Genomic DNA, 144,179 nt, shown 5'->3' with positions numbered 1-144,179 from the left:
TTATCATCAGGGCCCTTTGACCTCTTGGGCCTAACCGTTCGATTTCGGATGGAAGTGTGACAAATAAACCAGAATGAATGAAAACAAACGTCTCTATTCATAAACTGACATACTTATTGCTTAATAAACACATGTTCCTTCTTCCATGAAATACATATAACAAGATGTATACAACAATGGTTGCAAATTAACCATAGAAATCACATACAATAAACTGCATTAAATACATCTGTAATAACCTAGATAAATAAAATAAACAGTTTAATATAATTAAATCTATGGTTTAAATACACGTATTCTGCCATCAACTGGACTGTCTGTGTTCACTCAAGCAACACAATACGTGGAAAATAAATAAATATCAGAGCCAAGAGCAATGAGTGTATATGACAATAAACCACTTTGATTGAATTGGATTTCTTAGCTATATTATTACCTACATCATCAACTATATTGCATCAAACAGTGGACCGATTTAAATGCGTATTGCTGTGTACATGAATGAATGAAAATACATCTGTGTTAAGTGGTTTCAACGTACAAACATAAGTTCAAAAGCTGCCTTGCACTTTTGAGTAGAATCAAATTTGATTTACAATTTGGTACAACTCCTAATGTTGTGTTTAACTCGGCTCTGGATTGATCTCTGTAAGTTCACATGACTGCATAGTACATGTTTATTCAACTTAGCAACGTATGTTTAAAATAAACTTAACTTATTATCATGCTTTGTGTTAACTAGGTCTAAGTAATTATTCCAACTTGCTTGTATGGTTGAAATTACTTTCCTAGTTCATTTTACTTAAAAGTATGCATTGTTTCAAATGAATATATATAGTTCTGAGAAAGACCATGTCTTGTTGCAAAAATCATATTTATTTCTCACATTGAAATAAACAGTTTTTACAGTTCAACATGCAGATTTCTAACAACTTCTATACTGTATCTAAACAAAATGTTAAAAATGACGTTAAACAGAATATTCACAAAAAGTTCAGACAGAAAAACCTTACAAGTAAATGTAAAATCAACTTCAATTTACAAATAATGAGCAACTTCATACATCTTTCTTGAGGCAGTTCAAAATGTCTTTAGTGTCTTCAGCTTTGTAGACCTCTGGCGCTCTTGGGACCAGGTCATCGAAGCGTAACTGCTTCAGATCACGGACCAGAGAGTAGAAACGGTCCGCCGTTGTCACATCGATGCACATGAACGCTGCTGACATAGGAGCTGATGCATTGCAGGTATATACAGAGGGGTTATTGTTTTTTTTCCGATGACCAACCTTAAGCGGGCCGCATGCTGACTCGGTGAACCATGAAGCGCCATCAACCATCGTGAATCAGTCCCCGACCCTCACTCTTCCTCCTCCCGCCAAAGTGTTCCAGCTGACGCCGACCCTGGCCAGCCATCAAACACCTTATGAATCTCAGACACTGGAGCAGAAGAAGAGGGAGATGAGGACTCATGGTCTGTACATTTGGTTTTTTTTCTTCCTTCTCTGATGCATGTTTCTGTAAGGCAACATTAGAAATCCTCAGGCAATGGTTTAAAGCCCTCGGTCACTGCATGCAAGCAGAGCAATGACAGTGTGTGTGCTTTATAAAAACTTATAACCCAGAAAACTAAGCCCTTAACTATGAAATCAAAAATTGTAATTTGACTGGCAGAACAGTGGGTGTCATGGATGAACCACTTTAACTGAACGAGATTCCCAACAACGGGGCGTCCCGGCTCCCGATCTTGATCTAGAATCGATTGCTCTTCCTTGGGTTCCCGGATGTTGCGGTTCGAATTTTTTTGCATTGAAGTTTTGCATTGAATTTTTTGCGGTTGAATTATTTGCGGTTGAATTTTTTGCAGTTTAATTATTTGCGGTTGAATTTTTTGCAGTTGAATATTTTAACGTTGAAAAACATTCAGATACATGATTTCAATGCATAAATATTCAGTGCTAGAAATTCAATCACCTTTTTCTTTCAAAATCCGATGACACAGATTTACTTCCATAACAGACCAACATTAGATCTTCTCATCTGTCATTGAAGTGTGACAGATAATGATTATACATAAAGAAACCAAATGTCCAGCATTTAATACATCTGGAATAACCTTCATAAATAACGTAAACACAGTTAAATGTAATTAAATCTATGGTTTAAATACATGTATTCGCACGTTTACTCTGCGTCTCTTTGAACTGTCTCCGCTCGGCCTTCAGACACAATGAGTGGAAAAGAAATATCGGATCCAAGAACAACGAGTTTGTTTAACTATTGGTGCTAACACATCCCGTCAGACCAGGATTATTTATTTATATCCATTAATTAACTTCTTACCGCAGGCATCGCAGACGGATTTCTAGCATCAACGTTCCATTGCTTTGAGTCTTGCTGTGAAAATCTACGTACTTCCGGTTTAGCGGCTCCGCTTCGTAGTTTTGTTTAATGGACAAAACCCCAAAAGGGATTAACTCAGTAAAAAGTTGTCAGTTTGTCTTGTTTTTCGGTTCTAAAGGAAAAATGAGAAAACGACTGTCCACTTCCGGTTTACCGTTTTGGATTTAAAACGAGAAACGAGTGTTTTCGTTTTCTGTTTTTTACGGTAAAAGGGACAATGAAACGGTACACGGACCAAGCTAGCCAGGGGCTAACCCGAGCAAAGTAGATTTTTATTTTTAACAGCTGTCACTGTATTTCTCCAAAACCAATTTCCTTTGGGACAATAAAATCTATCTACCACTATAATAAATTATATTATAATAAAGTACCGTAAATTCCGGACTATAGAGCCGCACCACTTAAATATAGCATCTGCTTTTATTTCCTCTGGAAGCTTTTCTCGTCTTTTTACGAGTACGTTCTTCACATTTCCGTCTCCAAACGTCTCACCATTGATTTATTAATGGTAATTTTACGTGCAGCCGCTCTGTTTCCTTCTCCGACAGCCAGATTGGTTGCCCGTAACTTTAATGCTGCGTCATATGCGTTCCTAACGTGTTTGAATATGATGCGCAAAATGGCTTTTCGAAACACAATCAAACGTCTTCCTAGGCCCTGTCTGTCTCGCTGTGGCGTGTTAACACCGTTGTATAAGCCGCAGGGTTCAAAGCGTGGGAAAAAAGTAACTTCTTATAGTCCGGAACTCACGATATATTAAAAACAATGTACAGTACAAGGACTTGTAAACAGACAATACAGATTTTTTGCGTACCTTATTGTGTGTAAAAATGTACTTTAGTTATAATAATGATGATTTATAATATAGACATTTAAAAAATACAAATAATAAACATTTTTACCAAATTGCATAAACCTAATTAGGGTATTCATTAAGACATTAATGTGATAGAAGTAAATAAAATGGGGCCAAAATAGTAACTTTGTTCCTCATTTGCATGATAAATTCGTCATTCACATTTCTTCACGACATACATACATATAATATATTTTATTTTTCGACAGCAGAAGGAAACCGAAACCATCACAAAGACAAAATGTAAACTGCAGGTTAAACGAAACAACTGAAATAGTAATGATTTGAAGTCAAGTGATGTTTAGAAAAACTGAAATTTGTATTGATTAGGTTTTTAATTTAGGCTTTATTTCTTTTATCAATGTATTCCAATGTAAATTAAAAATAGTGAATGAAAGTCATTCACATTTTGGTTGTACCTGTTACATTCCTTTGGATGTCTTTAGATTTCAGTAAACTGCATACGGATCTTTGTGGGAAATGATTCCCATAACACATGAACTTCCTCAAACAAATTTCCAAAGTAAAAGCACATCATGTTCGAGTTCTGGTGAAATGGGTTCTCACGCAGTCGATTCCCTTTGATGAAGTGGACACTCCACATTTTAACGTCTCATAACTCCATGGTTACAAATTACAAATTTAATAAGCGAGTCAGAAGCAGTTTTATATTCAAATTGAGCAGTGGAGCTAAATGCTTGAACTACTCATCTAGGTTTAATTAATTAAACAATGGGAGAGCGCCACAATAGAATTATATCAGCTGGGAAAATAGATGACAGTATGATTTATAACATGCATTATATTTGCATTATATATTATATATATATTATATATTTGCATGCGACCAGTCAAGGGTGCACCCGGTCTATTGCCCGAAGTTGGCTGGGATGGACTCGAGCCCCCCCTGTGTGCAGGATAAGCGGTGTGAAGATGGATGGATATTTGCATTTATGCTGCAGCCGGTAGCTCCACTGAATCTCATTAAATGTTTGACTTTATTATTTTATGCTTATTACTGGCACACCAATCGCATTTAAAGAATATATCCATGGACGTATAAAAAGGAAGCGTGGCGATAGAATTAAGTTTAACCGACTTTGAGACCAACGACACCCACCAGCCAGACCTGCCAGACCAAACACTCCAAAGTGCCCCAGAGAGGAGAGGTCTGATGGAGGCTAAGCTAACCCAGCTAGGCGGCTGCTGCACCACCCAGCATGCTGCTGGATGTCTGATGGATGTCTGATGTGTGTTAGGTCGGTGAATGTTGAGCCCACATCATCGCAGAGACCTGGCTCCATCTTTCATCCCTGATCAGCCTGCACTTTATGGGGGACCCAGAGGACGGAGAGAAGAGCTCCAGAGAGGAGCTGGAGTCGGTGTTCACATCGTGATGTGCTTGGTGCTCACACAGTCACAAATCATGGACAAGGTTTTCCTCATAATACAGTTCCTATGTGAAGATGTCAGCGATATTATCTGCTTAGAGAATGGATTTGCCGATGCCATTTACATTCTCCCGATGTTAACAATGTACTACAGGAATGTTACACTGTTTTTATTTTGTTGTATGTCAGGTATTAGCTGTGTTGAAATGGGCTTGTTGATTTTGTTATGCGTCACTTGCCTTATGAACCTTCACACTTTGATCCTTGAATTTAATAGCCAGATAAAATAAATATCATATGGAATATTGTCTTGATTATGATTGTCATATAATAACGAAAATGAAGCAAACCTTTCCACCACAGACTTGAATGAACTTAATTCAGAATTTCAAAACAGGTGACGTTGCCCATTTCCAAAATAGGTATTAGGCTTTTATTTTGAAGGCACAAGTGCTTGTTCCCTCGTCAATGTGTGTGAGTGTGACGGAGCTCTGTGGTGTGCGCACTGTGTGGAGGCGAGCGTGGACCACAGCATGGCCATGTCGCCCTGGATTTAACCAGAAAAAATACACTCTTGAAAAGAATCCCAGAAGATGACATGATGCAAAGGTAATTCCTTATTTTTTGCCCGTAAAACTAAGCAGAATAATTAAAAATGTATAATCGATTATATGTGTTTATCTCTATTTCTCTTTTGATTAGATAAAGCCATACCACCACTCACACAAATGTCATCCTCTCATTTAGCACCACAAAGGTGCACGTGAACAAGGGGAAAATAAGAAAGGAGAAAGAAATGATCATGTTTAAAAACAAATATATATATATATATATATATATATATATATATATATATATATATATATATATATATATATATATACACTGATGCCAATTCTTTCAATGATTGAATTGCTTATTCTCCATCTTGTTTCATGTTACCCACCTCCAAAATAAAAATATTTCCTTGAACTATCCGCAAAATCATTTCCCGAAGAACATCAAGGTTTTTACGGTATTGATGAGTTCTTTTAGTTGCATTGCTTTCCCCGAGTAGAGTGCTTTATTTGTTATAGTTCCTTCGGAAAGGTGCCGAGCAGTGGAACACCTGTTGGTACATCCAATGATGAGCTCCCCCCTGAAATCTGATTGGCCATCCACACTAACATGTGACTGTAATGTTAGTGGTTAAAGTAAATATTAGTAATCGACACACGAATGGTAAATGAATGCTGTTGTGACATTTTTGTATATTAGTGTGTACACAGAATCCCACTTCATGCCTGCAAAATTACTCAGAAATGACGTTCGAATATTCGCTTAAAAAACACAGTTATTCAAATATATTCGAATATCTGGTTGCGCATTAGACACGTCAATAACAGGACAAATTAATACAACGAGACAAAACTACTTGTATAGGTAATTTAGTTAAGTTAAAACCGATTTAACAACATATTACCTACAAACAAAATAAGCAAAATTAACTAACGGCCAAAACCGCAGACCTCAACAACAACAACAATAAACAAATGCCGAGGGCTGATCAAGGGTTTTGTGTAGGCAATTTAACGTCGCGATTCTTGTCCCAACTATTCGAATATATATTCGAACATAGAATATTCGTTGACAGCCGTAGTGACCACCAGATTGAAGTTGACCCATTCGTTTCTCCTGATATTCTGCTTGTCTGCTGACCTTGTGTTTGCTACAATTAGATATCTGTAATCATTGTAATTCTCGAGGAAATACACCAGAATTCAACTCACGCTGGAAGTAATGGTAATCAGTAATGTGCAATGTGCGTGTGCAATGGAATGGCGAGTGGATGCTGTCTGATTGATGGCAGAATCTTGTTACTAAATTACTTTTCATTGTGTGTGCACCTCAATATACTAGAGGCAGCCCTGAGGAGAGGAGGTCCAATATGTGTCTGTGCGTCTGAGGCTGGGAGGTGAGTGAAAGAGCAACAGATGTACCCTAGCGTTCCACAGGGCTGCACATCGGTTAATTAGCAGTCTGAGGAATTCTTTTGATGGAAAAAAGCTTTTGTTCCTTGATAACCCCTAAAAATAAAAAAATAGATTTAATAGGAAATGACTATGCTGTACAGGGTTTAAGAATTAGGCTATAACTTGGCGTCATAAGTGCATTATGTGAGCTTGTTTTGTTAAAAAAAAATCTTTATGCACTCTGTAGGAGCAGCGTATTGTTGGGGCCACTCGGTTACACCTCTTTTCTTGTAATTTCCGGTGATTGAGGTACGTGGTGTGCATTGGGCATAACGGTGTGTCCAAAGTTAATTTAGGAGACGGGGCATAGGGGATGACAGCGCCATCTGTACCTCTTGGGAGGAACACTTCTCAATACTCCTCCTTCTTTGCTTACGTTTGCAGAACTCTGCATGAGAGAAGAAAAGTTTTGTATGTACTATATATATATAAATATTCAGGCGGCGTAGTTGATAAAAGAAAAGCTATTTGCATTTTCTATTTGTAACCAGAGTACTCAAAGGCGTATGTATATATATTATGTATACACATTTATAAACATACATATACATTTTCTAGTGTTAACTAACATTTGCATTTCGAACCACTGAATGCAGAAACCTGAGGGAGAGAAATAAGGATTACCTGTGTTAGGTGTGTTAACAGGCCCAGATGACATTATACAACATCTCAAGTCATCCTCCTGCTCCTTAGATATTCTTCCAACACACTTGTTCAAAAATATCTCAAGTCCCAGAAAGCTGCAGGTCTGCTGAGTCCCTTAGCGCCATTAAATCCAGATTAAAGACTTTTCCGTTTGCTGCTGCCTTCAATTGAGCATTTCTGCAAGTCGGAATTCTTAAACATTCTTAAATTACATTACAATTTTATTTGACTTGAAATATTTTAACGTCTTTTAGATCCTTTTAATGACTTTTTTATTTTATGTTTCGATGTATCAATGTTCTTAACTGTTTATAAATCTCCTTGCTTAATGTTTCGATGTTTTTAATGGTTTTATGTGAAGCACTTTGAATTGCCTTGTTGTTGAAATGTGCTGTACAAGTAAAATTGCCTTACCTTGCGTTTTGACCAAAAAAACAGCCAATTCAAAGGTTATCCTCCATTCAGTTCCGTTTGTTCAACTAATTTGACTCTTTTTGTGTTTCCAGGTGAATCAATGGGGCACTAGAAGTTCTCAGATCTTATTCAACGGTTTATTCTTTTTCACTCTTTATTAGTCAAAAGGAAGAGTCGTGTTAAAGTTAAACAGTAAAGTTAAAAGACCAACGGAAATATCTAAGATAAAATACCCTTTTGCAGTGATTTAAATACCATGGCAACCTAACAGTGATGCCCCTCACCCTTTTAATCGAATGAACATTACTTGTGATTATTAAACATTTGGGGTATACAAAGACAAACTGAGAACAGATATGACAGACAACGGGAGCTCAAGACTTGACAACCCAACCAACATCTCTCTAAATCCCAGCGATGCCACCCGGGAGTCGTTGGAGTACAAGACAGTTTCGGTCTTCCTAGTCCTGCTTGTGTGCGCTGTGGGCATTGTTGGAAACATCATGGTGGTCCTCGTGGTCCTTACCACCCGTCACATGAGGACACCCACCAACTGTTATCTGGTCAGCCTGGCCATAGCTGACCTGACGGTGCTGGTGGCGGCAGGGCTGCCCAACGTTACAGACAGTCTGACGGGCACATGGGTTTTTGGCCACGTCGGCTGTCTGGGGATCACCTACCTTCAGTACCTTGGCATCAACGTGTCCTCCTGCTCCATTACTGCCTTCACAGTGGAGAGGTGAGGATGGGCAACCAACAACCAATTACAACTTTCGCTAGATTTTACTGTACAGCAACAGGTTCTAATTTAATCAAAAAAAAATGTACATGTCAGTCAGTCATCTTCAAAGCTGCTTATCCTTCATAAAGGGTCACGGGGGGCTGGAGTCAATCCCAGCCAACATAGGGCGAGACAAAATGTACATTCAATTCAATTTATTCATTCACATGGATTTGCATGTTGCATCTTGAACACAAGATAGATAAAAGAAAAGCAATTGGAGAAAGTCTTTTGTCTCTCAATTAAAGGACCCGACGTATGCCCATTTTTCCACAAGTTGATATGGTTCCTTGGGGTCTCAATGAAATGTTTGTAACATATTTTGGTCGAAATACCACATGAATCATTTCAAACAGCACCCTTTTTACCCTGTCAAAAACACCTCCCCACAGATTGACCTGTTTTGAGTGCCTGTTCCTTTAAATGCTAATGAGCCAGCTCCCCCCTCTCCCCTCCCCCCTGGGTCGAGTGGTGGTGGGGGGGCGCTGTAGGCAGACTCCCTACATGGGCGTGCTTCAAAATCTACGTAGATATTGGTGGTGATCCCATTTGACGCACTCAAGAATATCGTTTCTGACACCACAACACAACACCACACCACAACAAGCCGCGTGAGTTGTTTTTTTCCAGTGTTTTTGTGTCGGGAGACATGCCAGATACCCAAATTAACGTATAGAAGCACTAAAAAAGTGGAATTTTCATAATGTGGCCCCTTTAAATTAAATTAATTTCATTTTGTAAAGCACAAAATCAAATTACAAAGTTTCCTCGCCTAACAGGCTGCACCAATGTGACACCTTCTGTCCCGAAATGCTTGGCAGAAGAAAACACGAATGAAAAAATTGATTCCTACATGTTATTTACTTCCAACATCTGGAAGATATAATAACAGTTAAACATCCTGTTAAAACGCTTGACAGTAAAAATTTACTTTCGAAACTCATCAAGCAGCAAGAATCTTTTTCTTAATAAGCTGCAATAATACTGTATTTTCCGCACTACAAGGCGCACTTAAAAGCCTTTAATTTTCTCAAAAAACGAGTTATAATCCGGAGGGATTATATATATATATGGATGAATTGGTTGATCCATACAAGGCGCTCAAGGCGCTCTGCCAAACATGCCATAGCTCGGTCTACGATGGCGAAATGCTGAGCGGCGCTCAAGCGCGTGAGATATGGAGCTTGTTTCAGGGCCCATCGGAGAAACATAGCTGGAGTTTATTGAACGGGGAGGAGGGGACTGGGAAGGGGAGCGAGAGGCAGAGCGTCTGAGGGGGAGATAGAGAACGAGGGGAAAGTTCCTTTTTTACTGTGGTGAAGGAGAAAGGAGGGAAGAAGTAGCAGGTAAAAAGGGTAGAGCCACGACGTGCGGCAGCTAGCCGGTCATTATGCTAGCTTAATTGCTGCCGGATAACCCCTCCGGTTTTTATCTCACAGCCTACACTCGCCGGGGTTCAGACTGCCTGAATAGTATCCAAACCTTTAAGGTCTACTTGGCTAGCAAGGCTAATACAATTAGCACCGCTGAGTCACTCGATGGAGAAGCGCCAATGGTGGATACGCCGAACAATGGTGATGACATTGAAAATTAGCCCGTTTTAGGTTCACAGAGAGTCAAAGCACAGTCTCCACCTCCCCACATACCCCCCCATCCACCCACCCCGACGTCAAACGTTTGACTGCAGTATTTTATGCGCCTTATAATCCGGTAAGCCCTATGTATGAAAAATGTTCTAAAATAAGTCATTCATTGAAGGTGCGCCTTATAATCCGGAAAAATACGGTAGTAGTATCCATCCATGCAAATTCACTATGTTGTGTTTTACAAAAAAACTTCTCCCACAGCCCAAATGTACTTGTCTATCTTATCTCTACTCCCCATGGGCTCACCACCTGTGGGGGAAACCGATGGGGTCAGGTGCGCTGCTACAAGGGTGGCAGTGACAGTTGGGGTCTAGACGGAACAGAGCTGGGGGGCAGATGCTGGCTCTGATGACGTGGAACGTAACCTCTCTGGGGGGGAAGGATCCGGAGCTTGTGCGGGAGGTGGGGCGTTATCAGTTGGATCTGGTGGGGCTTACCTCTACGCACAGCCTCAGCTCTGGAACCACACTCCTGGATAGGGGATGGACTCTATTCTACTCCGGAGTGGGCTATGGTGTGAGGCGCCAGGCGGGTGTGGGGATACTCATAAGTTCCTGGCTGAGTGCTGCTACATTGGAGTTTACCCCGGTGGACAAAAGGGTCGCCTCCCTAAGCCTTCGGGTTTGGGTTAGTACGTGGTAAGTGAGTAAGTAGTAAGTGTATGTGGTACTAGAACACCCTAGGCCAAAGATCAATGATCAATTTTGGTATTGTATCGTCTGATCTGAGGCCGCATGTCCTGGACACTCGGGTAAAGAGAGGAGCAGAGCTGTCAACTGATCACCATCTGGTGGTGAGCTGGGTCAGAGGATGGGGTACGACTCGGGACAGGTAAACCCAAGCGTGTAGTGAAGGTGAACTGGGAACATCTGGAGGAGGTCCCGGTCCAAAAGATTTTCACGGAGCTTCTCTCACATTCCTGTGGAAGTATGGGAACCAGAGTGGTGTATGTTGAAAACTTCCATTGCTGAAGCAGTGAGTTGTGGCCTCAAGGTCTTAGGTGCATCAAGGGGCGGTAACCCTCGAACCCCGTGGTGGGCACCGCTGGTCAGGGAAGCTGTCCGACTGAAGAAGGAGGCCTTCCGGGAGGAAGTTGCAGTGACCGACAGGCTCGTGATGGAGGCAAAGCAGCGAGTATGGGAGGAGTTCGGGGTAACTATGGAGAAGGACTTTTGGTCGGCACCGAAGTGCTTCTGGAAGACCATCCGGCACCTCAGGAGGGGTAAACGGGGAACCATCCAAGGATGGGACCCTGTTGACCGCGATTGAGGAGGTTATTGGGCGGTGGAAGGAACGCTTTGAGGAACTCCTGAATCCAACTACTACGCTCTCTTTGGTAGAGGCGGAGCTGGAGACGGAGAAGGGATCATCGACTTGGATGACACGCCTCTTCAACAATGCGTGGAAGTCTGGGACAGTGCTAAAAGAGTGGCAGACCAGGGTGGTACCCCTCTTCAAAAAGGGGGACCAGAGAGTGTGTGCCAATACATACAATACAGGGGTATCACACTACTCAGCCTCCCGGGTAAAGTCTACTCCAAGGTGCTGGAAAGGAGGGTTCGGATAGTCAAACCAAGGATTGAAGAGGAACAAAGCGCTTTTCGTCCTGGTCGCGGAACGACGGACCAGCTCTTTACTCTTTCCAGGATCATGGAGGGGGCTTGGGAGTAGGCTCATCCAGTCTACATGTGTTTTGTGGACTTGGAGAAGGCGTATGACCGGGTCCGCCGAGAGAAACTGTGGGAGGTTGTGAGGTGTGCAGACAAGTGTGTGGATCCAATTGCACGACTCGGAGACAAAAATGGGAATTATAACCCAACAGGAGGCAGGCAGGTGCAGAGTTCGTAAAAGTTCCGGTCCAAGGTCGGTACACGGGCAGGCAGTCGATCACAAGGCAAGGTATCCGGCAGGGAAAAGGCAGAGACGTAACTCGTTAACCAGGCAGGGATCGGTAACAGGAAGGTTATCAGGAATGAATGCTGGAACGCTAGGAACATGAAGTAGCAAAGACGAACTGGCAACAGAGGACAGGAACCCACAGACTAAATACACCGGGTGATGAGGACCAGGTGCAAACAATCAGGGAGGAGCTGACAATCACCCAGGTGGAACCCACACACATGAGGGAGGGAGGGAGGGAGGAGTCTGAAACGAGAGGAGAGGTGAGTAAACAATAACAACACATAACCGAAGAATAAATTATAAATATCCAGCCAACTTAACTTAATAATCAGGGCTGGACATAACAGAGGTGCTGCGGGAGTACGGGGTGAGGGGGTCCTTACTTGGGGCCATCCAATCCCTGTACGCCCAAAGCAAGAGCTGTCGAAAGCGTTTCCGGTGGGGGCCTTCACCACGGCTGCGCCTTGTCACCAATCTTGTTTGTGGTCTTTATGGACAGGATATTGATCCGTAGTCAGGGGGAGGAGGGTCTACAGATCTGGGGGTTGCGGATCTCATCGCTGCTTTTTGCAGATGATGTGGTCCTGATCTTCTGTCTGTGACCTCCAACTCTCACTGGAGCGTTTTGCAGTTGAGTGTGAAGCGGTCGGGTTGAGGATTAGCACCTTTAAATCTGAGGCCATGGTTCTTAGCAGGAAACCGATGGATTGCCTACTCCAGATAGGGAATGTGTCCTTACCCCAAATGAAGGAGTTCAAGTACCTCAGGGTCTTGTTACGACTGAGGGACAGATGGAGTGTGAGTTTGACCAGAGAATCGAAGCAGCGGAGGCGGTATTGCACTCGCTTTACCACACTGTTGTGACGAAAACAGAGCTGAGTCGGATCTACATGTCAATTTTCATTCCTACCCTCACCTATGGTCATGAAGGATGGGTCATGACCGAAAGAACTAGGTCACGTGTAAAAGCGGCCGAAATGGGTTTCCTCAGGACAATGGCTGGCGTCTCCCTTAGAGATAGGGTGAGAAGCTCAGCCATTCGTGAGGAGCTCGGAGTAGAGCTGCTGCTCCATTGTGTCGACAATCCCAGGGGATGACAGGACAAGGCAGGAAGTGAAGTTAACCCAAGGACACAAGAGGCAGGAAACTACAAAGTAAAGCAGAAAATAAACCCAAACCGTGACAATCTTACTTATCTTGAAACAATAACCTCGAAACAGTTTCAAATTCCCTAGTCTAGATAAAGCTTGTGGAACTGTTCTCTCTAAAAAAAAGTAGTTCCTTCAAAAGTGAATTAACCTTAACCTTTGTATCCTGGTGGCAGCAGAAATTGAGTGATATACCCAAAGTCACTTTATGTACAACAAAGTAGATACAAGTTATGTACAAACTAGGAACATAAAGACCAAAAACGCAGACATTAGCCTATCTGCCTTGGCTCTCCTCTGCAAATGACCTCGCTCGTTTGACATCAAACCTGTCCCAAAGCAAGCAGGGAGTGCTGCTGCCTGTGGCAATAACGCTGTTTTTGAAGCAATTATTGGATTGTTTGAAAAAATTACAAAACATTTGTACTCGTTAACCTCCATATTTTTTTTAAGATATTCAGATTCATAACCCTTCACCAATACGTCCCTCAGTCTATCATTTGCACATGTGCATTATAACTTCAACAGTACGTTTTCATTTTCACAGAACTGTGTTTTTAGGATGGAAAAGGGTCTGAAATAGATCAACCCACCAATACATTTTTCCTGATACATTTACATTACATGTCATTTAGCTGACACTTTTATCCAATGCGACTTACATTACATTTTCAACCCATGGATTTTTACATTTTTGCCCTGGGAGCAATTAGGGGTGAGGTGTCTTGCTCAGGGACACTTCAACATGAGATATGAGGCAGCCGGGACTCGAACCACCAAACTTGGGGAATATCATTCAAGTGCTTGTGTGTGAGTCTTGAGCAATGCTTTGTTTTTGAGATGATCATTACAGAAAACACTTTTAGGCAGTCCCAAACAGTCTGGGAGAGTAAAGCTGCTGCTCTTTGGCGTTGAAAGGAGCCAGTTGAGGTGGTTTCGGCATCTGGTAACGATGCCTCCTGGGTTTTTCAGGCACGGCCAGGTGGGAGGAGGACCCAGGGAAGACCTGGAACTAGGTGGGGAGATTATGTATAAACACCAGCCTGGGAACACCTTGGGATCCCCTAGTCAGACCTGGTAGATGTGGCCCGGGAAAGGGAAGTTTGGGATCCCCTGCTGGAACTGCTGCCCCCGTGACCCGACCACGGATAAGTGGTTGAAGATGAGTTGAGATGAGATTTACAACCATTTCATTTTGTCAAATCTATTAACATTTGTAATTACTTTCAATATGCCACAAATTCAATCTTAGATTAATAGTCAAGCCGCACAAGTTAAAACACACAATGAAAGAGATTGGTCCTCTTGTTCAGGAGTCTCCTTACATCGACAGTGATATTTTATAATTAGAGGGGAAAGTAATTATACACTGGGAAAGATTTCTATTTTAAGTTGTTCCGGTTATTCTTCATAAATCTCATCAGTGTACTGTTGTTCTCTTGGTATGACCGGAGCTGATAAAAAAAACAACTAATCTGACCAATGTTTTTTTACTGTAATTTCAGTTTTCAAGCCAACTGCATTGATTAATGAAATAGTTTTAGCTTAGTCCTTAGCTTAATGTCTGGATGTATATTAGAGGAGAGAGTGTCATTAAATTGTTTAGTGCTGCAATAAAGACATGTTTATCTAAAAACAGCAAAAACATTGGATAAATAACACATGGCTATCTTCCCACCAACAGCTTAAAACGTTGACAGCCGCTGTGTGGCTGATCTCCAATTTCCTGTTCGCATGCAGGTACATAGCAATCTGCCATCCAATGACGGCTCAGACAGTGTGCACAGTGTCCCGGGCCAGGCGGATAATTTCCGTGGTTTGGATCTGCACCTGTGTCTACTGCATGCTGTGGTTTTTCCTGGTGGACATTCAGGTTAGATAAATAAACTGCATTTTATGTTACATTTGATCTGTTAACGGTTTAATTAATGGTTAAGACGGCCTCACAGCAAAAGAATTCTGAGTTTGAATCCAGTCTTCGTTCTCAGACATGCAGATGTATATCTATATATAGATATATATATATTCTCATACTTTTCTCTCATACACGGTTAGATTAATATTTCAACAAATCTTTAGGCTACATAGATAAATGGTGTCAGTCATAAACAAAGGAACAAAACATTTGTAATGCCGAGCCTTGTTTTCATATGCAGGGGGAATGTGAAAAGCTTTTTAAGAGCCCTGTGCCACTTTATTTTGCCTCTTAGCCCACACCTATCAGTCTGGTTTATGAGTGTCCTGTCATAACTGTGTGCAATTTAGGTCAGCCAGGATGGACATGTGCAGTGCGGCTACAAAGTGAAACGAGAGCTCTACCTGCCTATCTACCTCATCGACTTTTCCATTTTCTATGTAATACCGCTGCTCCTAGCCATTGTACTGTATGGCTTGATTGCACAGGTCCTCTACCTCAGGTACGGTAAAAAGGTTCAACTATAATCGTTTTTGTGCTGGGCAACAATTACAATTTGTTATTGCGTTTAATTACAATTAAATAATCACAAAGTAGTGCATTGGGCACTTTGATTGTGTAAATAATTAGTAAGAAATAAGAAATAGGAGGTTCAGGGGGGTTAACAGCAGTATTCCCTCACACAGTGATGAATAACTTTGGTTCTATCAACTCAGGTGAATGGAAGAGATTTAAAATGAGGAGTTCTGTATTTTTCTCCATTTCCTCCATAACTAACCTAAGTAATATATCATATGTTGGATTAGTTTATAAGGGCCCTGTACCAATTTCATGCATGTAATTCATCAGTTTATTCATTATAAAAGAGTTGTAGAATGTCTTCTTCTTTTAGGCTCCACTTGTTTTTGATGATCCATACAAGGGGGGTGGAAGGGGATGTCATGATGTCTATAACGAGCCTTCAGAGAGCTAAAAATCTTGAAAGATTGATCACCGTTACTAACTGATTGTGTTCATGAGATGAAGTATAAAGTTCAGTTTTAATTTAAAGGTCTGCATTCAGAAACCTATACTAGGTAATCCTTATTGCAGGATTTCCAGGCCTACAGCGCACGTTAAATATATACACACACATCTTAATTTAATCAATTACCTAACTTAACCAACGAACACATACCTGCTTCATTTCAGCCGCCTGCCCAACCATTGTGACACCAGCGCCACGACACTGCGTCGCAGCTGCAGGGAAGCCTCCGAAGCGCGGAAGGGTGGTCGACAGGCACGGCCAAAGAGCACACTCTCCTCCAGGAAACAGGTTTCTGCTTCATTCAACATTTACCCTCTATCCTATTAACCCCGTTTGCACTCTCCTGTTGTTGCATCTTGTCTTATTCATTAGGCAATTGCTCACATCTTTGGCTGTGTGTGAGATCTGCTAAAATATAGAAGCCGTGATTCCCTCTTTAGCATGGTGAGGATGTCCCTGCAACCCATTGCTTCGGAAAAGTGGCCTCTTACCAGTCCGCTGTCCTTGATGTTACAAGGCCCTGTAGGCAATCACGGTGGTCACAAAAAACATCTTCTCAAGGTTTTTGGTCTTGAAAATGTACTTTCATAAGCCACTCGGAAATGTGATGTCAACGTTTTTTTAACGCATAACATATTTTTTAACCCATAAAAGACATTTAAAAGCAACAGTACGATTTAGTAATTTTTTTAAATGAAAATATTTTGTTGATAAATCGGAAACAACCAAAAGATGGATGCATGAATTTCTTGTATTTATTTCTACTCTAAACAGGCAGGTTATGAATGTATCTCTGTAAAGGTTTATGTCTGTTGAAGGAGCAAGGTGTAAGATTTGAGTATACTTTTTTGTTTAAAACATTTAGAAAATAACAAACAATTAAAAGAGCGGAAAGAAGCATTAGATTTGACCTTATGCCGAATACGAAGTTCATTGTACATTTTGATTGAATAGACCCAGTTGAAGGTGGCCAGTGGTTACACATCATTATAGAGCTGCAACGATTAAGATAATCGACGACTTTGAGTATGAAAAATCGTCGCCGCAGATCTTTATGGTCAACGTCGTATATTATAAAAGGATTCAGAGTAAGCGACCTTTTTCATTCGACATTGTAATGCACTACAGGAAGTGGTAGGAGCAGTATCGCTTCTATTGTCTTCATGCACCAAGGCGAAGAAGAACTTTATCAAGTTGAACGTGGGAGAGCCGAAAAGGTCTGGGAGTATTTCATCAGCCAACCAAACAAAAAGTACAACGCAGCATCTGCAGAACAGTGTTGGCGTTTCACAGCAGCAGTACGGCAAGGCAGGAACATGCTGGAGCCACCACGTCTTCTCCTGATGGGTAAGTTTTAGCTAACTAAAGTAACATTAGCCTTGTTAACTTATCGTAACGCTTACACTCACATGTTGGAAAACAGAACGTCTTGGGGAGGATGCTTGCTAACGCTATAAGTTATTTTAAATGCAATGTAGTAAATCGGTGAATTATCCCAGTGGCTCGTCTTTTTGTTTGTTCTTAATAGTTAACGTTAACTTCCTCTATTTAGCACTCTTGTGGAAGATTGTGAAAAAAATGTCCTATCATATTGACACAATTATGAGAGATCTACTCTAGCATAAGAAAAACGATGATATTATAGCGTGCAACGTGATAATTAAAGCTGTGTGTCTTTCTTTTTCACTTTTAGTACTAAGCAAAGGCGCGTGCACAAGTTTGTACTTCAGAGAGGCTTGTGCACCCCTCAGATGGAAGGGCTCTGGACAGAGAGCATCCTCAACATGCTCCTCACTTGCACAGGCTTGATTGGTCATTTGGAGTTACTTTAAAAACTTTATTTGCACTTTATCTTTACTTTTAAATGCATATTTGCACTTTTTGTATTAACTTGTTACTGAAATACATTTGAATTTAAAAATCCAACATGTTGAGTCATCATTTTAATTTGCTATTGTAGGGGACTCCTCACGAATTCTCCATTTTATTAGTTTTTTTCCTGCCTGCCTACTTGTCAAGTAACTCTACTGTCAGTCCAGATCCTGTCAACACGAGATCATCTTTCATTCTCTTCACCTGGTCCTTGTTGTATTTGTTTTTGTGTCTACTGACATTAAATTGTCAAAGTACGGCACGTACATTATTAGTAGCCGGCGCTGTTTGCGTCCATCTTTATTATTTTACTCTTACCTTAAACAGAAGTATTCAAGATACTACACCCCCCTTCTTTTGAAACAAAACATGGCTATAGCTGCCAGGTGGGGTATTAAGCATTGTCAATTTAAACATTTCTGAACAATTATATAGGCTTCTATGTATGCCAAATCTACAAGAACTTTGTATTGCTGCAGGGAATATGAAGACAAATACCAGTTCTCAAGTATTAACGGTTTGATGCTAAACGGCATTTCAAGTATTTCAAACGCAAACATTTTTAATTTCTCATGAACATATACTTCAGTTCTTCTGTTCACAAGTTCAATGTGTCTTTGCTTCACTATACGGCCTGATCTAGTGGTAGTGCAGTTTGGTGGTTGTTGTGAACCTGTATGACCTGCAGGGTCTCGCTGTACTGCTTGATGCTCAGTTTCCTCAGGCTTCATCTGGTGGTTGTTTGGTGGAAGTACCTGGTCTGTGTCACTTTCACACGTCTGCAGGAGGTGACGGCAATTACCCCTGAGCATGTGACCTCCATCAGTGGGAATGTTGTAGGACCTCTGGGTACCTGCTGGCTCGATGACTTTGGCGGGTTCCCATGTCCCCGTGGGAAGCTGGAAACGTACTGTGGCTCCATCTGATACTGTCTTAGCATTCCTGTAGTAGTAGTATTTCTGTTGACACAGTTGCCTTCTGCTGAGAACTTCGCTGAGACTGACAAGTTCAGGCTGTAGTTGTTTTCCTGTGATTGGTAGGATTGAGCACAGACGCCTGCTCATTAGCAGCGACTTCAGTGCATCAACTGGTGTGTTCCTGTCAGTGCTGTAGTGGTAAAATTAGAGGTGGGTAAACTCTGAATTATGTGATCATACAGACCTCGACGCGATGCGAAGCAATGCAACACAAAGCGTCGCGACTCTGTAAGGCTGTTCTGGCTATATTGCATTATGTTATCAGTAAAATTCATATACAATCAATGACAATTAATAAATGTGTTGTTTGTAGTTTATTAAATTTAAGAAAACAGTAAAGAAAAGTATGTCAACACAACATAACAACACAATTGCAGATTAAGAACTATCTACATATGGAGTCTCCTTTTTACAGTAGTGCCCAGAGGGCCTCCTTGTCCTCCACGTCAGGTCCTGCCTTGCACAGAGGAGCCATGAACCCCAGAACACGTTCATGGCTCCTCTGTGCTTCTCCTCTCTCTATTGGACCTGGTGTTTCTCCTCTCCCTGTGCTCTCTGCATCATTGCCTGTCCTCTCACTGCCTGAACAAATATGTTAAATTTAAGAGTTAACCAGTTAAGCAGCCTGTCAATTACACTGACAACATAAGTTAAAGGAACACTCATGCTGGCGTCACCAGGCGTTTTTCTTTTACCGTGCACGACCAGCGAACACAGAGCGCGCGCGACTACTACCCCCCCCCCGTCGGTCGTTCCACCCGCAACGACTACCTACCCGCCCCCCCCCCCCCACCGTCGGACCTTCTCGACCGGTCCGCAAAATATTTTCTGACATGAAACCGGTCCGTGAGGTAAAAAAGCTTGGGGACCGCTGGGCTGATCCACAGCGTGTATGTGCCTCCTGGATCCTGATTGGTGTCGCGGCTGCAGCCGCAAGGCACTGATTGGATGCTCACAGACCGTAATACAGCGCAGATGAACATGATTCAAACTACGGCGTTTATATGTTCAACAATAGGAAACGTAGTCTTAGCTGTTTTAAAATTACACCAAGTTTATTTCGGATTATTCCAACGGAAGAATACCAGGCGCAGGGAACTTTGAGGTGCGTAAACGCCACTTATAGGTGCGTAAACGCTATTTATAGGTGCGTAAACGCTATTTCCAAATTCTAGAGGTGCGTAAACGGCGTTTACCGTCCACCACAGCCCTGGTTCCTGTATTCCAGTAAACTCAGGTACGGGTCCATCTGCTGTGTGTGTGCTTTGTCCATGAGGGCTTTGACGGTCTGAACAGTCTTTTCAGCCAAATCATTACTCTGTGGGTACTTGTGGTATGCTCAAATTCCCAAGCATGAGAAAAACCTGTGACCTCTTGTGAACTGTAACAATGTCCATTGGCACTGATTACTGTGTGGGGTATTACAAATCTGGCAAACATGGATTTCAGCTTTTTGACAGTTGGGGATGTGAGGCTGGTACCTCAAAGTACCTGCTATAATAGTCAGTACTGTGCCAGGTGAACAAATCTGTGGCTACTGTTTGCCAATGTAGCCAGTGAGGAAATGTCCCTCATGTGATACCATAGGTTTAAGCCCCTCCCACTTCCTGGTTCACCAATTAGTATGGGTACAAAGGCTCCATTTTTACGACACTACAGGAGCGCGCTGTCTTCCTGTGTTGGAGTCTGGTTTTGACAACCTGTTTTGAGCTGGTACGTAGTTTTTATCCGTGTTACCTGAGGTTTTTTAGGTGGTGAAATCTCTGGAGCCAGGGGGTGCAGTGTACGTTGTTGCCCCACATAAGACATCCAACAGAGGTACGATATGTTAACTGTGCCATGTTAAAACCTGTACCTGTTTTGAATTGTGACCCTACCTCTATAGATGCTCCATACCCCACTGCAACAAACCCTATCATCGAGGAGCATGACCTGTGGGCAATGGTTGGGCCTGCAGCTAGCCCAAAGAACTCCCGGCCTAGTAGAGGACAGACCCCACGTCTGGGAGCCCAGCACCCCACGGGATCAGGTGCAACTTTGCAGGAGCCACTGGCAGGCCCTAGTTCCTCTCCGACCACTGTTCCTGAGGGGGTAAAAAAGTCTACCCGTGAGACAGCTGGCCAACATTCAAACCCATATAATTTGCGAGGGTAAGGAGCAGTGCGCACAGGGCTACAACCCAGATACTAGGCGGTAGTACCACCACAGGATATTTTAGACCCTGGTAGTAGTAAATTGTCAGGTTGCCAATAAAAAAAAACGCGGGGTAGATGTAGCCAGTGAGGAAATGTCCCTCATGTGATACCATAGCTTTAAGCCCCTCCCACTTCCTGGTTCACCAATTAGTATGGGTATAAAGGCTCCATTTTACAACACTACAGGAGCATGCTGTCTTCCCGTGTCGGAGTATGGTTTTGACCAGGTGTAATGATTCATTTTAACAACGATTTGAATCGCGATTCATGGTTTTCGATTCATGGACGATCTGGGTTAGTGACTTGAAATCGATTCAGTAACTTTACTGGACAGTGCAGGCAAAGTTTCTGAGATCCCTGTTTCTTGTTAAGAAATCAGGTTTAAATTAATTATGGATATTCTAAACAAGCAAACAACAATTAATGGCAAATGTATTAACATTTTTATTTGAATCAAGTGCCATTTTCAACCACATTGTAGGGTCGCATGTCTTTACAGATAAACTTGGCAATTGTTACTGTGATGTTGAGTTTGGTGCTGGCGAGGCTTGAGGTGTCTGCAGAGCTGGAGTTACCTCCTGCAGCAGCAGCAACGCTGCAGCTGGTAACTCTGCTAGAGGTCCTGACTGTCGGCGTTGTTTAATCCCACGGCGCCTTAGTAGATGGCCGGAAAGATTCGTCGTTTTTTTAATTTGGCTTCTACATATTCTACAAACAGCGACCGACTTATTTAGAACACCTCCGTGTTTGCAAAAGCCAAAATGTTTCCACGCGCTGGATCGATAAGTTAGGTTTGTAAATGTCTCTCTCGCAGTCGTCTCCTCCACGCTGTGTTTTGTTGTTTAGAGTTTCGCGCGGCTGCCGCTGCGTACTGATGACGGCAGACTGAATCGAGTAACGTTTAACGTGTCTAAAGTGCTAAAAAACAAACAAACGCACATCCATACCGTTTTTGTACTTAAATCCAATATGCAGTTTCAGAGTATCGATACAATCTATTATGTACCATTTCAATCGATATATGTCGTCCGGAATGCCGATTTGCGGAGCACAGATCGATTCAGTTGCATCGCAGGAATATAAATCTATTCAGTGAATGAATCGTTACACCCCTAGTTTTGACAACCCGTCTTGAGCTGGTACGTAGTTTTTACCAGTGTTTTAGAAAGAATCATTTTTCCATTCGTGACACTCTGGTTTGTGCCAGAGACCGTACCTCAAGAAGGCCCAAACCAGGTGGGAGCCGGTCCAGGTGGAGAGAATGCAGCCCAGGCCGTGAAGCACTGCTGTTTTGCTTGGTTTTGGTTTGTTTCTCATTTGTTTCATTTTGTTCAGTTAGATTACATTGTGGTAGTTTTTCTGTGTCTTGAACAAATTATGATTTGTCCCCCAGAAAGGTAATTTATACACTTTATTTGTTTCTGTTTAGGAGTGCGTGGGGCTGGCATCAGCGTGGCTACCTGGATGGTGGTAGGGCTGGTTGGACTGGACCTCTCACTTTCTCTTTTTCTTGCCTGTTTTAGATTTAACTTGTTTTGCGTGAGTGTGGATGCGGCACTGGAGGGAGTGAGGGCCTTGTCCTAGAGCCTGTCCCCCCTCTTTTCCCCTTCTCAGCCCGCTGCAGCCTACGGCCCCAATAGAATCGCATTTGTTTATTAAAACCTTTCTTTTTTTTGTTCTTTGACAACATTCCCAGAGCTGATGGGAATTATTGAAATAATTTGTTTCGTACCTTTTTGATATTTTAAGAAACTAAAATAAATATTGTACTCTGAGGGAATCTTTTTGCTTTGGTCTGTTTACACTGCTCATCTGTGGGTCCGTGGTGGATTAATAAATATCCCTACGGGACGATAACCTCCCCTCCGTACCTACCGGTGGTTACACCAAGAATAAACTGGCAAATCACTGTCTAAATTCGAGCAAATCAGGTTCATGCGCACGCGTAAATCAAACATCTACAAGGAAAAGTTAGTCTCACAATGTCAGTCTCGCGGGAGCAAATGTGCATCTTGCACAAGATAGTTGCTCGCTCGCGGAACGTGAACTTTCTTGCTCACAAGGCTAATCTCTGCTCGTGCTCGAAGGTGTTTTCTGCTTGCTGTTTTGACAGTAAGGGGACAGAGCCAGGTACCATGGTATCTACATCTAATTGGTTACAAACCCAGTCTTTGGATTGGCTGGAGTTATGCATTCACAGAATGTCTTTATTCCTCTCCCTGGTTCTCTCCAGCATGGCGCGCAGGTTGGCATCGTGCTCATCTTTTGTACAGCTATATACCAAAATGTCATCCACGATGGCTGGGACACCGTGAAGTCCCTCGAAGGCCTCATTGAATCAGCTCTGCAACTCCTGTGCAGAAACGTCTGCCGTAGATGGTGTTGAAGGTGGTCAGCATGGATGATGAGTTTCATCGTCCAGTATATAGTTTTTATATATATATATATATATATATATATAGTTAAGTGAAATTATGTGTATATAACCATTAATTGGTTTAATTTCAAGCCTGGTATGACAGTTTTTTGATTCCACCCGACAAACCGTAAGCAAGCCTCACTCTCAAGATCCATTTTACGCTCTACCCATTTTGGCTAAGGAAGCTGTCGATCACTTCCGAGTGGGTTCCAAAAAAGTGGTTGAAACACCCCAATTGGCCTACCAGAGCCAGACCTAGAAAACGTCCCCATTTTGACTGAATCGGTTTCTGGGCTGTGACGTCTTCAGAAAAAGGAAAGGAATCAATTCATCCTCAACCATTAAGTTAAATTCATGGGTTAGGTTGCGAGGTCTGTCAACTAGCATGGGACCCCAAAGTTACTGCAACGTGATTAACTCTTGGGGGTCCCGGACTTAGGCTGGGGAGCCATCCTGCCTAACCTACTCCTGAGAGCGGGAGAGGAAATTAGCCACAGCCATCTGTGCCCCCGTCCTATGGACCACCTTGAAATTAAAAGACTAATGCCAGATACCACCTGGTGATCCGGGCGTTGGTAACTTTCATGCGGTGGAGCCATTGGAGCGGGCGTGGTCCGAACACAGGGTGAATGAGCGTCCTAGGAGGTACAAGCGCAGGGAATCGATAGGCCACCGGATGGCTAGGCACTCCTTCTCCACCGGGCTGTACCTGGCCTCCCTCGGACAGCTTCCGGCTGATGTACAACACGGTGCGGTCAACCCCCCCACCTCGCTGGGCCGGCTCGCTGGTGAGACTCCGCAAGCGTGGTTCTCGCACTCCACTGCTAGGCATCTTTCTCTCCAACGTGCGCTCACTGTGCAACAAACTGGACGAAATTCAGCTGCTGGTGAGCTGACTTCTCTACGTCCTCCGTTTTGTGCTTCACGGAGACGTGGCTCTGCGGATCGATACCGGACTCCGTGCTCCAGCTGGCGGGCTTCCAGCTGCTCCGAGCGGACCGCGACACGGAGCTCTCCGGCAAGACAAAGGGTGGAGGAATCTGCTTTTACTTTACAACAGCTAGTGCAATGACGTAACGGTGATCCTAAAACACTGTTCTCCTGATCTGGAAACTTTCTTCAACTGCAAACCATTTTATTCCCCCCGTGAGTTCGCTTCATTCATCCTGGTCGGTGTTTACATGCCGCCGGCGGGCAACGTGCACGAGGCACAGCGGACACTCGCTGACCAGATACGACATGTGGAGCGGACCAACCCGGACTCCCCAAATGCCCCACCAGAGAGGAGAACACGCTGGATCACTGTTACACCACAGTAAGCAGGGCTTATCACGCCATCCCTCGTGCTGCACTGGGACACTGACCACGTCATGGTCCATCTGATTCCTGCATACAGGCAGAAACTAAAGCTCTGCAAACCTGTGGTGAGGGAATTCAAGAAGTGGACCAGTGAGGCGCTGAAGGATCTCCGGGCGTGCTTTGACTGCACAGACTGGGATGTTTTCAGGACTGCTACTGACAGTCTGGATGAGTTCACAGAGGCTGTAACTTCCTACATCGGCTTCTGTGAGGACAGCTGCGTACCATCATGCACCAGGGTGAGTTACAACAATGACAAACCCTGGTTCACAGCGGAACTCAGAACACTACGTCTGCAGAAGGATCAGGCATTTAGGAATGGGGACAAAGACTTGTACGCAGAGTCAAAAGTTTAGCAAGGCGGTGAGAGATGCTAAACGACTGTACTCTGAGAAACTCCCAACAGTTCTCAGCAAGTGACTCTGCTTCGGTTTGGAGAGGCGTCAAACACCTCACAAACTACAAGTCAACCCCCCCCCCACTCCATGAATGAACTCCGCCTGGAAGACGAGCTGAATGAGTTCTACTGCAGATTCGAAAGACAATGTCCTGATCCCATCCCCCACAGCTCCACCAACCTGCCCCAGTCCCACTCCCCTCCCTCCCCCAGCCCATCAGGGGTTTACGCCTCTTCATCTATATCACCTTCCCCTCCCCCACCAGCAACGACCCTCTCTATTCTGGAGAGAGACGTTAACCGGCTCTTTAAAAGACAAAATCCCCGTAAGGCAGCCGGTCCGGACTCAGTCTCCCCTCACACCCTGAAGCATTGTGCTGACCAGCTGTCTCCGGTGTTCACTGACATCTTCAACACCTCCCTGGAGACATGCCACGTACCAGCCTGCTTCAAGGCCTCCACCATCATCCCTGTTCCCAAGAAGCCCAGGATCACAGTACTCAATGACTACAGGCCCGTCCCCCTGACCTCTGTAGTCATGAAGTCTTTTGAACGGCTAGTCCTGACCCACCTGAAGTCCTTCACCGACCCCCTCCTGGACCACCTGCAGTTCGCCAACAGGTCTTTGGACGATGCTGTCAACATGGCCCTCCACTACATCCTCCAGCATCTGGACTCCCCAGGAACCTACGCCAGGATCCTGTTTGTGGACTTCAGCTCTTCCTTCAACACCATCATCCCGTCTCTGCTGCAGGCAAAACTCTCCCAGCTGCACGTGCCCGACTCCACCTGCAAGTGGATCACAGACTTCCTGTCTGACAGGAAGCAGCTCGATAGTGCACTCTATTTTTAATATTTTTTTAACTTTTTAAATATTTGTAACTTTAGCTGTATTCTCTTATTTCATACTAGCCCATAGCCTTATTCTACTAACCCATTGCATTAGCATTTCATTTTATTTTATTACTTGTGCACTGCTGTCTTGTTGTCCATTGTCTGTTTTGTGTCTACTGTCACGCACCAACCGCCAAGACAAATTCCTTGTATGTTTGACATATTTTGGCAATAAATGTTTCCTGAATCCTGATTCCTCCTGGGACAAAATGGCCCAGGTCCAGCACCCCCCACGGTGTCCTGCCAAACCAGTTTCAAGGGAGAAAACCCTGTGGAACCCTGGGGAACCTCCCGCACTGCAAACAGAGGATGAAGCCATTTATCCCAATTACATTCATCTTCGCTAATACATTTACAGATCATGGACTTCAGAGTTTTTTTTCATACCCTGCACCAGACTATCGGTCTGCGTGTGGTACACACTAGTCCGAATGGACTTAACTCCCAGTAACCCGGGAAAGCGACGCAAGCCTAGAAAAATAGGTCGAAGCACGCAAGGTGGTGTGAAAAGGTATGCAAGGGACACGCAAGGCACTCCTTCTCCTTCTCCTTCTTATGCTTCTGCGTTTCCTTGCGTCGCTCTGAAAACGCAGAAGCATAAACTAGGCTTAAAGGACAGACTGCAGCACAAGGAAAAGCACGGCAAGGAGGAGAGAGGACCAGGAGAAGTGGAAACATGCATGCGGAGGACATGGGGACGACAAGAGGTGGTGTCAAAGGTGGTTGAAAAAACCTTTGAGAGAACGAGTGGCTTAACCAGAAGAACCAGCTGGACCCTGACTTCCCTCCTGGTGGCTGGCTTTTGTTCATTTAGTAAATTATGGTCTATTTAGAGTCAAATAGACCATAAAACAAGGTATGCTTTAGGGCGGGCTTACTGTGATTGACAGGTCGCTGCCGCTACCTGAGACAACAAAGAGCTTGGGGAGCTTTGTTTATGACCAGATTGTATAGGGTGCCATAATTACATTTTTTTAAACCAGTCTTAACAGGCTTTATTTAAACAATATGTCCTATAATATATGTTTGATAGGGTTTTAATGGGCTGTGTCTCTCTTTCTCCCCAACAGGTAACAAATATGCTGGCAGTAGTGGTCATCCTATTTGCTCTACTGTGGATGCCTTACCGGACTTTAGTTTTGATCAACTCTTTTGTGTCCACGCCCTATCTGGATGCCTGGTTCCTCCTGTTTTGTCGGACGTGCATCTATGCCAACAGTGCTATAAACCCTGTGATATACAATGCCATGTCTCAGAAGTTTCGCTCAGCATTTCGCGGGCTTTATTGCTGCCAACATTTAGAAGGAAATCAGAGGGAACTGTCAATGATCCGGATGGGCGTCGGCAGTATTCGTGACCCCCCAGCTCAAGGCAATAGCAATAGAACAAATGAAAATGCAAGGAGAGAGCCATTCAATGCTGCCACTCACATGACTACAAACCAGAATAGAGGTGGTCATAATGAGATAGCAACAACCAATGGCAAGAAAAACTGGCCTTTATAAAACTTTGATTAAGAAGAAAGTTTCAGTTTCAAACAAGCATTTATCTCGGCAAATTTCAATTTATGTTTCCACGGGCCATAAGAGCCCTTTTATATGGCACATTGCATAAAGACGGCTGTGCCTTGAACTCCTTATTTTTGGTAATCCTGTCAGTAGTTCTTATTAGACAAAGCTGCAAATTTTCCCTTTGATTATGGATACTTGCTCTTTGTTAACATTTTCGGTGAAATCTAAATCTTTGAATGGGACATGCTATGACTTATTGGAGGGTTAGTCTTCCTTTGCAAGTGTATTTTTTAGTTTTTTTTTAAGCATTACCCTGATATTTGACTTTAAAATATAAAATACTGATCCATCGATTAAATGTGTTGATAAAAGTACAATAAATTAGCAGTGTTATCATGATCATCAACATCATTAAAAAAACGCTTGAATAACTGCTTTCGTTTCCTACAAAACTGCATGATAGTAACGTGATGATAAAATCTAAGTAGAATTGTTGTGTCTTGATGACACGGTCTTGTCTCGTGAAAACTGTACCGCATACTCAGAAAAAATGTAGATTGTTATTATAAAGGATAATTGTGTATGAAATGTCGGATTGCAGCTTTGTAAATATTACTTGAACCCGTAAAGTATGTGTGTGTAATTCTGTGATTATTTAGCCCTGAACTTCTGGTTTGTTGCATTTTAGATTATCTGTAAGCATGAATTATTTGTTGATGTGTTTTTTTTTGATGATGTTTTGGTTGATGTTTTCATAAATATGTAATAAACTCTGATGATTAGCTTTGATTGCATTTGCATTGCAATGTCTTTCCTTCTGGATTTTGGCAAAAGTCAATAAAACACATTTGGTAAAGTGTCCCAATCACAACTCTTTTGGACTGTTTTAGTTAGACATACACATTTTCTTAAAGTTGTGTAATTTAACTTTCAGAACTGAAAGTTATGGTCATAACTAACTACATTTAGCTGCAAACTCAAAAGGGCGAGAAAGGTGAGTCAACCGTGGGGTATGCCCCCCAGAACTTGAGACGATTTAGTGTAATCCAAAAAGTGAGCCTTTGTAGAATAATCTATCATACATTCGGCTGGTTCCGGCTTGATTTTCAAGCAAACTTCAACTTCAACCTAAAAAGACCCAACCACCAACAGATTTTTTTCTTCCAACGAGGAAAACTTTGTTAATGAAAGTAACTCCACCACTAGTATGTACAATTTGCGCAGAATGAATTGCTTGCTTTTTTATGCACTGTAAAGATGTAATAAATATGTAATGCCATTTTGGAAAATGGTATCTTCCTTTTTGGAGGATATCTTGAACTATGCAATCTCATACCGCCCAATTGTATTATTCTTAAATGACCCGGCCCTACTAAAACTAGCACTGCAGCAAAAGCGTATCTTATTAATCCCCGACATACGACAAAACACCAATAGTCACCTACTTATCTGGATAGAACATGGAACTCCAGAATGCATGGAGCCAAAGGGAGGACTATCTTATAATGGAATAGAGCAATTGTTCTTAACCTCAGAGAACCGCAGAGGTTGATGAGTCACTCTCAGGGGTTCGACAGGGGTCAAGACACACACTGTATAGCCCGGTTCACACCAGCAATGTTGGGCCATTTCTGGCGGCCGTCAAAATATTGGCTGCCAACAATTTGGCAACAAACAATTTCGCCGTGTTAGATTACACATATTTAGTTGCTTACTAAAAATGAATTCAGCACACTCGTATTACTCCTGACGTCATGCTCTCGACGGATACTTCCCCACCAAAGAGTCATATCCGCTGAGACAGTCGGTCACGTTTAGTGTTGAAAAAAGAGTTTTCCCATAAAGAGATGGGAGGGGATGCGTAAATTGCGCCTAATTACGTAATACGCAGCTTGTACAGAAACCGCCCATGCAAGCGCGCCTCCGTTTTGCGGTGTAAATTCCGTTACATAGGACATTTCCCGTTACAGATTCAATTGTGCGTGCTCGTAATGTACAGTATCTTGGGCGGAGAAAGGCGCTGGATACCTGATGAAGTGAAGGTTTTGTAAATACGACGTAAACTAAAAGTATCACATCGCTTGTGATGGTGGCTGGAAGCATAGTCCAGTGTTTGAACTTAAACATCATCAATTAAGAGACTTGATATAGGTGATTAGTCCCTTTTGGTGCCCGGTATTGAATTATTTTGTGATATTTCTTAGTGATTTTTAATAATTATAATGATGTCAATAATAGTTTTACACCAGCTATTAACCAGACAGGCCAACACGGATCACTAGTTCAGCTTCTTCACTTGCTTTCACAAAGGTTTCCGTGGACCATAGTTACATCTGAACCATATTCCTACTTTTTCCTTAGCCTACTCCTTCCTTCTCTGGCTGCCCTGGTCCTGCTGCTAGTATCATTATTATTAGTCACATTATAACTGTCACCGTAGACACACTTTACTAATTGGCTTCATTCCTGGAGTCTATTTGCTTTCTCTCCTCACAGGTTATTGTGTGTGGTGGTTATATCTGATGGTGGTTATATCTGGACGGTGCTTGTTGCTGCTGTGGTCCTCCCTGGCATTATTTTTAGTAGTCACATTATCATTAATGACCACATTACTACTTTTGTTATGATTGTTAGTCTATTACATCCACTGCAGTTATCATTGGTATTAATTTGAAATCATTACTTGTCTTACTGTTGAGGTTTCTTCCTTTTTTCTCCCCGTTGAAAAAGGTTAACCTTGGATGGTACACACTTTGTTACCAGGTAACAGAGCAACAACACATGCTTTTGTATTTCCGTTGGTTGGAAACAAAACTTGGTGGAAGCAAGCTGGGCCAATGTCTATTAAAACAGTATGGAGGGCAGCAGTAGCGACGTCTGGGTGTTTCTACAATCCAGCCATATGGATATCCTACTGGTTAACTGCAAGAAAACTGTCAGGGATGCGTGGGGAGGCAGGACTCAAACGCAGACTTTTAATGAAAAACGACTTTAATAGTCAAAAAGGCCATAAAGAAAAGGCCAACGGGCAAAAACACACACAGGAACCAGGGGGGAAAAAGGCAGGCAGGAACGAGGAACATCCAGACCACAGACGGGGAACATCCGGGACAAAAGACAATGACGCGACAAGTGACAAGAGACACATACTGCTTAAATACACAAGGGAGGTGCAGGTGATTGGACACAGGTGGAAACAATCAGACCATCACAGGGGACGACAGGACAAGGCAGGAAGTGAAGTTACCCGGGGACGAGAGTGGCAGAAAACTACAAAATAAGACAGGAAGTGAACCACACCGTGACAAAAACAAAGGTTACAATATTGTAACCCTATTTCTACAAGCGTACACCGAGCCCCTCTTCTGGACCCGCTTTCTTAGTTACTGAAAACTAATCCTTTAACATCGGAACCTAGCCAAACAAATAATAACTGTCTCCCATTGCCTCTATGTGTAGAACTCCCATGGCTTCTTTTTTCATTCTTCAATCTTTGGAAACTGACTGACTGAATTCATCTTTTGGTACCAAAAAAATACAATAACACACTCTTGCAATATTTCAAATAAGCAAAAAAACTAAACAATGCTTTCAAAATGAACAAATCCATTTTGGTGGGGCTGTAGCGGATTGATCCTCGCCTCCTCAGTTTATGTCGATGTGGCAAGACGCCCCAAGTTTCCCCCTACTGTCCAAGGATGTTGTGTGAATTAATAGTTAGTGATGTTTGGCAAAGTTGCCCCTGTGTGGTTTAACGGGAGAATGACATGTAGTGTAAGAAGACAAAAGGTGCTATACAAATCTATTCAGCATTTTTGGAATCTAATTACGTTCTGTTTAACGTCACTGGTAGTTTATTGGTATCTGTATTATTATACAGCATCTCAGTGCTGTAAAGCATTCCAGGTAATGTACAGTTGGGGAAAATGGAAGGATGAGATGCTTACATTCTCAGGAATGGTCTGGAGCTATGTTTATATAGACATCTCATGTCAGGGCCTTCATTTAAGTCACATAAGACTCATAAAGGGTTTAATGCCAACCAAAACTGTGCCGGATCACAAGGTACACAGTAACTGAATACAACAGAGAGACATTCATTTACATCCCATATTTGAAGGATAAACCCACGGTGAGAAAGCCATGATGAAAACATGCAGCAGTTTATCTTTGTTGTTTTGCCATTGATTGGAGCATCCTTGAGCTCTGAATGGGCACATTTTTCTCATGCAGATAGAAAGCTGATGATTCACTCTGCCTTTATTGAAGTCAAGCAGAAACCGTGAACTGAGAACTTTCTTATGACTGATTACAAACAAGCAACAGTGAATCAAGGACCTAGAAAGGTCATGGACTCCCGTTCAAGTTTATGAAGAGAGCTGTGCATCGGTGTCTACGCAAAAATGAAAGATCGAAGCCAATAGAAAGAAGTGCAGTCACATCATCCATCAGTGTCTCAGAACTTTTTTTTATTTCCCATGCATAGTTTGGACAAGAATGGAATGGAACTGAAATAGAAATATGGAAATAAAAGCTTTGACATTCATTTTGATTTTCTCTATCATGGACATCATATGAATTATTAACAAAACATGTTTACAACTATAGGAAAGAAGGTTTTTAGGCCAAGGATGAACTCTTTCAGGAAGTCCTTCAAGGTGACGCACTTTGGACAGGGAAAAGTTCTGTATAAGATAAATACAATACAAAAAGTCCCTAAACTAAAACATTCAGCACATTTTTCTACAACACAGTGCAATTAAAAAGGGGTTAAGTTCAAATGATGATTTTCCAGCACCCAGTTATTCAATTTGTGGTAAGTTGACCTTTCTCTGTGACTTTCTTCTTCTTCTCTCTTTCAATTTGGACTGATGAAGACAGACCAGCACAATTGTAAACACTTGGGCCCTAGTTGGGCCTGGAACAGTTCAGCTTCAAACCACCACAGAGAACAGTTGCATAATAAACCAGGAATTCTGAATTCTGTTTTAGAAAATCACACACACACGTGTCAACGAAGGGACAATGGTGCGATCATCAAGAATTAATGAGGAGCTCACATCGCAACATTAACCACAACTTTCAGCTTTGATAAAATGCAAATGTTCACAGCCTGTTCTGTTGTCCCTAATCAGTAATCGAAAAAGACGTACAACAATATTTCCTCTCAACCACTGACAAGAGAAACAATTTTGATTGGGAGCAGGCTGACCACTGAAAAGACGGGTCAATGGCCGCCAACACAAGCTGTGAGAGAAGGTTTACAGTTTGACTGATGTTAGTATTTTAGCAAGAAAGTCTAACAGCTGCTTTGTGTGAACCCTTGCTGGCCAGGAAAATGCTAACCCATAATAATATCTTCCATACTCTGTATTTCTAGCATACGGTCCAATTGTGTCTTAGAGGCTGTTGTTAATTAAATCCTGGGGATTTTATACTTTATAAATTTGGGGTGAAAAAAGACAAACGACAAACCCAGAATCTGGATGCAATCAAATTAAAAATGAAGTCTGGCCCTCAAAGAAAATAAAGACGACCCTTAGAAGTATGCATCAATATTTCAAGAAATAAAAAGCATTTCACAGTTCTAACTAATACTGTATTGCAGCTGCCGCAGCAGCAAGGGTGCATGGCAAGTAAGTGTGCATGTGTGAGAGAGCAGTAGAGTGAGAGAGGACAAGGACTTGCTCACACACACACTCATCGGCCACAATGAGTGTCTATTAAATAGGTGCTTACTCTACTGTGTGAGGCCTTGTAATACAATGTGACTATTCCCTGCTATGCCTTCATTCCCGGAAAGAAACACAATCATTTATAAGACACATAACATCTTTTGAGATGTTGAGATTTTTGAGTATTCTTTAGTATGATATGACAGTCCAACAAAAGCCGTCTCCGTCATGGTCATAGTTTTCATGGTATGTTGACTGGTAACTCAAGATAACATTTTGATTAAAAATTTGTATTTTATACACCCTAAAATTTGTGGCTACATCATAGTGCTCCATTCAACTTTCTCTTCTTCTGTGTGATCTGTGGGTAAGGAAGCTGTCCTGATCTAATCATGTTGCTCATCAAGAGGGGCTAAAAATAAACAGCGCTGGTTTTGACCTCGCCATCAATTAAAGACTGCATAAACAAAATACAAAATGCTAACGTGATAACAAGGCCCTGTGTGATCCAAGTGATTACTTTGAGAAGATATTACATATCTACACATCAACACACCCAGATCCAAACAGTTCCTTCCAACAGTATGAAAAATATACAAATAAAAAATACAAGAACTCTCGGACAATATGTAGGTAGTTTTCTGTTGACATGAAATTAGTAAGGACTAAAAGATAAATATATCACATTTTTTTCCTCCCTTGGACTTTAAGGAGAAAATACCAACATGTTTGTCTATGAAAGAAACAGAATTGTCCATTTTGAAATATTATCCTTCAGTAATTAGTAACATTGGGACACCACATATTTGTGTTTCAGCTAAATTGCTTTAGCTAGTTTAGTGAGCAAAAGAGCCAGTGTTGAAACCAAAAGCATTATATAATTATTTTTTTCAGACATCATACACTATGCACAGATATTAAAAACATTAACAATGACCAAGTCTTTTCCAAACAGGAAAAACGATTCCTCTGTTTAGGTCTGAAACATTAAGAGCTCAGGAAAAGCTTGACGATTCAGCGCATTTTTACTGGATTATCATGAGTCACAAATGCCTCCATCGGTCAGAATCTAATTACAGAGACTGTATTTAACGTCCAATAATGCAACATAATGTGAGGCCTGGAAATGGCAGATGTCGAATTAGTAACTTGGGGCGAAGACGGAGAGTGATTTAGGGGACCAGGGCACACAAGTGTGTGTTTAGGTAGCATCAGCTCTTCGTGGGCCACAAACTTTGACCCATCGCAGGAGAATATCAGTTATTATGTTAGTTACACCACCTGTAAATTCTGCTCTTGAGCAGTTGGACATCAGGCCCTGCCAGGTGAGTAACAGTCATTTATCGTCATTCATGGTCAAGCCATTTTGCCCCCCTTGTGGGACAACTGGCAGAGGAGGGGGGGGGGCAACTGAGTTTCCTGGAACTTAGTGAAGAAAAGCCGCCACTCAAAAAGACAAAGGAAGGGGAGGAAAAAGAATACTGTGCTCACTTGACATGTTCGGCGCTGTGGGAGGAGCAGTAGTATTTTTTGTGAGCTATGAATGTGGAGAGACTGCTGAACTTGATGTTGCAAAGCCGACAGAAGCGGGAATTACCGTTAAGGACCGGGGAGATCACTGTGGATTTGGGGCCGGGGGCAGGCGGGGCTGTGGCGATGGGATGGGAGGTCACAGTCGGGACGGCGTTGTCTGGAGACAACCCCACAGTCCCCCTCAGGACCTCAGGCACAGGTGACAAAGTCAGAGAAGGAGCCCTTGGGGGAGACGGAGGCAGAGGTGAGCCAGCCAAAGGTGATCCACCCCCAGCTGAAGGGCTGCCGTTTACCAGCGGGGAGACCGGAGAAGTTGTACTGCTCCTCGCCTGCCCATTAATGCTGTCTCTGTGAACTCGAGAGACCAATCTAGAATGGCTCATTGGGGTGGTGGAGGTGGTTGCCGCAGTTCCATCCCTGGGACTAAGGCTGGGGCTGCGGCTGACTACACTGCCTGGCTGAGTTGGCTGAACGGTTACAACAAGGCCGTGGGTGGTCTTGAAGTGCTCCATCAAGTCACAGGTGATGAGCCTGTTTGGGCAGTATGGGCACACCGCCTGAGAGGATCTGGCGCCTGCGCCTTTGGCGCCAGCCCCCGGGGTGGCTGCAAGTGTGTTGGTTGCAAGTGTGTTGGGAGATGTGGCATCGGAGGAAGGTAAGGCAGAGGGGTGAGGACTGGAGGATTGAGCCTGGGACACCCACTCAGCAGGCAGAGCTTTAGCCTCCACGGGGTGCAGGTGATCCGTGCGCTCCTGCGCAGGTCTGCTTTTGGGAGAGGTCGAGGCAGAACTCTTGAGCCTGTGAAGCTGCTCCAAGGTATGGGGCTGGAGGGTGGTAGCGGGGCAATAGTAGGTTTTATGGGCCAGGTAGTTCTCAATGCTGTTGAAGCTGATACTGCAAGCAGTGCACTTGTGGTAGTCTGTAAGAGGCAGGGCAGGGAGAATACTGCTGCTGCTGCTATGGCGTGGGACCACTCTCAGGCGGGGCCTCTTGCTGAGGTCAATCGGGCCATCTCCTTCTGGGCTAGAGCTGTCTTCCTCGCTGGGAGAAACCTCTTGCTTCACTGCCAGGCCCAGGACGGAGGGAGATGGTGCAGAAGCAGCCACAGCAGCGGCGGCAGCGGCGGCGGCAGCGGCAGCATTGGCTAAGGCTTCAGTTCTGGCCATATGAATCTCATACATCTTCTTCCTCTTGCGTTTGCGGATGGGCTGGGGAAGGAAGGCTGCTGGTGTGGTTGCCTTGGCCATGTGTACGGCTCGGTGGTTGGATGGGTCATGGCGTGAAGCGCAGTAGAAGCGTTTGTGTACAGTGTAGTTTTCGTGACGACTAAAGCGGATGTTGCAGGCCTGGCAGAAGGTTCTATTTGGATCGTCTTCTTGGTCCTCCGCAGAACCACTAGCAGGACTCTGGCTGCCTTCGCTTGCTCTTCCTCCTCCTCCACCCCCTCCTCCCACACTTCCACCTCCACCTTCCCCTTCAGAAGAGGAAGATATTCCCTCTCTAGAGGTTTCTGTCTTTATTTCCACCACCCTCTTGGGTTCTGTTGCTCCACTCTCTGCTGGAGGGTCAGACTCAGTAGGAGAAGCAGAGGCTGCTCTACTTGCTGCTCCACCTTGAGGAGATGTGGGGGAGCCACGTGGCATTGTGGCAGGGGCTGCATCTCTTGTCGATCCAGGACCTGAAGCGGAGGTTGCACCTTCTCCGTGGTGCCTACTGGAGCAGTACAGCCTCTTATGTGCATAAAAGTTGTTGATGTTGTTGAATGTGATGTCACACTCAAAGCAGGTGGCTCCTTTATGAGGGGGAGTGGCTGCGGCTGTAGGTGCAGTCTGTCCAGAGGGAAAGAAGGCCGCTGGATTGTTCTGAGGAACTGCCTGGCCCTGTTTCAGTCGGCTGTGCATCTCGGACATTTTAGCCAGTATCTCCGAGGCCTGGGGCATAATGGCTGCCTCGGGATTAAACATGTACTGAGGCAAGAACATTGCTCCACCAGGGAGAACTGACCCTGTGCCTCCCTCATGCGCAGGGCTAGAACCAGGGGTGGGACTGGTTGGCTCTGCCTTTACACTTGCCGTGGCTGGACTCTTCGGAGAAGTTGATGTTGCACAGGAAGATGTGGCGATTCTCTTCTCGTTTGTCTTGATTCTTATTTCTTGATGTGCCTCCTCTCCACTTAGCTCATCTTTCTCTCCACCCTCCATAATCTCCATTTGCTGCTCTTCTGCGTCTGAGTCTGAATGAGGCTCCTCTTTGATCTTTAAGTCAGTAGTTTGTGCATTCGGAGGACTGGAGTCTCGAGGCGGGGCTGAGCCGCCATTTGCACCAGGGCTGGATGAGTCCGGGCTCGGGACACAGCCAAGGGGCTCCCTCTCATGGGGAGACAGCTGAGGGTGGTCAACTGATGATGGGGTACTTTGCCGGGGATTGGGGCTCCTTTCAGTTGGGACCCTGACCTCTAGGTGGGTTCGCACATGCTGCTGAAGCTGTGCAGGGGAGTCAGAGTTGTGGCCACACACTTGACACTTCAAAACTACACCAGAGTCTCCTGGACTGAGACCTGAAGGAGAGAGTCAAGAGGTAGGGGTGACGATACCAGTAGCTTACACTTGAAAACATTTGAAATGTCAAGATTTTCAAAAAATGTGACTGGTCTGAATGCAAGTTTATCCACAAGCTGTCACAGGGAACGCATGACTTACCAGTGGATATGGGCAGCTTGGGGAGGCCTGGGCCTGGGGAATAGACCTCACTGCGAGATCCAGGCTGGCACACCATGTGGCTGGTGACCAGATGGCTGTAGAGGATGTCTCTTGTGGTGGAGACAAAGCCACAGCCGTGACACACTCCGTTCAGCGTGTCCGTGTGGACTTTGAGGTGGCGCTCACAGTTTGCTTTAGTGGTGAAGGCCGACAGACAGATGAGACAGACAAACGGACGTTCACCTGTGGAAGGACGGCGAGGGACAGTTGTTATCGGAGCAGACATTGAACGCCAGCTTCCAGTTAATCTACTGAACTGGTTGATGAAAGCGCACCGCTCGTTCCGACACGATTCAGAGAGCAGAGGAGAAACCAATGTCGCGACAGAAATGACATAAGATGAATAACATCAGGCTGTTTAGTTTGTGACCTGTGTTATTGGAAAGGTAAGCTGATCTGATGGTTGGGTAAACGCTGTTCACAATAAGTCTTGCTCTCACCACTGTGTGTGCGCATGTGGATCTCCAGTGAGCTGGCACTGGGGCAGCTCTTGTTGCACTGCGGAAAGGGGCAGATGCGTTCATTGGGGTAGGACTCCTTGGGTTTGTCTTGTGGCGGGGACGAGGCGGCTGGCGGCTGCTTCTGCCGGCTGGCGCAGTAGTACATGAGGTGGGCCTGCAGGTTCCGCTCACTGCGGTACCAGATCCCACAGTCCTTGCACGGGAAAATGTCCTCTGATAAGACGACGGAAGAACAAACATTCAGAGTTAGTTGACATTTGAACACTAGCAACTTGATGAAAAGTGCAATTGATCAAACAGACACCTGTTTGACACCTCAAGTGCTGATTCTGAACTTTAATGGTTAGGCTTCACTTGCACACTTAATACAAAAGACAAAAATAGCTAACTTATGTGCATGTATCACAGCTTTTTGACTTGTGCACGCACAGAAGCAAGCAAATGCTCAACACAGACACACGCACACACTCCACTGCAGTATCCACGGAAACAGTGGGACAATATTCATCATTCATCTCATCGTCGTGCTTTTAGTAACATGAAAACAGTTTGCCGCAGTGTTACCAGACATCGATTTAGGGTGATTACCAATGGTGGCAGCAAATGTGTTTGGGCAGCTTGCAGCTACGGACATTAGCACAGCACTTGCCAAACACTGCTGTGAGTCAGGGGGCAGGAGAGTGGAACAGCTGCAGTGCCATCTTGTGGCCAAAGAAACCATTGCAACCTAAAACACCTCTGCTTGATAATGGCGCGACCGGCTTCTACAGCAATGATGGAAATAACAAATAAAAGACGTAAAGGCTGACAAGACAAGAAGGCTAAAAGATTGGAATAGGAAACCGTACAGGACGTCATACTCTGAAGCCCATATGTATTTGTTGTATATTCAAAATGGGAAATATCTCCTCTTTTGCATTTATTCTGTTTCTAGCACGTGTACCACGTAGATGATTCATGCACATTAAATAGAACACTCACTATTGACAACAGCAGTGGCCAAGATGGCGGCCATGCCCGCCTGCTGTGGGAGGAGCTGGATTTCTGAGCGCAGTGCCGGCGAGTACAGCGTCTCGTCTTTGACCACGGCTTGCTTCTGGGTGACGAGGCTTAGCGGAGGAGAGAGCCGGCTTAGCGGTGAGGACGACGAGGAGCTGGGAGGAGGGGACAGGGAGGCCAGGAGCCCTTCGCCGGCCGTCAGCTCTCGGCTCACCTTGCAGAACAACTGCTCACCTGAAAACACAACCGCTGTGGTCACAATCAGGGAGTGATGAGGGACACCCCTAGTTAGGGACGACATGGGGAAAAACCTTTACACACCAGTACAGTGAGATGCTTAGAGATTGGAGACATTTGGACTTGTATTAGCGGGAAACGCACTTGTGGAACTAATATTGTCGATAATGGTTCCTTTAAATTCAAGTGTGCCAGTAGACAAACCGTGACGCTCCCAAATGGAATAAAGCCACTGTTTGAATGTCACAATATCTGCGCTGAGAAATACAATTCAATAGATTCTTACTGGTTACGAATGAGAGAAGTTGCTTTAGCATTGCATTTTAATGCAAAACCATGTGATGCAAATAATTTATTAAATGTAAGAACCGTCCATCAGAGACTTTACATTTGGTGAGTATATTGCTCGGCACGTGAGGAAGCGCGGCCTTTAATTTTATTTTTTTTGATTAAACATTAAACAACGTAGGTCTACCTCCCGTGTGCTGCATCATCATGCATGTAGCAAGAACTTCTTCACTTCCATGGAGTTTGAATTCTCTGAATAACGACATCTTCCAAAAGGAAAATGCACTAGTACGGCTTATAGATTATAAAAAAACTGTATAATGTTACGAGAGAAGTAAACGGGGGGACGCTTTCTCAAACCCAAATAGGAATTCAGCCAAAGTCAGACATACAAGGCAGTCAGCACGCATTATGATTCACGAGAATACACTGCGCGCTGCACATAGAGCAGTATTGAGGAGGAGACGGGGCTTGAGATGTTGTCACCTTGGCTGTAGATTGTACAGTTGGCAGCGGAGACGTCACATGTCAGAGGGAGCAGACTAATCCAGCAGTCTGGATCGTCACACGCCAGAGTCAACCTGGATTGCTGCGCACACACAGAAAGGAGATCGTTAACAAAAATAACCTTGTCACTCAGTGAATTGCGGTCCATTGGGAATACACAGCCCTGCGTTACTGTACAGCTGTACTGTACTGTAAAAATAACGCCTGCAAGCCGAGGATGATTACAACCAAAGGAGGAGATGGGGGGGGGCAAAGGGCTGAACTAAGCCATGTGGGAAATGAAGAAGAGAGAGACAAGAAGGGTAGAAAAGGAATAAAAGATGAAGAGTCCGAGAAGAAAAGGGAGAGAAAAAGATTGGATGTCATCGGCAATTTCTCCTGCAAATTGCTTAAAGAACAATTCAAAATGTCACTTGGGCACAAAGTTAAGCATACAAGAGTATATTTGCCTGGATAAGCTGTCCCTCTGAACTTTAAATGCCTTATCATACTCAACAAACTGCATTAAACAGCCGCTTGCCAAACAGTCTCTTCATTTTGGATAGTTTCTCAGTGAACTGCATCACAAGTAGTCATAATACCCCTAATCTCAGGCTCTGCCTTTATACGCTGTCACTCTTTGTACAAATGGTATTAATGTATTCTATTGTGTTGTGTTGCATTGTGATTTACAGTGTTCATTGTGTTTAGTGTTGAATCATCTTGTTAATATTAGACCGCTCCATTGCAATCACATGCCGATTGGGACTATGGATAAAAATGATCACTCAGTCACTTGTAAATAACAAAATCAATGAAATGAACAGTGTGGTAGACAAGAGGAGACATGAAACATTTCTTTAAGAGATGCACGATAAATACCAACACTGCTGGGGTGAAAGTTCCCCCTCCCTGGCCTGCAGATAACAGCAATGGTTATCAAGGTGGTACATGCGTATGTGATGGGCTGTGTGTGTGGGGGGCGTCTGTTATTCTAACTGACAAGATGAAATTAAATAATGTAAAGTGTGCTTTGCTCAGCTATTTGGTGTTTTTTTTCTCCTTCATAACTCAACAATTCAAAAGGGGGTAAAAAGTATTAATAATAAATGAATAAAATGCAATTTAGTCTATGATGCAGTACCCATCAGTCTCCACCAGGAGGAAGCACCACCTCAGTACTGGACTTAAACCAGACGAGCAGCTTCAGGGTCAAAGTTGACATGATGGTGTACTTTGTCTATTTACATCCGTCAATTTCTCCTAAATTCACCAAAAGATGCGAATAGATAATGAGTCGTTTGCATATTTCAACATACTATTTCAGAAAACATGAATGCTTTCATGTAAATATTGAACTGTGGAATTTATCTGTTTGTTTTTATTATTTCATGCATTTGGTCAAAAAAGGATTCCCAAAACTAATGAGTATTTTAATTGAACATGTATCTGACTATTATTTCGTATTTGTAATTAAATCCCTTACACCTGGTTTGAGTCTTGCCTAAATGGCGTTCAGCAGAGCACAAGGCCCAGGAGCCCAGACGATCCTCCATATTCATGTTATTAGTGATACAGCGTGATTTTAGATTTTCTTGGATTTATATTATTGCATCAGTGTTTCAAATCAGCAAGCTTTGCCTCACTACTATATTTGAGATTTTTGATAAATTAAATTAAATGAAAACCAATGGAGCCTGGATTTCTTTTTTACCTGCCATTGAAGGTATTTGTGATTTGGATGCTAAAGTGTTTTCCAATTTAAGCTTCAGGACACTTAGGAAGGAAGACAGAAAATGTGCTTACTTTTGCTTGGTTTTCACAAATCTTTTTAAAACCGGGAGTGTGAATTCCCCAGGATTCCAAAAACATGTTCAATTGAAATTATTTTTTAAGAGGCGCATTGCTCAAAAGGAGTGACAAAGTGTTGAGGTTCCGCTTTCTTGGGGTAGTATTACCAGACTTCCTAGCCACAGTTAAGTCTTTAAATACCTGCAGAGGATGCGTGTTGTCTGTGGGACAGACAGTGAAAAGGGCAGAAGGAAGGAAGCCTCTCAGCCTGCAGATCGACGCACAGCGTATTGGATTTCACGGGGAACTAGCGCTGATGAGCAGATACTGCTTCTTTTGTTTTAATTTGTAACCCAATGCTGGAGCCGTCTGAGCTGTAAGTACTGCTAATTTGCTTCAGACTAATTCATCACGGCCACGACTGTGGAATTAGCCATGATAGAGCAATGCGGAGAGCTCAATCATGGAAAACACACACACAAACGCACATAAATATATACATAGCAAAACATTTTATATCATGGCAGACGCAGATTTGTACTGTTCTCCAAGACAAAAGAAACACAATCCACGCTATCTTTGGTAAAGTTATTGATCCATGGTTATACATCATCAATGTTCTTTTTTCATATCTGCTTTCTGAACAGTTTTATAGAGGTACTTCCATCTTGACATGAACAAAACTACCACATTGAAAATTATTTTGAGTTCAGACTCCCTTCTAATCCCGTATGGGCCTTCACAGAACGAGGCCCTCGGGCCAAGTGGCAATCGGGATCCCGTGTGAGGACAGGACGCCTGGAGTAACATATTTTAATGGCCTGCCAGACTCATTACTAGAGCAGAATGCTAATTCAAGCACATCCACGTAAGCAGGGTTGGAATTCTACTGGACATTCAAACAGAACGTCCTCCATATGACCAAAGCCGGACTTCGCAGACACGTCGTCATTCACAAGCTGCTCACAGGTTTTACTCTGAGAGGTTAAACTAATGTCACTATGAACGGCGACGTGACCACAGATTAAAATATTAGATTATCTTCAACGTCAACCTGCACACACGAAAAAGCGTATACTCTGCCTCAAACGAGATGAGAACACTGCCTCAAATGAGATAATGCGAATCAGAAAGGCACAGGGCCAGATCCTACTTTGACTGTGTGTGTGAGAATGTGTGTGTGTGTGTGTGTGTGTGTTAGCCAGGCCAGCAGAGAATGCAGATGCCAAAGATGTTGGAGGGGGGGTTAAGGAGAACGGGGAGGCTTTCGGATGGTATCAATGCTCCTTTTCACTTCTGTTGGTGTGTTGCCGATCTCGTTGACTCAAACAGCCAAGAGTCATTCAAAAAAACGTGTCCGGCCCCACAAAGAATCGGCCTGGCCGGAGGGAGACACCCAGTGTGCACAGTCAAAAGGCAAACTACACACATAAGACCCAGCTAACTCGAGCACATTGGTTCAAACGTGAGTTGTCTGGGACCGGCCCCACCCCCATCAATAAGCACATAGACATGCTGAGGCCTCACCGACTGGGCGCCGGCCCACAGCACTGATGTAATCTAATCTATATTAAACCGTGAACCGTGGTATTATAAAAGAAAATGATAATAAAATGATTTCAAAGTATCTGGTCAGGTTTTCTTGTCTGTCTTTTGCACATTTCTCTACAATATTCTCATCTCATTTAGGTTTTCGGTTAGGCTCGAAGAGACAGTCGTCCAATAAACCAAAGATCAGCGGTTAGATTCCAGACTCCTCCTGTCAAAGTGTCTTAAGCCATTCCATAAGGGCATCGGTGTGCTGGTGTGTTCCAACGGGCATTTGATTACATCCTGATAGCACCTTCTATGGACACTTGGAAGCGTGTTTGTTAATGGGTGGACTATTACATGGAATGTAAAGCCATTTAAGACTAGTACGGATTTGTGAAAATGTCCATTATCCATTTTATAATTACATATTCTCACTGTTGAACGTTTGTTGAACGGTGGATAGTTAAATGGTAAAAGTACTTTATAGCAAACTCGTGTGTCACCCTAACATCCACCCAACTCTCCATCTCTTGTGTCACCCTACCATCCACCCAACCCTCCATCTCTTTCTCTTGTGTCACCCTACCATCCACCCAACCCTCCACCTCGTTCTCTTGTGTCACCCCAAATATCCACCCAACCCTCCATCTCTTTCTCTTGTGTCACCCTACCATCCACCCAACCCTCCATCTCTTTCTCTTGTGTCACCCTACCATCCACCCAACCCTCCATCTCTTTCTCTTGTGTCCCCCTAACATCCACCCAACCCTCCATCTCTTTCTCTTGTGTCACCCTACCATCCACCCAACCCTCCACCTCGTTCTCTTGTGTCACCCTACCATCCACCCAACCCTCCACCTCTTTCTCTTGTGTCACCCTACCATCCACCCAACCCTCCATCTCTTTCTCTTGTGTCACCCTACCATCCACCCAACCCTCCATCTCTTTCTCTTGTGTCACCCTACCATCCACCCAACCCTCCATCTCTTTCTCTTGTGTCACCCTAACATCCACCCAACCCTCCACCTCGTTCTCTTGTGTCACCCCAAATATCCATCCAACCCTCCATCTCTTTCTCTTGTGTCACCCTACCATCCACCCAACCCTCCACCTCGTTCTCTTGTGTCACCCCAAATATCCACCCAACCCTCCATCTCTTTCTCTTGTGTCACCCTAACATCATCCAACACTCCATCTCTTTCTCTTGTGTCACCCTAACATCCACCCAACCCTCCATCTCTTTCTCTTGTGTCACCCTAACATCCATCCAACCCTCCATCTCTTTCTCTTGTGTCACCCTACCATCCACCCAAGCCTCCATCTCTTTCTCTTGTGTCACCCTACCATCCACCCAACCCTCCACCTCTTTCTCTTGTGTCACCCCAAATATCCACCCAACCCTCCATCTCTTTCTCTTGTGTCACCCTACCATCCACCCAACCCTCCACCTCTTTCTCTTGGGTCACCCCAAATATCCACCCAACCCTCCATCTCTTTCTCTTGTGTCACCCTAACATCCACCCAACCCTCGATCTCTTTCTCTTGTGTCACCCTAACATCCACCCAACCCTCCATCTCTTTCTCTTGTGTCACCCTAACATCCACCCAACCCTCCATCTCTTTCTCTTGTGTCACCCTAACATCCATCCAACCCTCCATCTCTTTCTCTTGTGTCACCCTAACATCCATCCAACCCTCCATCTCTTTCTCTTGTGTCACCCTAACATCCACCCAACCCTCCATCTATCAGAGGGCTGTCAGGCCTCCCCGGCAGAGCTCCATCTCGGTTGAGAGTGGTGCCTTAAGCCCCATCAGCCAGAGGAGTCTTTGAGCAGCAGTCTAAGCCCCTCGCCCGGACCCTGGTCCCCTCATGAATATTAACCAGCCCGAGCCTGGCTTTAATCTGCCTGATCCCCGCACTGCTGCCGCTGAGACGATAGCGAATCTAATTATTTGGTCTGATATTAACCCCCCCCCCCCCCCCCCCCACATGCACACCACTCCAGCCCCCAATGCCCTGTCCTCCCTATACATGCTGCAACATTCGTTAGTGCAAACAGACGCCGGCTGAACTCCACAGCCACCTCTTTTGCCAAGTCAGTTCACATTTAAAAACATTCATTCGCCATTCATCCATCCACACACACACACACCTCCACCAACCCCCCTCCACCTCCAGCGCAGCCTGCGACGCCCTCTCCTTATCAGGACAAAAAACGCCCTCTCCACACCGATAAAACTTGAATGCAAATGATGCCAGGCTGATTTCGTTTCTTCATTTTCTTCCTCTATTCCCTTGTTCAGTATCAGAGAGGCTCTTTGCTCGCTCGCCCTCCCTCCCTCTCTCACTCTCTCCTCTGTCTCTCTGTGGTGAGTGAGGATGAGGATGAGGATGATGATGATGATGATGATGATGATGATGATGATGGCAGTGATGGGGACGGGCAGAAGAAAACTTCCTTCAAACTAACCGCAAAGTCTTATATATTTTGGGGAGTTTTTCCTGTGCCGATACGAGGGTTTCGGGACGGAGGATGTCATATGTGTACAGACTATAAAGCCCTCTGAGGCAAATTTGTAATTTGCGATTTTGGGCGATACAAAATGAAATCTATATATATATATATATGAGCCTGCACCACAACCAGCACACTCCTCTGCAGATGAGCGGAGGAGATTTCCCTGCACAGCTGTCAACGGCCACAGTTTTACTGCTTCCCCGGGGGAATACGTATGTTTGTATATGCAAATCATAACTGGTACATCTAGCACATCTTTGTCTCAAAGCTGTGTTACAGCCTGAACGGCCCCGCGGTCATTACATGTAAAAGTCAACAGTCCATATTATTGCAGCCTTATGAAAGTCAGAGTTTAGCCACCTATTAAAGTCTCAGTGACCACTGAAACAATTTAGTGCACAAACCAGCATTCAGCCACACACACACACACACACACTGGCTGCAGAGGCTACAGATGTTCTACCTGACAACACATCCAGTGTGTGATCAGTGTTTCCCCCTACCATTAGATTAGGGGGGCGCCCGGGAGTGTCAGTTTCATTTGGATTCATATAGTTTTCTATAAATCGCCGCGTCTATATCTTGTTCTTTCATTAAACTAACTAATTCTACTTATTGGTTTACAATTCTCCTCTGTAACAACAGATAACCCAAAACCAGTAGAGGAACACCAGTGAAAGCCAGTAGGCTTTGATACTTCCATGTCAAGCACTCTTCTCTTCTCAGAAGACTCAAGGAGGTGGACAGCAAAAACTACAGCCCGTCGCTTTACAGTCTGGCTGAAGACAAGAAGATGTTGAGTTTCCTCTAAAAACTTTGCCCTTCATTAATAGCTTCAAAGATGCCGTGCTCCTCTATCAAGCCACCCTATTCCCCTCTTGACCTTTTCAACCATCCTTAATTCATTCACTCCTCATAAATGAATTCATTCAATCATCCAATTCACCCTCTTCTCCTCTTTCACAGCCTCGTTCCTCTCTCCCCCAACTCTCATTCCTACCATTCCCCTCCTTCCTTCCATATCATCTCTCTCTTTCCTCTCGGCCTCTCATTCTATCTCTTGGACACAGGAAATGGTTTCGTTCGCGATCCAGGAGGTTGGAGGGGGTACACTCACTGTCCCGGACAAAGAGGTCACTGTGTGAATCCTCCAAAAATACAAAGAAGAAAAGGAAGGCAGATAAAAATCTGAAAACCTACTCTCATCCTGCCTTCTCGCACAAACACACACACACACACACACTTGCACGTTACCTCCGTTGCACCCAGGCAAAGCATTTCTCGAGCATTCAACAGACACAGGATTGTTTTTAACATGCTATATGTATACGGTTGTGGCTCAGTGGCGGATTGTAAGCTTTTCCCCGTGTGCTCATATCGGCGCACAATTCTGAGCGGCAGAAAAGGAGAGGGTGAAAAAAAAAGAAATAGAGGGAGCCAGGTTTGATGAGCTGCATGCAAATGACATGTAAAAATATAAAACTGCGATACTTAAAATGGGGGCTGAGATAAGAGATTTGAAAATGAGGCACTCCTGGAAAGCAGGCTCCTGAACTGCCGGAGATGAGGCTCAGAGATAGAGGTTTTCCCTTTCCTCTTCTCGTCTCTTAAACCTCCTCCTCCTCCTCCTCCTCTTTCCTACCTCCTCCACCCTGCAGAAGCCGGTGCAGATGACAGAGAGATGCAGATACCAGCCAGTCATTGCCTCTGAGTGATGAACACCCCCCCTTCTCATTTAACCCTCCTCTTCCGTGTTTGCCTTTCCTCTCTTGCGGGTCTCTTTTTCCTCTCATATTTTCTTTTATCTCGCCTGCTTTGTTTTAGCGGACAGACCTTTCCCGCCTTTCTCTTTGGGCCTCTTTTGTTTCCCTCCGTCTCTGGCCTGGCCGGGCCGCATGACTGTCTATCAGTATTTTATCTTATTTGGCGGGTTTTCTCTCCCCTCTCTCCTATCCTCCCTCCCTCCTTCCTTCCTTCCTTCCTTCCTTCCTTCCTCTCTCTCGAGGTGATCGGCTCCTCTGTCAGGGCCGGGTTGACGGACTGAGACAGCTGCCGTCGCGATGCGGGCAAGTCGTGCGACAGGTAGCAGGTGGAGCACACTGATTCAATCACGCACAGATAGAAGCTCGCTCTCCTCAAGGCCCCCGATGCACAGGGTGAACATTTCAAGGCGACGCGTCAATCACCAGGGTGCGGGTTTTCTTCCAAAAATGCTGCAGTGGTGCGACGGAGGTCATAGGATCCGTAGCTTCTGTAATGCGAGGTCTTAAAATGGCACATTCTGTTTTAGAAGGGATCGCGTCAAACAGCGATTGAGCGGTTCGAGTGTTCGTTCTGCACACGTCACTTTCTTTTTTCATTCGTCACTTTGTCACTTGTTCGCTAGTGCACTTTATTTTTTCATATTTTTTTACTTTTTAAATATTTTTCATTTTTAACTTTAACTTTATTCTCTTATTTTATACTAACTCATAGCATTAGCATTTTATTTTATTTTGTCTTGTCGCACTGTCTGCTGTCGCGCACCAACCGCCAAAGTCAAATTCCTTGTATGTTTGACATATTTTGGCAATAAATGTTTCCTGATTGTAAAGATGAAATAATACGTGTCAGAGAACCAAAACAAGAGTCTTAGATACAGCTACGCGGTTACAAATCTCTGAATCCAACTCAAACGTTTTCGAAATATCTGTCCTTAATAGAGAGCGAGAGAGAGTCCCAACACGTCAAAGGCAGTGCTGTGCGTGGCACCGCCATGGCCACCTGCTGCTTGGCTCCGCCATCGTGGCGTCGGGGGCGCGTATCCCTCCCCTGAACTCTTAAAAAATGTGCAGAAATTAAATTTAAGCAGTGGAACCAACACCTGGAACACATTGCAAATAAAACCATGACTCAATAAGGTTGTGTTGACTTCAGAGGGGCTTTAATATTTAATTTATAATATATATATATATATAATATCCAGTAACACAGGGACAATTTTTGGATGTCTTCTTTATTTTATTGTCCCTTTAGAGCTAGAAACGCTTTCCCTGCTCTCTGGTGCCTTTTAAGAACGCTCCTTGTGTATTGCGTTCTTCTAGGGGGGGGCAACGCAGAAGGTATCTCAACACTCGCTGTAATCATTGATTTGTCATCTTCTGAAGGAGCACCATTTTAATTAACATTCTAATTTGATGGGGCGGAGGAGAAGAGAGAGAGAAACACAGGCAGAGAAACACTGTTGATGAGTCCAGATAAAAAAAAAAAAAAAAGATCAAAATCTGGATGTAAACAAACCGGCTGGCAGTCGACGCAAAAAAAGGAAGAAGCAAACAGCTGGAGAGGCGATGAGGAGGAGATGGCGATCACCTTCACGCGTCCTTCCAGGGGAGCGAGAGGAGGCGGGGGAGGAGGTGGAGGAGTGGGGAGTCGAGGAGGTAGAGGGGAGGGGAGATAGGGAGTGAGAAGAGACTACCCAAAAAGTGTTTGAAAAGCCGTGGGTGGCGCGCCTTATCGCCCCAGTTCTCCTGCAGAGATTATTGGGGGATTAGCGCGAACGCTTGTTTCTAAAACACGATGAAAAAGACGTTCGGCGCGCGATAACGCTTTGAACTCCGCCACTCTGCTCCTTCCAGGATCCTGCCTTCAGGCGGCCTTTCGACGAAAAGACTGGATTGGGGTGGGGGGGGGGGTCGAGCTGCTGGGTGCTGGCGAAGGAGGGAGGACGGTAGGGACGCGTACCTCACGTTGGCCACCTGTCCGTTGGGAGGACGCAACAGATGCAACCACCTCCAGCGCTGCGTACGCTTAAACGCACCCCTCTTTCCCCCCCCCCCCCCCCCCCCTCTCGCTCCATCGCAGCTGAAGATTTCACAACAATCCCGCAAACTTTGCTCCAATCCCACGCACTCCCACTATCAGTTAATTAAAGCGGGGTCCAATCAGAAGTAGAGTAGATATAATATCAGATTTGTCATGCGCGATCCAAATCGGGGGAGTAGCAGAAGTGGCGCGCTCGCTCTCCGCGGGTTGCCAGGGGAGGCTCGCCGACGAGGACCCGTTTGCTCACTCGACCGTGAACCGGTGACGATCAGAGACGCCGCGGATCGGCCGATCAGTAAACATTATTATACCATGTTCTAAAGTCCAACAGCCGTATCAGCCGGAATATATTTAAATAGATAAACGGTTTCATGCCTTTTTCTCAAGAGACGCAAATGGCAGGATTTCCATATGACACGTGCAAGTTGACACGGCACCAATCTAATGAAGGAGATCTGTCATGGGCCTTATTTGCTTCTCGCGTTGTCTCCTTCTTGCTCTTTCTGCTCTACCTTGATTTGTCGGTATGTTTTGTCGGTAGATTTAAATGACCACCGCCTCAAATAAAGGAAATAAAGTTATTGCACATCATGTTTCTTCATGTGTTACTGGGAGGACACAGAGGGGGCCACGCCAATCTCACCCGGAGACCCGGCGAGGACGAGGACTGAGCAAGACAGGTGGTAAAAGTCAGATAGAAGTGGGGACGGACAGAGAACTGGTCGAGACCTGACGGAGAGCTGAAATATAAATAGAGCGGTGAGCAGATGGTGATAACATGTCCAAAGCAGGGAGATGAACGATAAGAGCGTCCAGCCAAAAGATCTTTCCACTCACATAAGATACTAACTTACTTTACGTATCTATGAATGAGTGTTGAGCAAGTTCACGTTTCATAAGAGCTATTCTCCATTCTATTCTTATCCAGCCTAACTTATTTTCAGCATGTGGGTCTGATGTCCAGAGCTGGACATTACGGGACTTGAGACTTCTGAGCTCATCACAAATGTCACTTTACCCCTATATACGGAAATTGGTATCACCAGGTCTTTTACCATTAAATCATTTTGAAATCCACGTAAACTTTCCCCCAACTTCCAGATGAACGACTATTTTGTGTTGGTCCGTTCCATAAAATTCATGACATCGTGTGACAAAATGTAGTAAAGTCCAATGGGGGGTGAATGCCCGTGTAAGGCACTGTGCAATGTATTATTATGCTCATTTTTCAAATGGACCTTTGAGACTGTCCCATCTCACAACAGCAATTGACATTATCTTTTTCATTAACCATAATTACACCCATTCCATAACACTACCTCACCTAAATCCAATTAAAACACGCTCACATCCTTTTTGCACGCTCAGATTAACTGAAGTGGAGTTAAATGTGAGATCGCACACAGGCCTGGCGGAGATGGAGGCGGACGGGTCGGTCAAACCCAGGACATTCATCGAGGGGGGGGGGGGCAAACGTTGCTCCGCTGACCGGAGATCAGACTGTGCTTGAAATGCATCGGAGCAACGCTGGGCAACTAAATGTTCCTTTTGCTAAAGTACTGCAGTAGTGGAAGCATCTTCGTATCGTACCAGATGGAAACATTACCTTTTGACATAGAAATAGTTATTTTAAAAAAGTTACTTCATCCCCCCCCCCCCCCCCCCCCCTCTCTGTTTCTGGAAGAAAACATCTGAAATAACCAAATCAAGGAACTGCAGCGCGACGCCTCGGGCTTCAGCGGCGCCGCAAGAGATGAGCAATTTCTCTCTCTCTCTCTCTAACGCGCTGAGAACGAGAGCCTTGACCCCCGCTGACCCACGAGGGAGGGCTGGGGCGATAGATGGAGGGAGGGGGAGGATGCAGAGTGACAGGGGGGGGGAGAAACACAGGAGGAATGTGAGATTAAGGCCACTATCTCCAGCAGATACCGAAGGTCCGTCTCCTCACTTCTCCAGTCCACAGATAGGAGGGGCGGGAAAATGAGGACGGAGAGAGAAAATGGGCGCTGAGAGTCGGGAAAGAGACGCGTTCCACGTGAATGCAAAGCCCTCAAAAGAATAGAAACTCGCTTTACAGTTCAGACGGAGAATAAGACGTGTGTAGCGGATGGGAGGGGAAGAGCAAAAAGTTATGCACACACACACACACACACACAGACACACACACAGACACACACAGCTGTACACTCAGAACCCCACTGATAATAAATGAAATCTTAGAAATGAGCCTATCAAGCAGGAATCAATCACTGGGGTTTGTTGTCCAGGAGGATGGCGCCATGTGGAGATAAAAGACAGGCGGACGTCTGGGGGGAGCTGGGAGGAGAGGACGGGGAGGGAGGGGGAGGAGAGGGGGGGAGAGGATAGCAGGGAAGAGGAGGCACGGCAGGAGAGAAAAGAAGGGAGGAGAGGAAGAGGGTGGCGTGGAGAGGTAAGCAAGAGGAGGGAGGATTGTCGGGGTAGGCGGTTTATTTTTACTTGGTGGAGCTTCTTGTCAATCTGGTTCTAAGCCCTAAACCGGACGTTTGGAGACAAACAACTGGAGATGTAACAGCAAGTTATGCTCAACGTAGATCAATACCAAAAAAAAATACGTGGGAATAATGATTGTCCTGCATGTGTGTTTGTTGGAATCTGTTCTCCATGCCAGGAAGCCTCTCCCAGCATCAGTATCGTATGATTAGATGGACTCGCACATGATGCACAAACCCAGCCTCTGATAGGGGTTCATCCGGTCCCACACTGCGTCCAACAAACACACACTCGCACACGCACACGCACACAGTGAGCTGTGTCACACAGATGTGTGATAAGGTGTTTATTCCCTTATTATCTGACCCGTGACCTTTGACATGTCCAGAAGGCTTCAGCTAGCTTAACGTCTTGAGCGGTGGTTTGCAATTCATGGCAGATTTGCATCAATGTTATACATCATTCAAAGGTTCACTCAAGTTGCATTTATTGGTGTCTTATTTTAAGTCTGTAGGTAATAATTGGTCAGTTAAAAGCAGAATTTCCTCCGACTTCAGCAGCTTTTAACTCCATAAATTGATACATTTTCCGCAATTCTACTAGTTCAGAAGGCCTACTGATCTTATACGGGATTCACTGGTTTTTGAAGTTGCAAATATTATTTACTGCACTTTCTTTTTGTGATCATCTAGGAGGTTTACATGTAATACTTTTGTCAACGACAAAAGGCTCAAAAGGATCAAAATCTGCAAAAATTCTCACAGTTAGAAATTCAACCCAACATTTATTTAGTTCTTATGATTGGAAAAACATTAAAAATGACTAAATATTTAAGATCATAATCTTTTGTGAAAGTGTGTCGATGAAAGTATGTGTAATAATATAATAATTCATATACATTCTCATTGCCACTTATTACTGGACGGTGTCGAAGCTCTTACCGTTGTCTCCCGATCGTCCGTCCCGCCCTCTGACTGGAGGACTCCTGGGTAGGGGCCCCACGTTGTGTCTGGACGGAGGTCCCTGGCAGCTACCACCCTGTTGCCCCCACTCGCTCCGCTGAACTCCAGGGCATCTAGAGGAAGGGGAGGAGAGAGCGGCGCCGAAATGAGCCAAATATACACAAATGTTCATGCGGAAAGCAATATTTAATTTATCCTTAAGCTAGTGGTGTCATTACTGCCCAAATATAACCTTTATATTAACCCACTTTCACGTAATCTTTTATTTATATTTCGATTTCATCAATAAAAGTCGACGCTAAAGCTTTAAGACTTTTAAGACTTTTGGCATTCTTCCACTTCAGGACTGCTTAGGGCTTCGATGTGGCAACAAACCAATTATAAAATTATAAGATAGTACTTATGGGCAGAAATAACTGATCAAAATATTGCTCTTAGCCTTCAAAACCGCTGCCGGTTGAGACGGGACATTTAGCAGAAACCACGTGACGGCCTCAAGAAGAAGAAGAAGAGAGAAGAACCGGAGAAGAAGCAGCATGTGGCTTGAACTTGACCTGAACCCTCACAGCAGAAACTGTCAACGGCTCGACAGCAGGGGGGGGTGGTGGGGGGGGGCTTTTCTGTTTCTGGCACGGTTCAAACAGGGGAAACTTCTCGTTTGCTTCCTCCAACTGATAGCTGCACGAGGGGTGGCAGTGCCGCCTGTGGTCTGAGCCTGCCGTAGCCCAGATAGAGTCGGTTTGCTGGAAGGCCCGGAGGCCCATGCATCCGTTTTAGAAACTTAAGACAGCTGGCGGACGGAAGTGCAAGTAACTTTCTCCATTATGGCTGCCAGCCGCTCTTCCTCTGATCGACGCGCATTCAAAAAGGAGGCCTTGCCTCCTCACATACCCCCCTCCCCTGTCTCATCTCGCCCATGGTTCAGGCAACTGTTTTTAGGGGTCGGTCTAAAGTGGCGGACCTGATAAGAGTGTTTGTCTAACACTCTCCATGTCAAAACACTCATCTATCTTCTCTGTATCTATCCCCACCAGAGAACAACGGGCCGACGCTGATAAAATGGCTTTCCCACAGCCGGGGAAGGGGCGGAGGAGAAGGAGGAGGAGGTGGTGGTGGTGGTTTGGGGGAGCTATGGAAGGGAGAGGGAGCAGGATGGAGTGTGGCTTGAGGGGAGAAAGCAGGAGAGACAGCGAGCGGGATACAATCATTCAAAGACGCAGACCTTTCACACCAAATAGCGCTTTTAAACATTGTTCCCTGTGTTGTTGTAGAGTCGCACTGGTGTTGTGTTCCCATAAACAGCTCAACGTTGCAATGGCAGTTCAACGAACGGTTGCACATGAGAGCGTAACACAGATGCAACGGGACTTGACCTGCAGTGCTCGAGTCAGATTTTCAAATCCAGCCCAACATTTCTGGGTATTTTGAGGTGCAGCCCCCCCCCCCCCCCCCTCACAAATTCTGGGGCTTTGGACACGAATGTTCCGGGTTTAAGTGGAGTCAGTGTCCTGGGTCAAGCGTCACCTCAGAAGAATCTAACCTGCATGCTACGAAGTCCAAAGTCCAGCATCTGTCCCAGTGCAGTGTGCTAACGCCCGTCCCACTGGGCCTCTGACCCTCCTTATCTCGGCACTCCATCAATGTCCGGCCTGCCTGTGCGCCATTGGCCCGTCTTCGTCACGTGGTGCTCTTATCAGGCTGACCAGCTCAACTGACCCTCATTGTGAAACGGAGCCAAGGATTGAGCCAACGCATGTGTGACCTTATAAACAAGCCCAACGTGAGCATTAGTTTGTTAGATATTAAGGCCGAACCCGTGCTATCGTGTTCCTTTCCCGTCTGCATTTCATACAGGTCCATGCGCAAATGTGTCACGGAGTCTTCACTACATCTACAAGCACTGGCGTAACTGGGAAAAGCTGACCTCTTGGACAAACACTTCTATTTCACAATTTGCGGTGCATTTCCTCAATGCCGTTGGAATGAAATGTGTCTGAGTCTCCGCTCCGTCCTGTTGCTTTCCCTGTAATCTATTGAAAGCTGATACAGCTGTTTGCTTATGCCAAGGGAGGGGGGGGGGGGGGGGTTGTTGAGCAATGTTGAACATGTAACAAAACCATTTGAGATTTTGTAAAAAATGTGCTTGAAATCAACTGTACATTTTGTGCAAAGGCATGATGGCATTTTACTAGTTGATTATAATATAGTTAATTATAGGCATCGTCAAAAGGCCGTAGATTAAGTTGGTCTGAGTGTCTGTTTGATAAAAAACGCTCATAAATGCTCTCCTCGCACCTCTGCTAATGAACACCGCTCGCTAATCCCTGCAGGTCTGCAACGTTCACTGAGGTCACATGAGGCCTCCAACAATCCTAATCCCTGTTAATTACCTGCCGACCACCACAGACCCGCGTAATAACCCGGCGCTCTTTATTGATACGCTTCTGTGCTGCGTGCGCACCCGTCTCACTGCTGCTCGGCGATTTCCACAAACGGCTGACTCACACAGCAGCAAACAAACACACACACACACACACACACACAATCCGGTTTTACACTACATTGTAAAAAGTTGATTTACATCCATTTCCTGTGCAGCTGGCCGAACATAGAATGGGATTATTTATGTTAGAAGGGTTTGCTGCCAAGAGGAAGGCTAGTCCCCACAACACGCGTAAAAAGATTTATGCTCACAACACACACACAGATCCACAAGGTACAAAATACACACTGTATACCATCCGTGCACATGGTATCACACCGCTATACACCCCTCATCACTAGCTACACACACACACACACACAAAAGCTTATCGATACAGACGCTTCGGCAGCCACTGGGGCGTCCAGGCCTCTTTGACGAGCCAACACAATAAAACAATCAGTCCGCCATTAATGGAATGACTAACGCAATTAACTGATGAGTGTGTGTGTGTGTGTGTGTGTGTGTGTGTTACAGAGGGGGGTACTGAGCTGGAGGGTGGCAGACTGGTGATATGCTGCCAGCATGTTTTGGCTGGGTACCGTACTGCGAGTGGTTTGTTCTGACACATCACGTGCATTAAGCCGTGTGAATCCGTATTTGAAGGGTTAATTTACCGTTAATGCGGGCGATGCCCACGAAAAGGAAGGAACGATTAAAAAAGAACTTCACTGACGTTAAAGTGGGAACGGCCACTTCTGCCACGGATTTATTGTCACCAACGAAAAAAATTGAAGGCGTCTTCATGTTCTTCTGGAAATGAAAACAAAAGCGTTGTTCTTTCCTTAATCACGCGGAATCCCCTTTTGCGTCGAGGCATCTCTCGGGAGGAAAACGAACACAAGCTGCATTCTTTTTTTCAGCATTTCCGTTTCATTGACTCCCTCTCTTCCTTTGTTCTTCCTCTGTTTGGAAGCGTTTGTTAACACTGATCCTTGAAATCCTTTTTTAATTTTGCTAGGTATTACCCTTTTTGAAAAGAAAAGGCACACTGGAGTAGCTCGGGCACACTGTCCTACTAATAACAACACTAATAATACCTACTGTACGCATGGGAATGGATAAACTTTGACCTGTGTTGTATATTAAAACACAGACACGCGATGATCAAGTCAAAACAAAAGAGTTTTATTGTCAAAGTGACATCATTAGAAGATGTCACAGACGGACATTTAAGCTCCACCACATTACCCCTTTTCAAGAAGATTCTTATGATGACATTTTTCATTTTTGGAGACCAAACGTCTTAATGTGCGACGGCCACAGGCTTGATGCGCCAGGGGTCACAGAGGCGGTTCATTGTACCCGCTCACCCAAAAGAAACCAGAAGCCTCAACACTGCGATCAGTGCGGCACGAAGGTGTAACCCAACACTGATGTCCTCCTCTCTCCGGTCCTAATTGATTTTTAAAAAGACTATTGTTGATATCAAATGAGCACATCGCGGCACAGCCATTGATTTTTTGACACCGCGCAAACAGGAAATCTTTATCTGCGTGCTACTCCGACCCCGCGCTAATAGGTGGGGGGGGCGTAACCTCTGCGGGATGACAAATCCCAACGCCTCCCGTTGAAGTCGCGCTCGGCTCGACGAAAGCAGGTGTTCTATGGGAACGGATACTCTGTATTCAGTCTCTAGATACTATAAATACACACATTTATAATCCGAATCAATATTACAGGAGCAGACATGTATCAACCTTAGCATGTTTAGTTCTTTGTGTACACGTATCTGTTGTTTTCTCAAGTTGATGTCTTCTAAAAGCCATGTGAACCGGTTTCATCAGCTTCTGATTCTACATGAACACATCACCCAAAGGTAAAGCTCTTTTGGTTGTCAGCGAACTTCTATGTTCCTTGTTTCCCTTTTTTTCTTGTATATTTTTCTCTTCTTTTATTCTTAGATCGCACCGATCACCAAGAACAAATCACCCCGTATGTGTAACATACGGGGGGGATGAACGGCTTCTGGTTCTGGTGAGCAACCCCTTCAACATGACACTGCGCAGATAAACCGTTTTACTTTGTATATCAAAAGGATCGAACACGTGGTTGATGAGTCTTCAAGGATCTTAGGTGTTTGAAGAAGTAAAATACTTCCCCCACAAAATGACGACAGGTTTAAATGTTGATACAAAACATGGATGACTTGGCATCACTTAATCGAGACCTCATGAGACCAAACAATCGCTTTAGCGCTGTCCTTATTACCTTGGATGCTCGAACACCTTTAATATCAATCTTTCATCTGTCATTTTGGTAAAAGTAAAATGTGCATCTACGATTCACCTAATATATAAAACTGTCTGAAAAAAAGGGCCACATTCGAACAACAGCCAAGACCTGACCGCGTCTCCTCTCTCGCTCCGTGGTCTCCCGCGCGGCACCCATGGGTCCCTGGAGTCCGGCGGGCTCGGTGGCAGACAGACATTCGGGGATAGGCATCTTCTGCACAGGACCACGCAATCATTTCCATTTTACCCTCTGTTGCACAGGCCAGATAAGACACCTGCGTAGCCCCGCTAATCAGATGAGCTTCCAACAGAACTTTATCGTTGACATTTACCACTGTTTACCCAACTAATTTCTCTTAACTGCACTGCTGAACTTTTATCTACAAAATACATACGCCGCCAGAAAAGAGCAAGAAGCAAACATGCAAATTCACAAATATGCGAAGAAAGATAAAATGAGGTGGTGAAAACGGAAGCCTTTTTTTTTTTTTTTTTTCCTGCTCAGAGGACCAACGGGGTGAGAACAGAACAAGCGACAAGGCTACTGTTGATGAGATGAGCCCTACTCCCCCCTCCTCCTCCTCCTCCTCCTCCTCCTCAATCCGCACTCAAATGCAAGGAATGCTGACATTCACATTCAAAATCTTCATTTGGCAGTTCAATCACCTGGATGCTGGCGGCTAGTTTTATTTATCGCTGATAAAAAAAAAAAGGTGCTTCTGCATGCGTGTGTGTGTGTCCAGCGTAGTCCAACCAGTCACAAGACAGCCGGAGACAATCTGCGTTCACCCAGCACACTGCTTCAAGATAAGTTAATGTTGTAAATGTTCATCTCAGACACACCGTCTCTCATCGTCTAGCACAGTAGACGCAGGCTACTTGGTTCTCTCCCGAGCGGATACACGCGTTTTATGGCAATGACCAGCGCGCACAGCCCTGAATGAGCCCCCCAACCAGCCGCTAGTCCCACTGTGTGTAACCTAAAGAGACTCATCTCAGATGAAATTATTTCTTTTCAAAACCCACTTTGATACCGGAGCTTGAGAATCGATCCGATCCCAGTGCCTTAGATTAAAAAAAGTTGAAAAAAAACCCTCTAGAATCTGGTGTAAAATGCTGTGAAAACACCTTCTTCTACTTAATTTATTAAAACGTTTATAATAATAAACATTTGAAGACAGCAGCAGATAGTTTAACATAATAATTCTTATTATTCTCAACTCAAGTGTTCCTCTAGCCTCGTGCCGTGGCCCTACTGACGCACTCTTTCCCACCGCCTGTTTGAATTCATGTCCCTTGAACACAGTCAACTGACCCTTCCTGATAGAGGGAAAGAAGCAGCACGATATTCGCTGACGTTGTTTGATATCGGTGCAAAGTCCCCAAAAGGTTGCGTAATTTAATTGTACAAATCATTACATATAATACAAATATAATGCATCACCAATTCGCCATTTTCATTTGGAAGATAACAAATGGTGAGGGTTACCATGGCAATGCATTCCATGTTCTTCCCAATGAAATACGAGTTTGTGGTTTAGTCCCGACAAATTACATCTTTTTCATTTGTGAACTGTTGCTACGTGACGATGCTGTCCCCACACAGAGCTCTCATCTGTTCAACTAACCAATTAGAAAAGGCCATCGATCAGCACAACTCACATCGACGCCACGGTGAGTTCCAGGTGACTATTCGCAGGTCTGGGACCGGGTTCATTATTGGACCCTGGGGCAGAAGCTCGTACATACCCAATAAACTACAGACGACGTGCTGAATTAGCATCACACAGCCGAGACGGGGACAAATAACGCTTTCAGACCTCGGGTATTACTACTTAAAAGGGTGGCAGACCAGGGTATGGAGGACGATCTAGAACAGGAGGTGGGTCCCCCATGCTCAGTTCTGGGGAGGTGACAGACCAAACGGATGCCCCTTCGCCCGGGTCGAGGTGGCGTACCAGTTAAAGAGTGGTCCTGCACACAGTTTAGGTGTAAAAGGTTCATTTGACCCGTACCCTTTCTGCCCGGACTCTTAATCAATGCACACTTTAGGTTTCTGAGTCTAAACCCCCCTCCCCCCCATGCCCCCCTCCTCTGCAGCCTGTCCCAAATTGAAAGTGGAGACATTCCAGAAACTACCCCCCCCCCCCCCCCGCCCCGATAATCACACATGAATTAATTACAAAACGTTTCTTGACATTCTCTTCACACTGACGGGGGAGAGGGGAAAAAGACTGAGGCAAAGCCGCCAAATTAATTGTACGGTATGCGACTCTGGATAATTAATTCAATCGTTAATTCGCGTCTGCTTTAACAACTCCTTCTGGCCTCCCGCGGGGAAAAAAGGGACATTTCAATCACAGCGGTATCGGCAGCGCGGTTCACAGAAGGAGACGTGGAAAAAGTTAAAGAGTGATGGGCCTGCTTGACACACTCGGGGTCATTCGGAGGTTCATCAATTCAAAAGACAAGCGCAAGAGAGCAGTGAGTGAAGCGAACAAACTGAAACAGACTGTGCATATCTAAAATATCTCCCTGGCAAGTACCCGTTTAATGGTGTCAACTGAAGGGAAATCGAAGAAAGAGTTTATAGGGGAACAGATCAGTTCAATTACACAATATTTTAGTCTTGTCTACAAGCAACATTTTTTTTCCTACCCTCTAGTTTGTACCGGTGGTCCACTTATCCAGTATTTTGAATAAGTTTGTAATAGTTTTGCGTAGGTAACGTTAATAGCCAAAATGACCTCTAGTGCTGCTGCAGACGCACAAAGTCCCTTAACACTTGGGAAAACAAGAGATTGTTGTCTACGAGAGGAAGGAAACTGGTGAGTGAGAGATACTGTAGAGGACACACAGAGAAATAGACAGAACACGATAAGAAAGAGATATGAACGTGGGGAAAACGAGTGCGCTAGTTTGGTCTTCTTCTATCCGAGAAAAAGGCCCAGATCAGTCTGGGGTCAGCTCTTCCATTTATCATGTACATTAAACGGATTATAACGACGTTAGTGCTTCGGTCTAGTTTTTTTTAGTTAAAACAAGCGTAAGCAGTGTTACAAAATATGCAGTAATTGATAATTAAGCTTTGGTGGTTGTCCCTCCACCATCTACTGGCGTCATGCGCCTCATCCCAGTCGAACATGACCCCTGAGAACCATCAGACGCCAGACACGCAAATATGTACAGCTCAAACACAACGGAGGGTCGTCCACTATGAAGTCTGAATATCTGCACGTAAATTAAAACTAACATACCCTAATATATGAATATTATATTTCATTAAGGCAGGAGATGACATTCAGGGTGACATTCAGCATGAGGTATAAAAAAACGAAAGCATAAAGTCATTGGGAAGTAATGCAACATTAGACAAACACATTCATTGCTTACATTCCCCTTTTTTCAATTTCGCAAAATTCGATGGACTTTAAACATGTCTGATCGTAAAAATTCAGAGCACTCTGTTCATCCACAGATCTCAGAATCTCATTTCTGAAAGAAATTTCCAACGTCGAAAAATGAAAAGGCGAATCCCGCTTGTGTTTGCATGTGTGAGCCGGCCGAGGGAGGGACATCCTACCGCCATCCTAAACGCCATTAATTCTTCATTCTATCCTATAGATGTGTGTGTGTGTGTGTGTGTGTGTAATTTATCATTCATTTACTTACCATTAGTGTATGAATTCTGGGGTTTTAGGGCCACTTTTTGGAGACTAACTGAACCTCTTCACATTTCAGTTGAATATCGCCGCTGTACAGTGTCGGCAGTGGGATTTACTGGGAGAATTGGTTTTGATGTGGTGTAGTTGTAGGGGGGTCATTGTGGGGCTGAAAATAACTCTAAGTGAGTTATGTAAAGATTCCCGTCCCTGTCTGGTCTTCGTGGAAATACACGTAAAGACCACAGTGATTTTGTAGCACGCTGCAGACGTGTTTGTTTCTGCTGTAGAGTTTTCAGCGCGGGGATCTGGAGGCAATCGACTCACGTTTTGAGCTCGAGTGGCCGCTTGAACAGCAGTTTCTGCCACTTCCGCGTCGGCTTCGTTCCTGAGCACCAGAAGCCTCTGCTTGCTGCAGACCAAAGTGGTCGTTCTTTGCCCGGGACGGATCAACCCTAAAGTCTAAGTGCATTCCTGCCGCTGACCCACGTGCATTCGTTTCCTTCCATTGAACGGGACAAAAAAAAAAAAAACACTGACGTGACGAGCCCTCTGGACACGTGCCAACCAATCAAAATCCCACAGCGTTTTGATTGACGTGTGGAGTTGACGGGGTGCTTGCAGGGACACCCTCCTCCTGAGAGACGTGGCGGTCTGCTGGCTGGAGATACGGAGGAAGGTTACAGAGTACAGCATGTGTCAGCAGCTCACAGTCGATTTGGAAGAATATACGGGGGGGGGGGCTAGATATTAGAGGCTGAACAATCGGCCTCTCCCAATTGAAATTTGATTGACACTTCTCACTTCCCCGGTTTATGTACCTGATGCTCAGAGAACATTGGCACGTATTGGGGACATATCTTGTTGGGACTTTGGCAATTTCAAATCGTGGGCTGATAGTTCATTTATTTCTATAACCACGCCCTGTCACCTTTTATTCATTCATTCGGTACCGATGCTCTTGTATAACACTAAAATATGAATATGAGCATCTTCACTTATGTGAGGCATTTACACACGTTCAAAGTCAGCTGCATCAGCCAAATAAAACTTGAATAAGACCAAGATAAGATGCTATGTGAGGTATCAGAAGGTCCTGGATTTGCCTTACTAGCTCTACAAAGAGCAAACGGTGCAGGAAAACCTGGAAGCTCTTCCACAAACATCTTATCCCCCAGTGGACGCATTCAGCCACCCGTGACGAGACGGATCGAACGGAGAAGCTAAAAGGTCCGATCGCACGTGGACAAAGTGATGAGGGTGCACCTTGTGACGTCCATGGCCGTTTTCGCCGGGAGGGGAACGGCGCCGCGGGCACAATATGCAAATGTGTAACGTGGGCAACATCTCTCAGTCCCCAAGCCAAATAAATGAGACCCTCAGCGGCACCGGCCTGCCTTTGTGCTCCATTATAATTAACTACTGTATGATAACCCAACACACACACACACACACACTGACCCTGGTAAATAATAATAATAACCATTATTATGCCTGCCATTACCAGGCTTTATTTGAGGTCATTTAAATAACTGTGTTGCGGGTGATAAGGGAGCGAGGAGCGCTGGGCCGGCAGGAAGACCAGGGGGCTTCCCTGCTACCTGTGCTACCTGAGCTCAAATATGTTTTGGACAATGTAATTGTTTAGGAAATGATGAACACAAATATGCTTATTAAATGCCTGATGCGACACATTTGTTGTTGAACAAGCCGAAGAGGATAAAGGATTCAAAATGTTTAGTTTCATATGATCATGTTTTTGAAAATGTGCTGATTTCACATCTTGAAATAAAAAATAATAATATTTCTGTTAAACCAGCTAGTGTGCAGATTTAGAAGATCACTATTGGAGTAGCGCTGTAACTACTGATCAGTTCCAGTACGACTTCTTGATCAATTGATTAGTTGGACTGTGTTATGCAAAATAAGAATGGTAACGCATTAAAAGTTCCTTTTCTTCAAATAACTTATGTTTCATCATAAGTTAACCATCACATAAAATAAGCAGGGAGAAAACGGAGAAGCTGAAATAAGAATAATTCAACATAACTTTTCCGAGTGATATTAAATAATTGAACATTCTGAATATTATTCTGTTGAATTAATGGACCACTTCTGAGGATGCGACTCTCAAATCACATTTCACAATACGTACAGCATGTCAGTTTGTGTAATATTAAACGGGTGAATATTAGTGTTTGTACACAGAATGCGCATATGTCATCAACAGGACTGGTTTCTCTTTATTGATTGATTCATATTAAGGTTTGCAGAGGACGCCAGCTCGCCAAGACGAGGGATTACTGTCGCACTCATTTGCATGTCACACATTTTAGGCAGTGAGGGGGGGGGAAATATTGAACCCTCCGGCCTGCAAGGTCAATCAAAAGAAAATGTTCTCCTCCGTTCACCGTTTTATTTTGCATATCACGCAGTGTGGACACACTCCAGATTAAAATGGTGGCTTTAGCATATCATGCAATGCCTGATAGGGAGCAGCTCCCACCTAGACACCGTGTTACATCCATGTTACACATACACACAGATCATATGATTGTTGGGTTTTTTTAAATGACAAAAAAAAAATTGTCAGGTTTGAAACATAATTAGTGGATTAATAATAAAATAATGTATATGCATATACTGCATGGAACCTCCAAGAGTTCTGGGACAGAAGATGTTGCACGTGCACAGACTGTGATTTCGGATTTTGGGCTCTACAAAATGGACTGAATTAGATAAATAGGTGGTGATGAGTGCAGGGAGAGACAGCACAGAAGACAAACATGGGACAGAAGTCAGACTGGGTTCTAACAAGTGTGACTCAGCACCCATCTTGGAACAATCAGATCACAAAAACTGAGAAAAGTAGGAAACCCGCACAATGGAACCAACAAAACAGCTGTTGCTCAATGTTTGGTTGTTTCAGCGCTGTTGACAACACATACGTGTGCAAAGCGCGGCGGTGATGGTCCTTAAATCATTGTCAGGTTACTGTCAAGCTCCCTGCGGCAAGCATGTTGGATGTAGATGTCATTGTATTATCTAATACCAATTTAAAAGTAATAATATCAAGAGATAATGTCTAGAAAATATTTGAAACAATTTTCGGTTTAATTTCCATCTATATTTTGGAGGTTTCTTCATGGAAGGGGTTTCTTTATTTAAAATTCATAGCCTTATTTTTGAAGTGAAACAAGAATCTGGAAACATTTGTGTCCTACAGATATTATATATATTGTATTATTTATGCAAAATAGCATAAATAATATAATATAGAGATATATAGAAGATAAATCACCATTTCCATATTTAAAATTGCCCTTTTCACCTGTCGCGTCTCCCCTTAAAGTAACAGCTGGCAGAGAGGCCAGAGGAACGCCAGCACTTCAGCTAATAGACACGTCCCCTCATCTGTTTACGGCAAACGTGTATTAATAATGAGAACGCGTCAGCCGGAGGACTCGTCCGCTGCGACGCTCGGGTGGTAAAATATGAGGAAGAAGAGGAAACAATAGGAAGAGAAAGAACAGGAGAAACCTTTTGCGGTTGGGGTGGGTGGAGAGGAGGAGGCCTGTGAGTGGGGGTTGTTAGTGGGGATGGAGGGGCCGAAGGAGGAGAAGGTGGATGGGTGGGGGAGGGTGGTGTCGGGGGGGGGGGGGAGAACTCGACGATAAGAGAAAAATTCAGACCGGTCAAAGTTTCCTTTTTGCCAATCGTGCTCCTGATAAAGACAGCGCCTGCTCCGGAGCTGATAGAGGGGCTATCTCTCTCCCCCACCCACCCTCCCCCCTTCTCCGACTCGCTCACCCAGCAGTTAGTTTGTGAGGAGAGGAACGGGGGGGGGGAACACACACACAAAAAAAAAAAAAAAGCGGACAGCCCTATCGGTGCAGCATCATGGTGCTCTACCATCAACCAGCCGGAGCACAGCAATTAATATCGCTCCAATTACTGTTAAAGGGACGAGGCTGGGACGGGACGATAATGAACACATCCTGCCCACCACACACACACACACACACACACACACACACACATAAAGCGTGCTTATAGACAGCTTATAGAGGAAATAATGTGAGATAGTGCGGTAATCTTCTGGCATTGTTTAACTCATTGAAGACAACAGACAGAGAGAAATAAATAAGCAAACAAACCTCGATAAGAGAGGAAATAAATAATGAAATTATGGCGATTTACTTGTTATCTTCTCTTAGACGCGCGTGTGTGTGTGTGTGTGTGTTTGTTTGCTACGACTTGAATGCGTTTTCTCCAGACCCGCCACGGGGGGGACAGCGGGACAGAACGGGGGACACACAGAACAGTGTCTCCGGGACACGGGACACAAACGGGACAGCAAACGAGCAGCACGCTGGAGGACTTATGGGAAAGTAGACGTTTGAATTTTTCAAAAAGTCCAGCGATGGTCCGTCAGCGAGGAGGGTTTTACTTTCTTAAACTCGTTACCCAACAGTGTCCAACACCATATTTCCAAAATAAATAGATTAAAAATGTTATCACGGGTTTGGCAGAATGACTGCACTGGGAAATGGCAAATATAGAATATAACTAAAAGATGAATCCTTTGTTTGTTTGCAAAAAAATTGAGTTGTTGACTGTGATGTTTTCAGTTACACACATTTAAGTATTATGAACCACAGAATGTGACCATGTCATCATTTCATTATCACATTTCACATCCTTTTAGAACGAAAGCAGAAGTGAAATCGGGGGGGGACACTTGAACGTGAGGGTACCGACCTGGACCTCTCCACTGCGACGCCTCCTCCTCCTCTTCCTCCTCCTCCTCCTCCTCGTCCTCGTCCTCTTCGTCTTCCCCGCCACTGTGCGACAGACCTGGCTCCTCCCCGTCCTTGTCTTCCTCATCAGGGCCTCCTCCCGAGTCCTGCGTCCTGGGCTCTGGACACACAACGCGGTCACACTCAAACACATTTCCAACGTTCTACACTTTCCGTTTCAGCCTTCCGAACCTCACGTGGAATAAAACCAGTGTGTGTGTGTGTGTGTGTGTGTGTGTGTGTGTGTGTGTGTGTGTGTGTGTGTTGGGCATTGGCTGTTCCTGTCTGATGATCAAAGGCGGCGGTGAAATGGCTCCCTTTGATTCTCAGAGACTCATGAGAAACACTGAACCTTCACCTCTATCTCCGTCCATCTGTCCAGCTTCTCTCTCTCTCTGCTCCCGTAATCAGCATTGATATCCCTGCTGTCATTGATCAATCTGATTTCAAAGCCTCCTCCTTGCTGATCAAAGAGACGTGTGTGTGTGTGTGTGTGTGTGCGTTTGCATGTGTGTGTATACACTCCCGAACCGTGAACTTTGCCCGTGCAGCTGCTATCAGCAGGTCCATCACGCTGCCGGGTCCCTCCTTATTAGCGGGACCTCTGATCAGTCAGATTAGATTAATAGTTGCATCACCGCCCCTCCAGCTATCGGAGGCGAGGATCCGTCTACATGGTCATCAGGGCCACGTGTTTTAACCCCGACGGTCGCTTTTGGCAGCAAGAAAGTGGCTCGGATCTGCGAGTAGATCAAGTGAAGGAACGTACGGTGACACAGAAGAACAGAACCTCCCCCCCTGAATGCATGAAACGATTGCACCAAACGGTATGAAACATTTAGCGGTTGTTTTAGCAGTGACAGTTTAAGCAAGATCTCAAGAATTTGGGGGTTGGGGATCATTTTGTGCCCAACTGTGCTATTTTGTCACGTACCAAACTATTTGTTTCACTTGTATATATAGTAATAGCGTTCGATTCATTTCATTCATTAGGTTGGAGGGCTTTTCTTTTACTTAACCCAGACCTCTATATATATTCTACCATTTAAAAAAAATCAATTCTACACAAAATGGCATGTCGGTGCGCGGGGGGATTCCTCGGCGAAGGGTTGGCCATTAGCGTGATTGACACCTCATTGGAATCGTTAAGAGCCTATAGAATTCAATTCTCATAGAATTCTTGTGAATGGCCAATAAATAATGCCGGGATTGTCACCTTTCCTTTCATAAAAGACGGCACAGTGGTTCCCATGCTAAAGGGGCTAAGTAGGGAAGCATTGAAGCTACTTTCCTTAGCATTAGAGAATTCAAACAGCTCTTATCGTGGCGGCAACTTGCACTGCTTCTAGCTCCTTTCACTCCGTCCCGAACCTTTCTAAGCGAGTTTGACGACTCGAATCCAGCGTGACGGCGCTGTTATGCCAACCGGGTCCAGCGGAGCGGCTTCGGTTTGAGCGAAGCCGCTCGGCAAACGACGAGGCTGACGAGCGACCTTTGAGCCCCTGAACCATTGTCGGAAAAAAAACGATGTCCCTCGTGGACGTTCTTCGGCTCGGTGAGGGTTTTAACTGGGCAGCAGATGGACGGACTGCGGACTGTCTTCTTTCTTTATAGATGTAACTTCTGTGTTTTGCCTAACGTAGGCTGGCTCTCGAGCTAAAAATGTTTCTACTCAACATCAAATATAGGTAAAAGGTACATTTTAGTCAGTACTGACTTTAGTAATGCTCAATGTGTGGCTGACAGGGATGACGTGTAAAGAAAACACAAATGCTGCTGTGGAAAACATGGAATCCCTGCAGTAAGAACCCATAATGCAGAAAGTACATTATTATAACTTCCTCTATTAAAACACTCAATTCTCTCTCTCTCTCGCTCGCCCACCCTCAGCCTCCCCTCTCCCGATAACACCTCAGCTGTCTGCACAAAGGCCGTGTTTACCCTTGCATTCCCGCTCCGATAAACAGCGATAGCGGCCGATCGATACCAGCCATAAACGGCCCGCGACCACGTGACGCCCCTCACACACACACACACACACACACTCACACACACACACTCACACACACACACACACACACACACACAGTTATTAATGTGACCGTTGAGAGATTGGATCTGCATCGGCAAATAAATCCACACACACACACACACACGTCTCCCCGTCACGTCCACCTCTCAACCTCATCGCCGTGCAAACACACGGCAACATACTGTCCACACAATAAAGCGAGCACACACACACACACACACCTTTGCCTAAATCGTGCCATTATTTTCAGCTATAAATCACATTGAATGGCACATTGATTTTATCCTGCAGGGCTGAAGCGAGGGAGGGAAGCTGGAGACACAGTTATTGCGTTTAATATCATCAATATTATCTCCCATATCATCTCAGACATGGAGGCAGGTATCGGGAGGAGTCGACAGACACTTTTCTGGCAGACCCTCTCCCCTCGCTCTCTCTTACTCTGTCGCTCTCCCCCTTCCCTGCCTCCCCCCCCCTGTAGCGAGACAGTCTCCATCAATCTGATAAGCTGAACTTCCCCTGTCACACCTGCGGGGCAAAGTCACCCGACAATCTTCTTCTACAACTTCCACAGCCTCTCTGAAGTTGCACTGAATTCTGTCTTCGTCCATCAGTCCTCCCAACAGCTTTTCATCGTCCCCCCCCCCCCCATGTCTCTCAATGCTGCCGTTTGTCTCTTTCATTTACGTATCGCCACGTGATGAAGAGAGATGAAGCAAGTCCTCCGTGCCCACTCAGTATCGGCAAAGCTCATTCCGATACACAATTAATGTGTTTCTACCCTGATCTCCCAAACACGGCTGACGCATATGAAGTTCTTACATGTTGGATGGCGGTGGAAGGGCCTGCAGCAACAGCTGTGGACCAACGTGATGTTCTCACGCTTTCTCCCCCAAAATCCTGACGATACAACGTTTTATTTCGGCCCATTCATTTACATCGCCTTGCAACTACGTCACTAGAAACTAACAAACGGAAGGTTCTTCTACGTTCTCTGATAGGATGCCTTCTTAAAATATTGTGTTTTTCCACAGATAACAGACCGACAGTCCGTCATTTTCCTTTTTTTTTTTTTTTTTTGCCGAGGGAAAGTTGATGGTCACGTGACCTAGTTGCAAGCGAAACGTTGCATTTCGTGTGAGACTTTGTTGCCTGCAGAGAAAATGGAGACGCTCCCTACTGGGCTTCTGCTGTGTTCTAATCGGACCGGGGACGTGTGTTGCATCTCTCTCTTCATTTAATTTCCAAAAAAAAAATAGCTGAACCGATTTTTCTTTGAAGTGACAATAACTTTGATAAGTATTGAAACAATTGCTCTGTATCAGCACTTTCTCTGTCAGCACTGATCAGATTCCGAAGAAGAAAAACATTACAAAAAAAGGGGTTGCGATTGGTCAAACGGAGACAATTAGGAGGGTGAAAGAGGAGGCGACATTCTGAGTAATCGCGCCACGAGTGGATTCCATCAAACTTCCTGTGATGCGTGCGCGATTGTCTTCGTTTCAGGAAATAAAAAGTACCGAGACTTTGCTGCAACTGTAGAGCGATTCTGAGAAGAAAAAAAAAACGAAAAAAAAAAACCACAACACAACGGAGCGAGGGAGCGAGAGGCATACGGAACAGATGCTGTGCTCTTCCTTTGTGAGGCCGCGTTGTGCGTCGTGTGTGCATGCGTGCGTCAACAGTAATATATTGTGTCTCTTCATCAGGTTGAGGAGGTGCGTGTGATGGAGAGAACAGAGACTTCTCTCCCGTTACTGCTAGAATGTGGTGCTTTTTCCGTGCTGTTGCTAAAGTTATCAGGGCGGTTATCTGCAGGGGCCGTCTGTGTGTGTCTGTGTGTGTGTGCGTGTGTGTTTCTCTCTCTTTCTCTCTTCCAGATGGTGGATAAGAGGCCTTGCCTTTATTAGCCAGCTCTGGCCAGATAAAAGACCTGGTATTGATCCCAGGTTGAAAGAGCAGGTTCGTCAAACATGGCTGATTTACAGAGGACTGATAATGGCAGTGCCGGGCAACCGAGGAACCCCGGAGAAGAGGGAGAAGTAAATCAACAGTGTGATGGGAGGGTTGTGTGTGTGTGTGTGTGTGTGTGTGTGTGTGTGTGTGTGTGTGTGTGTGTTAAAGAAGGGTGAGTCAGTTTGTCACCGACGGACACAAACTGGCACACATGTGCAGCCTGCTTGAGTTCTCTCATCCTCCTTTATCTAACACACATATAATCAAATCCGCACACTCGCACACACACACACACACACACACACCCCTATAGCTAATCTCTAATCTCGTCTCGATTAGCACCTGACAGAATTTCCATGGGTTTATCAAACCGAGCCAACCAACAGACGCTTATCACTCCCAGCCCTAAAATTTCACAAGAGCAGGAATTTTTTTTTAGATTAAAAAAAAAACACAGCTCGAGAAATCTTGAATAAGTAAAAAAGAATATGACTGAAAAACTCTGCTATCACGCAGCGCAGGGGGGGTGGGGGGGGGGACCCGGGATAAGAGGTGCACGGGGGGGCGGCAGGTTCACTGGAGCCAAAGAATTTTTTTGTATTCATTTATAGACACAGCGGAGATAAAAGGAAAGATGCACGTTGGAAAGCCGCGGCCTCGTAATGGCTCCTCGGTCGGCTTCGGGTTGTCTCTGGGCGACGTTAACCGTCTACTGACAGATAACAGGTAGATGAAAAGAAACAGACGATGAGGAGATACAGCTGGTGAGAACCACTAATAACTGCCACCAAACTTGACATCTGGCTTATTTTACCAGATGAGGTGTGTGTGAATTATTTAAAAACGCAGAAAAACCAGGTCAGTGGAACCTTTTGGATGCGTTGGTTTGACTCTGAGAACGAGCATTACAAAAAAAAATGCATCCAGGTGTCGGGCTTTATTTCGACGGGCGCACTTGGCAATCGGGACTGAGAAATGGTCGCCAGCAAAGGCCTCTTGGATGTAACGTCGACTTCCACGGGACAAACTGGTGGAACCGACTGTTGCGGTGCACAAAAGCGGCCCGACACCGGCCCTCCTCTTACCTTGGACGTACAGCGACGCTGGCGCCCGGGGGCTGCAGCCGTCGCCTTCCGCGGAGTCGTCGAGGTCCGACGCGGCCCCGTCCTCTCCCGACAGGCTGAGGCTGTCCGGCGCGTTTTCCTCCTCGTCGCCGAGGTCGCCGATGGAACCTGAACGAGGAGCAAACGTGCGTTTAGACGGATCGGACCTTCCGTTTCCTGCTCCCTGTTGGGGAAATGTACATCTGCAGGGAGACATTATTCATCATGTGCATAGAGATGAAGAGCATCCACGTTATGCACATGAATATGAGGAGAATCCCAGAGAACAGAAGGAGGAGGAAGAGCCTGAACTCTGAACACACTGGTCAACTTTTGCACCAGCTACTTATGTGCCGCTAAAGGGAGGAAAAATACCCCAAACACACAGACGCTCTCCTAACTGGACTCATTCTAAAAAAAAAAATCAGAATTGGACAAGCGGAACAGTCTAATCCAGAAGATTAATAGCAAGAAGCCAAGGGGGACCTCAAAGCCAAATTGCAGTATACCTAAAAATTGTAGCTAAAAGAGTGATTAGTGCAGGGCTGATCTGTATCAATTACAGTTTCATAATCCCTGCTGACCATAGTAATTATACAGTACTTTTGATCTATTTTAGCCTATTTGAAGATTACAGCCCCCCCCCCACCAAAAAACAGTCAGTTAATATGGATTTAATGTGACTTTTTGAAGTAGCTTGATGAATAATACTCCATCTGTACGATGAATTCACCAGGATTCTTTAACGGTGCATTAAGAGCTCTAAGCTTTGAAATATGGTCATATTCACTAACTGTTGTTTCTATAATGTTCACGTGCGAGAATAAAACGAGAGAATTATCCTCTCAGGGTGCTCGTTTCCTTAAGACGACTAGAACGAGAAGCAGAAGCCAATGGAGACAACAGAAAGGAAAGTTGGCACGTTTTTCTGGCGTTGTTTTTTTTTAGTAAAAGTCAGAGTGAAATTAAAACCAAGAGAAGATTTTTTTTTTTTTTTTTTTTCTCATTTGCCGCCTTTCTAGAAAGGTTGTAAATTAATTTTCATTAGGTTTGTGTTTAACGAACGGAGGGATTGTTTCAGAGCTAAAGCCGTGACTGGGGGGCGTATATATTTACAATACCGGAACAAAAGGAGTCTATAATCTATACAAAGCACACAACAATACCCATGAATAAAGAAGCTTGTAGAAAAAGGGAGAGGCAATTTTTCTAATTCTGTTAATTTCACTTCCAAAGCAATTAAAAGCAGGCAGAGATAATGCCGGGAAACAATCGCCGGCTGACAAAGTGTTTCTGTCTTTGTAAATGAAACATCTTTAGGCTAATTCCAACTTCCACGCCTGCATGGTTCACTCTAATTTCAGATAAAATTTACACAGCTAGATTTGGGCCTTCATTAAAAAAAAAAGAAGCAGAGGAGAAAGAGGGGGGAAAAAAAAAAAGATCGATCCTGTACACAATATTTTTAGAATGTCACACAAGCTTTGCTAGATCTAATTTTCACTATCTATAAGGACATTTTTATACAATTAATTTCCCTTTAATCATAATTGTACAAAGGGACTTCTCTGTATAAAATTCCAATTATATTTTCTGTTTAAAATGTGAGTTTGAATTATGATTTCTTTCCTCATTACAGCTCTGGTTTAATGAATCAATCGCTGCATCACTGCTTTCAGACATCAAATGGTGCGGAAAAGTTTCGGGCCGCACTTTTATCCAAGGAGAAATATTCTCGTGCTGCCCGGGATAGTTGGCAGGGAAGGATAGTGGGCCCGGCTGATAAGTTTGCCACGTTCCACGTTCATTTGCCCGTTTTAAAGTTAAAGCCTTATTAATTGTTGAAGCGTGATATCCACATGAAAGTTGGACCGAACTTGTTTCCAGAGATGGAGGAATAATAGGAAGACATAACCCACATGTGTATCTCTGTGGGAGGGACATCAATTAAGTGGAGCTTTCAACTAAAAGCTGGCGCTCACATTTATTCATATTTCCAAACTTGAGGGCAAATAAAGTTTGATGAAATTGTGGAAACATAAGAGGACAGTTCTCCTTTAGGGAGTCAGTGGCGGAGGACATGAGGACGACTGGGAAATCTCTGCTGAAGATGTGTGCGGATATATTACACATGTATCAGACACTGAAGCTGCAAATTGATTGTTATATCCGTTTTTATAAATCATTTAATACGTACAACTTGAGAAAAAAAACGAAAAAATGTGAAAAATAAGAAAAATAGGTGGAAACAGAACATGGGTTTTAAATATGGTGAACTAATGGCAAAGATTGTTGTACAAAATAATAATAGAGAAAAATAATGGGATCACACCGACTTCAAGAAACGTTTTGTTTTTGTATCTCTAGTTGATTGATATGAAATCGATCATACAGGCATAAATCGCAGAGAACAAAAATCCATATGTCTGAATAATCAAGTGTTGATTATTGACCTGATGCCATTTTACTATTTCTATACATCTAACGTAACCACACAATCCTCCTTCACTACAAAACATGAAACCCACGGTCATGATGTACTCCGGTTCCACACTTCAGACTGAAGGTCTAGTGACCACAGATGTTTGATTCTCAAGGCAAAGACTGAGAAGAAGGTTTGTCATTGAAATAAAAGAGTCCATGTAGGTGGAGGACGAGATGAGAGCGGACAGATGTGCTGAACACTTGAGCTCCAGCTGCCTGTCTCAGAACAAAGTGCCGCGGCTGATGAAGGCGCCCGAGATACTGCTTTATTAACTACGCCGTCCACATCAAAACCTGCAGCGAGCGGCTCGCTGATTAAACCCACATCAAACCCGCGTGCTCAAACAGGCCTGATTAAAACGGACGCAAGCCTCGACGCTCCTCACGCTAATAACCCGCCGCCGCGCCGAAAAAAAACACACACGTCAGAACCTGAAAGCGAAGACAGGGAGAGGAAATCAAGGGAGAGCAAACATTAAAAGGAGGAGGAGGAGGAGGAGGCGTGAGCTCTCCAGGGAGAAAACCCGGGGGTACCTGACACAAGAGTCACGGCGCTGGAGAGGAGACACTTATTGATCACAGCGGCAAGAGAAAGAAGCACTTTTAATCCACTCGGCTCTTTTAGCATTTCGTCGCCGCCCGTGGGAACCGTCGCCACGACGCTCAGCCTCAATGAAAATACTCGTTCCCTCCTCGCATTGATCCCGACTGGAGGTGATCGACTGGAGCGAGGCCGACCTCGACAAACCCACACGTCTAATGTGCCCATGATGCTTCCCCGTGATCCCTCTGCAACATCTCGCAAAGTAAAGTAAAGTAAAGGAGCAAACGGTTAGTTTTGTGGCTACATTGGAAATCGGAATGTAAAAGGGTTTCATTCATTTGGGAAGCTTCTGTTGCTCAAGTAGTTTACGACACTGTGGTGACGGAGCCAACGGGCGTATAGAGCACTGCAACAGGAAAAATGGAAAGTGTCAATCAAACCGGGACTGAAATCTTGCAAAGATTGCAACTTCGTTATGAAAAATGTGTTGTTATACACAGGAGAAAATACTGCAAAATGCGCATTGCGGACAGGAACATAACGGAAGAGCTGCAGCTTTGAGGAACCAAAGCCATTTATAAAAACAATGGAAAGACTGTAGTTCATTTTCAAAATCAAAGTGAGGGCAAATCAACACCCTATGTGGAAAACTAAAAAGTCACTGCAATAAGTGTATTTCAAAAAGGTAGAGGGAGAGACAACGAATGGACGTTCCCTTTTTCCACGTCCACGTTCTAAGGCTAACGATAAGGATAATATCCGCTGCGCCGATCGGGCCGGCGAACGTGACGCCGCGCAGCGCCGTTTGGGTCACGCCGGGGCGTTTTGAAGACCTCCAAAAGTCCTTGAACGGATTCAAGTGAAACCTTTAAAAAGGCCTCGAGTTGAAAAAAAAAAAGAAAGAATCCCAGGCATTGTTTGACTTTTATAGTCCCCGGATTTTCTCAGCAAGACCCCTCCTCCTCTCCTTATCCTCGCTTCCTCCTCTCTTTGGGTCATTATCTCTCCGGTCCTCATCCCCTTATCCTCCCCCGCGCTCCCCCCAAAACCCCCACCGCCAACACGGCCACCACCACCACCACCACCTCTTTTTCTTCTTCTCCGTCCCCCTTTCAGTATTACTCAAGCTCTCTCTATCCCTTATTCTCTATCACCTTCCCTCCCCTCCCCTCCCTCCCCTCCATCCCTCCCTGTGAAGAAGCGTGGTGCCTGGGAGCGTCACTGTGTGCGGATAGCTGGAAGCCGTTGGCGGTTATCGGCTCCTGCAGACTCTCTCTGCCGGTCTGATCTGTCTCCTCTTCATTAAGCAAATACGCCGACGTGGAAATGAAAACATAATAGCTATTTGATTTCCAGCGAGATATTTTGCATATTGGTTCGGAGCTGATAGCGGAATTTCATCAAGTCGTTTTTTTTTTTTTTCTCCTTCTCTCTCTCTCTCTCTCTCTCTCTCTCTCTCTCTCTCTCTCTCTTCCCTCCCGCTCCCCGCCGCCGCCGCCTCCGCCGTGCCGCCCACCACACTCCCCTTCACCTCCGTTTTTTTTTTTCTTTCTATCCGCATGCTTTAAAAACTGAATTACTGAGCTGGACCGGCTTTCAGAGAGATTTCTTTACATTGCTGGGAAGAGAGAGAGAGAAATCTAGTTCCCCTGGAAGACTACTTAACCGATTAAATATCCCCCCCCCCCCCCATTCCCATCTTTTTCCTCCGTCTGCCTTTTGATAACAAGGAAGAAGATTTGAAGAATTCACAGTGCTTTAGGTTGACTGTACTAATCAGAGATAGGCGCGAGAAAATTAACTCCTTAATGAGCAGAGCCTTTTCCCTGATAAAGGTCCTGGGGAGATGGCAGGGGAGGGAGGATGGGGGAGGATGGGGGAGTACCCTGGCTGAACCTTGGGAGAGGGACATGGAGACAAACGCCGTCCGTCGACCAGCGGACGGAGGGACGGAGGGACATCCCCCCCCAGTCCTCCTCCGAGGAGCAGATGTTTGGGGCGTGTAGCTTCACGAGTACCCAGAGTGCCTTGCATCGACTGTGATGGACGGTCCAGTGGCAGGGCCCCCCCTACCCCTACCCCTTCCCCTGCCCCCCACAGACAGAAAGAAACCAGCCCTGGAGGAGGGGGGGATCAGCAGCCTCTTCACAGCGGGCCTATCTGATGGTCCGCCGCCTCTCAGGAGGACTATTCGGCGGCCTCAGTCCATGAAAATAAATCTCCCGCTGCTGCTTTCCATGTTAGAACAGCGTGTTGCTTCATACCTGATAGCAGTGCCGCCCAATACTGCACACACACACACACACACACACACACAGGTAACCAAGGTCCTGAGGTGAGGGATTGCTGTCAAGAGCTACTCGGGCTGTGACTTGTTGAAATGCTTAGATGTTCACACAATCAATTCTTAGTTTGGCAGATAGGGCTGGTGTTCTGTATCATCCTTAGAATCACAGACAACAAAGGGCTGCTGAGCTTGTGCTTTTTACCAAATAGCAGCAAACAAGGCACTTGCAAGGGACTATTTTCAGTGGCGGATCAATAAACATCAACAACAAGTTTCTTCAATTTGACTTTTTGGTGGTTTTTGTTTGTGTAATAGAGAAAGAGGTTTGTCAACAGTTGTTTTTTTCCACCTAAGATCACAGGACAAAATAATATCGGATATTATAAGATTATCCATCATCATCATACCTCATCATGCATCGATGAAGTGCACATCTCAGACGCATTGGGAAATATCCAAAGGAAATGACTTTAATGCCACGTGTGCTACGTCATGTGTCCCCCGTAACGCACTTCAAACCCTTGCAGGGTTTCCCGCAAGGAACCGCACGACCAAGAAGGCATGGAAGGATAAGAGAGCAACCCGGGAAGAACACGCGACAAGCGTCCCATTGTGCGGTAACACATTTCAGCCGATTTCATCACCTTCGACAGGGAGATGGCATCAGCCTCTCCACCTGCTCCGGCTGTCTTGTTGGTTTGTCATACAGCACCAACGCTCCCCATGTCATATAGAGGAATAAAGACTGTACGCCAACCAATGGGAAAGCTCGTACGAGCAGGATTTCATTGCAGATCTGGCCGAGTTAATAAAAGATACAGTACCGTACCTTGAGCTACCTACATCTATTACGTCTCATACATTGCCTGCAGGTTCACTGGGACCCCTGATGATGTGCTGGAGCTTTCCTCTGGTGGTTTACAACCCTTTCTCCTCTGGCAGCACTTCACACACTCACTCACCCCGACTGCTTGATGCTGCTCAAGGACGCCTCACTCCCACATGCGTCGCAGTGGACTAGCAGGCTTACAGTTTAAACACAGACCAAAGGGAGCGCTGTGCGCCCAAGAAGAGCCTAATACCACAGGACCACGTGCGCGTCGTGATAAGCATGCAAAGCCACGAAGAAGAAGAAACAGCGTCCGTGGTCGCCGATGTGTCAAATTCAATCCGATCAATATCCTCCGTTTCTCGTGTTGTGTTATTGCCACCAAGGTACTGAGGGTGTAAATCCCAGGTTTAATCACAGAGCAATATTCCTAGCTTGCCACATGTGGAACATGAATTCAGCTGGTGAAAATATAAAAGGTATATAAAAGGAAAGGACCACGAGAGTGTTTTCAGTTTTAAACTTGTTGAAATGACTATCGCAGACTTGTGATCTGACTATTAGTGTAGGTACCTTTCAAGATGAAGAAAAATGAGTACAAATGAGTAAATACATGACACACTGTCCATATACATCAGGGGTAATTTATTCAAATGCATTGAGCCCCATCTCGACAGAATTCCCTCATGTCCAAAGGTCTGGAACATCTCCATAATGTTTATGTTTACTTCTGCGATGTCTTAGCCCTTTGTACGTTGACGTAGCCTCGTAGTTGTATTGACGTCTGTATGTATCATTTAAAATATAGAAGGTTACTTATTGTAACTTAATAAGTACAAGTTTTAAGTGAAATGAGGACTTGATGAAAAATAAAATGCATAATAGAAAGATTTTTAGAAACTGTGCATCATGGTACTACTATAGTACTGCTCAAAAAATGGATTGAACTGAATTGTCCCACAGCTTTAAATTCAGTCCCATTAGGGTAAACTGATGTCAATCAAAAAAGCCACAATATTATTCTGACCTTCTACAAAAAAAGAACTTTGTGTGCAGTGACTTTATCTGTGGTTATCAAACCACTTGCTTCACTTCTATTCCTCTTTGTTAACATCAGTGTTGGGCAGTGATGAATGTGGCTCTCATGTCGCTGCATTTCTGGGCCTTCAATTCAGATGTGAGTGGGTACGTTTGGTCGGGGAGTTGTTCTTGGTCTCATAGTGGAGCTTCACATGACCTCTTACCGTCATGGGCTTTGGCCTAGAAGAGTCGGCCCATTCTTGGTTAAAGGTCTGGTCCTTCTGAAGTATTACCCTCTCACTTTCATACTTCTCAGACTATTCTGTCTCTCCTGTGGTTGTAAATGCCCCTCGAGTCAGGCCGCTTATCAGAACACACGCATTTGATTGGCTGAGTAGCGTCACGTGATGTGATTTGCATGATCATGTGATTGGTCGGTGAGTTCCCGTTCGTGCTGAACGAGTGCTGTAAAAGGGTTGCAAGTCGAAATAGAAGCGCTCCTTCCAAATACTTTGCAGTTATCTAATGGGTCCAGGTCCAAATACAGCGTATGGGTCTGGCCTCTGCTGTACCTCCTCCGTCTTAATACCAAGTGACCCTCCAGCGAAAGCCTCCCTGTCAGTCAAAATATCCTCATTCAAGGCTTCATAAGATAACTCACCTGAGGTCACTCCTAGTTTTTTGTACGTTTTATATAAACGCCAGAAGAAGGTGTGTGCGTGTGTGTGTGTGTGTGTGTGTGTGTCTTGTGAAATAGGTCGTTGGGTTAAAGCGACAAAACCACTACGTTGGGTTTAGGACAATGTGGTTGTTTGGGTTAAAACGATGACGGAAGTAACATGACGGAAACACAAACACGAACTTCTCGTTTCACATCGGGAACGAACGCGCAGGGTGCAGCGCCCATCTGAAGCCGCGTGTCTATTGGACGACCAACAACCTCCAAAACAGGAACGGCCGATACCAAATATCCTCTTTTCAACAGGCTGGTAATGATAAAAAAAAAAAAAAAGTCGAGAGAAAAGGGAGTCGGGAACAGGTGGTGTTTCAAAAGGAAAAAAGCAAAGAAAGGAGGAGTTAGTAGGGAGGGAGATAGAGCGCAGAGACCCTGGACTATTGAAGCCAGGCATGCAGACGAGAAAGCCAGCCGATAAGCCTGCCTGATAAAAGATAGAAAATAGCAGCAGATTTGAACTTTCCCACCGTCCTAAGATCCACGAGGGGGGGGTTGATTCAACTACTTATTGAATCCCTTCCTATCTCCAACAAGCCTCCCGCCCCCCCCTCCCTGCACCCGACAGCCAGGCAAGGCCACGGGTGGAGCGGGGATACAAGGTTGAAACATACAAATACACACTAACGCTCACCAGCAGCAGGGTTCCCACTGCTCAGACATTCCACAAGTCCTCCAGACACTGTGGGGAACTCACACACACACACACAGACACACACACACACACACACACACACAGACAGACAAACAGCTTGATCTAATCACCTATTGCCGAATACTAAGAGTTAATACAACCAAAAGGCTTTTTGTTTATTGGAGGGGGTCAAAGGAGGGTGAAGAACAACTGGTTTGCCACAGACACACACACACACACACACACAGACACACAAGGTCAAACATCATGTGAAGTCTAACCGCCATCGCTTCATCGTCAAATCACATCAGGGACAGTGTTTCTTTCCGTATCTCTGCTGCTCTCCGTTGACAAAGAGATTTGGCCTCGACTACAATGGTGAGAATTTTCACACACTTCTACGTAAAAACACACGTGCACACACACACACACACACACACAGTTTGGTAAAATAAGGTCGTTCCTGTATTCCACATGGTTTAGGCTGGGAAATCTATTCACGAGGTGCACACTGCTGAGGCCCTTTGGCACCAGACGACTCTCATGCTCGGATTCTCACGTACAGGAGCCGTCAGACTGCGCCGTGTCACACGTGGAAAAATACCCCACAAATAGACGCGTGTGCGGGGCCTCCCCCCTTTCAAGGTGTCCATACTTGCACTGTTGGTTAATAACCGACATGAAGGCGCGTGACAAGACGTATTGTATAGTGTCTCACACCCGAAGCAGTCGGTAAATAAAATGCTCCAGGTTTAGCAATCTAACGCCTGCTACAATGCCGACTCTTTTGATTTCATTTGGATTTGACAATATGTAAGGTTAGCCTCAATGTCACTATCCATGATGTTAGCAATGAAACGCATGGTGGCACTGAGACCCCCATAACCCACAGGGGGACTTTAAGATGTGTGTCACTGGCATCCATAGCTTGCAACGTGATGCATTCAAGCTTTATTCAATCAAAGGTTCATTGGTTAAAGCTAAAATAAAACCACACCATGATTTGTTAAAATGTAATCCCTTGAAATGCATGAAATGTGGTTTACAAACTTAATTGATTTGGCTTCCAAACACAAGCTCTAAGCATCCTTAGAAATATGAAGAACACAATTTATGCCTCATTTAAAATATAATGCATGTATTTGTTTTCATGCAAATGACCACTGCAGATGGTAAGAAGAGTCGTATGCCTTCGGGTCGGGTTAAAATGATTGTTGGACTGGAGAGTTGTAAACCAGCAACAACGTGACTAGGACTTCACTACGGATAACGATGCTCAACAAAAGATTCCCGATGACGGATAGGACCGGTCTTTGAAATGTGACGACAAATCAGAATGAGGCCAAAACGATCTGAGCTGCATCTGGTCTTTGGTTAATAACAGAGGTCGTGTCATCTGAACGGAGACGAAGAGAGGGGACCGCTGAAGACTACAGCGGGATCCCATCCAGGTGGATCAGAGAGACCATCCTCGCAGTGTGGGAGAATGTGTGTGTACCTGCTGTGTGACTGGCCTATGCTGTGTGTGTGTGTGTGTGTAGGATATAATGAGCCTGATTGCGATCCCTTCTCCTTGATCTCAACCCTGAATAAAGCGGAAAAGGCAGATGAGAGATTAGGGTGGTATGCAGGAGGAAGGAGAGAGCAGCCCCCCCCCCCCAAAACTCGACATCTTTGACGTGAACCAGCTCTGCGTTCCCGCTACGGGTGCTGAGGGAAAGCATTTTGTCAGAACTGCAGATGACAACATTTTCAATGGCAGTACACAAAGGAACCAAAACACGCACACACACACAGATGTTTCTGTTAGTCCCGGAGACTAAACACACTATGGGAGGGAGGGAGGGAGGGAGGGAGAAACTAACCACATGGGCTGTTGCTCTGTTTGAAATGATACATCTACAGTGACATTGATCACTACTATTGTTTGTCACGATTATGTGACACCACCTTCTTGGAGGAGGCTGAAGTTGCTTGTTGTGGTCCAAAAGGAAGTGGAAGAAGCATTTTGTGGACCTGAACATGAAAATGGATCAGAGTATCAGCTACAGGGGGACTTCAATCCAAGGATGCAACTACTTCCATGAAAACCGTGACTCAATTACAACATCCATTCTGCTGTTCATTTGACACGCGTCAGAGGAAAACAATGTACAGTTGTGCGCATAAGTTTACATACCCTGGCAGAATGTATGATTTCTTGGCCATTTTTCAGACAATATGAATGCTAACACAAACACTTTCCTTTCACTCGTGGTTAGTGGTTGGGTGAAACCATGATAATCATCATATCAGACAACTGAACAACAGAAACTACCCAAATGACCCCGATCAAAGGTTTACATACCCCAGTTCCTAATATTGTGTATCGCCCCCTTTAACATCAATGACAGCTTGTCTTCTGTGGTAGTTGTGGATGAGGCTCTTTATTTGCTCAGATGGTAAAGCTGCCCATTCGTCTCCGGTTCCTGTAAATTCTTGGGCTGTCTTCCATGAACTGCACGTTTGAGATCTCCCCAGAGTGGCTCAATGATATTGAGGTCAGGAGGCCGCTCCAGAACCTTTACTTTATTCCGCTGTAGCCATTGACAGGTCGACTTGGCCTCAGCTGCCAGGCTGATTGGTGCAAATTTTCCTCCAGTATTGTCTGATAACATGCTGCGTTCATCTTGCCATCAATTTTGACCAAGTTTCCTGAGCCTTTGTAGCTCATATATTCCCCAGAACATCAGCGATCCACCTCCATGTTTCACAGTAGGAATGGTCTACATTTCATCTTAGGCCTTGTTGACTCCTCTCCAAATGTAACGTTTACAGTTGTGACCAAAAAGTTCAATTTTGGTCTCATCACTCCAAAGTTTTGAGGCTGGTCTCGGTGCCGTTTGGCGTATTGCGGGATACTTTGTGGCATTTGAGTCGTAATGGCTTTCTTCGACTCGAACCATGCAGCCCATTTTTCTTCAAGTGCCTCCTTATTTTGCATCTTGAAACTGCCACAACACATTTCTCAGGGAGTCCTGCATTTCAGCCGAAGTTATTTGTGGGATTTTTGTGGCAGTTATGGCCGAAATTTTGTTTGGTCTACCTGACCGTGGTTTGATTTCAACAGAATCCCTAATTTTCCGCTTCTTAATTAGAATTGAACATTGCCGATCGGCATTCTCAATTCCCTGGACATCTTTTTTATATCCCTTCCCTGTTTTATACAGTTCAATTACCTTTTCCCGCAGACAATTCTTTTGCTTTCACCATGACTCAGAAAACGCCAGTGCAGCACTGGATGAAAGACGTACGGGTCCGTCAGGAGCCCAGAAACTCACTGACCTTTTACACACACAGGTGTGTATGGTTACCTTTAGTAGCCATTCAAACCAGTTTGTGTTAACTTCACCAGGGTATGTCAACTTTTGATCAGGGTCATTTGGGTAGTTTCTGGTATCACTGTGATTTAAAAAGAGTAAAAATGGTTGAATGATAACAAATGGCTTCACCCAACCACTAACCATGAGTGAAAGAAAGGTTTTTTTGTGTTATCATTCGTATTCTCTGAAAATGGCCAAGAAATCGTTAATTCTGCCAGGGTGTGTAAACTTATGAGCACAACTGTATGCTTTAATCTACACAATCAAACAATGACACCATGTGCAATACTGCCGTTTCTTACTTTGCTCTTCTGTTTTCAAGCAAAAGTCTTCAAATACCTCGGAGCATCATTATGTGATTCCATCGATTAAGTGACATTAATGATCTATTCTGAGAATACTGTACAGAAGAAGTTAGCAATGACTGCTCATGCTGACATGTATTAAAATCATTATGAAAACAGCTCAATGTTAATAGCATAGAATAGTCATATTAGAACATTCTGTATACAGATTGCTTGGTGACCAAGGCACTAAGTGAGCAGCTTTACAGTGTAAAACTAGAAGAATATATGAATTGGCTGTAAATATCAGAAATGAGCTGCTTTCAGCCAATATATGTTGCTGTAAGCGGATGTCCAATGGTTTGTTTGACTTTTTATATTGGAAGGATGCTTTGTCTACATATAACCAAACTGAATATATCATATATACGGTTTATGTATAAATGAGCACTAAGCAGGCCACGCAAATATTCAATCCGCCCAAGTGTACATCTGTGTGATCTCCGGCTGCCTACTGCGCTGAACATCTGCCAGCCAAGAAGAAGAAAGCTCTTACCAGGAAACCCTGTCTGAGAAGTAAAGAGGAATACCACCAGAGACAGGGGGCGGGGGGGGGGGGGGGGGGGGGATAAAAGGACCGAGAAGTGATGAAGATAAAGAGACAGACAAGCAAAGAAAAAGAGAAAACAAGGGAAAAGAGAGATGGTTGTTGGCCAAGGAGCAGAAATAGAGAACAAGTGTGTGTGTGTGTGTGTGTGTGTCGGGGGGGAGGGGGGGGTACGCCACTCACAACTTGGCTTTGCATCTCTTATCTCCGCCTCCTGTCACAAGGCTTAAAATAAAAATAAAAATAAAGTGCGATGATGGCAGCAGTGTCGGTGCGATAGCCCCGTGGAGCAGGGAGGGGGGGGATGTGGACCAGATAGCTGGTTAAATATAACCCGCTGCAGAAGAAAGGGGGTACTTTCAAGAGGCAGGGCATCACTGGAGCCCTCACTGCCCTGATAACATCCATGTTAAGAGTGAGTCTGTGTGTGTGTGCAAAAAGACATATCCATAACTAGCCTCCCACACACACACAAGCCCATACATACACAATTACTTTTGCACACTGATAGAGAAAGACACACACACACACACACACACACACACACAGAAGCATAGCCAAGAAAAGATGCACCCGCTCACATCTGTGTATCTCCTCGCCTTGCCAAAGGAAGTATCAGCGACCCCCCCCCTATCACGCAAAAAAGTCACAACGGGATTTCTGATGGGAAAAATGTGCTTTCCTCAGATGATGGTCAGATAAGAGGGGGAGTACAGCCAAATGTCAAATATGATAAATGGAAGGGTTCCAAGACAAGATCCCTCAAACACACACACAAACAAACGAAATACTCTTCCTCAGTTCTCATAAGAACACACATGCAAATACAGGCAGGACACAACAGGGCTGCAGCTGTCACTCACGTTTGAGCCATCTATCAAAGCTCACAGAATAAGCTTTTAATAACCTGGGTGAGAGAGTGCACTATTAAAAAAAAAAAGACCAAACAAAGAAAGTTCAGTTTAGTTTTTGTAACGTTCTGTATTTGTGTTGCGTCTTGGACTAGAACTAATGTTTTTTTAGCTTCATCAGTTAATCTCTTCAATGAATTGTTTTAATGTTTGCTCCAAAACACGTGGTTAACAATTATGAAATAAATCCAAGCTTAATCTTTCTTAAATGTTAAATGGACTGTACGTGTATTTCTCTTTTCTAGTCCTCTGACCCCTCAAAGCTTTTTAACGCTTCATGACATCATTCACACCCATTCGTACTCTGATAGGAGGATTAGTGGCTGTTTGAAACACATATTCACAAAATCCATCAGGGGAGGTTTGTTTGCTAAAAACGACAAAAGAAGACTTGAGAATTACCTACGAGGCCGCAACCAGGAAATGCTTAAACTAGTTTCAATCATTGACTAATGAGTGACAAACCAATTCATCCACTCATCTGACACCTTCGCACCCAGTCAACTTACCGGTATTGTTCTCCCGACGCGTGCAAGGACACAAAATCAAGAGACGGCTGCGGCTGATGAGGACCCACATTAATGAAATGAAGCAGAAATGTGACGCCCGGCAAAGGATTGGCTGTGTTTTCAAATGATATCCATGCTTAGAGGTCAGGGGTCACAGGTGGAACCAGTGTGGGGTCGAGTGTCTTGCCCGGCCAGCTAAGAGGTTTGAACCTGGAATCATGGCTCCACTCTGGTGGAGTCGGTATCTGGTCACTAGGCGACTCCACGGATCACATTAGCCTTGTCTTTCTCCACCTGGATCAGCCTCAGCCAGTCTGGTCTGGTGGTTTAGTCGTACAGCTGAACTATAGTGTGTGTGTGTGTGTGTGTGTGTGTGTGTGTGTGTGTGTGTGTGACTCCAGAGATTATTTTAATATCAGGCTGGTGTGGATTGCTGATAGTGTTTTAAGGCCGGGCCCGGTGGGCCGAGCGCTGGTAGTACCTATCTGTAATTAGTAACCATTCCCTATCACCGATAAGATAAACTACGCCTGACCTTTTTTCCATTTGGTCACCATGGTAACCCGACACCCCCACCCTGGCAACGACTGCCCTCCCCTCTGTATTATTTTAGTGATTAAACAGCAAATAGCACCGAAGATGTGAGGAGCTGATAGGCGCTTGATTAATAATAGTCCTCCGCATGGTCCTCTGAGATGTGTGTGTGTGTGTGTGTGTGTGTGTGTGTGTGCGGACGAGGAGGAGGAGGAGAGGCCCATCAGTGTCAAAGAGTCATAGTGAAAAGGCTTGGCTTGCCTTTTTGTGGTGAATGATGGAAACCGAAGATGAGCTGAAGGTGAAATAAAAGCAGCGGGATGAGAGCGATGGGCGTCTCTGAGGACAGGTGATTGGTTAATGTGGCCTTCTGCCCTGCACCGTGGCCCTTACATTCACAGGGGCCCACGCGAGGGAAGTGGGCGTCCGTTTATGAATAATGAATGCTGGATTCCAGGGTTACCTGTGGTTTTAGAGTGGCGGGCAGGAGGACAGAAAACCCCAACGTAGTTCTCGATCCTCCCGGAAAATAAGTCATTGTGGAGATAGTGCAGGAGGCACTCGGGTGTGAATATGGTGAAACGCTTTCTAAAAGAAAAACTTATTCTACATCATAATCTACGGAGAACTGTAGGTCTGTCTGGAAGATAGGACGCAAAACAATCTTACTTTTGAAAACAAACTTACATGAAAAAGACACGCGATTACTGGCTTTTGGGTCGCCGCGGTGTCTACAAAGGCACTGAAATAAAACATTTAGATCCCTCCCTTCCTATATCATACAACAACCGTGTCCTAGTAGCAAAAAGAATAATCCTCATGATGAGAATATGTTTCCTTTAAATCCAGCATTACATTTAGCTCACAGTACTTTCTAAATGTTGCTTTTCAGCACTATATATTTATCGTATTTATTCACCGTGAAGTAAACACTAAAACATTATCTGTTGGTTTAGTGATGAGTAGCCAACAAGTGTCAAAGATCATCAGAGCCAAAAGCAAAGGGGAAATTTGACTTGAAAAACAAAAAAAAAAAAACCTACCCATTTATTTTGAATTCATGCTGCTGAACTCTTGTCTTCTGGATACGTAAACAGGTTATTTTACAAGGCAACGTTAAAAAGATAATAATATCCTGTTTTTCAGATTGATGCCTGATGTTCGATTGTCCAAAAACAATATTGTTTCAACCTTGAATGTTTGCATCGACAGTAGCAGGAGCACTGCCCCCTCTACTGCACAACGGCCTGGTCCTTTTATTTAAATGGACCTCTGTGGTTTGTGTGGTTCCCTCTTTCACAACGCCGATGTCGCGCACAGTCCTTTGGTGCTTTCATATTTTGAATAACCTTAATATCAAGTTCCACAACCCAGTTAATCGCCACTCTTCCTGCGGGGCCCTCTACTGAAGGTCATGACCCCCCCCCCCCACCAAGCCTGTTGTGCATCTCCCCCGGTTGAGTACCAGGGAAACAGAAAGTAGTTATGCAAAGCAGGAGCAGCTGACTGAAAGGTTAGCGTGGGTTTACTGATATAGGCCTTCACCAGGGGGGGGGTTGAGACCCATGAAATGAGGCCTCTGAACAAGCGCTGCTCCACACTAGGACCTTAAACAGAGGGCACCGCGACCTCGCTGCATGTATACCCTTCTTTGGGTTTTTAATCCGTCTACGCCCCTCCCCCCCTACCCCCCCTCGGGGGAAGTGCAGCATTGAATAACCGGAGTAATGTGTCCATTCCAAACTGATTGGACCAAACACTAGAAAGAAGAGTCTAGTCCTGATGTTTAGGAAGGCGGCCACAGCCAATCGAATGAGTGTCGGCCGTCCAGAGAGATTTCAAAGATAACAAGCATTGTGTCTCTAGAAAATTGCTGCTCCTTACAGTGGAGCAGATAATGCCGCCGTACACTGCTGAGTGATGTGGACGGGGGGGCAGGATCGGATTCACAAATACACCACGCACGCACAAGCGTATACATACTGCAGCTGCTATGAGCACTTTAAAGGCAATGTGACAGTATGGCCGCATGATTGCTTGAGTAAGCGAATTAGCCTCAGCAATGGCTGAGGAGGCAATAAGTTGGCAGAAAAGAGGGATAATCTTTTATCTTTCACCCTCCCCAAATGATTTCTTAAAGTCTGTATCGCTTCCCTGACAGTTGATGTTCCACTTTTTCCCTCCTCTTTCATTATTTATTCATCTATTTTTGCTTTGTGTGAATTCAGCTAAAATACTTCTAAAGCGCTTAATGGCCCTATCACCGCCTCGGATCTGCTGCCACATGCTGCCTTTTTCCCCCGCTTCCTTTTTTTTGGGGGTAGATATTCTCCTGCCCGGCCCCCAAAGAGCCAGCGTTTTATCAAACCGCCATGACGAGAATGACACGGCCAATTATTGACAAATTATTCCTTCATAGAATGACAAGTAAGACAAGGAGCCCAGCGAGAAGGGGGGGGGGGAGAGACCATTGGCTTGATGAGTGGAACCCAGCCCAGCGCCCCCTAACAGGCCTGAGGAGACAGGCGTCTATCTATCAGATTCTATTAAGAGCTCTGCGCTTTGACGAACAAAGCTGCCCGCGCCCCGCCACGCATTAACTGCCATTATACGCTCATGAACTTTGTCACGAATCACAATGTTTCGCCCCGTTCTTCCTCGTGCACATTTTGAGTCTCCCTTTGTGATCTGAAGAACTAATAAGCGCATTGCCTTTCCCTTTGTGAAAAGCCTGCATGGTCCCGTGTGTGTGCGTAGGAGATGATGTACTGCACAAAACACAACACCTATCTGTCACGAGAAGCTGCTGTGGGGATTGACTGAGCTCTATCGTTGTTTTGGTGCTTCACAGGGATACCCACTGGGAGCTTTCCAGTACAGCCCAGTACCCCTGGGCTAAAAAATTAGTCTTTTTCTTGCTGTCCACAAATCATGACTATAAAAACCCACACACACACTGTAGTATATTTTGATTGAATCCCCCCCCAAATCATAACTATAAAAACCCACACACACACTGTAGTATATTTTGATTTAATCCCCCCCACACACACACACACAATCTCTGGTGCTTGTTCCAGTGGAAATCATCCCCGATGTCTTGACACAGTCGCTGTCAAACGTGGCCGGTCTGGCTGTTTATACGTGACAACCTTCAAATCAAGGGCTGAGCGCAAGAGGACGTCTGAGGCAAAGACAGGTCTGACCTAAAAAAAAACATTATAGATGTGTCCTATGAAACCATTTTAAGCAAGCAACAGTAACAAAAAAGACATTTAGGTCCAGGGAGAAGACAAATCGGTTGTTTTAGGTCCAGGAAGAAGACAAATCGGTTGGTGCTTGGTCCCTGTTATAAAGCTTTTATTTGATTATCATTATGTCCTTTTAGCTCAAAATAGAGGTACTAAATTTGGCCTCCAGTGGCTGATACCAGAGTAGCAACCACTTCTCGAAGTGCGCTGAGCTCTGAAGCGGAAGGGTTGGCGCCCCACCCCATCCATTGGCCATCCTGGATCTGAAGAGTTCAATGCAAGCGTTCAACACACCCGATCTAGATCGACGCGGCTATGAATGCCAGTCATTAAGTAGCTCCTCCCCAGATGCTGCTTAGTCTCCCGAGCTGTTTTTAGGCCACGGGTTGCTCCAAAGTAGCCTCTTTGTCACTCGCATGACCAACGACCCAACAGCTCATAGTTGTGCTCAAATGCACACCGGCGTCAGATCAAAAACGCCCCACGTTGTTAAAAAAAGAGCCGGGGTGTAAAATGATATGGCTCTCTAATCATCAGTGGCTAATGCTTTATCAGGTCTTTGTGCCTCTCGTATCACCTGCATCGTAATCGGGGGGGACGACTGTCGATGTGTTCACGGGGACAAACGGACTGCGGAGTTGGCGGACGATGAGAACTTTGATACCGACGCAACACAGTTAGGCCTTCAGGCGGGGGTGTTAGCTCCTACTTCATCTTAGGGTGAATTATTGGAGAAATACCCCATCAGTTAAGGTCTCGTCAATAAAAGCTATGAAGATTCTGGGGTCAGCTGATAAGAGAGTAAACAGCCAGTAAAGAAGTTTTAGTTATTTGAAAAAGACCTTTTCATTGCTATTTCGAGCATAATTTCGTAGGCTCGGGTTCAACTATTGAAAGTAGTCACTGCCACTCTCCTCCTCTTGCCTTCCCCGCCGCTCTGCTTTGCCAAGTCGGTAACAAGGGTGTAGTTTCTTAACATTCATCATCGCTGAACTCTGAAACTTTATCAGCTCGGGAGAGCGGCGCCACAGCCCCGGCCCCCGGCTTTCTGGGCTCTCCGATAGGGCCGATAACGCGCTGATAGATTACAGCAGATTGTTTTACTTCAGGGGACACTGCTGCCGCTGCTAATACTAATGCGCAGACAAGGAGGACTCTAGCTGTGATGGAAGGGGAGGAGGGCAAAGACGAGGTGGGGCCAAGGAAGCCCTCGATGAACCGCGGGAAATGACAGACCGATGTCCGATATGTCGTTGTCCTGCCTCCCGTCATGTGGGAATCAACACGAAGGTTGTGTGCGGTTTTATGGCACAAAACTAAATTCATGACGTGAATCGTAGACAAAATACTCCGCTGTTTTGTTATTCGTTAAGTCTGTGAAATGGTGATTTCTAAAAATAAAATGTAAAACCGTGTCGCACACGTGCAACTTTACACTGGTAACCTGAGCTAACATGTGGCGTGCCAGGTGACCTACAGTGGAGACAAAAGGACCTCTCTCTCTCTCTCTCTCCCTCCCCCTTTGCCTCTCGCTCCACAAGAGACGGTTTACTGCTTAATAAAATCCCTCTTTCTCGAAGAGATCTAATCTCCACTAACCTCATCAAATCTAACCTTAGAAAATAAGGACTAGAACCTCATCAAATGTCTTTCCAAGAAATTAAATTAATGGTTTATCATTCGGGACTTTGTTTCATTCATTCTACTGCACATCTCTCTCATTTAATTTACAGTTTTTTCCAAGGCTATTTCTACAGGTGTGATCCGTAGCGGCAATGAGGCGAGCCAATATTACCCTAAGTAACTATTAAATATTAGGCCCTGCTCCTGCAAATGAGCAATGACGGAGTTAAAACTCAAATCAAAGCAATGGACAAAGCTGCTGTGAGGTAAAGATGGGCCTAAAGGTGCGTTCACACCAAACATTAAACTTGGGGGGGGGGACCATTTTTGGTCACTTTGCATAAAGAGGGTCTAGACGCGACTAAGAGGGGGCCGTGGCTCGTAACAATCGAGGTCCTTTTGACACCCAAAGAAGGGAAAGTGCATTTTCGAACATTTCAAACTATTCCTTTTACCTGTTGCCACAAAATAATGCAGTCATTCCACAGCAAACTCTGAAAGAGTCAGATTTACAAACCAACCCGATGGAGTAGCTTAAATTCTCAATCTCTACATACCTATTTGATTCCACAAAGAGGACGTGCCCCCCCCCCATTGCCTCACAATCTCCCGTCTGAACAGTAAAACGCACAAATTCAGCAGTTTTAAAATGCTTAAGAAATCGCATTTATAGCACACATAATATTTACTTTCTCATCATTTGTTGCCTCCCCCGACCGCACGCCCCTGCCCGAGAGAGAGGAACGTTTCAACGATCGGGATTTTATTGCTCAAACATATATCTCCGTAGTTAAGTTAGGCAGGGGGTGTGAAAGCGGTCGCAAAAACGCAGCGAACGCGGGATGCGTCAGCAGCAGGGAGCACGGAGCTGCTGCGATGCGCACGGCGGCAAATTAGGGATTCACATGTAAAGTGGGTTCAGGCTGCTGACCTCGCCCCGCTCCCCCCCTTGTCTTCGCGTCTCCCGTCGGGACGCCAAACGGACAGCTTGAAAGGCACCAAGCGGCCAATCGCAGGGCCCCGGTCCTGTCGACGGCGTTTTACAGCCCCGTCATTGTGGGAACTCAAACCTGTCCCTTGTCGGTTGGCGCCTCTCTATTAGGGACAGATTGAGGACTGCTTATCTAGGCCTACCAGAGTGTGTGTGTGTGTGTGTTCATGAAGACACAGGGTGTGCGTGCAATGAATTGGTGTCAGGGAGGGCATAAAGAGTTAAACGAGGTCTAATCTGCTAATAACAAGCAACGGCAAGAAATTATCAACGCACAGCTTGCACATAGTGCAAAAACCTTTATACACACACACACACGCACGCACAATTTAAAAGAAAAAACACAAACATCATTATTAAAAAACACTTGCAAAAAATAAGTACATTGTGTATTGGTCCTAATTTCGGCATCAACATTTTATCAGCCGAACGCCATGAATAATCTGCGCGGTAATTTCTTTCTTTCTCCCCTTTTTGTTCCTGGCATTTTGGTGCAGCGAGATAAGGGCTAAAAAAACAACAGAAGGGCTTGCAGAGTGGAAGAAAGACAGATAGATAACATTGATATCAAACTCCTACACAACACACTCATTCTCTTATCGGGGCTTTTTATCACAGTTTCGTTTTTCTTCTTTTTTTTCTTTCTTTCCGTCTAAGCCACTCCTTGTTCTTTGTGCACTAAAGGACGAAAAAAAAAAAAGGAGCACAGGCCTAAAAAAAAAAGTAAAGTCAGATTTTGGTTTCGAATCAACCTGAACGCTGACTCGCAGCAATCGTTCAGTTAAAATGACAGAACTGGACTGTGAGCTCTAAAAAGAAAAGATATTTAGATATTTTAGATATGGGGTCTCGTCAGGTGGAAATGGGGGGGGGGCTGCAGAAGGTTTTGCTGGTAGAGGACTGACACACACACACACACACACACACACACACAGTCATGTCTGGGAAGAGGAAAAACTATTTAACACACAGACTTATCGTTGCTGTGTGTCAGACAGAAAAGGCTCCCTGGGTCTAATCTATCAAGGTCAGCAAGTGAGGCCCGGACAAACAGCGTGCTGTTCTGTCTCTGCTGGAGAACACAACGTGTGTGTGTGTGTGTGTGTGTGTGTGTGTGTGTGTGTGTGTGGGGCGCTATATATGACAAGCTGACCCGACATCTTATGTTCTAGCGATGAATGGATTAGTGCACTGAACGCAGTCTGCTTGGTCTGTGATGACCGGTTTCTGTCTGCATCCCTTTTATGTACAAAGAGGCACAATGAGGTTATACCTTTATTTACCTTTTTATTCCTAAAACACCACAAATATTGAGTCTTATTCTGGGATTTTACGGTTAAATCAAGAGGGGGTCGAGGGGTCTCTGACCTCATTCAAAGGGTTCGGGTGAAGACTCTTTTCGATTGTTCTGACCCACAAGTCCTTTAACCGCACGTCATCGTTCGCCCATTCACACGTTGCCATGCGTCATGAAAATGTTGCAAGTCAAAATAAAGAGGACTGATGGCCTTTTGGTATCAGTGGAGACCCGGCGTGGGAGAGAGGATTCAGCTGTCTCAGCAGGACCAGGACAGGCCTGTCAGCTTCTGGCCCGTCCTGGTCCTGGACGGGGTGAATTTTGGTGTCACTAGAGCCACACATTCATACACAAATGTCAGGCGCTACCCATGCACGGTGCCACCTGCCCGTTGGTAACTAGCAAATCACACAACATGCCACCAACAGCTAACTAAGTGGACTAGTGAGTGAGCCGGGGGGTCGAACCGGTGATCCTCTGATCGGACTACTGTGAATTAGGCCAAACAGAACCGGTTAGTGTCCTCATGAAAGCGGTTATTTTACAGCCATTTACGTTCCTATGGGCAACCATCGGGTTTTATTGGGCTGGAAAGTCACCATTAGCACAGCGACCTGTTACACTGGAACCCCCGTTGCTTTTGGAGCGGTCCTCGTTCTGCTGTCGGGCCAGACAATCGAACGTGACTTGGCGGGACATTTTGATGACAAGCGGTGACAGTTTTCTTCAGAATTCTTACTCTTCCGATATGCTGAGGGGGGGTAAAAAGTGCTACTTCCGTCACTAAAACTAGCGACTCAATTATCCAATATGGCTAGAATGGCACAGATTCCTTGAGATCGACGGTGGAATCGGTTACTCTGCTCGTTACTTAAGCACGATCAAACGCATTCCGTCTAAGGACGTACGTCTATTTTCTTCAGGCACTTGTCCAAAGGGAAAAGAGCATCAGACCTGTGATTTAGCATTCAGTGCAATGCGTGTGCAGAGGCTCCTGCGTTGCCTTTCTGCATCGAGGGTAGAAGGAGCGATGTGGTGCAGATGTGGAACTTCTCCTCGCAGAGGAAGGCGAGAGGGAGAGTTGAGACGCAAGTTCAGTTGGACAGAGCGAGAGCTGGAGAGCCAAAGATAAGAGAAGGGAAGGAGATAGAGGTTGCTTTGTGGTGTGTGTGTGTGTGTGTGTGTGTGAGACTTGGGGATGGGTGCTAAAAAGCAAATGGGTTGGGAGGATTTGGATGCAGGGAGCATATCCGTCCGTGATCTCTCCTGGTATCAAAACCGGAGCGATCCGTGATAAGAAAGACGAGAGTCCACCTGGAAAACGCCTGCAGCTGCAGCGGGAGTTCAGTGGGGCTGCAAATGGCCGGTCGCCCCCCCCTTCTGCCTCCACCCCTCCATCTACGACCCGGAGAGTCGGCAATGGCCCGACGGTCCGTCTGTGTGTGTGTGTGTGTGCGCATCTGAGCTGCCTTCAGGATGAGCAAATGAAAAGACACTCCACACATCTCCACACCCTCCGCCCGACGGAGAGACCACCACACACACACACACACACACCCCCACCTCTCTCTCCACTTCATCTGCCTCCTCCTACTAAAAATAAAAAAAAAAGGCTTCACAAAAGAAAAGAGAAATGAATTGAGGGGAGGGTTTTTCTTCTTTCTGCTGTACCCCCACCCTTTTTCTAGAGAGAGGGAGGGAGAGAAGAAGAGAAAGAAAAAAAAAAAAAACATAATTTATCTGTGTATTATCAAGAAAGGCAGACACTTTAATCAGTCAGCTATGAAGTCAGTATTTCCATTCTTATCTGTCGCAGGAGTGGAAATGGAGAGGAGATAGCGTTCTGGGAGCCCATCGGTGGGCAGGAATGATAATGGGGGGGGGGTGGGAGGCAGGCAGTGAGGGGGTGAGAGAGGGAGGAGGGAAGGGGGGGGTCTGGGCTATTGGACCGCTGTGTCAGCGCTATCTGCACCCATTATCAACGGCCTTATCGGCCCTGCCATCAGCCGCGCTGTAATGGGGCCAGTTCAACTTTCCACATTATCATACCGCCAAGACCTGGTTCGCCCGGGCTAGGGGTCCGACTCCAGACAGGGGGGGGGGGGGGGGGTAGAGAAGTGGAGGTGGAAGAGGTACAGATCGAGGGGGTAGTTTAGCAATAAAAACACAAAAGAGGAGATTATTTTTTTTTAAAAGTGGCGGAAGGTAAAAAACAGACTTTTAAGGAAGTATCCCAGCTCGGATGTTTGGCCCGATACCGGTGTGACTTTGCGCTGGAGGGGCGTCGTTTACTCCCGGACTTCCCGTCTCTCCCTGGCCGTTAACTTATATTAGAGCCACACGCCCCTAATAAATGAGGTCACAGCAGGGCTTCATTAATCAGGAAGATTCCAGTCTCCATTGAGAGGGGAAGACGAGAACGTTTATTCCCCACAGTCTCATGAATGACACACGTTACTGACGCGTCAGAACCGGCCCGTTTTCCCCTGCAACATTTGAGACTTTAAGAATAAAGCTGGGTTTTACTATTTCAGCCGTCAGCATGTAGTGAGATAATGTTGCTTTTCTCTGTTTTACATCGATCTAAAGTGAATGCAGTAGTTTAGCGCACTTCATTTTGCACCCGGTGACGATTCATTTGACGGTTCAAAGACCTAATTAGACAGCGGTAAAAGTGCGTGCGGCCCTTTGAGGAGGTTAACGGCGTGAACCTTTCGTGCGCGCGTCCCGACGCCGCCGTCTTCTCACGGCGTTTCGCGTCAGCTGGTCTCAGAGGCCCGAGTCGCAGTCAAGGCAAAAGGCAATACAGGCAACGACAGTCTGCTGAACGCTGGCAGCTGCACTCAAGAGAGTGATGCGAATCATCAGAGCTCACATATAATAACGCGCACGTGTGCTCACAGCAATGCTTTTACACTAACCGCTTCATATCAAACGTGACATCGTTTCACCTGTGGTACATTCCACACACACACACACACACACACGATTGGCAGCTCACTTATCAGTCGGGAGCCGGAGCGGTTTACACAAGCACAAAGCAATCCAAAGGCCGCATCATCGCTGCTTGGCTGGCTCACATGACTCATAGTGCACACGCTGAGACAAGAGAGAGAGAGAGAGACACACTGGCGGGGGAGACACAGAGAGAGACACGCGGGGACGGAGACGGACACGCAGCAGGCGCCGTGTCACTCTTTTGGCTCACCGGCAGGAGCAGCATCCCAAAAGGACGTGGCGAGCAGCCGCTGATGACTTGTATCATCCTCTGTTGGCAGCCAGAGGGAACTGCAACGCAAGCGGCCGGGCGCGCAGACAGACAGACAGACAGACAGACAGGAGCCGGCGGTCTGGACCTCCTCCGTTGAGGAGGCCCCCCCCCCAGGAGGCTCCTCCAGCATCTCCTCTTTCCACTTGCATTGTCTCGGCCAGCGAGTTTGCCCCTTATCGCCTCTTATTCTTCCTCCTCCGAACCCTGCTCTGCCTCTCTGCCCCCTCCTCCTCCTCCTCCTCCTCCTCCTCATCGTCTTCATCCTCTCGCCCCCCCCCTTTTCCATCAGCCTCCTCTTTTTCGCTTTTATTCTTCCGTCTCCATAACCAGCCTTGTTGCTTAGTGGTCTTTAAATCCTAACAATGACACGGCCTCCTTAAGAAATGAGACTTTCTTAGCCGTGAAAATGTAGTAAATCAAAAGATAAGAGTAATAATAAAGCGTAATAGTGGAGACCCTGCATGGGAGGGAAGATTCAGCTGCCTCAGCGGGACCAGGACAGGCCAGAAGTTGACAGACAGGGTGAATTTCGTGTCTCACCAGAGCGACGCAGGCGAATTGATCTGAGGCGGAAATGAGCGCAGAGATTTGAAAAGAAAACGGAATGGAGGAGGAAGAAGCAGAACATGACAACGCGAGCTTGTATTCCCACGTCCATTCTCATCATTAGCACGACAATGACTGCACTCTATCTATATATAATATAAAAGAGGAAACGTATTTGAAAAGTTAGTGCTGCGATAAGATGTGCGTGGCTCCGTGTTCTGTGTGCGACGGGACTCTCAGAGGGGGAGACGTCCCTGATAACATCCTGCATTGCTTTTTTTTGTCTCCTTCTCTTGACTCGTCACAGGTGTCCTGTTGCGTTTAAATGTCCAGTAGCTGAGGACAGACCCTCCCCCCCCAAAAAAAAAATCTGCCACCTCCTATTCTGCCCGTAAGATGATGACGCAATGATGATTTCTCTACCACTCAATGGCTGCAGAAAGAGCAGGTGCACACAGGGTCAAGAGGTCAGACAGAGGAAGCGCATTGTGATCCACGGAGCCATTGTTCCAGCTCCTCCATGCTGTGACCTTTGACCTCTCAACCGTTTGACTGATTCCACATTGGGGATTTTTGGGGGGAAAATTCAGCTCGCCAGCTTTAAGCTACAGATGCATTTATTGTTGGCCGGTCAGTACAAGAGCAGTTAGTGTGTGTGTGTGTGTGTGTGTGTGTGTGTGTGTGTGTGTGTGTTTGTGTGTTCATGGCAGTAAAAGCAGGTCAGGCGGTGTTGTTTGCCCAGGTTGCCTTAACACCCTGGAACAGAGCGCTCAGCACAGTAGGAGCAAATGGTCTGTCTTATCGCTGCCTGGAGGGGTAGGGGGGGGGGGGGGGGGGCTTGTCATAACACCGGCAGTGTGTGTGTCATACAGACACGCACAAACACACACACACACACACACACCTTCAAGTGGCCAGAGTCATTCTGACCGGAGATCAGAGCCACGTGGCCCAAAGCTACTCCTCACACTGAAAACTAGTCCTGCATCGACCGACTACACGACACACACACGACACACACACACACACACACACACACACACACACTCACTGGTTAAAGAGCTCTGGAACCTTCCACTCATTCCTGACAGTTTCTGAGTCTCTATCAACTACGATGCACCCATTTGAATGTACGCGGCAGATTTTTTTTAGAAAGCATAAACTGCTGATTTTGAGATTTTTTTTTCTTGTAATTAAGAGCACATGACATTTATTTTGTTAACACCTTAATTAGAAAATCTAAAAGTTATCCTTTTACCATGTTAATGTTATTAGGTGCTATATGAATAAAACACAATTCAATTAATTCAGGGCATATTGAAAAAAAAATTTTTTTAACATTTAACTGGTAATTCACCCTCTAATATCTATCTATTGTTTCAGGTTTTTCTCATGTCACAAAATTTGCTTTGTTAATGAAAAAGGCTTGAATGTATCAGCATCCAAGGTGTGTAATTGTTGTCATGTGAGGGGGGGGGGGGGGGGGGGAGACGGTCCCGAGAGCCCAACTCACAAGTCTGTAGGACTGGATTTGGCTCAATGCAGGTCTCGTTTTACGAAGCAAAGGGGTTATTACATTAAGGGGGGGGGGGGGGGTATTACTGCTGGAGCAAACCGCTTGGACGTTGATCACGCTACTGTTGGCCGGGGGGGGTTGTGTGGGGGGGGGGGGGGGGGGATGTTTTCTCTCCTCCGGCGAGGAGCTGGCCATAACTCACCAGGAGGCTGCCTCCTGGGTAAACAGCAGGAAGGGGTAATAACTCATCCACAGCGAGCACAAACCGCGTTTCCTCTATAACCCGGGCCGACTTCCCCTTTGCTGTATCTGACCATTAACACACACACACACACACACTCCATCGACTTTACTCACATGGCCACAATGCATACATCTAGGCCTGCGGAGAGACAATGGACGTTAAATTGTCATATAATAATAATAATAATGTAAAAAAAAAGGTCCGTTGTGTCACTTTTCACCTCCTTCAACTCTTACTCAGAAGTAAAGACATTCTAGCGGACTTGTTCAAACTCACTGGGATGTACTTTAAAATCCCTCCCGCCCCGCCGGATACTACTTGTGCACGCACGCGTGGGCGGGACTGCGGTCGTATGCGACTTTCCCAGCAAACCGTGTGTGCGCGCGCGATAAACGCCGGTGGCCCAATCGGTCGCCATCTAGCCGTATTAATATCTAAATCGGCAGAATCAGCCGCGTGCGAGTCATCCTGCTGACGCGGTCGCGCTCCTCTTCCCCGCTTACTGTTCACTTTTTACGACTCTTGACGCTCTTCAGCGGAAAAGGCCGCTTTAAAAAAAAAAAAAAAAAAGAATCCTCCCTGGAGATAATCATCGACGAACGCCAAAATTTCCCAACATGCGCCTTTATCGTACAAGAGATCCGGAATGAGTAATACGTGGTGTTAATTTTAATTAGATTAAATCAATGACGATGCTTGTTAAAGGAGGCGAGAGAGCGGGACGAGGGGAGGGGAGGAAAGGGGAGGAACGCGGTGGGAGGTTGAACGAGTGAGAAAAGATTGAGGAGGGGGGGGGGGGGGGGAATGCATTCACACCTATCACCTAATTATAAAACAACATTAATCCCATTAGGGCTGGAACTGATTGCCAGGGTCCGGACCCCAGCTGCCGCCGCCGCCGCCGCCGCCGCCGCCGCCGCCGCCGCCTGGGCCTGTTGTTATTGCGGCGGAGCCTCGGCACCCGCCTGCTCCGTCCTGATAACAACTCTAATCACGCCTGCCCATCTCTATCTGCACCGGAGATCAGGCCCCGCGGCTTATCAAAAGTTCACATCTCGCTAAAAGCAGAACAAAGAACAAAACACACACACACACACACACAAAAGGGAAAGCCACCAGGGCGCTGCATGAGTCTCGCATGTGTGTGTGTGTGTGTGTGTGTTGTGTGTGTGCTTGGAATGTCGACATGCTTGAGTGTTTTATGTCACTTTGGCTCACAAAGAATGAATTAATCCCTCGATTGTGCGTCTGTGTAACAATCGCGCAACACGAGCCGCGTCGGACGCCTCTTTTCAGCCGCCTGAAGTCATCTCGGAAAGCGTCTCTTCCTTCAGCCGAGGAGGAGGAGGAGGAGGAGGAGTTCCACCCGTCTTTCCGGAGTGGAGGGAAAGGTGGAGGTCAGAGTGGCGGGTTTCCTCGTCCGGGCTCTGCAGGCGTTTTGCACGCCGACCTCTGACCTCCGGCCCTGATGTCATAGGAGCCCCGGTTCCGTCGCTCTCTGTGGGCCCAATCCGTAGTGTTGATCTGCAGCCTGTTATCCATCTACCATCAGTGGGCCTCCAGATCAGCCCCAAACATCTTTAACAGACGGGGGGGGGGGGGGCAGATCCGGCTGGGCTGCCATTAAAAACACACGACTCGTTCATCAGGCAGCTATGTTTTCCACACAATCTACTTTTTCTCTCCTCCCTCATATCACTGTCCTCCTGTTCATCTCTTCTTTTAATTATCCGGAGATCCTCCCCCAGCCAATCACAAACAAAACAACAGCGCAACAATGCTGGGAAAATGGCGTGCACCAGCCAGATGTAATTACAACGTGGCCTCCATCTCGCCCCCCCCCCCCCCCCCCCCCCTAAACCTCCCCCTTTCTTTCTCCTGCGTTTTTCCCGCCGTATCAGCTGCAGCGATCGCCGCCAAGTTTTATCACGTCTCCCATCTCAACCGCCAGAACATAAGCCCAGGGATCCAGCCTCGGCCCGTCTGCTATCGCCCCATCGAGGAGGGGAGCCTTATCAGGCTGAAAAGATCGCTAACCGTTGGGGGAGGATGACGCACAAAGGGACACAGACAAATATCCATCTGCTGCGCCGACACACACTTTTTCGACCCACAGAAGGCCCCGGACCTAATCCACGGTTGCTAGGCGGGAGATCCACGGTGTGTGTGTGTGTGTGTGTGTGTGTCAGTAGTTTTACCAAAGTTGTTTCCGGTCAGAGAAGTGGGGTGAAATGTTTTGGTCAGGAGAATCACAAACTGAAACCGCGGTAACTTTCGGACCAAAGAACCGGTCAACAGCGTTGGCGTTTTAACCCCGCGTTGGGTGTCATCCTTATACACAGCGGTGCAGACGGGCGTTTGGTAAACACTCGGCCCTTATCACCCGTTTGCCTTGGTGATGAAGTGGAGGTTACGGAAGTAGCCTTCAGTTTATCATAGGGATGTTACTTTTTCGCCCACCAAAAAAAAATAAAGTTGAAGTGAATGAGAACAAATAACTTTGTTTGTATATTTTCAATAGATTCGAAGCCAATTAATTGCTAAGCTAACACCGTTGTTTCGCTCGCCGAGCATCAGCAACAAGTGAGTTCACATGTAAAGGAAATGAATAACACGCTACCTGGGTTTCTCGAAGACGTTTACTCGTTTCTCTTTAAAAAGCATAATCCGCAGCTGGACTCAGACACCTATCGGACCGGGTGTCAGACACACAGCCAGAGGGCCCCACCAAAGGTTCTGGCCCCATAGGACCGTATGTGAGAAGCCTGAGGTCCGTTTGATGGATGCACTGCCATAGATCCCACATGCTGCGTGGCACACCACTGTTAAACGTAGGCTGCTAGGAGTCTCTTTTTAAAGAGCGCACGCAGCAGGGGGGGAAGGGCGTAGTGGACCAGGAGCACCGGTCCCTCTCGTGCATTTGTCTAGCCTGGGTTCGTGAGGGGTCGGGGTCTGGGATGCATCTCCAGGCTGGCTTTACTGTACGCGCCAGCTGGGAGTTGCACCGATGACAGGCCTCCGGAAACAAGAGTGACAGACTGCAGACTACCTGCAGAAGACCTCATCAACCAGAGACCCTTAACGCCAACCCAGCGGACACAGCTCGATAGCGGGCGTCAAAGAAGCGCTTACGAGCCTCAACATGAGGAAGAAAGTGAGCACCTAAAAATAACTTATCTACGTCAAAAAAAACTCATCCGTAGCTGCAAGGGGCAAAAAAAACAACAACATGACGAGTTATGGACAGCGGCCATTGCTGCAGATCGAATGGGTGTGGGTGACAACCTTGAAGAACGACATCAGGTTACTGGCTAACTGAAGTAGCTGCTGATAGACAGCACTGCAGGTTAAGAGTCTTCAATTTACTTGATTGATTTCGCGCTTTAGGAATCGTAACAGTGGCGCTCGTTTGCTCGTAACAGGACCAGGATCTTGCAGAACAAAATGTGTCAGAATGACGAGATTCGTTTGGCCACAGAGAAGGAAATCCCGTTGGCGCGGTGGGGACCCCAACTTTTCAGGTGGGCCTTTGAACGTGCATCATCCACGCAGCTTCTGCCGGGAACCGAGATCAAGTGTCTCTCCGAGCAACGGCTCCTCCGGACGCGCTGCCTGCGATCGAGGAATAACAACACAGAAAGCGAGACGTCGGGATGTTCGGAGGAACAAGCCTTCTCGCCCACGCGACCTTTTGTTCGCGTTTGATCGCCAAGCAGAAAATCCACCAACCGCAGAACAGAACTACGGCACTCGATCGGGTTCGCTTGGTCCAGAAATGTCCACTTGTTGATGTCATTTGTAACGCTATTCGTGGACGGTGATACTTTGCGGCCTTTCAAGCGTTACCGGCTTTCTGCGAACACAATCGCGGACGACAACATATTATTTTATTATTTGCTCAAAGCGATAAACTGACCAAACAAGCGTCATGTTTCCATTTCAACTGCAGCTTGCAGAATAGATACATAGATTTTTTTTAATCTGCAGACCGCTACAATTAAAAATCGAACTTTGGCCGTTTCTCAGGCCCGAGCGCAACACGCCAGAGGAGAGTCTAATCACAACGTCATCAATATGCTTCTATATCAACTTTGAATGATCAGCGATAAACCTTCACACGTTTTTATGAACAGGAAGAGCTCGTCAAGCACGGAGAGCATGCGAGAAAAAGAAGAAGAAGAAAAAAAAGGCCTTTCAGGCGGCCCCAAGATGCATTATTGAGTTAAAGGGATAGCTGGGGGGGAAAAAAAAGAAGAGGAGATCCAATTGTAAGCAGCTATCAGCAGGGGAGATCAGCCAGGCGGGCCAATCTGACGCCCCATCTCCGGGGGGAGTAGAAGTGAAAAAGCCAGGGGGGGGGGGGGAATGCAACGGCGGCCTCGGAGAGAAAACAAAAAAAAAAAAAAAAAAAAGAGATCCAATTTTAATCTTTATCCGGGCTCACATCGGATCGCCGCCCTATCTCTGCCCACATCACCCCTCCTTTTGCAGAGAACACTGACGTTTCCACGGCAGAATTCAACAGGAAGCCGCAGCTGCGGCTCAAGCTGCTGGCGGACAAAGCATTCTCCACCCGGCTAATAGACGACAACTTTTTTTTTTATTATTATTATTATTATTATTTCAACAGATAGCGACTTCCAGACGCCGTTTGCGCACCGCGGAGTCTGCGTCACTGGGACCCAAGTGCTGGATCCGGACGGCGACTGATCTTGCGCGTTAAGGTCCAATCAGCTGATGTCATCGAAAGCAAACGGCCTTCTTTGCGGGTCCAAGTCGTGTACTGTGCACACGAACGGTGCCATCGCCCTGCAGCGGACGCGGCTGAGTTTCCGTATTAACGTCACTCGTTAACTTTGAAGTGGACGCAACGCACGCGGCGCACGAAACACGCGCCTCCTTCGCGGGGAGCGCGTGGCTCTGCGCGCACTGCAACTAGCAGCAACAACAACAACAACAACAACATTAGGCGAGGAGCCGGTTTCATCCTTACGCTTTATCTGCCGGGGCTTGCTCTGCTTCCTCCGGGACATGGCGGCTCTTCTCTCCGGAGGAGAAGGGGTCTGCTTCTTCGGGCTCGTGCTCTCGTTCCGCCCCGCAACGCCGCGCGGTTCACTGCCGCGACGCGGCGCTCCGACCAGCGAGCGGAGAGATCCGCATGACCCGCCTGCGCTCTGGTGTCTTCTGCCACGGCAGCTAAGCGCGGGGTCCGCTCGTCGCTCGTCACTGTCCTCCTGGTTCCGGTTCGTCGCACGAATACCTTCACCCTCACCCCGTTCTCGCCCGTTTCCCCCCCCTGCAAACGTTATTCCTTTCGCCCGGTAAACCGCCCCCGCCGCCGCGTCGCGTCTGTTGGCGGACACGGCGAGCTTATCTTCGGAGGGATATCCTGGCGGGTGAACGCTAGCGGCTGCCCGGCGTCGAGCGCTGCGGCTGCGGGCTGTTTCTGCCAAGTTCGGTCCCGCTGTACCGTCACTAAAACCGGGGAGCCACTTTCCACAGAGCAGCAGCGCTCCAGTCACCGCCGCTTACTAGCGAGCAAGGGGCGCGCGCGCGCCTCTGGGCACGCCCCTTGCGTGTGACGTCAGGGTCGCACTCATCTCCGATTGGATCAACTGTTATGACACGTGGAGCAGGACATTTTTCGATAGAACACAATGAAATAAAATGCTTATTATACCCATAGTTTTACCGCAGGATAATTGAACTATACCTGAAATAAACCATGCCATTGATACATTGATTCATTAGTACATAGTAGTATGTATCTTGTGGCACTGTGGAACTTTAAATCTTTAAATTATAATTCATAAACGCATATCCCTATTGTTTAGGGTGTAAAGTGAAAAATAAGGGATTTGTTCAATGTCAGGTAACTGTTTTTTTTCTTTCTTAAGAAAACCTTGGAACGCACACATTTCAGGCCACTGTGTCACCCCAAATAACTTGGTGTCATTATTATTAAAATGTCCCATTTAATCAAGTAAAAAGCACATGATATTGTTCTGCATGCTTTCGTTGTACTGTTCCTGTTGAGATGTGATACAGACATGAGATTATCCAGGATTTCCTTTAAGGCTGACGACAAACTGTTCTAGTTTCCTGCTTGAATGACTCAGATTGAAGTTATTGCTTTAGGTACTGCTCAAAGTGAAACAGTACCCTTGAGCTATGCTGTATATTAAGGCTTTGATGGGAACACACACTATGAACACTGCTTTATAAACGGCAGGGGAAATAAAGTGTGTGGTGTTCTCGTCGTTGATTCGTCACATACTTTAGTAAGACAATATCTCATATGTATTTTGCAAAGGATCGAACCACCACATCAGTGAACTATAACTAAAGAAACCTGGCTGAAAACATGACATTTCATTTTTTTTCAAGGAGTCAAGGGTCACACATATTGCTCTGTCAAATAAGCTCTTACATTGTTAATGGACTGCACATGTGTAGTGCCTTTCTAGTCTCGCGGCCCCTCAAATGATTTAACAGGCTTCACAGTGCCATCTGGCCATCGGTAACTAGCAATCGCATCCTTCACGCACCTTCGTCACAGCTTAAGAAGCATTGTTAGGGGTTACGTGTCTTGCCCAAGGACACACGGACATGTGGGTCAGCTGGACCTGGAATCCATCCGCCAATCCACTAATTGGAGGACAACCGGGCTCTCTGCTCACCCAAAAACAAAACACCCAGAGGAGATGGATGCTGGCTCCTCACCAGCTAACATCACTTGTGCCATCTAGTGGCCATCTTTCAAATCACAAAAGTGCCTCACAGAGGGCTTATTGGTCAGACAAATCCCATGCTCGGTGCACCTAAACAGGGCAGTGCCACACCGGCAGGGTTGAGATGATTTAAGATTGGGAGGAGATTCATCTTTTGAGGATAATTAACCAAGTTTAGTTAATGGCAATGGTGACTTGCAGCCTTCACACCCATGCATGTTCAGAGGAAAAGCAAACCTGAGGTGTCTTAGTAAAAAGTTCTCCTCTAGAGCAGTGTCAGTGCTCCTCGTCATATACAGTGCATTGCATAGGAATCCAACCCCCTCAGACTTCACTACATTTTGTGATGGTATAACCAGGTTCAAATGGATTTCATTGGGATTTTATGTAATGGACCAACACAAAATAGTCCATCATCTGGAAGTTGGGGGAAAGTTTATGTGGATTTCAAAATGATGTGCAAAAAAATGTGTTGAGTTCAACACTGATTAGTAAATGCAAATTTAATTTCAGTATAAATACACATGTTCTGTGAAGGCCTCAGTTTGTAAGAAAGCATTACTGATTAAGGAGCGTCATGAAGACCAAGGAGCACAACAAACAGCTCAGGGATAAAGTTGTAGCGAAGTACGGAGCAGGTTTAGGTTATAAAAAAATAGCCCAAGCTTTGAACATTTCACAAAGTACCATAAAATCCATCATCAAGTAATGGAAAGAACATAGCACAACCACAAACCTACCAAGAAAAGGTCGTCCACCTAAACTGACCATCCGGACAAGGAGAAGATGAATCAGAGAAACAACCAAGAGGCCCATGGGAAATCTGGACGGGATGCAAAGATCCACCGCTGGGGATCTAAGAAATCCTGTTTGGAGTTTGGCATCAGCCGTGTGGGAGACCCAGCAAACACGTGGAAGAAGCTGTGTGCTTCTCTTCAGCATCTCCAGGGAAACTGTGAGGGGAAGATTGGATGGAGCCAAATACGGAGCAATCCTTGAAGAACACACGATGCAGTCTGCAGAAGACTTGAGACCGTTTGGACCGAACCATCACTTTCAGACCTGTATGAAAGCATCTGTATGCATTAAGTGCTCATTTATACATATTTTCTTTCATTTGGTTACACACCACGAATCAGTCCGGCTATATTTCATATTTTAAGCGAGTGTCACTGTGTGTGTCCTGTCGTCAGTGTGTATATATGGGTATGAATGATGACGTGAAGGGTTGAGGAGCTTTGAGTGGTCTGAAGACCAGACAAGAGAAATGCAGGTTTTTCCCAACACAAGTACAGTCCAAATATCATTTTACTGTTCTGTTGCATGCAGTTTGCAATCATTTGGGACATTCTACCACACTCAACAGTACTGTTATTGCAATGCACATTCCAGTCCCTTGACTTCAATTATTGTGATTGTATGAAGTTGAATGGACCTTTATGGATTTGATAGGTTCATTAAAGTAAAAAAAAAAAAAGAGGCCAGCATGAACATTTTTACAACATCACAAACAACGCACACAGAAAAATACACCTGTAACACATTACATGGGTTAAACAAAAGACGAAGGGTATTATAATAATAATATTAGTAATAGTGTCAGGGTCATAGCTTCGTCACAGCAGCAGCGTCATGGAATCTTTGTTTCATAGATCAGTAATAGTATCTGAATGCTCGTAAGTAAATCTACCTCATAGCCGAACAAGGTTGAATTCAAGATTCAATATATTTATTTTCATGTTTCCAGTTAACGCGTCACTCTGTACAATGAAATCCTTACAGTGTTGCCAAACCTGATCACTGCCGTTGAAGATTGACAGGGTCTGCTCACTGTTTCATCGAGCCGGTGTGTAAGAGGTAAGAGGACCCCCCCGGCCACTATTCTCCAGCTACCTCCTCCGTCTCCTCAGATGTCATCTCAGATGACTTCCAGGAACCTCGGTGTGACACCCGACAGTCCACTTTCCCTCACTGCCAACAATCACAGAAACAACACGATCCTGTGTATACAGATGCTGCACAACGTCAGGAGAATACGTCCCCTTTCTCACCCAGAAGGCGCCTCAGGCTGCGGTCATCTCGCACCGTGGCTACTGAAACTCCCTCTCAGCAGGTCTACCCGATAGTGCCATTCAACCTCTGCGGCTCATCCAGAAGGCAGCAGCTCGACGGAATTCACCCACACGACTCCGCTCTCTTCACTCGTTGGCCGTAGTTGCCCACATTCGTTTCAGAACATTGGGCCTCATTCAGAATCAGCTTTTATTTATTCAGCAATTGGCCAATATCTTCACCAATGAGTCATTTGTTACATTTGTTCTTATGAAAGTTCCCAAGAAAAGTCTACCTGTGATCCATGACGTGTCCCTAAACAGCGGAATTGTTCGCAGGTGCGGTCTTTGAATGATGAATCCCAATATGTCAGAAATTGAAAGCTCGTGCGCCGTTGCTCCTGTTTCGCATGGGTTTACGCACCGTTAATTCCCATTAAAAGGGCATGAGATGGCAGAGCCGTGTGCACACTCAGAGAAATGTCAGAAAGACTGTGGAGGCCTCGACTCCGAGAAAAAGAAACACTTCAGTGAGATATTGCTGCAAGAAGTAGGCGCAAAACTCAACATCATATTAAGCAGCGTCAGCCGTGGCTACAAAGCGGTAAATAAAACCGATGCAGGGAATGCAATTACCTATGCAGTGAATGCATCCGGACACATAATTGTGTGTAAAATGAAAATAATTAGCTGAAAAAATATAAAGGAGGGCGGCACGGTCGCCTCACAGCAAGAAGGTCCCGGGTTTGACTGGCTGGCTCTTGCCCCCCTGCGACCCTGTGCGCAGGATAAGCGGTTTGAAGATGGATGGATGGAATTATAAAGAGAGAAATATTCCATTTTAAAATAAAACAGACGAAAACGGTGTAACTACTTATTTTGTCAGCTCTCAATTGTGTGTAAGAGTGGTCCTGGGTGTGCGTGAATTCTGTTCAAGAACAGATCCCAAATAAGAACATTGGTGTATGCCAGAATCTGTGTGAAAACTGCGTAAGTGGAGATGAAGCACAAATTTGTTCTTGAGAACATTTGGTAAATGAGGCCCATTCGTATTTGGGTGCCGTGCAGCGAACAGATCATGTCCAGTCCACATCTACATTAAACCTTACCTTCGTGTCCGCTCACTCCGCTCTGCATCTGTCTGTTGAGTTAAACACTCAACATCATTTTAGTAGCACCGGGCCGAGGCGGCTTTACACCCCTGCACTGTAAAAAAAGTATGTTGATTTTACGGTAATAAACTGTTAAATCGCAACGGTAAAAGACCGTTGATTAAAAATAGGTCATCTTCTGTTTCTATCACATTGAAATACCGTATATGTATATATCAGCGCAAACCGTAATTAATGCATCTATTTCTTGTAAGAAATACATTTTCTTACTGTTAATTGTACTAAACAGTGTACCGATAACGGAAATACACCGTATTATGAAAAACACCCTGTACCGTAATTTTTACATTTATAACTTAAAAAATATATAATCTGTCTCTGTTAAATGTACGGACTACTGTAATGCTCCACAATAATTTCAGACTTCCTCATCTGATGTGGGGAGACCAGCTTGTCTGAGCGTAGCCTTTAGGAGGTGGATCTCAAGTCTGGCCTTGGTTTGCTGCAGTTTGGTCAGAGTCAGTTGTTCCTCTGCCAGAACGAGCAAACAGGATGAGCAACAAGGGACGCAATAGTTAGACACTATTTCTGATTTGGATTTGTTTTGGATTTCAAAAATCAGTGATTGCCATTCTTTGCATTTTTTTGGTTATTCTGTAATCATTGCATGCATCACTACTAAATATCCTAAAAACAAAAATATTTTCAATTGTGATGAATATATATGATCAATTAGTGACAGAATAAAATGTATTGTTTTTGGTCAATTTTGACAGCTGTTTGGGGGATTATTTTATGAGGCCGAACTCTTTCTACTTTGCTGTAGGCCTATACTGAAAGGCTGAATACGTTAAAGCCTACCTAATCACTGACGGACAAATAAAATTAAAACCTTATGAATAAATAGGATATCTTGTAAGATACTGCGTCATCCAAATATAGTATTATTTGATACATTTTTAAAGTTTTCATTACATTTTGGGCATGAAATCTACGCTGAATCCACCCTTCTGATGGGATCAGTTTAATCCAGATTTTTTGGATCAAAGTGATCCAAATCCTACAAAAAAGTTCTGAAAAACCCAAACTAAAGGTTTGATCCGGATCTAAACCAAGATTGGATTACGTGATCTAATCCGATTATGTAATCCGTTTTTTCTTTTGAAAAATCCATTTTCAAGATTTGAGCCAATCCGTTATCCAAAATCCTAGTGGATTACTTTTGAAAAACCGGGCCCTGATGATACAAGTCCTCAAGCAGAAGGTCCCGACCCGCTCCTGGATGTTGATACCAACAATTTGCAATTTGCTTTGAACTTTGTAATAAAATACCGTAACTCAAAACACAGTACAACTGTACTGTGTTTATCTCTGAGAAAGACCTTAATTAGGTACAGAATAAATGCTGTTTTTAAAAAACATACCGTATTGTCTTATACAAATAAAACGGTAATTTACCGTATATTTCACAGATTTCTTTTTACGGTGTATCTGTTTTTTTAATAGTGGTTTTCTCTAAACAAAACTGTTCTTAACTGGGAATTTTACGGGTGCAAAAAAACATACCGTAATGTCTTATACGGTGTCACTTTATTTTTTACGGTAAACCTCTGGCAACCACAGCTGCCAGTAATTTACCGTATATTTCACAGATTTTTTGTTGCAGTGTGCCACACAATTCACTTTCCAAGGTCAGCATAGTAAGATAACAAAGGAAGAAACAAAGACATCCATTGAGACGAGTCAAACCCCCGACAGGTGGCCTCTTGGTATCTAACACGGTAGTGAAAGCAAGGTTGGGAATCAGGTCAAACTGTCTGTGCTACCAACATGTTCCTAGTCTAAACAAGGCAGACGTTCTAAATGTTCTCACCTTCATCAAGCAGAGCCGGCAGCACAAGCTCTCCTCTGTAGCTCACCTTGTTCTGCACCGCGGGCAAATACGTGTAATGTACGCAGCTGTGGCCGGTATTGGCTGGTTGTTAAGCCACGATAGATTGCAGACTACTTTCCGGTTACAGACACGGAAGCTTTGTTGAACACCAGGCGGAATTAAAAAAGGCGGAATTTACGCATCCCCTCCCATCTCTTTATGGTAAACTCTCACTTCCTTGACCCTCCTGTGAATCCTTGAGGCTTATAATATATATGATAATGATTCGTATTAGAATCACAGTTTGTGTCTTATTAGATATTACATTAGTATGTTAGACGAATTACTGCAATATGAATTAAACACTATTTGTATTCATTTGTCATATAATTAGTGTATACATAACATCCTGCCACAATGTAACGTTAAAGCCCTACGGGAAGGGTCACATTTTCTCCCTTTTGGAAGTTTTGGTCTCCTGTTACACTGTACATGAGCAAAAGGAGGTAGGACTGCCCCGTGAGACAAATAGTTTGATTTTGGATCATATAAACTGAGTCATACATAATGGTTGACATGTGATGAACTGTGATGATTTAAGATGTATTATGATTAGAGTGTATTACCTATTAGATATCAATATTATGCATGTTATGTTATGTTCACATGGAGAAGTTTTAAGCCAAAGGTGTGATGATTGAATGTATTGTAATATTGAGCCAATAGGGATCTGTAAGGTCAGTGAGGGATTTCAGATGAAACCAGGACAGAGTCATTGAGCAGAAAGGAATTCACGAGGACAACGTGGGAGGAGGTGCGCTTGAATGTGCAGCCAAATACGACCACAATGGACAAACCTCACAATATGCATGCCACGAAAATTCAAATCAAATCAGTTTAGCCATGTACTTTAAGCTTAAAGTAATAATGCATCCATAGGGCAGAGGAGATTCCATCTATCTTCTCTTCTGAATGAAGGACAAAGTGCGAGAAGAATGTCATCCCAGCTGTCTAAATATTCAGGGGTCATACAGCAGTAGGAGTCTGCACTGCAAGTAAATAATAGAAATCTCTATCAATCAACCAATATATATGACAGTAGCAGTTACTGAAACACGTAACCTTACTTTCTACGTCCAACTGCCATAACTGGCCAAAGTGAGTCCGCTTAATGTGAACAGTCTCGCATCTCCTTCTAAATCAAACACAGAAAAACATTATGTGTTGTGTAATCTAAGCTTTCTGTTCACCGCCTCTCAGAAAAAGAACATTGTGTCCGTTTGGTTTTACAACAGAAATCATGTTGAGTTGTTGTGTTATATCCCGAAAAGTTCATTTAATCAAGTTTGTGTCTATGTTGTCTCTGGATTTCCTGTCTTATTTTGAAAGTTTACCTTCCTCTCGTTTGTTTCCTGGTTGCTTCCACTTGTGCCCTTACCCTGTGCGTCTATATTAGCTGTAGCTGTTATATATCATCAACATATCCCAGCATGCATACATACACAAATCTATAACAAACATACACAACCAGCAGCTCACAATATCGGGAGGCTTGTCTGTAGTTATTAGGGAAAAGTCACTTTAATGACCGTTTTATGTACAGTTTATACTTCTTATCATGAAATGGATCAAAATGAGCTCAGGCAGACAAGTTATGAACCTGAAATCACTTTCTAAGTCAATAAAGATACAGAATAAATACACAAAGAAACTGAACTTGCTTTGCTCTTATTGTTTTGTTGCGTGATTATGAACTTTACGTTTAGTTGTGTTTTATGGAGCAGGAGGAAGCAGCATCAAACTGAAGGAGAACGATGTGTGTACTGTAGCTCGGACATATTCTGTAATATCTTAAGGTTAAAGTTAAAATAGCTTGTACCCCATGCAATAGAAAAATACTTGCATACAGGTGGTGTTTTTTTACAGTATTGATTGAATATATTCTCTGCCTTGAGATTGCATTACTGCATTTAGATGAAAGTACATGGCCAACGGACTTAATTTGAATTTAAATTCTTCTCTCAGCCTGTATGCTCCGGAGGAGAAGCATATCTTCCTCAATTAAATGAAATAAGAAGATTATCTTCTTTGTCTGGGTCTACGGCCCAGGTTATCCAAGATGGCGCCGACGATGGCGCCACGGTGCTTCGCTTTTATACTACTAACCCATAGCATTATTCTTTATTTTATTCCTCTTTATGTCTGACATATTATGGCAATAAATGTTTCCTGATTCCTGACACAGCTACCGTCTTCTCCCTGCTTGTCCTGTGCCAGTTCGTCTTGTTCCGCGTGATAGCGCGTACCCATGTCCCATTGCCAAGTCTTGCTACTGTTACATACATTTATTTTTTAACCTTGCCTCTGGTGCATTTGGGTTCAGGGCCATTGTCTGTTCTTGACCTGTTGCGATGTTTGAATTTGGAGAATGCATGAACTTTAGTACCACTCTGCACCTCCCACCACCCCCTCCCTCGGGGGCCGGCACAGGGGACAGAGGGATTTGTTACTGAAAAGCTCACTGCAGTCCTCTCTGTGCTGTTCTCGAGGCCGGTCAGGATGAGGGCGGCGGCTCAGTTGGTTGCGTTTCTCCTTCCTGTGCTGATAGCGATAGCACAGTCAGCACCAGGTAAGAAAGTGATTTGTTTTACCCCGTGTGACATTCTGATGCTCCAGCCACTATGACAAATGCTCAGCTTCATTGCGAAAAACCGTGATCATAAATATTTCAAGCATAATGAGTCAGGATACTAAACCAACAACCAAGACCTCTTCATCGTCACCACTCACCATGCTATCGGGTTTAACCATCACCAGACAATTAATAGGATGATAATACACAATTACAACTGCAGTTCGCTGTGGTGAGAAGCTAATGCTAGTCCTACCTGAGCTGTTGTTTCCGCTGACTTTCCTGGTGCTAAAAAGTCTCTTTGTTCCAAAGGTTCCCCGCTCTTATCGGCTGCCTCTCAGAGTTTTCTGGCAAGCAACGCATAGTTGCAGATTTGTCTTTCCGAAACTCCATCTGCGTGGTCGGTCTAAGATCAGATGTCATTTTCTTTTGACTTTCTTTGAAAAAAAAGACAAAGGAAAGCATGAAGAGAACAAGCAAACACCACAAACATCTTCTGACAGGGATTGGGTGAACTGTTGGGGTTTAAGTAGTTGCTGCACAATTAATTGAATTTTAATCATGATTTTGGCTGCCACAACTAAATGAGCCTGATTGTCAGCAATATTGACGTATTAAAACGCGAGCTCTGCTGCATATGAAATCAAGCACGTCCTTGACTAACAGTCAGCCAACCACCGCAGGGAGCTAGTCCCCCGAAAAGGATCATCATCCTTTGGCTGGAAATTTTGGGGATTTAGGGCAAGTGATAACCAAGAACAAAACATGTGCGGTTAAAGTCGTGCCTGCGCAAAATGACCACAAACCATATGCACGGCAAACGCATCAAGGCCAAAGCTAGCGCTACCTCACTGAATCTCCGTTAATGTCCAAAGACGTCAACCCAGATAACCAGTTCAAAGGGAGAAAATCCTGTGGACGCCTGGGGAACCACCCGCACTGCAAATCAGAGGAACCACCATTAATGGTAGTGAACGCCAAAGTGCCCTCGGCATTGTCGGGGTGGTTTACCAATTGATACTCCGAGGCTCGTCTGCCTGTCGTCTGTCACCACCACACCCCTCCATCACATATGTCAATGTAAAATAAACATTCCCATGTAACCCAGCACAAACATCAGAATGACCCTTCGACACACAAAAGTCATACTTGTACCTTTAACAGGGAGCGATGACCCTGTGGTCTCTCTGGAAAAGGGCCAAATCAGGGGGCAATACGGGATGGCGAAAGGCACGGGGAGGAGGGTGGCGCAATACCTGGGGCTCCCCTTCTCCCGGCCCCCCATTGGACCCCTTCGCTTTGCTGCTCCCCAGGATACGGAACCCTGGGAGGGGGAGAAAGATTGCACTCGCCAGCCTCCCATGTAAGACCAGGCAAACGCTGAATCATCCATTTAAGTAACATTATTTTCTTTCTGGGTGACCCTCGCTTCATTCTTTCTCTTTCAGGTGCATCCAAGATCCAGAAACGGTTGTTAGCGTTTCTAGGACCATGTCGATGCGATACACCCCACCTGAGGTTTCAGAGGACTGTCTGTATCTGAACATTTACACTCCAGCCGAGGCAACTAAAGGGGACAAATTGCCGGTGAGTTAAACAGACTGTATGTACAGGTGTGGACAAAAAAGAATCTCGTCTCGGTAGAAAAGTAATGCAGTAAAACCTGTTGTTGTTTGACTGTATGGGATTCTGTACCGTTGTCTACCTCTTTCTTTATCTTGGGTATAGAACCGTTGAGCTTTGATTTGTTTTCAATTGTACCATCCAAGTGTCTAAATGGCATCACAGAGTTAATAGTAATAATGATGATTGGGGGATTTAAAAAGAGGTAAAGCTAGTACAACCGATATTTAAACACTGCACCTACAAACGGGCTATCACAAGCGTAATTTTGTGATATCCATCCATCCATCCATTGTCAAACCGCTTATCCTGCACACAGGGTTGCGGGGGGGCTGGAGTCCATCCCAGCCAACTTCGGGCGATAGACAGGGTACATCCTGGATTGGTCGCCAGCCAATCGCAGGGCTACACAGAGACATTCAACCATTCACACATCTACGGGCAATTTAAAGTCCCCAATTAACCTGATCCCCAGAGCATGTCTTTGGACTGTGAGAGGAAGCCAGAGAACCCGGAGAGAACCCACGCAGAACATGCAGACTCCACACAGAAAGGCCACTGGGCGGAATCGAACCCAGGACCTTCTTGCTGTGAGGCAACAGTGCTAACCACCACGCCACCGTGCCGCCCTAATTCTGTGATATGTGGTGGAAAAATATATTGACGATTGACGAGTCCATAAATATGGAAGTAAATCTGTGTCATCGGATTGTGAAAAAAAAGGTGATTGAAGTTCTCTACAACCGCGTTCCTGGTTTCAAAACTCCAACGCCAATCACTCCTAATAGCTTGTCGAAGCATCCCAGCATCATTAAATCATTCAAAACTAGAAGAAAACGCGTATTCTGACCTGCTGTACGCTCTCGTTTAACTTCCGCTTAGTTCATGTCCTATACAGTCTGTTAATGTACAAATGTCAGCTGTCTATTACTGAATCTTACAGACGCAAACCACACTGATGGCATAAAGTTAAAGTTAAAACACTCAACGAAGCCCCCGTTATTAATGGACATGGCTGAAATCCGGTCATCATAGTCGAAAAAGCCGAAGTTGCTCGCTCCTTTTGCGCGACGCACGCTCCCGATCTTGAATCTAGAATTGATTGCTCTTCCTTGGGTTCCCGGATGTTACGATTGAATTTTTTGGGGTTGAATTTTTTGGAGTTGAATTTTTTGCATTGAATTTTTGCGTTGAATTTTTTGCAGTTGAATTTTTTAATGTTGAATTTTTTGCAGTTGAATATTTTAACGTTGAAAAACATTCAGATACATGATTCCAAATGCTGAGATGAAAACATATATCACAGAACAAAACTCATATTTTAAAGCTTCATTCTTTACTTACTGAAAAAGATTACAATGCTGTAATCTGTTGGGTAGGTTCTACTGTAATCAGCAAATTTCCACACGTTAAGAGAACATATCGGTCATTATTTACACGTCTGTCGTCAGAATCATTGCAGGAGACAAATGCAAGTTAAGGTCAGCAGAGGCCAAGTGGTTTGTCTGCCCAAGAGGTGAATACTTTACCGTCGTTTGTGTGACGCTTGATTCAATTGCACGCAAAAGGAGGCCTCTGACAAAGGGGATAATGCAGCACCTGCAGAAAGTCGTAACACAAATAACAACAATAATCCTTAAAGAATAAAGGTTTCTCCTTTAGAGTGTGGAGGCCTTTTAACTCTCTAGTCACAGACCCATCATGAGCAGTCTAATTTGGAATAAAACCGAAATCACCAAACATCATACAAACTCCACGCTGCTTGGTTAGGAACAGGGTCATTTCTTTCTCTCTAAATGGTTTAAAAGGTGACATATAAATATTGTTGTGCTTTTTATTTCATATGATAATGCTAAATGTACCACAACTGCGCAGGATTTTAGAATGTGCAACATTTTACAAACGGCGCCCCAAATGTTCCTCGTTCGGAAAGTGGACTTTAAAGTCTTATTCAGCCATTCCACCAGACCATCAATCTGCAATGATGCACACTGGTCCAAATAGACTAATACAGAGGTCTTCAACAGGGGGTCCGCGGAGGTACTGCGGGGGGGATAGTACAATTTTTGGTGGATAAGATTTTTTAAATAAAAAAATTCAGCCAATTTTTTATTTTTTTGTCTTCAGAATCAGAATTGTATTCATTGTCTTTCAATACACATTAACATTAATCCAACATATTGTAGCAAACAGATAGATTGATGGAGAATCTTTCAGTCTGCAACGCACACATCCAGCTCCCCACAGCAGCTCCCAAGCTGGACACCGGTTCACTCACAGCTCCTTTCATGCAATTGACTTGATTCAGCCAATCAGATCGCGTCCATGCTCACATTTAAACGTTTAAAGTTTAAAGATGGCGGACCAAACCCAAAATTTGGGGATCCTTGGCCTGAAAAACGTTGAAGATCCGTGGACTAATAGACCAAATAGATGCCCAGTAACCAATAAAGTTCCCTCAATCTACTCAACGTGAACGAGGTGCCCTGGTCAGTCGGAATCTCTTTCGGGATCCCGACTCTGGAGACACTTGCAGAAATGTTGCGCAACTGCCCTGCCTTGGGATATTGTGTTGCGTATTACACTAACAGAAAGAGACACCTGCGTGCACTCGGTAAAAAGGCCCAATAAGGTCCACGCTCGAATGGCCTCTATAACGCCAGAGGACGCAAAGGAGTGGAGGGGTTCCCAGTTGACACTAAAGGCTGGACGCACGCCAACAGCACACGTCCCCCCCAGATTCCCATCCATCCATCCATCCATCCATTGTCAAACCGCTTATCCTGCACACAGGGTCGCGGGGGGGAGTCCATCCCAGCCAACTTCGGGCGATAGACAGGGTACATCCTGGATTGGTCGCCAGCCAATCGCAGGGCTACACAGAGACACACAACCATTCACACTCACATCCACACATCTACGGGCAATTTAAAGTCCCCAATTAACCTGATCCCAAGAGCATGTCTTTGGACTGTGGGAGGAAGCCGGAGAACCCGGAGAGAACCCACGCAGACACGGGGAGAACATGCAGACTCCACACAGAAAGGCCACTGGGCGGAATCGAACCCAGGACCTTCTTGCTGTGAGGCGACGGTGCTAACCACCACGCCACTTTCTGTGCGTTCTGCGCAGAGAGGTCACCTGTGACCAGCAGGCTCCTGTTTTGTGTGTCAGGTGATGGTGTGGATCCACGGAGGAGGTCTGTCAATGGGTGCAGCCTCTCAGTTTGACGGCGCTCCATTGGCCGCGTATGAAAACATAGTGGTGGTTATTATTCAGTATCGCCTCGGCATCCTAGGATTCTTCAGGTAAGTTTATGTTGCTCTTGCACATTTCTGACGGTCTGAAATAAAGGGAACACCGTTAAAGTATCACAATGACCATTTGAAGACTTTACTTGCTGAAAATATTTTCCACTCTCAAAGCACTGGAGACGAGCACGCACGGGGAAACTGGGGGTTCATGGATCAGCTGGCAGCACTGAGATGGGTGCAGGAAAACATCGAGGCCTTCGGCGGTGATCCACAAACTGTCACAGTGGCTGGAGAATCGGCAGGAGGAATCAGTGCATCAATATTGGTAAGAAAAGCAGTCATCAGAAGAAAATAAACATCATAGTGACATACAATATATATTTATATATGAATTTTCACAGCGTTGCTCAATCATGTTAATGCACAGTTGTCATTCCTTATGAACAGACTCTCTCTCCACAAGCAAGAGGACTGTTTCAGAGGGCAATTTTTCAAAGTGGAGTGGCAACACTTGGCACCTACACTACAAAACATCCCCTGGGTCATGCCAAGGTACTGTGATATGTAACGATGAGAAGAACTGTTTGCTGAACCTGTATCCCCAGGGAACTATAATCCCCTCAAGGAGTTGGGTTAATGCATTGAACAGATAAACAACTGGATCTGCCAGAAGCTAGTCCATGCGCTCGTCTTCCGTAGACTGGACTGCTGTAGCAGTGTGTTCAAAGTCAGTCAGTCAGAATGCTAAAGCTCGAGTCCTCGCTGAGACCAAGAAAGTGGATCCCATCACTCTTCTGTTCTGAGATTTTAACACTGCCGTGCTAACCGAAAATAAAAAGACTAAAATGCTACAGTTGCTGAAGAGCTGGATGGTTTGGGACCAAAATACATGTCTGAGCTGCTGCTATTTTTCTGTGGTTACTCAGACATCGATGTACGGATGTCATCATTGTAGCCCCGTTTTTCCTCTTTAAGGGAGGTTGACCTTTGTGTGCATGGGGACAGGCTTTTTCCTATCGGGGTTTGACATCATCTCCCCCGTCATTCTTCAAGTGTGGAATGTATTCCGATGGGTCTATCAGGCTCGGCTGAACCATGGGGCATTGCAGTGGGTGGGAGCTTTCCGGCGGGAGGTCCGCCTGGCGTAGGCTTCGGCGCATCTCACCGATCCCTCAAGTGCTTTAACTACCAGCAACTTCCACCCGGTCCTAGGCATGCCCATCTCCGTTAGTAGTTGGTCCGTTTTCTTGTGAAGGGCGCCCCGCCACGTCAGGACCACCGCTCCAAACCGTACATCAGAGGGGTTCTTGCTCCAACGACCTCCTACCCAGACCCTGATGTCTTCCCTGTCATAATAGTCCGACTTTTGCTTGTATGCGGCCGCCATGGTGGTAATGCATGCGTCCGCCCGGTTTGGACCAGATTCTGGCTGTTTCATTAAAAGTCCAACTTTTATTCTAATCTTACCTGTTGTTAAATGTCCTTTTCTTTCGCCTTATGTTTGGATGGTTTTATGTGGAGCAGTTTGAATTGCCTGTTTTTTTTTTTTAATGTGCTATACAAATAAATTCCCTTGCCTTACAGTGGTTTCATCAGAACTCAGTTAAAAGTAGATGAGAGCACAGTCCCCCAAAAGTGAAAACAAAAAAGGGCCAGAATCGACACGCTCAGTGGTAGAAAAGGGCTGTCCTTGAAATGTCCCTGGCTCCGCAAGTCAGAAGACAGCAAAAGGGTCATAAGGTGCCCGGCATACTTAGAGGCTCCGTAGAGATGAAAGGGACTGCAGAGTTGGATCAAAATAGCCTATGGGAAATTCTGTTACCGAAGTTAAACTACACATTTTTGATATTCACATTTATATTAGCGCAGCTAATAGAAGTTATCAAGCTATATGGATCAGAGATCAAGCAGAATTGCTAATGTTCTTAAATAGTGTAATGACTTTCAGGGGCGTTTCAGCAAAGTACTAAGCATCAACTTGCAAACTGCTAGTGATGCTGTTGGATGTTTTGACTCCTCCTGGCAACAGCCAAGAAGATTCTATTCTATATTCTTTGAGCAACTTTCACACCTACCGGGTTAAAATAAATACGGACCTTAACTTTGGTCTAGAGAATATTTATATCAGGAAACATGTGAAGTAGTTATACATTCTCTCTCTTCCTTATACCTAGATTGTTGCCAACCTCACTGGATGCAACTTCAGCAGCACAGAGGAAGTGGTTGCGTGCATGAGGGGGAAAAGTAAAGAGGAGCTGGTTGATGCAACTAAAAAGGTAAATAGTCCCGTGAAGATGTGCGAGCACAAGTTTTTGAAAAGTATTTAGCTGTGATTTGATTGTGTGCTTCATGGCATTTCGAGAATCCTTCTGTCATTAGTGAGGGATTAGGACGCCAACACTAATCAGAAAACCTTCTAACCTTCTTGTTCTAGTCTTTAAACATTTTTAAATGGTGGACTGCTAAAAGGAAAAGGTATATGTTTTCACAAAGAAACCATCTGACACGACGCAGAGGTTGAACAAACTAATTTCCTCCACTGAGTAAGGTGTGTGCTGCGTTTAGATGAGAATCTTCCTGGGAGCCGTGGTGGACGGCGTGTTTCTCACCGACACGGCTGAGGAGCTGCTCAAGAGGAGAGAAGTGTTACGGGTTCCAGTGATGATGGGATTAACCAACCACGAGTTTGGATGGATCCTGCCTCAGGTCACAGCACTCAATGCTTTCCGTTTCACCACCATGCAGACACGAGACACTTAACACAGCCTCTTTGAGAACTCCAGCATACCTGCTTTCCTTGATTATTAAATTAAATCATTTGTATCTTTATATTGAACGATGAAACATTGTCCCATCGCAGAGCTTCGTCCCACCCGGCTGGGAGAACGGCATGAACAGAGAGACCGCGCTGGCAGTGATGAACATGTTCAACCCTACAGGGGTGAGATCTTTGAGCGCTGATGAACGATTCATTTGAATTGAAGCAGAGTTGTTTTTTTAATAATGTCAGCTGACTTTTTATAAGTTATTGAGGAGTCTATATTGAATGGTTATCAAAAGCCATTGTGTAATTCAGGTGTCAAAGGTAAACGAGCATCCGCATGAACATATTGTGTATCTGGTATATGGCTTGTGAAGAGGTCTGAGCAACGAGCACTAAAGGAAAGCAAAACAGACAAACTGTATCAAGCTATCCAAGGCAGAGGAATAGGGCATCGTCGAGAAAAACAGAGTTGGACAACAACATTGGGACCAGGAGGAAAGGGGGAGACATCTGCGTAGAAGAGACTAGGAATATTCTGCCAGCAACGGCTCTGATGGGGAGATCTACATGGTGGAACTGACTGAAACCAGAGACAAATAGGGTGTAAGCTGCCGTTGAAAACCAAAGAAGACAATTCAGCGGGAAGTCTGTTGATGTAGTTTATGTGTATTAACTTTATTTGGGTTATGTTTTGTTGACATTTTTTAATAGGGGTGCTATAACTCCGGGTAGTTCTTAGCTGTAACTGTTGAACAACATTTTGGGGGAAATTAACCCACTTTTTAAATTGAAAGCCGGTTTATTGTCCCTTGTCTGCTTGGTCCACGACAGGAAGTTTTCAACCTATTGACACTTAGTGTCTCCTAACAACGCAGCAGAGCTTTCACCAACAAGGATAGTCGGGAAAACACATTGATCACATATTCATCGCATGGGACGTGGACAGCATCCACACAGTGAACACGAGCCTGGCCTATTGCGCAGCCGCAACACAGATTGCAGGTCGTGAAGCTGCAGAAGGGGAAACCTGACGGTCAAACCCTCCCCCCCCCCCCTCCCTCGCTCCAGGCTTCCTCTGCTAACGATCTCATCGCCGACGAGTACATGAAAGATGCCCAAACGCCAGAGGAGATCAGAGATGCGTTCACCGAGATCGTGGGAGACCTGCTGATGACGCTGCCGGTTCTCAAGGTGGCCGGATACCACTCAGGTCAGAGAGCTCGTCCGGAGAGAGTGCGCGGACGTTCCCGTTGCGCCTGGAGATGAATTGATGCTTTTTGCAATCGCTCGAGGGAAGCCTCAAGGTTCATACATGCCTCCAAGGTGATCTTTGACCGTCATACCTTCTCCTCCATGTATTCAGATGCAGGCATTCCGGTTTACATGTACGAGTTTGTGTACAGTGCTGACATTCACAAAAGCAACAGGCCGAGCTTCGTGAAAGCAGATCATGCAGATGATGTCGGCTTTGTGTTTGGTGCGTGTTTCTGGAGTGGCCACATCCAAATCACAGGTGGGTTAGACATCTTGTGTCATCACAAACATGTGAGGGTTGAAGTAATATTAATATCTGGGAATGGTGGAATAAATCAAGAAATAAATGTGACCACGAAGGTGAAAGACGTCCCATTTTCAGGCATTATCACCGCGGAGGATGAGAGGCTCTGCAGGACCATGATGTCGTACTGGGGCAGTTTCACGCGGACTGGGTGAGTAAGCGCAGACAACAATATCATTAGAGCTGAGCTTCATGTCTTCATCCAAATCCATCAAGAAAGGTTTAAGCATCTGTCCCCCAGGCTTAACATCACGTCGTGGCTGGATGTCATGTGTACAGTAATTAAATTACTTCTATAAATACATTACTACAGTTGTAACACTAGTCATGATCACACATATTATCACCGCTGAGCGTGCTCTTCTGCCTAAATCCTAAAACACTCCCCAAAGTTGGCAGCTGTAGTTGGGCACCACCGGCCCATTCACAGTGGAATGATAGAGGCTCCACCGTATCCCCGCGGTTCCCCTCAGCTCATCGGAGCATGTTAAGTACAAGGTATGAAGCCATAAGTATGCAGGAAACAAAATGAGTTCTGTGAGGAGCAGGAGGCCCGGTGACCGAAGCAACCCCCGTCTGGGCGGGCCCCCGAGAATCAGACTTAACGATTACAATTTAATGAAAAGTAATTTTCTGCGGGAAAATAACAGTTTAGCTAAAAAACAGGGAACTAACAAAAACAAAAAGGTAATTCACCTAAGAACTGACCTTGAAAACAACTACCAGCTCATTGGATTCTCAAGCCACACTCCGACACCAAAAGAAGACAAGCACACTGACAACAGCTTCATTATGTGCAGCTTTTATACTAATGGGTGTACCAGGAAGTAGGAGGCACCGAGGCCTGCCTGAACATTTCCTAATTGCCACAGTGACATGTTTGCATGTGTCTGCAGCTCTCCCAACGGCCCTGGACTCGTTGCCTGGCCCCCGTATGACAGGAGGAATCAGGAGTACTTGGAGCTCGGCTCGATGCAGACAGTGAGACAGAAACTGAAGGAGGACAAAGTCCATTTCGCTACTGTCATCCTGCCTCAGAAGCTGCAACAGTTAGCAGCAGCAGCCGCAGCTGAAAACTGATCTCGAAACGCTGCCATGTGTTATATCTCCTCAGTGAATGTCAATCTCTGCACTCACCCATGTTTTAAAAGGATTTACTGACCTGCTTTAGCTAATCTTTCAATTCCTTGCAAGTATCTATTTTGACATTTTGTAGTATGGCTGTCATTAAAGAAAACCCTTTCATTGCAAAGACAGGAAATGTGTTTCTTGTGAACATATACTGATGGCATGGTTCTTACACGCAGTTTGAAATGTTTCAAATATAAACAGAAATCATACAGGAGAGTGTGACATCTCGATTAGGAAATTATACTAATTTCCCATATATTTATATAATGTTCAAGTAAAATAGTCGAAGGAACTTGAATTAATGACGTAGAAATATACTTACCATCATGCATCACCATATGGCCAAATAAAGAAAAATAAAGGATCTTTTAAAAGGACAAACAATAGCAAAAGTAAAAAAAAATTGCATGTTTAACTGCAAGAATATTTTTTGTTTGCAGACCAGAAAACAAAATGTGACACTGAAGGAAAAACGACAATAACAGATTAGTTATTATCTAAATAACTACACACACTACTACTAAACAGTAATTTACTGGTGGATACACATATTACAAAAAAATCTGCTGCTCTTTAATTTAGTCGATGTAAATTAATTCAATACTTTCAAACTCTAGCGAAGTGCATGGAACACATGTCCAATTAAAATAGTATGATAGCATGCATAAATCTGTAAATGATAAGTTCATTTTAGAAAAATATTCAAGGAATGGCAGTGGAAGGACTTAAATGCTCAAAATTGGTTATTGTGTGTATATATATATATAAATATACACTGTATATACAGTATATTGTTGTGCCTAGCAACGGCACCTTTATTGTGTAGTATGTATCCGGTATGATTCACGCAGCACTGCGTGCTCATTGGCTGCGCTACTTGCTGACGTCATCAGGTTTCCCCCTCCTCGTCCCCTCGTCTCAATCCGCCTCTTGACGCGCGTGCGCGCTCTTCCTCCTTCCACGCCGACGTGAGCGAAACCCTCCGCCGCACACAAGAGCCGAGACGAGCCGGCGAGAGACGCCCCGCGCAGGTACAGCTGCTCCTTCTGACGTGGTCCCGTGAAATACCGGTTTCATTCACCGTTCTACGGGTCGTTTACGTCGTCCTCGCGCGGCTTCTCTGGTGTGCGTGTGTGTGTTTGTTTGAATTCAACGTGGTTACAGAGCGTGGACTTCGCGTCAGTGGCGTTTTTTTTTTTTTTTTGGCCCGTTGTTGTTTACGAGTTTGAAGACTTGTCTTCGAACGTGCGGACTATTCGGTTGCGGATTCCCCGTTTTTCCTTCAAACGCGAGCGCGCCTCGGCCCGGGAAACGTCCGCCTCGCGCGCGGCGTTTGTTCGGCGCGGAGCCGCCGCGGGTTCGAGTCCCGCCGCCCGCGTGCATCCGCGCTCCCGTGCCTGCGTCGACGTTGGTTAACAGCTGGTGGTCCTCGGCGGAGACCGCGGGAGCCCGACGACCCTCAGCGACGTGGCAATTGGGAGACGAGTTGGCTCGCGACCCCCGTGAAGCGGAGCACAGCGCGACATTGTTGCTGAATCGAGGGGCGTTTATTATTATACAGGTGGCCGGGTTTTTTTTATACTTGGTACTTCATCACGCTATCTGCTCAAAACTTCCTCCGAGACACAATGGATGATGCAACTGTCAAATAGTTCCAACGGAGTCCGGCGGGACCTTTTATTTACGTACAGAAAAACACGCATACGTTATTATTATTATTATTGATGGTACATGATAGAATGTCAGGGAGAGCGGGCCGGTTGCGCCCTGAGTAGGAAAGGAGCAGGACAATTTCCCCTCAATAAACCGACAATTAAAAAAAGAAAGGTATACTTCTTTGCATATGCATTGTTTAATTATTCTGCTATCTGATGCTTGAAAAGTAAAATCAAATCAGCTTATTGGTTATGGATAAACATAATGATTTTTTTTCTGTTTAGAAACCGAACATATTAATAATAGCATAATTAAGCTTAACCCCGAAACATGGCAGCCAGCAATTAAAATATGGGTGTGAATGTGTGTGTATAATATATATATATATATATATACACAAATTGTTTGTTTCAAATTCTCGGAAAACGTCCCAAAACTTTTTGTGTTTCCCTAATCAGAAGTTTCCAGAAGGAAACCGTGAGCAGTTCCAGATAACTGTTACAACAAGGATACATACGTACACATTTTTATTCCACAGGAGGAAAAAACAAATGAAAGAGAGAGCATTTTGAAGAGAACGGAACCCATCCCAGAAGTAGATACATGATATATTATTTATTTCTATATATATATATATATATATATTATATATATATATATATATATACATACATACACACACATAAGCATTATTCTCTGACTGTTCTCTCTCTGTCTTTTCCCCTTCGTGTACATTTCACTGATCGTGTTGGCGCGACTGCGCTCTGAGTAACCCTCTGGTGCAGCGCGCTTCGGTAGGAAGTGGATGTGGTGGTTTCAATGTCGTGCCCTTGATATTCAAACCTATTTGAGTTATTTAACGGGGGGGAGACGTAGGGCTCACCGTGCGCCGCGTTTGCTGACTCGGTGGTGGGGTGAGATGCCGCCATCTTTGTGTCTCCAGATGTCTCGCTCGCTTCTAAAAACAGATTTATCGTTGTCCGTTGTTGTCGTCGTTGTTGTCTGGGGGACAACGCTTACTGATTACATCATTCCCCTCAGCTGAGAGACGACACCTGATGCGTCTGCCATCAGCTACTTCAGCTTGTCACAAACCGGTGACGTGTGAGGGATTGAAGTTCAGCTGCAACACTGGCACTGTAGTGCTACTGGTGACTGACCTTTTGCATTGTTTTGCTGCATACTCTCCATATTATAAATAGTATTAATTGGTGGGATTTGTGATTTCATAGTGTTTCTGTGGTAATGGGACTTTGTAGTCGCTGCTAGTTGGTGATAGGAACCGCTCCCGATGACACCTTTTAATCAGGGGACACATAACATGGTCCAGTTTTGTTTGGGTCGGGCCCCTGTAGAAGTGTCCGGGGCCGACCTTCCTGTTCCGGGAGCACTTCACCGACTCCCTGCTACCTGTGGAGGTCTGATCCAAGTCAACTGGTGGACTGCTGTAACTTCTTGGAGCGGTGAGCCCTAGTTGGTTCAGGGACCGTGGTGGAAAACAACATTCATTCAGGCTGGCTCTGGACCTAAATCAATGGTTCTGGTTTATTACAATTTCCATTACTTTTGGTCATCATTCCCGTCTTGGTTTAACGTTATTCATAATAATAGGGTATAGGGTAAGGCACATTGTAAACTAAGCCCCAGGTCAGACAAGTTTGAGTTTTCCTCTTTTTGTCTTCTAGTTTTTACTTTTTTTAAATGTTTTAACTGTGTTTTTGCTGGCTCTGTGGCACTCTAAGATCTATTGATGAATAGTTTGTTATTAATAAAATATATTATTAAGTTCAAATAGAGCTGAGCAGTATTTTTTTTTCAACATCATCCTGGCTCAGTTTTGTCTTTGAGACTATGAGGGATTGTCCCGTTTTACCTGGAGGTGCTCCACTGCCGTGCCTTTAACGGTTTAACCTGCTGTAGAAGCAGCAACGGTTTCATTATTAACCGTCACTGGCTCTAATTTGAAATGTCCCAGCGAGTCATGACGGTGTGACAGCGTGGACAAATCCCATCTAAATGGATTTCAGCAACAAGCATAGGTCTTCTGCACCGAATCGCTCAAGCTTCTTTTGTAATTTGACACCCAACTCATTTAAAAGAAGCGTCGCTGTGTAATGTTGAGTCAAAAGGGTTGATCGGCGCATATGTCAGAATATAGATGACACCTATGTTTCCCTGCTTGAACTTTTCTTGTTGTCCGTTGGGTTGAGGATTGTTGGGGGCAACCCGTCGCTCGTCGACTGGAGACAGCCAGGGTAGGTGGGTTGAATCCCAGTACTCCCAACCGGAGAAAAGAAGTTCCACAACTGCCCACATGATTTCACTGATTCCCACAGGAGTCCGGCTGGTCAGGCTGTTCTGCAACTTACAATTATATTAATATTGCAATTTTCCTTTCTTTAGTTAATATTATTCATTGTTTGCCATTAAATGATTGGTCGAGCTTAATCCATAGAACCTGAAAAATGAGCATAGTCGTTTCCTAGACTTCACGTTAGTGTCCCATTACTTTATCTGCACGCTTGGTTTGCAGTAGAAGACGAGGCACAAAACACTAGACAAACATGATAGAAGCACCAAAGGGTTTAAATCGGTAAACCACCAACCAAGTAAAACAAATACAAGCGTCGATTCTATAGCATCTGTGTGTACTGTTGCTATTTTTTGTTGGCTTGATAGCACTTTGTCCAATACCATGTGACTATATACCTCCTGTCTGGAAGGAAAGTGCAGAAACTCACTGCACACAGAGTGGGAGTTGTCCTTTTAGGATGTTATCCTTTGTGACTCCGGGCTAAGCTGTGACTCGCCCAATCGGCCTGCTAGAACATTTAACAACTCGATGCAGAGTGTTTCTGTTGTTTAAAGATACGTTTCCAAACCAAGCACATTTTTAATTGTAAATGTAAAGAGTTATCACAAAACTTATTTTTTCTTTCCTTTGTTCACAGATAAGTTGAGTTTGTGAGTCCACTTGATGTTCAAGTTCTCGACAAGTAAAAAACCCCCATAACTGTGCAGTCTGGACCTTCAACTCGCATCCTTATCGGACCCCGGAAGGGACCTGCTGCCAACATGGAGGGCGTAGCAGCAGACCACCTGATCGACCTGGACCCGCCCTCTGACGCCCCAGCTCTCCGCATAGATGGAGGCCGACACCAGGACCGTGCTGCCATTTTCTCCCCAGAGCAGGCCCCCTCCGTGGGAGTCCACCAGCAGCCGTCACTGCCGCAGCCCACGGCACAAACCGAGCCCTGCCCCGCCCACCTCCACCCAAAGGACGGAGACGAAGACAGCGATGCTACGGAGTCGGCAGACAGCGAAAACGACATGGACTCGCCGTCCAACAGGAGGAGGTCGTCATCCTCGTCCTCTCACAGTGGCGAGGACACCGACAGTGAGACGGAGGAGAGGAGGCAGTTTATGAAGGCTTACGTGGAGAAGGTGTTTAACGGACGGTAAGGAAGAATTCTTGTTATATGTGGGCGATGTCTAACGTTTCACTCAGACGTGCCCAAACCATCTGGGTGTCTGAGGGACCTGGAACTCTTCTCAACGTGGGGCTACTTGGATCCAATAGGCTCTGATGTGTCAAACGAGGGGTTTAAAGTGCAAATCGGCCAATCGTGGCCGGACAATCCAGATATTCACAGTTTCTCTGCTGTGAGGTCTGTATACTAAAGCTTCTTTAGAGTTTCCACAAATACTAACCACACACTGGTCTATGACTTATGTGTGTTTTGCCTGGTATCACCATGTTTTATAGGCATAAATGAACAGTGATACCCCTCATTTATTTCTTAACCAGTAACATCTACTGATACTGATCAGAACACTCAAAGGTGTTTCCCTTTACCAGATTGCAGATATATATATAATATAATTATGATTGAAGCTTTCTGCTTGAAAATTATATTATCCTCCATCTATCCATCCATTTTCCTCTGCTGTTCCAGGGTTTGGGTCGCAGGCGGCCCAGACTTCCTCTAACCGCCAACAGTTTCCATCTCCTTCTGGGGGCGCTGGGAGATGTGATCCCTGAAGAGTGTCGGGGGTCTCCCAGGGCCTCCTACCCATCGGGCGCGACCGTAAAACCTCCAGTGGGAGGCGTCCATGAGGCATCCTAGTTAGTTAGTTGCCCAAACCCCCTCAGCTGTGGAGGAGTAACTCCTCACCTTTAAAGTTCCCTCCTGATGTCCGAGTCTCTAAGGCTGAAAATGCAAATGACTTTAGCTCTGCAAATGGACATACAAGATTTAACATTGATGGTTCAGTCTCGTCCGGCAAGGAACCACACTTTTGCTCAAATTTGTCTGGAGCCACCATTTGCAACCTGTCCTCTGTCCCCACCCTCTCAATCTTGCACAAGTGCTCAGTCGGTTGTTTTTGTTCAACCCATTTGTTTAGTCATTGCTCACTCTTCCAGGCTGTTTGGTCATCCGTCCTGCTTTGCGCTGTGTATTTACAACCAGATGCAACATGTCAGAGATTCCCATGACTCACTAGCATGTCGAGCAGAATACTTGATAAGAGATTTAATATGAGCAGGGTGAACTGTTGAAAGGGCATTTCTAAATAGCAGGGTACCTTTAATTCTTTTGTAATTTCATTTATCTATTTAGTTTTACTAACATTTGGTCATTTCTGAGTTCTCTGTCAGGTAATTTGCTATCCGTCACCCTTTGACCTCTTTACCATCTGGTAAATCTGACCACAGACCAATGTCTTAATCCATCTTGTCTAAAAAGAATGGATGTCTTGCCATGAGAACTGCGGAAATGTCTTTTTATTTAGAAAAACATCTCTCCCAATTACATGCGCGTGATAATTACCGCAGCCCTTAAGCCCACAGAGCTGGCGAAAATGAAACCTCTTTGCGTGTCGATCCAGGCTCTACGTTTCTCCACCCTGTTTTCACAGGAAGGACTTTGACCAGGAAGAGAAGGCTCGTTTCGGAGAGCTGTGCAGTGGGGAGAACGGTAAAGGCCGGGAGTGGTTTGCAAAATACGTCAGCGCACAGGTAAGCAAAAGGAAATGAAGAATTCCACATTCAACTGCCAAAGAATTACATGTTTTTGTTTGCACCCCCTGCATACAGAAGTCCACTGTTTTCTTTTCTAATTTGTCCGGTTTTCTGTGTGTGTAACTTAGCCGATGGTTGTTGAGGTGTTTTAACTTTTTCAACTCTGTCCCGCTGTGTTCACAGCGCTGCCACTCTAAGTGTGTGAGCGAAGCCACCTTCTACAGACTGGTGCAGTCGTTTGCGGTGGTTCTGTTTGAGTGAGTCTGATGTGATAGTTGAGACATTTACAACATTGTTAATGTTCTTCTCAGTTCTTCCCCTAAAAAGAAAACAAAAAAAACTCTGCAAAACCACATAACTTAAAAGGGAGAAGATGCATGTTAAGGGGCTATTATTTAGTGTTTGATGAATCCCAATTTGAGGAATTCAATTAGGCAAGGCCAGTTTATTTGTATAGCGCTTTTCATACACAAGGCAGACTCAAAGTGCTTCACATCATAACATTTCATACGATAAAGTGAAATAAAATGCAGGAATTAAAAGACAATTAAAAACAGCAAATAAAATTATAAATTAAAATCTTATTTAAATTGTTTAATTAAAGGCACAGGTTAAAAGTGCAATGTAGGTCAAATTTAGCAGAAGGCGAAGCTGAACATAAAAGTTTTCAGTCTTGTTTTAAACGTGGTCAGAGTTTAAGTCTTAAATCTTCAGGAAGTTTATTCCAGCTGTTTGTTGCGTAGTAACTAAATGATGCTTTCCCATGATTTGTATTTACTCTGGGAATCACTAACAGATTGGTGTCAGAAGATCTTAGTGATCTTGAATTAAGTTCGAGAGAAATCCCTTATGCAGCATCACACTCGCTTTATGACACAGAGGGAGAAGAACTCAATGTGGCTTGCGTCTTTTACTGGATTACTACTGTTCCATGTTCTCATCCTTTGAGCGAGATTCCTTCAGTAAATTACATACGTTCCAGTAAAGTCATCATAGGATCCTCTTTTTAAGAAATTCTGTGTTCACAGATGTTACCAGATGGATGACTACAGCCCGGCCAAGAACCTCATGACTATGTGCTTCACGTATTACTACAGTGGTAAGGTCTTACTCAAACCTCATGTGCCATGTATTGGAGTGACTTTTCTTTTCAAACTGGTTCACAATGAGCCTTTTATTGCACACATTTAAAAAAAACTTGCATCATTTTCCTCGCCCGGTGCTAATCGAGTGAGTGTTGCCACCACAGGTTGGTCCTGTGGTTTCTTTTTGCAGCAGCAAACGCGTATGCAATACCTTTTCAACATCCGCCTGCAGTGAATATTTTGACATAAAAGCTAGACCTGCACGGTATGCAACCCTGCACTGTGTTTGGTCGGAAGGGAAACGGTCTCTCGCACCGAATCCACATGACGTGAGACGTGAAGTTTACTTTGTTGTGTGAGAGTAGAAGTCTGAACGTTAAATCATCCGTTCAAATATGTCCGAATATCAGCTCAGTGTCAATAGTAACGAATTCACACGGTACGATTAGTACATGTATTTTATGTATTATGGTTTGAAAATAATTGACTTTCTTCACAAAAATGCTTTTTTTTTAATGCACTCAAATAGTCATCTTTTTATAAAAAATAAAGACAAAATCCATAAATAATAAATCAAATCACAAAGCTGTTTGTTTTGTCCCCACATTTCTATTTCCCTTCATCAGAGACATCAAGTGGTGTTCTCATCTTTATCCTTCCTGTCATGCTTTAGTTATTAGTTATTAGGATCAGAAAGAGAGAACAGGCTAACAGGACATGCTGCAGCTACTTTTTTGTGAGCAAAATGTTATGCATTTTCAGATATGCATTAAAAATCAACCATCAATATACATATGCACATACACACATACCCATAGGCATACATAGATATGCACCTATATATGCATACACACATGCACTCACACCCACTTGAACATATAAACAAAATACGCACATAATGGTAAAACAAAAAACAAGTAATCTGATCTGATCTGCTATGGCCGGGGTTAGAGGACTTTTTTTCTGCTCCGCAGACACCTTTTTTTTTTTTTTTTGCAATTACACACATCATACGTTTCCTGTAGTTCTTGTCCAGCCTTCCTTCGATATGATCTCCTGCCAAACATTTTCCCTCAGCCCTTTTGCCACGTTGGTCTCAGGCCTTCGCACATTCTAATTTGAATATTTTATATTATCCTGTAGAATATTGAGGCAGCGTGTGCGAGAAATTCTTCAGTCCGGTTGTTTTCCTTCTCTGCTCTTTTCAGTCCAAACACCTTCCCTATGCTGCTCCTCGGCTGTAAATACGTTCAGAAATCCGCTTTCTCCTGTAACTTAGATTTTCTTTTTACGGTTCTCAAATGATCTGAATATCCCATAGAATTGTTTTTTTTCCTATACAAATGACAGGATTATTCCAAAGTGAGGAGTAGTCTTCTTTGTAACGAGAGATGCCGAGCATCTTGTGTGCCCTTGCCCATGTCCACTCAGAGTATTGTAAAATTAGACCTTTGTTTATGTGTTTTTGTGTAGAATGTCTATAACCTGTATGCTGCAGCTGGTATCCCTTCCATCTTTACCCACGTTGGTTTAGCTCCAGAATAATTCCCAAATAATTAAGCCATTTTGGGATCTATTTAAACGGAAATGTTTCTATCATTGCTCGACTACATCCTCTTGATATTGGCATGCATTCATATTTATACCAACCCTGATGTTTTTTTGATTGTATTAAGCACAGTAGAATAGTTTACAACCTAGCAAAGATCATACTGCACATTAATCCAACTCACAGGTCTGTAATTTCCAGGATCAGTCGGGCCTTTATCTTTTTCACCAATGAAGGATATCAGTGATTCGTTGTATTTTGGTTGCTCTCCCAGTGAAAAGGATTATGATTCAGACAAAGTTAATCCTGATCTTTTGCTAAATACTAAGATCTGCTAGCATACGTTCCTGCCGCGCTGTATGTTAAATGCAGGCGTACTTATGAAGGTAATTCAAAGAATACGCCAAACATGTCAAACTAAAGATCTGATTGGCTGAAGACCATGACAATCAACCAATATGGTGCCCTAAGCTCTTTTTAAAACAAGATGCACTGGAAGCAGCGCTGCAGGCTCTAAGCAACAGAGGAAAACAGGAGCTGTGCAATAAGAAAACACTATAATAAATGGCAAATGGACTGTACTTGTGTAGCGCTTTTCTAGTCTTCCGACCAAGCGCTTTAACACTACATGACATCATTCACCCATTCACATTTGTGAATTGATCTTAATCCATTTCCAGAGCCGATGGACTCTGTTTTAAGGTTCGGCTCACTCAGTTGCAGCCGGCTAAAATGAAAATAATCAATCATCAGACAGTCACTTAACATGTTGGAAGGTCAACTAGGTTCCCCGTTGAACCCAGATCGCCCATTTTTCTCACTTTGCTCTCGTTCAGGGAAGTCCCAGCCCTCTCCCTCTGAGTTACTGGATGGGAGTGGTCCTCCGGCTGGTCTGGACACGTACATCTACAAAGCGAACTCCTGGCTGTCCATGAAGAAGGATGCCGCTGAGCGCCTCCTCAAAACCACATCAAAGACGGACGCCAAAGGCTTCTTTGGAGGCAAGCTGAGAGGCTCCATGGCTCCCAAGACTGAGTGAGCGGATTCATCATCCTTTCGTTGACGTGGCCGTTCAGAGTGGTCATATCTTTGTCTTGGTCTTAACCCGTGTTCTCATTTCTAGGGAAGGGGAAAGCCCATTTGAGGCAAAGCCCAAGTCACCAGGTACGGTGCACCATAACTCTCTTGAACTGCAGTTATTGGAGTGAGCTTTAACGTGCTCCACTAAGGTTTTATAAAACGTGATTCAGCAACCTGCCACGTGTTCTCCATCCCAGTGTCTGAGGCATCAACGAAAAAGAAAGGAGAGAAGGTGTACCTATACACTCACCTGAAGCAGCAACCCATCTGGTAAGTTAAGGCAAACGGAACAGATGCAAAAGCTAAATCCTCGATTCTGTTCACCACAAAAGTGTGAAATTAACATTGCCTTTTGTTTGGTTTTTGTTGATATATAAATATTGATTAAAGCTTTTGCTGAACCTCCTAGAGGTGAAGATACCCTTCATTAAGTCCCACCCCCACTGCTAATCAGTCAAGCTGTCAGAGCAATGTTTCCATGGAAACCACACTCAAACTTTCCAGAAAAAATAAAGAAAAAATACATTTTGTAGACTAGACAGAAGGGTACAACAGGGTTCACTGAATAAGCAGACCACAATCCGAGTCCAAACCCGAGAAAGAGGAATAGAGCTGAAAAGTGGTTTGATAACTACAGATAAAGTCCCTGCACACACAAGTTATCTTTGTAGAAGGTCAGAATAATATTGCGGATTTTTGATGATCACTTCCCCCGACTCCACCTGCAAGTGCATCACAGACTTCCCGTCGGACAGGAAGCAGCACGTGAAGCTGGGGAAACATGTCTCAGCCACTCTGCACCGGTTCCCCCCAAGGCGGCGTTCTTTCCCCTCTGCTCTTCTCCCTGTACACCAACAGCTGCACCACCAGTCCGTCAAGCTACCAAAGTTTGCGGATGACACCACCCTTATTGGACTGATGGGGATGAGTCCGCCTACAGGTGGGAGTCTGACCATCTGGTGTCGTGGTGCAGCCAAAATAACCTGGAGCTCAACGCTCTGAAGACAGTGGAGATGGTTGTGGATTTCAGGAAGAATGGAGTTCCACCTTCCCCCATCACCCTGTGTGACTCCCCCGTCACTATTGTGGATTCCTTCCGTTTCCTGGGCTCCATCGTCACCCAGGACCTCAAGTGGGTGCTGAACATCAGCTCCATCACAAAGTAGGCTCAGCAGAGGTTGTTCTTCCTGAGGCAGCTGAAGAAATTCAACCTGCCAAAGACAATGATGGTCCACTTCTACACGGCCATCATCGAGTCCATCCTCTGCTCCTCCATCACCGTCTGGTACGCTGCAGCCACAGCCAAGGACAAGGGCAGGCTGCAGCGTCTCATCCGCTCTGCAGAGAGGGTGATCGGCTGCAATCTGCCGTCCCTGCAGGACTTGTTCGCTTCCAGGACCCTAAAGCGAGCTAAAAAGATGGCGGCCGACCCCTCTCACCCCGGACAAAAAATGTTTCATCAATCACAGATTTACGGACGCAGGAATGGAGAAGACGCGTGCGGCATATTTTTCACCCGCCGAGAAGCAACTAATAATGGAAACTTATAAAGAGTCTAAGTTATAAGTGAAGCATCTAATATGCAAAAAAACGGCAGCTGTAGTTAAACAGAGAAAAGGCCTGGCCGACAATCACGGACTGAATGCGGAATGATTGAAAAATATGTACTTACTAGGGAAGTTGTAGAAAGTTTTAATTGCTGTATCTGTGTGCTGGTTTTACCGTAAAGTGCCTACCACGTAAAGCACTATGTAAATAGAGGGAGGGAATTAATGTTCCTCTGTTCCCCCCCCACCATCTGAACAACGGCAATAGTAGGGTTACGCCGGGCATACCTCTCCACCGGTCACTCCCTTCACACTCCACATGTAGATACACTTTCTGTCTGCTGGTGCACTTTATTTTTAATTTAAATTCCTCTTGCACTCTGTTGTCTCATGTCTTGTTGTCCCTTGTCTTACTGTCCGATGTAATGCACCAACCACCAAGTCAAATTCCTTGTATGTCTTAACATATTTTGGTAATAAATGTTCCTGAACTGAATTTAAAGTATGTTATAATGCACAGAGCAGTTTGACGTGTTTTTGTTGTAAACCACTGGAGAGGAATTGTATCATCGTCCTAGAAATGACCGGCCTCACATCTTTGGTGACTCTGCTTCCATGCTTTGCCTGGAGAAATGAGATGTGGCCGGTGTAACCAGGCTGATCATTTAATGATTTACTTTTCTTCCACTTGCTGACGTGTCCAGTGCTTGGTAAAGTAGGTTAGGCAAGTAACTTCTAACATGTCGTCCATTTTCTCCCCCAGGCACACGCTGAGATTTTGGAATGCTTCATTTTTTGATGCCGTCCATTGTGAGAGGAAGAAGAGGTCGCCAACCACGAGGTCAGTGTGGAAGGGAAACCTACAGGGTCACAGTGCTGCATTGTGAGGGAAAATGCCGCATGTTTCAAAATATGTATGTGTTCCAGGGTCACTACCTGTCAGACGAAAAATGTCTTGGATAAAGGTTGGAGATGCTGTAGCGATATAATCTTGACTGAAAGAACTTTATCCAAAGACAAATGTCCCAATGGTGTAGAGTATGTTTCAGCCTGATAAGCTTCTGATGTCCCACACCTCTACTCACCTGTCTTCTGTTTCCGGGGGGAACCGGTATTTAACTGGTCTAGTAAGTGTCTTTTAGAAGGCGTCAACCGTGGATATCATTGTAGTGTCAAGTTGAGGAAGTTGACAGCTGAAAGAAATGAGCTGTAACTGAGCCTGCTTGTTCTTGACCGGAGGAGACTCCTCAGAACCCCAATTTGAGTTTAATTTGACATGGATGTGGAGCAGGTTGTTCCTTGTAGCCAAGAAACTTCGAGAAAACGTGGACTACGACAAAGATAATGTGTCAGACAAACTTTCCGTTAAAAAAGACAGACCCCTAAACTTTAGAAAATAAACTCCTTTTAAGATGAACCGTATTACATTACAGGTCATTTAGCTGACCTTTATCCAAAGCGACTTGCGTTGCATTTTTAACCCATGGGGTTTTATATTTTTGCCCGGGGAGCATTTAGGGGTAAGGTGTCTTGCTCAGGGACACTTCGACATGGGACACGGAGCAGCCGGGGCTTGAACCGCCAACCTCGCGGTTCCCGGCGCTCCCTCTCTACACCTGCATTTAAAAAGCAAAATTGATCAAAAGTAGGGGATCTCACCCCTTAAAGGAGCTGTATTATGCGCTTATACTAAAAGTTGATATGGTTCTTAGTGGTCTGGGTGTGCCCTCAGCCATGGCGATGGTATTAGTGCAGGCCTTGCTGTTCTGTTTTGGAGAACTGAAAATGCAATTATCATGTCTGCTAGTTGGTGATGGGTCAGCTGCTTATTGTCGGGCTGGAAAAAGAAAGCTCTACCTGCTGCTTTGCTCACGACAACAGGATTTATCAACAATTCATTTTAGCAAATGTGGGAAATGAGAGAAGCTCATGACCGTTATCTGTGGCTGTAGTGGGAGGTTGGAAGAGCACATGTTGTTGGTGTTTTCTGCTACCAGCACACCGCTGAGGTCAATGCAGCTGTCCAGGAGAGATTCAATTAGATTTTCAATTGATTTCATTTTGAATGGCCCAAAATTACAAATTAGCCTCAGAGGGCTTTACAGTCGGTACACCTAAAACATCCTTTGTCACGAAACCAGTGTTTCAGGGCCTCCATTAGTCCATACAGAGGTTGCCCTCCCCCGTATGGACTATTAAAGTGCTTTCCAGAGCCTTATCAAATACACATGGGGGGATCCTGGATTTAGTTTATAAAGACCAAACCTGTTTGGTATCCGGACAATTATTGACAACATAAACTCTGCAGACACCACTGATTCTTTGACTGAAGGACAACCATGTTTGGTCAAGACTGTGGCTTGTCTCACTCACTCACTCGTACAGCGAGGGAGAACACCGGGTCGTCTTATTGCAGGTCAACTCAGCTGTTGAGCCCTTGCTGTGCAGGTTGAGTGGTCGACTCTCACATATGCTCCTCACGTCTTGATCGTCCTCATATAGTATCTACTTATGCACCCCTCAAAAGGGATGTTCATTGATTGCAGAGTGCTTCGTCCTTCATGAAAAGGCCTCGTCTGCGCATGTGAGCTGGGATGGGGGTGACAGTGGAGGGATCGGGCCTGGTGGACTTGTGGACAGAGGGGCTGAAAGTTTCAGACCTTCATCCTGAGCTTTGTTTTGTTGCCAGGTTGAACGTCTTTTTGTTCAGCGCCCTCGTCTGGTCCGCACCGTTTGCTGTTAAAGACGCGGTTTCAGGGTCTTGGGAAGGTTTTTGTCAAAAAAACGACTTTGAAAACCCAAACCCTGTCCTCTTCCCTTCTCTTCCTCTCTTTTCATCTTCACCGGTCTGCCAGCTGCTGCTGCTGCCGTCCTCCCTCTATCTGCATGTTGACCTTAACCCATGTCTCCTTGTTCTTGCTGCCGGGCAGGGGAACGCAGGATGGAGAAAAAGACGAGAGGTCTGTCCTTCTATGTGTGCACCGCCCTAAAAGATAAACTAAACTAAGGTGAATCCGGGTGGAGAGGAGACAAAGGGCAGATGCTTTGAAGTTGTATCTGAAGGAGACAGACGATTAGCGAGTCAATTTATGTTTCTGTCTTGTACGAAAAAACAGCATTAGGTTACGCGATGCATTGGAATAATATGTGTATACTATACATACTATGTGCATTTAATCCTTGTTAAGAGGACAAGGAGAAACTCCTAAGCTTTTTGACAAAAGTACAGGCGAAGCACGCTGTGTGTTCCTTCGATTTAGGGAAAGCTTTCTTCAGAATAAAACCCTCACAACATTGAAACTGTAAATATTGAAGCTTCAAACACTAACTTAGTTAGAAAATATTGAAATACAATGGAAATTCTATTTTAATAAAATATCATAATACAAAACCCGTATTTAAATATCAAAATACAATTTAAATACTTTAAAGATGAAACAATCAAAACAAACAAATGAATTTGCTAATTAAATCTTGTACCGTATTTTCTAAATATTTTACAGGAAATGTTTATTGATAAATTCTTTGCTTTTAAAACTGTCAAAGGATTTGATTATAATCCAGCTATGATTAATAATCAAGCACCAATTATGGTCTTAGCTCCACAGTTGCCCCAATGACCTCAAAATGATGCAACAAATCTAAGAACTGCTACTCTCCTCTTCACATCATACGGCCCATTCACCATGTGTGTGCATACACATGGGGGACACCCGAAGGTCCTGACTGGGCCTCTCTGAGACAAACGGGTCAGCTAACATTTCCTCACCCGTAGACCGAGTTGTGTTTTATTTCCCCACCAAATGAATATTCCCTTTGTAGCTTTGGTCTTCACTTCCTGGGAAGTTATCCTTACTGGAGTCTGCTGCTCGGTTCCGGGCAGGTTCCCTACATTTGGTTTGATTAGACATGAATAGTCATTAACCCCTCATGTTGTAGATGAATGCAGCTTCAAGGCCTCGAATCTTTTAAAACTGTATTTTACATTAAGAACCCTCCATCTCTAAAGAGATGAAAGCAGAGGATCCAGATGGGATCAAATACAGAGTCCCTAAACATTTCCTTACAGGTGGTTTTAAGGTAGATATTTTATGTATAGTAAGAAAGTGACTCTGGTAATTATTTAGATTTAATTTGTGGCAGAAATACAGTACATGAACATCCTCCCTGAACCCAATTTATTTTCGTTCTGTTGGTGAATTGTTGGTGACGCTTTTCATCCATTTGTTAATAATGATTCTTTGTGAATTAATCATTTGTTGTTTTATTATTTTGCTGCTGGCTGGCTAATGTGTTTTTTGTGTTTTACATTGACTGGAAATTCAGTTTTTGCTCAAGAGCAGAATATTAGAATAACAGAACTTCTGACTGCTGCTAAAAGTAAAACGGACACTGACTGACTGACTGTCTGTGCCGCAGGGAGAAGTGGTGTCACATGACCCAGGAGGAAAGGGACGACAGCTCCAAAATGGATGAGAACATCGCCTTCGGCCAGCTGGGGTGAGGAAGCTGCCACACGGATACAGCTTGTAGAAAAACACAACCACATTAGTTGAGAATACATTCTCAGACCGGATATCACATTATGGTGGACTGATTGATACTATTAATGCTACTTTAAATTATTTAAAAATGTTTAAACATGACTAAGTGCATGACTTAAGTGCATAAATAAAATATTATTATGTTATCACATGTAGGGTTAAAGAGCTGTGGTCAGAAGACTAGAAAGGTGCTGTAAAAGTACCATTTATTGGTTTGGTTTTTGTTGTTGTAAATGGTTAATGACAAAATTCCCATTTGTACTAATTTGCATTGTGTTTTCAGGACATTCACTCACAACATGCTGGCGTTTGGGCTCAGTAAGAAGCTTTGCAATGACTTCCTGAAGAAGCAGGCAATCATTGGGAACCTGCATGAAGGTAACGCATTAAACACACACACACACTCCCCTCAGCCCATTCGTTCATTTGATATGCTTCACACGACCTCGTAGCTCCCTGTTCAGCGGCCTGTTACGGATCCGTTTGTTTCCCCTTCGCAGAACAGTACAAGCTTCTGAGTGACCACATAGAGAAAATGGCGGCAGAGTGAGTTCGCCACGTTTCGAGGTCGCCATCAGACCGACATCAGCCATTTCTTCTCAATGGATGACGATGTGACTGACCGCCTGTTTGACTGCATTTGTGTGGTGCGCCGCTGAGAAACAACAACAACAACGACCAACTGCACTGTTCCATACTTGTAGCAAACCCCGTTTATCCAACGTGGTGGTGCTCCTCTGCACCGGGTCATGTGATCGGCACTAATAATACATCATCAGCTGGTGTCCGTGACCAGAGGCAGCTCCTCGGTGTGCCACAAGATCTCCACGTGGTGCGTACGGGATCTACCCGTGATGCTGTTCTTCTCAGCAATCCCTTGGCGGCCGCATTTTATTCCATGTTGGCGAAGCCCGTTCCAACAGCGTCTGGTGAAAGACTGTCCTACGCATCAAACCGTGGTTCAAACCAGACTATGATGACTTGGGGGGCTTTATGTGTTATTTGGGAGATAAGCAGGCTGACTGAAAGATTTCTGTGATGCTGTAGTATCCTATTGGGCAATACAAAGCTCCAGACGTGTGTAACATAAGACATTATCTCTGGCATTTAACATTCAGAAGCAACATCCAGCCTCTTATTGCCCGAATTGGTTTTACAGGAATTCTCTTGAAGCTACAGCCAGGAGATATTTTGTTGGCTTTGCATAAAACCTTTTTAAACAGGGAAACTGCTAGACTGGCTCTACCCAAAGGTCTCCGAAAGGTTTGAACAAGTGAGCTTCAGTGGTGCGTGGTCTGGCCTACGCAGGCCCAGGGGCCCTCAGGGCCCCTCGAAAGGACCATTGAGAAACATCCAGTAACAATGAAAGGAGCCTTAACTGTTGCTGAGGCCAAACAACCATACAGTGTGTTGCCCAGTCGCGCGTACGGCCATGTTTTTAGGTGCACATCCTACCGCTGCCGACTCTTGCTTCCAGTCTTTAATGCTGCTCGTTCTTCTCGTTCTCTCTGAAAGAACAAAAAGCCGTCTTCTGTCAATCACATTTACTCACGGCACGCGTTCAAAGCGTAGCGCCGATCCTGTTTATGTTCTTTAATCAGACTTCGGGAATCAAAATATTTATCCGTCCCAAGTGCCTGCGGAACTCTCTATTGACCCGCCGAACACTAATAATGGAGAGTCTGATCATTCTCACTCGTTCCCTGCATGAAGGGAGAACAATAACGTTGGCACGGGAATGCCGTCCATAGTCTTGTGTTTTCAGACGCCTTGATAGCGGTAGTATTTTCCTTTTTAGTGGAGCTGTAACGCCAGATGCATAGCTGACACGGTTCCTATCCTGCTGCATGTATATATCCATGTAGCGTGTGCGAAATGCATCCGGCTAAAGTGAAATGAGTGATCTCCTCATTGTGTTACTTCCCCCGGCCGCTGGGGGGAGCCTCGCGTTATCGTTCAAAGGGCTGAGAGACGTCAAACCGTCCTGTTTAGCTTTAATCTAGAAACTTGATTAATGAGGCTTTTTCAACGGGGGACTTCTACACACGAATGCTGGGACGGTGCACTTTCTGGCAGGTGGAATCCAATTTAAGATCCATAATGTATTTGAATGTGTTGTGGTTTCACCTTGTAAATACTGTACGTATTCCTCTGTGTTGTAGGACTTGATTATGTGCCGCTGCTTTTTTTGACTGTCATATCCATGAGGAACATAAAGGTCTGACGATACGTCCTCTCGGGTGTCCCTTCGTGGTAAGCTTTACCTGATGTGACCCATGACCTTGTTGCCACTGTGAAACGTTGAATATGCTCCTGGGTTGATTAAATTATTGACCTGTGTATCGTACATGTACTACATTTAGTCTCAGAAACTCTGCACTGCAATCTCCTGAATCATGTTCTAGTGATGCCTTTTATATTTGTTCTGCGTGGATGGTGCACGCTCTGTCTCCAGCACCTCTGTTGGTAGATGTTCTCCATATCCTGGATGAAAAGACCACGTCATTAATAAAGGACACGGAGTCCTTCAGAATTGTTACTCAGTATTGTTACTCTATTGTTCCGTGGAAGCCAAATTGACCAAAAACCAACTGAGATCAGCTACTGATGGTTAAACGTTTAGCGCCGTGGGCGTTTCTCACGGAGTGGCTCACTCCCACTTCTCTAGTGATGGAGTTGTCATCCTTAGCCAAATGCCACAAATATGTAATTGCCAAAAATGTGTAACACAAGTTGCTGAAATGTCATGAATGCATTTCCCTTTTTGGGAAGTTTCTTGGATCTGTGTTACAGGCATACCTAAAATAGGCATTCGAATTGTGGTTTTTTTGACGTTATGGAAGAGAATGTATGAAATATCAACAAAAGAAGTGTGTGTGTGTGTGTGTGTGTAATAGTGCTATACTATTATGAAGCAATGTTACTATATTGATTATTGATCCTTGGAAGATGATTTTTCAGCAGCAAAGACCGAAGAAAACCCTTTAAATAAACTGCCTACCTATGCCTTGATGCGTGCGTGTCTGCCTGTGTGCGTGTGTACATGTCTGAGTGGATGTGAGCCTGTGATTGGGCGTCTTTGTACCAGTCCAATGTGCTGCCCACACTCCGCCATGTCCAAACAAACAGCGGTCACACTTGCTGCTCTCGGATTGGACGGCAGCTAATGAGCTGTGAAAGGCCAGTCAGCAGTGTCACACCATGAGCACCCTCCTCCACGTAATCAGTACCAGACCTCAACACAACCACACACACAACACAGCTGTGCGACATGGTGGTCACTGGCGTGCCTGAGCGCTTCTGAGGTGAAAACCATAAAGGAGGGCAAATTAAATGACAAATGAATATGTCTATGGTTAAATTGGTTTCCAGGCAAAAAAATAAATAAACAAATGAACAAATATGATGATCATTTTCAATACCAGTAGGATGGCTGGTGTCACATTAGGGGGTCGACATGAAGCTAGTGCCCCGGCTGCTCCATGTTCCATGTCGAAGTGTCCCTGAGCAAGGCACCTAACCCCTAATTGCTCCCCGGGCGAAAATGTAAAAGCCGTGGGTTAAAAATGCAATGTTAGTCGCTTTGGATGATAGCGTCTGCTAAATGACCTGTAATGTAATATTTTCAGAAAACCTTGTAAAAGATAACCCAAGATGGTGTGCTGCTCTGTTGCATTGGTGGGGGGGGGGAATCCAACAAGTTTTTCCACTGTGCGATATGTTTGTTATTCCTTGATTTCCAGGTCACAAGGATACTTTTCTTTGTGATAGTTAGGGCCAGGAGGAGTAATCTTTTAGTTTGTTTTGCACAGGTTTGTTGTTGAAATGTCTCCTAGTGAGTGCGAGACATAATGGGACGAGGCCGCCCAGGAAAACCGATAATGACCCAGTTATTTTTACCCAAAAGTGTTGAACTGGTGTGGAGTGCCAAGTGGCATGAAT

The 144,179-nt window shown here is 45.0% G+C and overlaps 4 protein-coding genes and 1 long non-coding RNA gene across 9 annotated transcripts; 4 read left to right on the top strand and 1 right to left on the bottom strand.

Annotated features, from left to right (window-relative positions):
- The first annotated feature begins 7,814 nt into the window (after positions 1-7,814).
- On the top strand, positions 7,815-16,463 carry LOC144383755 (thyrotropin-releasing hormone receptor-like). The gene is made up of 4 exons (XM_078082965.1): positions 7,815-8,456; positions 14,935-15,067; positions 15,460-15,611; positions 16,301-16,463. The coding sequence occupies exons 1-4, from the start codon at positions 8,074-8,076 to the stop codon at positions 16,461-16,463; spliced, it is 831 nt and encodes a 276-aa protein (XP_077939091.1). The 5' UTR covers positions 7,815-8,073.
- Positions 16,464-20,762: 4,299 nt separating this feature from the next.
- On the top strand, positions 20,763-22,952 carry LOC120809113 (uncharacterized). The gene is made up of 2 exons (XR_005710071.2): positions 20,763-21,135; positions 22,610-22,952. It is a non-coding gene; the product is annotated as an uncharacterized LOC120809113 (long non-coding RNA).
- Positions 22,953-32,208: 9,256 nt separating this feature from the next.
- LOC120809111 (zinc finger protein ZFPM1) lies at positions 32,209-104,572 on the bottom strand. Of its 2 annotated transcripts, XM_040162712.2 has the most exons (9): positions 104,018-104,572; positions 71,530-71,676; positions 66,419-66,577; positions 53,259-53,392; positions 40,199-40,301; positions 39,170-39,421; positions 38,168-38,401; positions 37,668-37,910; positions 32,209-37,525 (listed from the first exon to the last, which is right to left on the bottom strand). In XM_040162712.2, the coding sequence occupies exons 1-9, from the start codon at positions 104,055-104,057 to the stop codon at positions 34,923-34,925; spliced, it is 3,915 nt and encodes a 1,304-aa protein (XP_040018646.2). In that variant the 5' UTR covers positions 104,058-104,572; the 3' UTR covers positions 32,209-34,922. The 2 variants fall into 2 exon arrangements, with proteins under 2 accessions (XP_040018646.2, XP_040018647.2); XM_040162713.2 differs by lacking the exons at positions 66,419-66,577; positions 71,530-71,676; positions 104,018-104,572 and adding an exon at positions 58,110-58,243.
- Positions 104,573-113,261: 8,689 nt separating this feature from the next.
- On the top strand, positions 113,262-123,874 carry LOC120809037 (carboxylesterase 5A). The gene is made up of 13 exons (XM_040162559.2): positions 113,262-113,420; positions 114,588-114,786; positions 114,872-115,010; positions 118,221-118,354; positions 118,472-118,625; positions 118,748-118,852; positions 120,475-120,576; positions 120,866-121,006; positions 121,161-121,241; positions 122,133-122,274; positions 122,428-122,577; positions 122,701-122,773; positions 123,519-123,874. Exons 1-13 carry the CDS (start codon positions 113,351-113,353, stop codon positions 123,700-123,702), a joined length of 1,674 nt encoding a protein of 557 aa, XP_040018493.2. The 5' UTR covers positions 113,262-113,350; the 3' UTR covers positions 123,703-123,874.
- A 758-nt stretch (positions 123,875-124,632) lies between these two features.
- On the top strand, positions 124,633-143,244 carry LOC120809038 (uncharacterized protein KIAA0513). 4 transcript variants are annotated; one of them, XR_013451107.1, is made up of 13 exons: positions 124,636-124,784; positions 128,361-128,867; positions 130,330-130,429; positions 130,616-130,689; positions 131,461-131,531; positions 133,903-134,101; positions 134,190-134,230; positions 134,344-134,416; positions 136,457-136,534; positions 138,624-138,701; positions 140,113-140,193; positions 140,521-140,615; positions 140,738-143,244. XR_013451107.1 is itself a non-coding variant. In XM_040162562.2 (13 exons), exons 2-13 carry the CDS (start codon positions 128,485-128,487, stop codon positions 140,785-140,787), a joined length of 1,275 nt encoding a protein of 424 aa, XP_040018496.2. In that variant the 5' UTR covers positions 124,636-124,784; positions 128,361-128,484; the 3' UTR covers positions 140,788-143,244. The 4 variants fall into 4 exon arrangements, 3 of the variants coding, with proteins under 3 accessions (XP_040018498.2, XP_040018496.2, XP_040018497.2); XM_040162562.2 differs by having other exon boundaries at positions 138,624-138,653; XM_040162563.2 differs by having other exon boundaries at positions 124,666-124,784; positions 128,431-128,867; positions 138,624-138,653.
- The last annotated feature ends 935 nt before the right edge of the window (positions 143,245-144,179 follow it).

This window comes from Gasterosteus aculeatus, chromosome X (genome assembly GCF_964276395.1).
Source record: "Gasterosteus aculeatus chromosome X, fGasAcu3.hap1.1, whole genome shotgun sequence".
Lineage (NCBI taxonomy): Eukaryota > Metazoa > Chordata > Actinopteri > Perciformes > Gasterosteidae > Gasterosteus > Gasterosteus aculeatus.
Note: the sequence above shows the minus strand (reverse complement) of the source record. Positions and strands in the feature narration are given on the sequence as shown.

Bases quoted from the DNA above. Each gene is read 5' to 3' on its own strand.
- LOC144383755 (XM_078082965.1), top strand. From the start codon at position 8,074: ATGACAGACAACGGGAGCTCAAGACTTGACAACCCAACCAACATCTCT. The intron at 8,457-14,934 runs GTGAGGATGGGC...GTTCGCATGCAG, and splicing joins ACTGCCTTCACAGTGGAGAG to GTACATAGCAATCTGCCATC. The intron at 15,612-16,300 runs GTACGGTAAAAA...GCTTCATTTCAG, and splicing joins GCACAGGTCCTCTACCTCAG to CCGCCTGCCCAACCATTGTG.
- LOC120809111 (XM_040162712.2), bottom strand. From the start codon at position 104,057: ATGTCCCGGAGGAAGCAGAGCAAGCCCCGGCAGATAAAGC. The intron at 40,302-53,258 runs GTAAGAGCTTCG...GTGTGTGCGCAG, and splicing joins CGGACGATCGGGAGACAACG to CAATCCAGGTTGACTCTGGC. The intron at 37,911-38,167 runs GTGAGAGCAAGA...GTCCTTCCACAG, and splicing joins CCACATGCGCACACACAGTG to GTGAACGTCCGTTTGTCTGT.
- LOC120809037 (XM_040162559.2), top strand. From the start codon at position 113,351: ATGAGGGCGGCGGCTCAGTTGGTTGCGTTTCTCCTTCCTGTGCTGATA. The intron at 118,626-118,747 runs GTAAGAAAAGCA...CCTTATGAACAG, and splicing joins GAATCAGTGCATCAATATTG to ACTCTCTCTCCACAAGCAAG. The intron at 118,853-120,474 runs GTACTGTGATAT...CCTTATACCTAG, and splicing joins ATCCCCTGGGTCATGCCAAG to ATTGTTGCCAACCTCACTGG.
- LOC120809038 (XM_040162562.2), top strand. From the start codon at position 128,485: ATGGAGGGCGTAGCAGCAGACCACCTGATCGACCTGGACCCGCCCTCT. The intron at 131,532-133,902 runs GTAAGGTCTTAC...GCTCTCGTTCAG, and splicing joins CTTCACGTATTACTACAGTG to GGAAGTCCCAGCCCTCTCCC. The intron at 134,102-134,189 runs GTGAGCGGATTC...TCTCATTTCTAG, and splicing joins TCCATGGCTCCCAAGACTGA to GGAAGGGGAAAGCCCATTTG.